The sequence below is a fragment of the Podarcis muralis genome, chromosome 1, assembly GCF_964188315.1.
Source record: "Podarcis muralis chromosome 1, rPodMur119.hap1.1, whole genome shotgun sequence".
In the NCBI taxonomy this organism is placed as follows: Eukaryota; Metazoa; Chordata; class Lepidosauria; order Squamata; family Lacertidae; genus Podarcis; species Podarcis muralis.
Genome location: NC_135655.1, coordinates 115,501,269 through 115,623,164, shown reverse-complemented (window position 1 = coordinate 115,623,164; position 121,896 = coordinate 115,501,269). Strand labels below are relative to the sequence as shown.

The following is a 121,896-nucleotide window of genomic DNA, read 5'->3' as shown; positions in this document are numbered from 1 at the left end:
CAGATTCTCTGGGAAAACTTGCTTTCCAAAAAGATCAGAAGATCCGAAGAGCATTACAGTCAAGGGTTCTTGAAAATTATCTCCTAATACCCAGTTGAAGACAGAACTAGTCCGTGGTCTCCCTCTAGCTTGAACCTCTTAGTGGGATTTAATGCTGACAAATCAAAAAGGGGCATATCTAGAATTTGTGCGCTTCTGATAAAGGGGGGGGGGAACAAACTGGGAAATCTTTATCATCTTAATCAAAGGATCTGCCACCCTGAGCTGGGTCTGTTTCTTGTCCCTTGGCCCCGGGCGACTCCTGTGTGCGAGAGGTTAAGGGTTTGTTAAAGCATATCGGTTTTGATTAAGTGTCACACATGGTGTAAAACAGCCTCTTTATCGTCGTAAGGGGAGGTTGGGAGGCCAGGCAGTGCCTTTTTGTGAGCTTCTAATATAAATTAGATGTCTTAGGTAATGGGTGGTTTTCAAACAGGATTGATCTTCTTGTGGTCCAGGGAATGTAGGTGTGTTTGGTGGAATGTCACAAAAGCAAGATTCTTGGCACCTGTACTAATAGGCTGGTTACCCCCTCCTTTTGGAGAAAGGACTTGAAATGTATCACATCGGAATCTCTCTTTCTCCCCTCCCCTTTCTAACTTTTTCATTTTCTTGATGTAATGGGCAAAGGTCTATGTCTCCTTCACTCCTTTATTATTTCACTTCTTGTATCACTCAGTGAATCGCAGAGCCACTCCATCGACACTTACAACTCCCCCAAACTTGCATGAACTTAAAGATGAAGCTATTGCGAAGTAGGTTGTGTTATCTGCTTTTTAAAAATATCAATCTATATATTTCTATGTATTAAAAAAACAACAACAAGACAGTCCACAGCCTCCCGCTGTTCACCAAAACCAAATGATTTCCATCCAGTGAGAATCAGAAGCACAGAAAGAGTGGAGATGGTAAGCGGTTAGAGATGCCTTGGAAATAATAACTCAATGACATCTCTAAAGGCATGAAATGCAAGCGTAATCTTTATGGAGGAGGTATTCCACCTTGCTTTGTGCAGACAGTGGCCGTGGCTATAAGCATGAACTCAGCGGGAAGCCACAGTTCAGAAACTTGACCCTAGGACCTGAGAAAAGGAGGTATGTGTTGAATAAATGTCTCTTTTATAACTTACCAACATGATACAGAGCATTTGGGGGTGCGGGGGGGGGAATGCTTTTCTATTTATGAGGGAGGAGGGGGAAGAACAAACAAAGGACATCTGCTCAAGAGTTGCAAACATGCCCGTGAATGAGAAATGTAAACATGCTCATTTGGAGCATGTGAATAGCTAACTTAACGGTGCGATCCTATGCATGTCTACTCAGAAGCAAGTCCTACTGAGTTCATGGGCCTTGCTTCACCTCCCTGGGTGTTTTGGCCTTGAATTCCGATAGGTCTCTTGTTTGCCTGGATAGTGTCTATCTAGAAACAACATAAAGGTAAAGGGTAAAGGGAACCCTGACCATTAGGTCCAGTCGTGGCCGACTCTGGGGTTGCGGCGCTCATCTTGCTTTATTGGCTGAGGGAGATGGCGTACAGCTTCCGGGTCATGTGGCCAGCATGACTAAGCCGCTTCTGGCGAACCAGAGCAGTGCACGGAAACGCCGTTTACCTTCCCGCCGGAGCGGTACCTATTTATCTACTTGCACTTTGACATGCTTTCGAACTGCTAGGTTGGCAGGAGCAGGGACTGAGCAACGGGAGCTCACCCCATCGCGGGGATTCGAAGCGCCGACCTTTTGATCGGCAAGTCCTAGGCTCTGTGGTTTAACCCACAGCGCCACCCGCGTCCCTAGAAACAGCATAAATGTAAATGTAATCTAATGTAAAATATACACCCACTTTTTCCTTTGGAACCACCCACCACTTAATATTGATCAGAAGACAATGTAGCCCTTGGGCGGTGAAAAACGCTTCCCATTTCTGGTGCATAGGATTAAAGTCTGCTATAATTTGTCATTTTGTATTTTCACTTGGTGCCCCTCTGCTTATTTTTTATTATTACGCCAGGGAGGGATGTCAGTTATTTCTGTCTGCCTTCTCTCTGTGTTAGAAACCTAGCCCCCAAGTCCCCCTTCTTCAAACTGGTTGTGCTTTGAGAAAAATACATGTCAGATAATAGCTGAAAATATAAGATGGTATTGGGTGTACATGCAGGTTCCAATATCTGCTCACTCGTTGTGCAAAAAATCAAGTTATCCGAACATAAAGAATTGTGTCCAAACCTCGCTTTACACACTGCAGATTCAGATATCCAAACAGCCAGAGTTTGCCCACGTCCTTGTTTGTGCTTTTGCTGGTCCGCAGCAGCCATTTTCAGGCAGGAAACCATGGACAGAGGGAGGGGAGAGAGACTGGACAAATCGGGGAACAGGAGAGATCAGACAAATCAATTGTTCCTTTGTCTCTCTTTTGCTGATTGGCTGAAGCTATTTCAGGAAGAAACCATGGAGGGTGTGGGGGGGGGGGGAGAGATCACAAGATTAGGAATGCTATCAAAGGCAATGGAAATTGCTAGCTTGTTGTAATGCTCAGCTAATAATTTATTATTTTTAAGGATGGGGAAAGGTGTTTGTTGTTGTTTTTAAATGAATTGCAGCACATCAGAAATGAATAGATCTGTATATTTCAAAAACAAATTGCATATCCTCCAACATTTCTCCAATGAAAATAGGGAATCCCATTCCATAATGATACTTTTACTATTTATATCCCACACATATTACTGGGTTGCCCCAGCCACTCTGGGCAGCTTCCAACATATATAAAAACATAATAAAACATTAAACATTAAAAAAAACAAAACCTTCTCTATTCAGGATTGCCTTCAGACAGCTCAGGGCAGGGGTTAAATAACTCCATCCCCTCCAACATTTCTCCAATGAAAATAGGGACATCCAAAGGAAAAGTGGGACATTCCAGGATCAAATCAGAAATCGGGGCAGCTTCTCTAATTGTCCCTGGAAAATAGGGACACTTGGAATATCTGAAATTGAACCGTACATTTTTCCACCATCGCATTGCAAAACAAAAGGATTTGGAATCGTCTCTCATTTTCCTTGCACGGGGTTCACCACTATATGGCAAAAAAGGTATTATTTGACAAAATATGTTTCTCTTACTATATCACAAGAGGGTAAAAGTTGGGTAGAGCTGTGGGGACCAGGCTGTAATCCAGATCCCGCAAGTAATCTAAACATAACAAAGGCATGATGTTGCACCTGCAAAAGAGGTGATCTAAGTAAAAATATTTTTTTCCTGTAGTTGTAAAATGCAATGCCTTGAGTAGCGGGCGCTAAAGAATTATCAGGGAAATGGCAGGTGTGACTGTCCACATTGGAAGGGTAGCACCTCTTTTTACAGTTACAATTTGGCCTTTGGGTTTATGGTGGCACTGCTTTTAGAAGTAACATGGGATTTATAACTCCGGCTTCACATTTCTTTTATAACTACATTTCTTTTTTAAAGCTTAACACTGTCGCGGAAACTACTTCCGCACACACAGGAAAACCAGAGGTGGCAAATACCTTGGCAGAGATTTTCCAGCTGTAACAGAAAGGAGCACCGTGGAATTCTCCAAAGTAGACGCTAGCTGCATTTACAGCTGTTTCACTTCTGTCGCTGTATGAATTCTAAGAGTTTGAAAAGGCTAGGAATCGCTCTCAGCCATGGTTGCTATGTGATTTGAAAACTACACCTGTGATTGTGCGATCTCCAGCCAGTCGGTGCTGTGGATTCCTTAGGAAGACACCTCTGGGGCATAATTATTTCATATTCTCCAATCCTATACATCTAGTTTTTCCACTCATGGCAGCTGAAGTGTCATTGCCCACATGTTCAATTCAGCTTTGAGAGAGCTGATGTCTTTATAATTTATTGATCAGCCAACCATGTATTACTTACAATTTTCAGGCACTGCCTTTGTTCTTGAGAGAGATTATAGTAGCAGTCACGTGGTCATCCTTAGCTTGACCCGAAAAGATTCTTTACCTCAGTGTGCTTTCTGATTTATCTCCTGCTGTGATAATATTACGATTCACTCATTTGGAGTCACTTTCGTACCTTAAACGGTCCTGTAAAACTCGACAGTACTGGAGATTAAAAACAAAACACAAACTAAACTAAACCATGGGAGTTTTTCTACACTTTCCTGCTGATTTGAGAAAGGAGGCAGGGGAGAAGAGACAAGAATGTATAATGTGTCTACATACTTGGGTCCGCTGAGCAAAAAGGAAGACCCCCTCCAATTCAGTTTATCCTTCTTCATTCACACCTTCCAGATCCTTTGTTCAAAAGAGCATGAGACAGCTTTGTTAAGAACAGCCCCGACTTATAATAGCTGTTATTTTTGCTCTGAGCACCTATAGCTGATGAAGAAGATGGGCCTTAAAACTCTTAAATCAATATTTTGTTTCAAGAAAATATATTATTCCACTGCATGTTTCTCATGCAACTTTTCAAGTGTGCAATGCTTGGGGATTTTGTGTTCTTCAGCGAAAGGTGCAGTGATCTCTACCGCTAGAAATTGATGGGGGGGGCAAAGGAATGGGAGAGTCAGGATGGGAGTATTTCCAGGGGACCAATGAAGCACTAGAATACTCCCAAATCCTGCTTCCCATGCTTGTTGAAGGATGTCAAACTCAGCATATACAGTGGCACCTCGGTTTACGAACTTAATCCGTTCCGGAAGTCCGTTCTTCAACCAAAACTGTTCTTAAACCAAGGTGCGCTTTCCCTAATGAGGCCTCCCGCCGCCGGTGCACTTCCACCATTGAGATTCCGTTCTTAGATAGACCAAGGTAAAGTTCTCAAACCAAGACACTATGTCCGGTTTTGCAGAGTTTGTAAACCAAATCGTTCTTAAACCGAACTATTCTTAAACTGAGGTGTCACTGTAATGCAAATTTATGAAAGCTCTTATTTCACATCCTCTCAGACGCTATATAAAAATAAAAGCTCTCTTTTGTAGGTCTTACAATTGTGATAAATCACAGCTAGAGTAACTAGATCTTCTCTGGTTTGCGTGCTGTCCAGTTAAGCTTTGGGGCTTAAGTTGTTATCTTAGATGACTGGTGCTGGACTGGAAGAAGAAGAAGAGGAAGAGTTTGGATTTGATATCCCGCTTTATCACTACCCGAGGGACTCTCAAAGTGGCTAACATTCTCCTTTCCCTTCCTCCCCCACAACAAACACTCTGTGAGGTGAGTGGGGCTGAGACTTCAGAGAAGTGTGACTAGCCCAAGGTCACCCAGCAGCTGCATGCGGAGGAGTGGAGACGCGAACCCGGTTCCCCAGATTACGAGTCTACCGCTCTTAACCACTACACCACACTGGCTCTGGACATGCAAGTAGTCCATTAAAGCAGGGGTAGAGAACCCTTTTCAGTCTTCAAGTGCAATCTTCTGGGGCCCACATGCCAGGGACATGGAACAAGTGGCGCAGCAACAAATGCAACTCTCAGCTCTGTAGACTACAGAGTCACAGATTTCTGCAGACACTTGCGCACATCTTTCCAGCCAGCCAAGCTGAAGACACGACCAGAGTTCAAGGATGCATTTCACCAGGGCAAAAGCACACAAAGGTCAGGGGGCATGGCCAAGAAGTATACTGAGGATCAAGCAGAGGTCTGGAGGGTCCTATTTTCCCACATTTAAAAATATAACACGAGAACGGGGCCTTCTCTGCAGTGGCTCCCTGTCTGTGGAATGCTCTCCCCAGGGAAGTTCACCTGACACATTCATTATACACCTTTAGGTGCCGGGCAAAAAACGTTCCTTTTTAACCAGGCCTGTGTTTGATCTTATTGACATCCAACACCCTTTTAGAATGTGGTTCGTTTTTGACGAGGGGGCGTTATTGGGTTATTGTTTTCGGTTTGATTTTATATGATGTGGTCTTGTTTGTGAACCGCCCTGAGACCTCGGGGTATAGGGCGGTGTATACATTGAAATAATAATAATAATAATAATAATAATAATAATAATAATAATAATAATATAGTCTATATCAATATGCTAAAATCTAGGAAAGAGGAAAACCACATGTGGTTTCTGAGGAATCTTGCCATCTTTCCCATAGTCTTCATATCAGAAAGGGTACAAAGGCCTGCAGGTTTTCAGCTTAGAATCATAGCTTTGTAAAGTTGGAAGGGAGCCTGAGGTTTGTCTAGTCACACCCCCTGAAATGCAGGAATCTCAATTAAAGCATCCATCATGACAGAATAGAATATAGGTGGGATCTGAGATTTCAGCTTTAGCCGCTGCTTAACTAAACCACAGCTGGTACAAGTCATTCAGCACCATCAGACTCAAAGTGTATGGAATAGTTCTCTTTAAATCACTAATGTTGACTGTTTCCCACTGACTTTGGCCGCTCACCCTCCCAGCCTCTGAACAAATCTGTGCCCGGTAACCTGCTTTTGTTAGCTGAATATTCACCACGAATGCAAACGGCAGTTTGGCTGGAGACAAGTTAATTCCGTAAGGTCAAAAGACTTCGGTGCGAGTTGCGTTGAAACTGTGGCAATGCGAGAGCCTTGTTTTGCATCCTTGCAAAATGTTTCTTTTCATATTATGTTGGATTCTTGTATCAATGAGGATGCTCAAGCTGTGATGCCTTAAATGAGCTCCCTTCAAAGCTATAATAATACGGTCATGATTGCCCGGCAATTTCTGCTATGGGCAAAAGCCTTACCTGCTGAGAGCTGAGAGCCTTCTGCACTTTGCCTTAGCCCTGGCAGCTCAGGCAGAAAGAGCCATGAGACGGGAACCTGCTGGATAGCTTTTGCCACATGACTCTAGGCCACGGACTGGACGTTAAAAGCTATCTCAGCTATGCTATATTTCTTCTTTTCATCTGGAAGTTTTATTACAGGAAACCACAGCAGAACTTATATAAAACTTTTATCACAAAGCCTTCTATATTTGTCAGCAGTATTAACAACTACCAGGTCATTGGGGCTGTTAAAATTACTTTCACGGGAGAAATACTCTTTTTCTTTAGATGTACTACTTACCCACAGGTATCATTGCTATTAGTGACTGCTTAGAACATACCTTTGTGCATTTTAAACTTTGGAAAGACTGGTTCTACGATCCTATGTTTTTGTTCGTAAGCCTGCTTGGTATTTGGAAGAATAAATTTAACTAGTACTGAATGAGGATGAAATGGAATTGCTACTTTGGGTTCTAAAACTAGGGTTTATCTCAAGCCGCCCAGAGTGGCTGGGGAAACCCAGCCAGATGGGCAGGGTATAAATAATAAATAATAAAAAATGATAATTATTTCTTAAGAAGATTGACTGTTTGGCTCCTGCACCAGGTAAGTCTCATTCCCAGTTCTCGAGTTAGAAAAGATCAGGGGCAGGGAGAAAGAAATGGTTAGGGGTGAAAGCGTCCCATCCCAAGAGATGCAGAAAGCCACATTCTTGGGAAATGGACCTGGGGGCTGGTGACATTCCTCCAAGGCAACAAAGAACAGAGTATCTGGCCTGGGTAATAATAATAGTTCTTTGTCCATGTGACTGGGTTGCCCCAGCCACTCTGGGCAGCTCTCAACAAAAACACAATACAGCATCAAACACTTTCCTAAACAGTGCTGCTTTTTAAAAATCACATACAGTGGTACCTGGGGTTACAGGCGCTTCAGGTTACAGACTCCACTAACCCAGAAATAGCACCTTGGGTTAAGAACTTTGCTTCAGGATGAGAACAGAAATCGTGCAGCGGCAGCGGGAGGCCCCATTAGCTAAACTGGTACCTTAGGTTAAGAACAGTTTCAGGTTAAGAACGGACCTCCGGAACAAATTAAGTTCTTAACCCGAGGTACCACTGTAGTTGTTTATCTGTCTGACAAATGCTGGGAGGGCATTCCACAGTGTGGGCACAACTACTGGAAAGGCCTTCTGCCTGGTTCCCTGTAACCTCACTTCTCACAACGAGGGAACCACCAGAAGGCCCTCGGAGCTGGACCTCAGTGTCCGGGCTGGATGGTGGGGGTGGAGACGCACCTTCGGGTATACAGGGCCAAAGCCGTTTAGGGCTTTAAAGCTCAATACCAACACTTTGATTTGTGCTCAGAAACGTATTACTGTTCTTACCTGAACCAAGAGAGTAGACAATGTGGCAATAGCACCATAGAGTCCATTTCAGCTCATAATGTTCACTGCAGTATATACACTTTAATATTTATTTTTTAAGGAGAGGGGAAAAAACCATACCTGTAACATGCTTTGTAAGAGAGCATGTTGGTTAAAAATAAATAAATCTGAAAATACTGTTCTTTGGAAATCTGTTAGGATTTCTAACTCTTAAGTGTGATATTTCTCCTTTTTCATATAAATTGCTATTTCTTCACCACAGTGACAAAAAAGACACCATCTGTATGACACACACAGATTTCCTGTATCAAATGCCACTCAGGCACAGTTGCCAATATTTTACAATAGTAGCTTTATGGCATCATGGACTTTGATCTAGAGTCTGGTCTGCTGCAAAGAGAAGCCTAAAGGAACGCTTTTAGAATAACAAGAGCAGGCTGGGTGCTTGTGACATCACTAGTGTTTCCTATACACAAATATGTGGGTCTTTATGGAAACATTTCTTCCAGGCTGAATACCTGTAGACGTATGACTTGAGAAATTTCTGTATGTCTTGAGAATTTTTTCTTTATATCCCCTTGGGGCCTGATTAAAATTTTCACTCCAGTGTTTTCCCCCCAAGTTATCTAAATGCACTTCCAGAGGCTGAAAGGAACAGTTAAAACTTTTGCAGCCCATTCATCAATTCATTCTTCTACAACTCATAGATGACGACTTGACTACAGTTTCAGCATGGCACCAGAAATACAAAACCAGGAAAGCAATGTAGCCTCTTCCTTTTCAGTCCTGCTTCTCAAAGGGCTACAATCTGACTATTTTCAAAGAAAGCCATGCTCAAAATATTGTTGCTCAAGTGCTGAAAGTATATGATTTAAGCACACAATCTTTGCCCTCTCTCAAAATCACTTAAACTGTGTATCTTTTTATCGTATTAGCCACCCACTTGAAGGTAGTCGCAATCTACAAATGCATTAACTTTTCTGAGACAAATCATTGGCATCCTAATCATCTGATTCCAATGAAAGGCTCCCTCTTAAGACACAATTGCAGCTGCCCCACATTGACAGTTACTGTTTCATACACATCCCTTAAAATTCTGTAATCAGCATTCGCCAGGCGCCATATCACATTCAGCACACCACATTCAGTCAATACAGACATCCCCAAACACACAGAGGCTGGTTTTGTCAAATGTTTTATTGAGTGTAGACATCTGGAGTACTGTAAAACATGCATTATCTGTAGATTCAAAAAGGAGCAAGCCATATTGTCCTCACTGTCAAACATGTCAGGCTTGGCATATATGATGGAGATTAATGAAGTATCATGAGAGTAATATGGTTCCTGAAAAGCTCCTGCAATTTGGAGTAGTCTTAATCATTTGAAATGCAGAGCTGTTCACATTTAAGTGAACTTGTACATTCACGGGAGGTGTCATAATTCAACTCAAAACAAACACAAGGGGTTTCATTTGTGGGGGTTATTCGTCCTTATGTATACAGATTTTATTTTATTTTATTTGTCTTCAAGATACCCCTATCTAAATAAAAAAAACCCATATGATTTTTAAAGTAACAGAGTTTAATTTTGAGTAATGAACAGATCTGATATTCATTTCTTCTTAGGCTGTTGAGGTGTGTTAAATTTAAAGAAGATAACATCTCCATCTTCAACTACGTAATTTCTGCCTTGCTGTCTGTATTTCCCAGCAGCCTAGGAGAGATAGAAGAATAGATTACTGCATTAAAATGATGCAAGTATTTTAAAAACCACTATTTTGAAATGCAGTGCGTATTTTGAATAAAATACTATCCGCTCAGAAAAACATTTGGTAGCTGCAAACTTCTTGACTTGGGCTGAATTTGATTGACAAATATATAATCACAATTTATTCCTCACTGCTGATAGTGAAAACAACATTGCTTTGAAATTTTCTCATGTAATGTCAATTGTGTATTTGATTTGGGTCCCTCAAAACAACAGCAAGGTGTTATTTTATTTTATATTAAAATAAACAAAGCTAACAGAAGGTATTTTTAAATCCTCCCTACCTCCTCCTTAAAAAAAAATATTCTCAGTTTTCTTGATAAACAGAAGAGCCAGCACTTTAAGAGTTATTTTCAATCAACAAGAGTAAATATGTCTTGACTAAATTGGTTAGGGAAATATATTTCTCTTCCCCTCTGTCAATGAAGCAGCGTGCAATTTGAAAACAGCCAATCCCCTTCTTTTCCCAAGGAAAAGGAGGGCTGCGGAAACATCATTGGATCCAAAGAACTATGAGTGAGTGGAAGGAGAACTCTTCTGCGTTCTCTTGTGCTAAAATGAATGGGAGACATATTGCAAATACTATTTCCCAAATATTGGGGATGCATTATTGAATAAGAAACGGTGTATAATGGGGAAAAAACAGGTTCTTGTGAAGACACCCAAACCATAAATAGATTTTGAGAATGAACATACACTGTTTTACATAGTTGAAAGGTACCTTGGGAGCCAATACAATATCACTTTCAGTTCTCATACTCTACGACAGAGGGAAGAAATTATTGGGCCCTGTGATCCCTACAGTATGCTGAGAGGGGAGCATCAAATGAGGAACAGGCAAGGTGAGGACTCAACAAAAGAAGCTTGGTTGGTGCAGATAACAAATTGGCATTTATTATATCTCCTGGAAACAACCCAACTTAAAAAATGGAAGAGCAGAATAAGCATCTTAATGTGATGTTGTTAAATATGTGTTGGGGGAAGTGTACCTGAGATCCAGTCTGTGCGCCAGTAATGGATTTTAAGGAAGCAAGTGGGCCAAGATCTACCTCGTGAGTTAGCATGGATAGGTTGCAATCAATATTTTAGCGAATGAATTTATTATGCAGGACTGATTATTTTTCCTCTATCACCTAAATCATTTTTGCAAACAATTCTAAGTACTGAAGGGAAAGCATGGACCATTGCAAATAAGGTAAAGAGGGAAAAGAAGTGAATATATTTTTTTTAAAAAAACTTTACAATTTAAAGGCAAAACCTGAAACAAGGCATTCTTATCCAGCAGTTTCCAGGGGCAACTTTTATAACAATCTATTGGCAGGAATGTAAGTAATACAAGTTACAGGCAGACAATAATAACTTTAAGACAAGTGTTCTGTGAAGCTAATGGCTTTTCAAAACAAGCTACTTCTTGTACTTCAGTGACAGGAATTATAGAGATCTATAAACTTGCTCCTATTGTTCTCAATCTGACATTATGCCATATTATACATCCAACATGCTACATACAGGTTCTTGATTCGATACCCACTTACACGGGAGAAAGTCCCAGTGAACTCAGTGGAGCTTACTTTTTGAGAAGACTTGTACAGGACTGCACTGAGAAGCATCTCAGAAACAACACACGACACCAGGCTTTCCCAACCTGGTGCCCTCCGGATACTGTTGGGACTACAAATTACAAGATTCCTCACCACTGGCCATGCTGACTGGGACTGATGTGAGCTGCAGTCCAACAACATTTGGAGGGAACCATATTGAGGAAGGACACACTATTCTTTGAGCATTGGGTGCTGCAGTAGCTGCCTTTAACCCACGACAGCACATTTGTTACAACAGAATTAGTCAAAGTTCTAACTGTTTTAAGTTAATCGTCTTCTACACATTTTATAGATAAACACAGGCATCGCAGTATTCTGACTGCGAAGACTATACCCATGCCAAAAGTCAGGAGTGATTAGTTTAATTAGTGACACGTAGAAAATGCTCTCTACAAATATAAGCTGTGGTCATGGATAAAATTCAAGATTATACAATTCAACGCTTGCATCTGGTGGCCCGAGAGTTCCAATACGTGGGCTTGCATGTGTGTGTTACAGCCTCATTTCACAAGCCGCCTTTTCCTATCCCTGAAACCATGTCAGGCAATGCAGAAGGGAAGCCCCGATCTCTCGTAGGGGTTGGCGACTGAGAGGCATATAAAAGTGTAAGGCTTGATCACTTGGCTTTCTTTATCTCATGCGTGTAACATCCTCATTCAGGTACAGATCCCAAGGTTCCTCACTGTCTTGCTTCTGGGTTTGGCAACCCAGGAGAGCGGGAAGCACCCAGCTGGAAGAGGCAACAAGATTTTGTGCACTTCTATAAGGTCTGGACTATCTGGCTAGGATGAGACATATCAGGCCATCGCTAGGCAAGGCTGTTTTGTTAATCCTTCCTCTCCTTCCTACGGGGTGAGGAGGAGGAGGATCTGAGAGAATTGGGGGTGGGGATGTTGAAACAGCAAACCACAACAGGACCTGCCGGCAGCCAACTTTAGGTCCCACCAGTCAAACCAGCCGATGGCCAGGAAATTATTAGCTTTTCTGTTGTAGAGTGGCTTAATGTACAAGCATTCTTGGGATAAGCCTGTTTCGTTCAAAGTGTCTGTGTTCATTGCTTTCGCAAAGTGGGCATAGTCACTTTTAATGAAATACATTCTGACATACTAATACAAGTATTATGTATTTTAGCTACCAGTTCACAATTAATTAAAAGTGGCTGTGTTCCTTTAAATTCCCCAGAGGCCATTTAATCCATTTTCATTGCTATCAGAAACACTGACTGGGAAAAAAAAATCAATACCCATTTGTGAGTCTTGAGTATGTATTAAACAAGACACGTCTAACCAGTTCATTTGCACTTGAAAGCAGCCATCTGTAGAAGCCAGCTTTGCCTAAGCAGATATGATTGCTAATAATGTGATATCCCTGTAGACTACAAAGCCCACACAGAGCTATTCAGTGTATAGTTCACAGCACTGGCATTAAATTAGTTATGCTGTACTGGTGTTAGACACACACAAAATAAACTTGAAAATCGATCATAACATACAAAGCAACCAACAGCCATGACCACTGTTGTTTCAGCCAAATCTGGGAACTCCCAAAATCAGCTTTGATATATAAACAGAAATAAATAGTGGCCTGTATTGTCTACAATCACAATCTGTTCCAATGTAAAGCCTATGAAAAGTGTAGCCTTCCCAAACATACACTCCTAGAGCTCTGCATTTTTGAAGTGTACCTTGTTAAAAATTGCAGAGGTACCTTGCACGCTTATTTATTTAACTATTCGGATTTCCAGCTTGCAAATATTTCGAGATGTGCAGTTTTTACAAGATTCCTTTAAGCAAGGCAAATTTATTTAATATTCAGATCAAAACACAGAAAAGTCTTCGGCGAATTTTAGATGATCACAAGACACCTTTTATGAAATATTTTTCACATTTGTAACTAACAGTAATGTGTGTGCTTTGTATAATTTATTATTTGATATTTGAATAAGCTTCCTGGCTTTATTTATGGCTGCATTTTACTTGTTTGGCTAGGGCTCGATTTCACTTTTATAAGGTGGTTCGCGTGCCACAACAAACCAATTATAATGGGATTCCCCTCCCCCGCATCACATACACTTCCCGGGGTTCAAACAGACCTATTAAAGCCCTGCTGCTCAGCACAATCTTCTTTAGTGACACTACTGAGAATAACCTACATTTCAAATTACGTTACTGCATACCTTAAAAGCTATCAAACAGAAGACAAAGAGATACAATCTTCTAAACCTTTTAATGCATTCTGAAAGAATGCTTTGAATATTGCCAAATTTGAACTCTTTTCTTCTTCTTTTTTTACTGTGCTAGCAAACATGATAGGAAAGCCCAAACAAGTCCACCTTAAAAGACTGAAAATCTGAACCATATTGCAACAACAAAAATGTGGTTATTTAACTCCAGATTTAGTAAGATCTAAATCTGATTGTATCTGTTATTATATGATAACAACACAGTTATGGGCTGTTAGCAGGGCACAACTTTGGGCACCTAATCAGTTTCTGCCCTCTAGTGTTGGGAAAGAAGATGAAATTCCCCATCTTCATAAAGGTAAGGCAACATACAAACCATCTGTTAGAATAAGTGTTCCCTTCTCATTAATTTATGTGGCTACAATAAAGGAAATCATAATAAAGGAAACAATCAGGAAGTAACGTTCTCAGATGCTACAGTTGGAAGAAAATCTTACAGCTTACTATACTTCAGAAATTACCTGCTTAATTATGTCTTCAGGTGTTTTATTCAATCCACAAACAGGTTAACCATTTTAACAGAATACATCATATCCCATTCATGCTGTATATAAAACACATCCCTAAATGTTTGCCAAAGAACTGTAGTTTTGTTACACCAAACAGATGTAACAGAACCAACAGATACATATTATCTTTCTTTAACTGTTTGAAAATGATCTAACAACTGCTATATATGCTAGCATTAACAAGTGGTGCAGTTTGCAATAATTAAGTTAAAATGGTTAGTATTACTGCCCAGTCTGAAACATCAAGTGTTATTGCTTGTTTACATTTGTCCTAGTAACTGTCATACCATATTATGCCATATCTTGAACGGTATCTTAATTCTTGGCCAAAATGTAAACAGTATGTCTGTGCTCTATTTTTAGCATTGACTTCTCTCCAATAAAGTCTTAAAATAAGAAAATTGTGTTAAGGGAAGGATAGGAAGCTCACCTTGACAGCTGATTCTGAACCTCCTTCTTTAAAATCTTCAAATTTCATTACTTCAGCCATAATGAATCCCTTTTCAAAATCAGTGTGAATCTTTCCTGCAGCCTGAGGAGCCTTCGTCCCTTTCTGTCAAAGAGAAAAACCAGGAGAAAATTAATTGTATTTAGGAAGATTGATTGTGCAAGAGAGATTTCTCTATTGTAATGTGCTTTCAAGATCTGCTGAAACTTAGTTACATATCAGTTAAAACGTCAGGAATCCAAATAGCTAATTTTCAGCACTGGGCCACAGACAGACACTTTTAGCAGAGATAAACAAACTGGTATTAAAAAAGGCAGGCTTTGTTTCTTCCTAATGCATATCAACTGCTATATTGATTTTGGATACTGTGTAGGTTTTGCAGGAATTCGATCATTACAGTGAAAGAGAAATAAACACATTAAATAACTTTAAAAACTATACGGTCCCAGGTGTTAGTTCAAAATAAATGATGCTGATTATCTTAAAATTCTATAAAAACAATTTATTTACAGCATTGATCCAAAACATGGACATTGTCTAAGCATGAGAACACTGAAATAAAGTATATTAAAAATTAACATTTTAAAGTCATTAAATGGTATATTTAAAATGCGATGTAACAACTGAAACAATCCATAACCACCTATTTACATGCAAATAGCCCTGATATATTTAAATTATGAAGAATGCATTATAATTGCTTCATGTGTTAAACTACAAGGGCATCTATTCTATGCACACACAAGCATGGAAAGAAATTTGAGAAATAATGGTGACCTAAAGGCTGCTTAATAAACCATGTTAAAGTGCTAAGGAGTCTGACACTGTAAAGCATAGTTTTTACAATAAAAGATGTATTGGGTTAATATGGCTACTCACTGATGCTTACCTGACTAAATCTCTCAGCACATTAAATCAAAGATACTTACAATCAGTCTTAAGATAAACCAGCTTTCAGATTTCTAGCAAAGGAAAGGCATTTCTGCTACTCTGTGAGCAAGTGTCTTTGAACACATTATCCTGAGCTATGTCAAAGTGCACCATCAAACTAAATACGCTTTTATATTTTTCAAAATGATTTAGTGTGCTTGTTGCGAAGTATCTAAATATCTGCAGCATTATTTTAATTTAAAATTTACTGGAGTTAGTCAGGCCAAACCAAATTATTATAAAAAGATATAAAAACAGTACTAATAATATCCATCACAGCAAACTGAAGCAGAAGCATGTTAATGGACAAAATATTGCATTTACTATCTTGAAGAACTTATGTTTCCATTAGATCAAAAACAGAGTTTGTAGTAACATGCATCTGAAAAGAGAGCTACCCTCTATATTAAAATATATTTACATTAAAAAAGCAAACCATTATACAGCTCAGCTTTTACTGTCCTCAGGGAATAAATTAGCCACCCTGACAGTAATCAGTTTACATCAATATACATTTTTAAGGCATATGTAAAGACTTGATATGAACACATAAAACCATCAAAATAAACCATTCCTAAATATTCAAATATGTATTCCCCCCCCCCAGCAGAACTGTGTACCCGCACAGAGTATAATCATGTTATATTGCTTTTATTGCTGAAAATGTAATCCGAGCAAAGCAAAAGGAGGAAAGAACCACCCGCAACCCAAACAAACTTAGCGAATACAAAATGAAAAGCAACATCAATTTCACTGCAGACAAACCCAGTCACACAGATTAAGCAAGCACAATACTGGTATGTCTTATCTCTGACCACAGGAGGAGGGTAGACAGATTCTACAGGATGAAGAAATTCAGACTATGTAATAGGCAGAATCAATTGTTACCTGCCTCAATCAATGCAGCTCCACTTTCACTGTTCAGCAGCTCACAAATAATTAAAGTTATCCTGGACAAAAACCTCATCTGTAATGACTAGCTAACCGCCACCATGACAAACTTCAAAGTCAGTGATATCAATCTGAATTCAATAGTGTGGAACTGGATATAGCTGATGAATAAGTATGAATCTTACCCTGATGGTCCATGCACGCACTTCATCGGGGCCTGCAGTGAAAAAGTATTCTAGTTGGAGTGCTGCATACCCAGCCTTAATGATCTTTGGTAAAGCACTAAAATAAAATGGAAACAAGGCCATTCAACTTATACACAAGAAAAAAACCTAAATGCCTCAACCATTCCATTTTGGGAGGGGGAAAAGAGACTATCCATTCGAAAGATTCTGAATCTTTCTTCTCATCTCTACTTTTAAGCATACTGATAATTGTAATAAGTGCATAATAAAAGCTCTCAGATGCTATTCTGAAATGGCAGCCATAGAAATCATGCTTGATTTCTTCATAAATTTGGCAAAATACAGAAAGGCAGCGTTTGGGTCTCCCGTTATTGGAGGACCCCAAGTCGCGAGAGCATTGTTATTTGACTAAAATTAAAACACTGAAATAATTTATTGCTGTTATTCAGAGAAACCAACAGCGACATATTCTCTCTCTCCCCCCAACCCAGCCTCCTCCCTGTGGATGACCAGAGAGTTTTGGTGATCATTCCTTTTAAAAAATATACATAACTAATACCTATGGTATAATTAAAACACTGTACAGAGATGACAGATGACAGTTAAAAACTTAATTTAAAATAAATCTTTTCACTCTGTCTCATGGTAAAGAAAGGAGAAGATTCCCTCTTTATAATGGTAATTACTCTGTCATTTATTATTCTATCAGCGCAAGCAATTAAATTACTGCAAGGAAATAGTTGATAATAAAGTGTAGGGAAAATGAATGCTAATTAACCTTTGTGTCATGTTCTCTTCCAGATACTTCTGTTTCTCCTCAGCACTCATTTCTTGCAACTTGAGTTCTAAGGCCCCACTAAAAGGAATGACCAAGGCGCCTGGGTCATGCTTGTCCACCCACTCTTTAATTTTTATCAACCTGTAGACAAAAAAGGGCACAACATTATCTTGTAGTGCATGCATGACTGTACCACATTCATTATTATCAAGTAGCACATACATATTCATAAGAATTGCACGGTTTTATGATGCCATCTTTTTGTGTATTGCTTTCCAAGGTCAAGGCATTAACAGGCAGCAATTGCTTCAGGTGTACTCCATTAATATTTTACTGTTATCTGCTTTTATTCTCGCACATTATAATCTACATGGAACACGAACGGATTTTTAAACGGGCTCGAAATCTGGCTAGGGTTTGAAAGGGATCTCAAGTTAAAGCTGCACATTCGAAATACACTTTAGGTGTGCTCCAAGCGTTGTGTCTGGCACTCAAAGAAGTAGGACTATCCTAAGTAATATCATTTGGTTGCAACAACAAAAAAATCACACCAAAAAGAGCCTTAATTCCTTGCAGGCCTTCTTTTTATTACTGTTTCCAACTGCCTAGAGCAGCTACAATTTGGAACTGTAAAAATATCTGTGGACAACAGACCAAGCGATATCTGCATTCTTCCACGTGTATTGTATGGCTACAAATGCATTCAGGGTCTTTCTCCCAGTACTACCTACATCTCCATTAACTCTACAAGGCACATCCTTTTCACTGTACTACCCCTAAACCTCTCCCACCCCCAAATATGTTTACAAATGTCATTTAGTAATAGAAGAAACGAAAGGCCTGTCTAGTCCAGCATCCTGTTCTCACAGTGGCCAACCAGATACCTACAGAAAACCCCACAAGGACTTGGAGGGCAACAGCGCTCTCCCCACGTGTGCTTTCCAGCAACTCTCTCCATATGACCTACCAGGACCTTGAGCAAATTCTCTTCAGGTCCTTCTTCGTGTGCCTCCTCCGCAAGAGGTCCAGAGGTCTGACAACACGAGAATGGGCCTTCTCTGCAGTGGCTCCCCATTTGTGGAACGCTCTCCCCAGGGATTCAGCTGATGCCTTCATTATACAGCTTTAGGCGTCAGGCATAAACGTTCCTCTTTAACCAGGCCTATGGCCGATTGACATCCGGTGCCCTTTTTAAAATATGTTGGGGAGGAGGGAATTATTGGTTTTTGTTCTTGTTTCCATTGTGTATTTTGTGTCTTTATATTGCGATTTTATGTTGTGAACCACCCTGAGACCTGCAAGTATAGGACAGTATACAAATTTAATAAATAATAATAATAATACTGAGAGAGTACACGCTAATAATGCAAGAAGCCTTCGATAATGTCATCCTCCATAAATCACCTGTTAAAATCATCCAAGTTGGTGGCCATCGCTATTATCTTGTGGCAGGTTTCGTATGAAGGAATATATCCTTTCGCCTGTCCTGAATCCTCAGCTTCATTGCATGACCTCAGGTTCTAGCATTTCGAGGGAGAAAAAATTGTCCACTTTCTCCACCCAGGAACAATTTTATACATTTCTATCATGTCTGCCCTTCTTCTCCTCTTCTTCTAAACTAAAAAGCCCCCAAAGAATTTCCTCACCAGAGAGCTGCTCCAGCCCCTTGACCATTTCAGCTGCCCTTTCCTGCATCTTTTCCAACTCTGCAATATAATTTCTGAGTTGCAAAAAGTAGAACTGTACACAATATTTGAAGTGTGGTTGCACCATAGGATCTGCGTAACAGCATTAGGATACCGGCAGTTTAATTTTCATTTTTTTCTCCTACTGAACTCCCAACACAGAATTCATCTTTTTCAAAGCTGCCATACACCTGGTCAACATTTTGAATAAACCATCCACCATCTTTTTTCTACTTAGTCACTGCGGTAGCAGCAGTGCATGTGCCAGTTTTTGTAATGACCAACAATGGCAACGTTAGACTGCTTGAGCTCCCCACTACCGCTATTACCAACAAAACTGCAACAAAACATTGCAGTGTAAAATGCTCCTGTTCAGAGTTCTTACCAGTTATAGCCATGCCTTCTTCAACCATAATCCCCTCCCCAACTATTATTATTATTATTAGTAGTAGTAGTAGTAGTAGTAGTAGTAGTAGTAGTAGTAGTATTTATTGAATTTATATACCGCCCTATACCCAGGCATCTTAGGGTGGTTCAGAGAATAATTAGTATTCTGTGCCAAGTGAACATTCTGTTCTCAATGGGCTGCTTTTGGGAATATCCCCTCTTAGGCTTTATGTGCTAAACTAGCCCATTAATAATAATAATAATAATAATAATAATAATAATAATAATAATAATAATAATTATTATTATTATTATTATTATTATTATTATTATTATTATTATTTATTAATTATTATTAACCACCATATACCTGCAGGTCTCAGGGCGGATAAAATCAGAATATAAAACCACAAAACACATAATCAAAATAAAAACAACCCAATAACCCCCCCTCTTGCACTTGAATATGCAAAATACTTCATTATCTATGGCTACTGTCTTGCATGCCAGATTAAACAGCAATAACCAGTATTAGTACAATAATGTATATATGGCAAAACAAACAAATATTTGAGTGTTAACATTGATGCTAAGTTGGTTCCGTGGAATAGATTAAAACCTTTTAACATCTGGTGATGGGGGTAAGAAACACAACATTCCTCCACAAGCAGAAATGTCAGTGTGAAAATGGCGCTTGGTTATAAACACAGACGAGATATTAGGATATCAAACAGATGGCACTCCAGTCCAACAGGAGGAAGCTGTGAGCAAACACATTTCCACTTGAAAACCTCCCTACCGTTTACGTATAAGGCTGCTAATGGAGCACGTTATGATCACCAGAGGTACAACCCGGTGCAGAACTCTATACATGCCCATCCTAAACAGTAAACTAGGTTCAGGCACAGCCTATCCCCTGACCTACTTGCCTATACAGTGATGAACACAATTTCTGCATGCCATCTTCTAGGCTACCACTGGCCAATCTGGTGCTCTCCATAGATTTAACTCCATTTAGTCCCATGTGTCCAAAAAATCCCACAACCCTGTAGGGCACTAGGTTGGGAAGGCTGATCTAGGCTGTGGAGAGAGTAATGGGCATAACAGCCTCTTGTACCACTTGTGGTTTGCCTTGGACAATGTCCAAATCTAGCCAGAAAACAAGCGATCATCAGCGGCCAGCTTAGTAAAAATTAATAGCCAGTTGACTACAGAGGAAAACAGAAGGCTTGTTGGCCTTTGGAAACAACAGCAGAGACAACTGAGTCAGCACCCTGTAAATTAATAGCTGCTAGTGGCCAAGCAGGACCCAGCGCAGGTACAGGGACATCAGAGGCCTGGAACGATGTTTCCAGCTGGTAAAAAGATTCACACTAGTAGGCTGCAGGCCCAGGCACATTATACATCACTCCATTTTCCTGGTTGCCAGTTAGCTGTGGGAAACAAGACTTTGTTTGTCTCATGTTGCTGCTGAACTCCACAGAATTCACATTAGTGGACACAGGATGCTTGTAGCATAGTACACAATCAATTCAGATGTAATTTAAATCCAGTTGTCTGAGGATTAAGACTAGATACGTGAGGGTTGTAATATTGTGGATGTTACACACGCTTTGAAATATAAGGAAGCAAGGCACATACAGGCCTGAAGCGAGTTTTATTTAGATTTTTAAACCTATTAATTTTCCAGCTCTGGACTATGGGTTTTATGCTATTTTGGTAACCTGGTTTGAAACTGTGGGCATGCAAACCTTTCAATAATCCATGCAAATGTCAAAATAAACGAAACCACAAGTTCATCAGTTCTCATTTGTCAAAGAAAATAGCAGGAGATCAGAGCTATTATAAGATTAAGTGTACGGTGGACAAAGAATACAGAAGCTCCTTCAACAGTTTGCACACATGGTGTTACATAACGCTGTCCTTTCGTTACTTGTGCAAATGGCCAGTCCATAGTTTTCAATGCTCTATATACTGCATTGCTGCTTCCTCTCCAGAATATTGGAAGGACACCGTTTAGCACCAAAGACAGTTAATGAGACATTGTTGGCATTTTAAGAATTTAACAGCAGCTTTATTTTATAGGTATGGCAGCTTTGGTCTAGAAAATAATTGGACAGCAAAAGTCCCCACACCTGCAATTTCATAACACCCCCTCACACGGCAATACAGAGCATTCCAAGCCCATGCATTCCAAGTCGAGGGTCTCACAATTTCCCCCCTGAAAGTTTGTTGTTCCCCCCAGGACACTGTTTGCAGCTCTGCACAGTCTTCTTTGAGCAGCGGGCTACACACTGTGGCGCTGCAGTGGGGAGAACTCACTGCTGAACGTGCACACGGGGAATGTGAAGAAAGCTTTGCATGGGCTAATGGCAATGCTGCAGGCCCCAACAAGGGGGTTAGGGGTGCGGGACAGAATGGCAAGAGGTCTATACTAACTTCTATGGAGCAGCTTTCATTTTAGTTCAACATGTGTGGGGCAGCAGAATTTCATCCCAAGCTGCCAGATTGCCATTCTACTAAAAAAATTCCCAAATAATGTGCAGAGGTGTGCAAGCATTTATTTTGGGTTTTTATCAATGTGCTGTGTTTTTAGACTAATTGAGATAATGTACCATGTGACCACATCTAAAAGAAAGCACAAAACATAAAAGCAAAAAGCAGTTTTAATATATTTCTAAAATTCAATACAGGTTTTTGTTTTCTAAAAATGGTCACCATAACTAAAACTAAGAATGCTGTGGAACAAGATAAGAAATAATTACTTTGGCTAAAACACCAATTCCGAATAATAATAGTGCTACACTCATTTTAAGGGCTTTTCTGTCGAGTCCTTAGAGAGATTATTTGCATTCCTCAGGTATTCTATTGTACAATTCAGATGAATAAAGACTTACAAATCATTCCTCCACTGCCAGTGAGAGACTTTGATCCAGTGAATACACTATTGTACCTTAACTATAATTGGCAAAAAACCTGACAGTGTGTAGAGCATCACAAGCTTAATAACAAAGGAGAATATCTCAGAGTGTTGACAGATGATCTTCATAATGCAGAAGCAGAGCTGGTACATTTTAGCAATAAATGAGCATGGAGGTCTAAAGGTCTCTGAAGTGACTGACATCAGACCTGCCACTAGCTCAGTACACAAATAGGGTACTGCATCATCCTGTAAAGACAGGTTCTTTGCTTGCACATCTCACTTTGGGGCCTTTCAGTGTAAAATAAAAAATAGTTTAAAAGATGCATTACAGAATACTCACAACATTAATACAAACTAATGAAATTAAAATGGAAGGTGGCTGTCTCTAAGCAGCAATCTCTTATGTTTAGGTCAACAAAACCACCACTGTAAAGAATACATATTCAAAGCTATGTTGGTATCAAACAACACCAACAAATCACCACTCTTAAGTGTAGTGTAGTCAATTGGATAGTCAAACAAGCCAAAAAATGGATAGTCAAACAGGTAGTCCGTTCCATTGTATTTACTCCAGAAACCAGTTCTGGGTTTATCTAATAAGAATGACCAAATAATTAAATATTATCTAATAATAATGACATTATTATCTAATAATAAATAACTAAAAGGATTCATTGCCCAACATCATTCTTTGCACTATGAAAGAGAGCATAGCAATCGGTCAGAGAGAAGGCAAAGGGCATTTAGTTTTCCATGTATGCTACACAGTGAAGCATCACTTGCCCTGGACTGCAAGACTTGAGCCTATCCATTTGCCAGAGTGAACTTCTAGCTCTTTGGCTCCACACATCAACCCCAAAAATCTGTCTACCAAACTTCATCTAAAAATGCTCACACCAACTCCGTAATCAACTCACTTCTGCAGACACAGGTATATTATTTTCTTTTCCAGATAAATACAGCAGTTTGAATCAAAGAGGTTCTGGAAAATGCAGATAATGTAAATTTAAGAGGTCTCTTCTCAAACCTAAAGAATGTCAACTATATTCTCTCTCTCTCTCTCTCTCTCTCTCTCTCTCTCTCTCTATGTTCTTCTTTGTAGTGCTTCAGTCTTTGCCTCCCTGCACAGCTGCTTTGAAGTACTGGACAAGGCAGTGCAAAATGGGGCTCTTTGAAGTTTTATGGCTCGGCACTTGAATGCTTTCAGCCACACCCAGTTCCAGACTCCTACTTCCACAATCATAAATAAAAATGTCAGAAGTAAACAAAAATAGGAAACTATGATTCCTGATGTGCTCCTAAAGTGTTCAGAAATGAAAGGAGGCACTGGGATTTGATTGTAAAAGATTAGTTAAAACCTAGAATAAACTGGTTCTGAACCACTCAAAACTCCTCAAAGCCTTGAGTGTGCAGGGAAGCCGTGCATGTCTAGTGACATCATCAGACAGTGCCTTTCCTCACCTGCTTTTTCTGGATTTTCTGGAGCCAGAACATATTTGCATGTCCACCCCAATCAGAACCCAGAAATCTGGCCAAAAATTCCATTAAGGTAGAATTTCGCAACATTTCTAGAAGTGCTTAGAATTAATTTTTTAGTTTTTGTCCCCTTGGCTAAGCGGCATGAGACACCCAAGAGGCAATTTTGCTCATTTACATTCATTTAATGAGTGGAAGAGATATAGGACAGAAGGTAAGAGTACGATCCTTAAAAGGAGGAAAGATATATCTAATATTTGCTCAAAGGCAATCCCATAAACTGAAGCTTAATTCCTGAACAGAGTCAGTTAATGATTTTGACACATTTTCACCTATACAAATCAAATCATCCTCAAAACCATGCCAAAGAAGAGAAACTATTGGCTTTGGAACAAGGCACAATGAAGTAAAATACATTATGACTACTAGATATCTGTCAGAAACTGAAAATGGGTTTTCTTGCTGCACTTCAGCAGATCTCATGAAAACACACACAAAACAGTAAAAAGCAAAGATTGGAAAGCTCTAGTCTTTTCTGCTTTATAAGGATCAAGGACAGTAAGCAGATAATTATACCATTTAGGAATCTTCTGTACTTGTGCGAGTTTCAAAGTTATGAAGTAAATATTGAAAACCTGTCTCTTCAGAGCGAAGCCTTAAATGTATAATTTCAAAACATTTAATTTTTAAATTTAATCATGCTGCTTCAATATTTCAACAGAAATCTGGAAATAGTTTGCATTGGGGATAATGGCATGAGAAAATGAGAAGCAAAGGGTTTTAACATGGCTGCCTAATACTTATTTACATATGCAAACACTGGTGTTTGGACAGACTCAGAAGGTATCTTAAAAGTTGTACTGATTATGCATTTTTATTTATTGTAAACCATTTTGAGAACTCCAGAAGGTAAGCAGTGTGTAAATGGAAATAATCATAGTATTTCTGAGTGTTCTTCAAAGGCTGCCCCTTGTGAAGTACTTCACAGTAGTCCAGCTTGGATGCATGCATGGCTGAAGCTAGGTCTACTTTCCATAGACAGGCTGTTTGGCTAGCATAAATAATAATTAATTTTCATCATAGACCTTTCTGATTCAGGATTTCCCCCGTCCCCTGATGCAGTGAGCCTCCATATTGTCTTTTTGAAAAGGGGTGTAAGATTTGACAATTCCACAAAATATGGAGCTGTTTTGGGGATAGAATATATATAAGCTGCTAGGATTCTATCTAGCGTGTGGATCTTCTAAAGCCCTATGGGCCGCACCCCGACATAATGCTATCCTCAGTCTCAGATGCAATGGCTTGAAAATTAGCCCACTTGCCAAATCCAGCTTCTAGCTGATACACAAGTTTAGTAGTATACACCCAGCAAATCTCCCAAGAATAAAAGCAGGTGGCAACTGAACAACCCGACGGATTCCTTCACTGTATTTCTTCCAAGGTCAGCAATTAAACTCATGTGGAAGCAACATAAACGGGCTACCTTGGCAGCAAGGCAAAGACTGCGTTATTATAGACATGTTCTCTCGTGATAATGGATTGTATCCAAAGCAATGCTAAGTAACTTGTTCTGTTAGCAGAAGGATTTACGCTCTCCTCTCTCCTCCCCCAGTGGCCCTTAAATCTGTTCCCACATCCCTCCAAAGCAGATTGGGGGAGGGTTTGGTGAGTTCCACTGTGCAAGCGTAAATCTTTGTGCAAACAAAACACGTGCACTGGATACCACTCACTGTCCATCCTTATGACTTGTTAGTTCCATATAAGCCTGCTCCATATAGTCACAGTCTTTGATATAAATATTTCTAAACAATCAAATGAATATGCTGGTTCATACATTCACCAGATTCTAGAGCTTAATTCAACATGGTGGAGCAGAATGATCTCCTTCCTTCCACCATTAAATAACTTCCTGTGTCAACTGCAGCCTCCATATGGATAGCCAATTCCATAAATATGTCTATCTCTCTTCCGCACCTTCTTGAGGTAGACAAACTTTGGAAATGACATTTCCATGAAGCCTAGAAAGTGGTCACGGGAAATCATCCACGCGGTGGATTATCATGATGTAGACTCCACTACCCTATTTCAGTGCCTGCTCCTGATGAATGCATGATCGCTAGGTTCAATCTCAATGGAATCTTAAACAGGAAGTCATGAATGTTGGCATCATAGCAATTACAAGAATATTAATCAGCGCAAGGGTTGTATCATTCCAGACGAAGAGTCAGCTACAGCTATTACATTTGGGACACATACTCCTCCCAAGACCCATTTTTCGTATAAGCAAATAGTGCACCCAATTTGTTGATTTCTTTTGGTTGGATCATTCGTCCTTATTTTGCCCCCCACCTCCGGTACTTCTGGGTTTAAAGTACATAAATTCCAGGAGGAAGCATATTTAGAACTCTTCATTCATGCTTCCCTCCTCAATGCAACAAAGCAGACATGGGGGCGTTACCAATACTGGAGATATACTAATCCCCAGTTCACTAAAAACAAACAAATAAAAAGCTTAAGAACACTGAAAGTGTACCAGAGCAGCTCATCAGGTAATGAACTAAAGTTATGCTCACATATTCTACATCTTTTTGAATTGGTAAGGAAGAAAACAAAGATGACCTGTTCCTATACCTTTGCAGTTTGTGCATTATAAACTTTGTTTGCTAATTTACCAGCAAAGGTGCACACTTGAAAGTCTTGAAGTTGATGATACACTTACGGTACAAGCAAGCAGTATAATTACATAATAGGCTGAAATAGCTTTGCAACAATATACCATTTTTAAAAAACAAAACAACAACAACCTGCTGTATAATTACTAAAATACTAGAATGGCTCTAGATGAAATTCAAGCTTATGAAGAAGAGTATACAGCAAAAAATGTTTTTAAAATCTCAACATAATGCAAGTGTTGACAGTATTCTGCCTAAACACAAATTGCCAAGTCCATCCACGTTTCAAATGTTCCCCCCCTTGTTGCACTTAATTTTCCCCTTGCATATAGATAATTGGAAGGAAAATTTATAAATGTAATGACATTTGTAAGTACAGTGGAACCTTGTGTTACGTACCACCCCCCTTACAAATGCTTCAGGTTACAAACTCCACTAACCTGGAAGTAGTTGCACCGGCTTGCGAACTTTGCCCCAGGATGAGAATGGAAATCATGCAGTGGCGGCAGCAGCGGGAGGCCCCATTAGCGAACGTGCACCTCATGTTAAGAACAGTTTTGACTTAAGAACGGACCTCTGGAACAAATTAAGTTCATAACCGGAGGTACCACTGTGTACACAAAGTTTAATATACCCATATTTTTTGCTCTATAAGACTCACTTTTTCCCTCCTAAAAAGGGGAAATGTGTGCACATCTTATGGAGCGAATGCAGGCTGTGCAGCTATCCCAGAAGCCAGAACAGCAAGAGGGATTGCTGCTTTCACTGCGCAGCGATCCCTCTTGCTGTTCCGGCTTCTGAGATTCAGAATATTTTTTTTCTTGTTTTCCTCCTCCAAAAACTAGGTGCGTCTTGTGGTCTGGTGCGTCTTATAGAGCGAAAAATACGGTATATAGAGTAAAAAGGTTTCCCTTCAAGTGTTTTTTTTAAAATAGTTGGTTTGCAGCTACAAACATTAACAAACCATGGTTACAAACATGAAGAGTAAAAATAAGTCCTCAGACCTCTTTTTATGCATTCTTCTGTGTGCACATTCTTATGCATAAAAAGTGATGGGCACAAGATGGAACTCTAGAGCATCTCCATGCAAACTGCAATGGGCACAAGCAACACACTCCAGAAATGGAAGGAGAGGAACCAGTGTGTCATTGCACCTCCAATTCCCAAACCACAGAGCTGGTCCAGGAGGATGCCACGGTCAATGGGATCAAAATCCATTGAGAGTTCAAGGAAAACAGTGTGCCTAAAGTGATTTCAGGCCTGAAGCCAGGCTGAAAGGGGTCTAGGTAAATCAGTTTCATCCAAGTACATCTGAAACCGCATAGCCACCACTCTCTTGAGCAACTTGCCCTTGCATTCTGATGTCATGATGGCTGATTTTGTTGGGAACAAACCTAGGGCAAACCTTGTGTTTGTGAGCATCTCCCTCCCTTCTCCAGCATCATTATGAAGAGTTCAGAAACTTAAGCTTAAGTGATTATCCACAGCTTGTCATATTGCAGTGGTACCTCTGGATGCAAACGGGATCCATTCCAGAGCCCTGTTCGCATCCTGAAGCAAACACAACCCGCGTCTGCATGTGCGTGGGTCGTGATTCGCCGCTTCCGCGCATGCGTGTGACATCATTTTGAGCATCTGCACATGTGGCGAAACCCAGAAGTAACACCCTCTGTTACTTCCGGGTTGCCACGGAGCGCAACCCGAAAATGCTCAACCCGAAGCTACTTCAACTTCGAGGTATTCTACAATAGGCGCTGTGGGTTAAACCACAGAGCCTAGGACTTGCTGATCAGAAGGTCCGGCGGTTCGAATCCCCGCGATGGGGTGAGCTCCCATTGCTTGGTCCCAGCTCCTGCCAACCTAGCAGTTCGAAAGCAACACAGTGCAAGTAGATAAATAGGTACCGCTCCAGCGGGAAGGTAAACGGTGTTTCCATGCGCTGCTCTGGTTCGCCAGAAGCGGCTTAGTCATGCTTGCCACATGACCCGGAAGCTGTACGCTGGCTCCCTCGGCCAATAAAGCGAGGTGAGCGCCGCAACCCCAGAGTCGGTCACGACTGGACCTAATGGACCCTTTACCTTAATCTTAACTGTGGGCTGCTTGGAACAAGCCAACTTCAGACCATGAGTTATCAACAAAACATAGTTAAGAATAACCACAGTTTAGGTTTCAGAGATAACACTACATTATAGTTAACTGAAAACGGAAAGAAAAGTTTCTGAGCAACCACACTAGAGAAGCAGCACTAAGGTTTGTTGCTGTCATGATAAACCACACAATAGCAGAATGCAACCAATGGTCAAATGTGCATGTAAGCCAATAATTGTGGCATAATAAAAGCATACTGAACATGAGCTATAGGCTGGTGTGTGCAGCTCAATCACTTCCATTTCAGTCGTCCACTGGCGTGTAAACTAACTGGACAGAGGAAAGTGTAGCCTTAAAACATGGTTTCTTGTTGGATGCACAGAAAACAGCTCCTGCACAACTATGCATTATAAGAAAAGGTTCTTGGCCATTACATAAATTATAAACACTCATAATTATCAATTATTAGGACAATAAAAGTGTAAACTATGAAAGATAACTTAAAACTAAATTTTCTGAACACAATACTTTAAAACACTGGATGACCTTTTGTTTCTATCGTGTATAGAATTAGTCAAATTTCTGTTGTCCCTTAATAAACGCACAGTATAAATGCTTTCTATCCCTCCAAACCTAACAGTCAGAATTACAGAAACTGAAGGTGCAATTCAATGTAGTGATTCATAGGTTCTCTAATAGAAAGATTCAGCAGTTTTCAATCAAGACCTTTATTCCTTCTCTGAATAAATGATGCCTGAAATTTTTATTCTTGTTCTAATGGAATTTCAATGGCCTTCACTGCAAATCTACTGGAAATTTTCGCATATTAAGTAGAAAAAATTAAATGATGTTAACCACATTTTAATGTGATTAAGTCTGACAGGGTCATTATTTCTGCTAATCATTCAGTTTAAAGAGCTCAAACAAAAGTTTATAACAGACAAGCTTTTTAATTGTGTATTGACTGTATAAGAGAATTTAAGGCCACTAAAAATATAGATTCATTGCATTTCACATGTATAGACCCAATAATCTCTTACTCTCTTGAGGGGGGGGGAATAAAAAAAGACTTAATGGAGTATTTATTTCTATACTTCCTTTCCATATAATGTGTGTGTGTGTGGGGGGGGTGTTTTCAGAAAGGGTATGCTTTTCAGTATTGTGCTATATTCAAGTCCTTGGCTTTTTCTTTTAAACTACTGTAAGAATCGCCCTCCTGAATCAAATGAAGGGTCTACTAGTCGAGTACGCACAACGGATAGTAAGATGTACTGAGGTAGCCAGTATTTCCTCAGCATTTTGATAATGAGGATGCCTTGCCTCTGACATAGACCTTCCATTTTTAAGCAATCATACCTAATGACCCTGGATAGCCTTTTTCTCTATAAATTTATTTAGTCCTAAAAAAAAACCTGTTTATGATAGTGCCCATTCCCACATTCTGTACCACTGAAACTCCTATTTTAGGTATGCATTGAAACTATTAATTAAAAAAAAAATAGTTTCTTTTCCAGTTAGATTCACAAAATGTTTAGGGGCATGCGTACCCCTGCATCCCCCCCAGAAAAAAGCACTGGTGTAGACAGGCAATGGCCACTGCATGTGGGAGTGTTATTCCCGCCCCCCTGTGCATGTAGGCAGAGTGTGCATAAGTGCGCCCTGCCCCATTACACTCCTCTTCTATCCTATTCCTGGTCCAAAAGGACCCACACACCGGGGATTTTGCATCAATTGGATGTGCCTAAAATGGTTGCCACCTGTTAATAGGTCAGTTAGGTCTGTAGAAACATGTAACTGGGGATGGATTAAAGCTCAGTGGTAGCGTACAGTGGTACCTCGGGTTAAGAACTTAATTCGTTCTGGAGGTCCGTTCTTAACCTGAAACTGTTCTTAACCTGAGGTACCACTTTAGCTAATGGGGCCTCCCGCTGCCGCCGCACAATTTCTGTTCTCATCCTGAAGCAAAGTTCTTAACCTGAGGTACTATTTCTGGGTTAGCGGGGTCTGTAACCTGAAGTGTCTGTAACCAGAGGTACCACTGCACATGTCTTGCATGGTTGTAAGCATCTTCAGTTAAAATTATCTCTAGTAGCAGACCAGGAAAAAGCTGGTGATCTTGAAGAGCTGTTACCAATCAGTAAGAAGATACAGTGTTACCTGGGGTTACATACGCTTCAGGTTACATATGCTTCAGGTTACAGACTAACCCAGAAATAGTACCTCAGGTTAAGAACTTTGCTTCAGGATGAGAACAGAAATCGTGCTCCGGCGGCGCGAGGCCCCATTAGCTAAAGTGGTGCTTCAGGTTAAGAACAGTTTCAGGTTAAGAACGGACCTCCAGAACGAATTAAGTACTTAACCCGAGGTACCACTGTATTTGCTGTTTAATAGACTTAACTGCCACTAGCTATTACTTGTGTCTGGTACAAATGATAAGTAATGACTAGCAAGCAAATCTTACAACGAAAAGTTACTCTGCCCCCCCCCCCCCGATGCTCACCTGGGTGGGAGCTTCTCCTTGCCAATACCAATTGTTTTTAATCACATCTGTTGCCCTGTGTAGTTTCCACTGAAGACTGCTGCTGAATTGCAGCCCACGCGCTTCAATTTAGAAAAGGCTACCTCCGGCACGCAGTTATATGTGGCTACCACCTAAGTAGCAGGTAGAGAGAGACAAGCACACAGAACACAAAAACATATCATCTGGCTATGAAAAGATTGCCAGGGGGTGAGGTGGGGGGAAAGATTCCACAGATGGCTAATATCACATATTTTTATTGCTGGTTTCAGGTGATGGTCTCTTGCATTATACAGCCATATAAAACAGTTGCTATGAAAGACTTAATGATGCAATACAGCAACTTATTACACCTACACTTTCATAAATATGCTTAGAAAAGTAATAAAACGTGAAAATTTGTAGCTCAGACAACATTATTCATCCTTATCCATCCATAGCATTCCAACAGATTCAAAACAGGATTACACATGGCTGCCTGACTACAAGCACATGCCAGTTCTCATCTTTTGCCTTCCTAGGGAAAAAAAGTGGTGATAAAATGAATGAACGTACTCATTCAGGCACTGAATACACATTTAATGTATTATGCAAATTATCAAGCAATATTTCAGATTCTATCAGTGCAATACCCAAGAATGGATTCCTATAGTAGTAGTCTAGGGCTCTGGTATTGTTACTGATTTGCTATTGTGCTGAATACAGCATGACTCATTGCAGAAGTGCTGAAACCATCTTGGTCATCTTGATAGAATGTTAATATTAAAGCTACATCTACATGTTCCTACCAGCCTGATCGCCTTCCCAAGCATTCTTTACATAGCTACCTGTATAATATGGATCAAGGTCCATCAATAAGACTTCATATAGTCTGGAAAGCTGAAGGAAAATAACTACACCATTCAATACTTCCAGCCCTGAAGCATATTACTGATGATTCACCAAGGCAAGGATTTGACCCCCCCCCCCCCCAAAAAAAGCAAAGAGAAGCATGGGGAGCCAATGGCAAGCCACTGGTCAGTAATGGCTATTGTATCACAATTCCCATGGGTCAGAGCCAATCTTTGTGTACTAGCAAACACAGTTATTGCTAGAGAATATCATCACTACATCCCCACAGAGCCAACTGAATGATGTTGCCTGCTTTGAGGTCACGTCTTCATCAAAGTCCCCTTCACCAAAGGGGATGCGGGTGGCGCTGTGGATTAAACCACAGAGCCTAGGACCTGCCAATCAGAAGGTCGGCAGTTCGAATCCCTGTGATGGGGCGAGCTCCCGTTGCTCGGTCCCTGCTCCTGCCAACCTAGCAGTTCGAAAGCACGTCAAAGTGCAAGTAGATAAATGGGTACCACTCCGGCGGGAAGGTAAACGGCATTTCCGTGCGCTGCTCTGGTTCGCCAGAAGTGGCTTAGTCATGCTGGCCACATCACCCGGAAGCTGTACGCCGGCTCCCTCGGCCAATAAAGCGAGATGAGCGCTGCAACCCCAGAGCCGGTCACGACTGGACCTAATGGTCAGGGGTCCCTTTACCTTTACTTTATCAATGACAGAAGAAAACAGTGATAGCTGACTTTATAAAACTGCTCTCTTCTAAAGGTTCTTTCTCTTGTGACATCAGCATCATAGGAACTGCTACAGAGCAGCTCCAACCTCTATCAATATTGTTTCCCATTTCTGTCAGGAGCAACTGTAAAGTGTGAGAAGCCACAATCTGCACTCCTCCCATATAGCTTCCCGTGTTACTTGAGCAGCACAGGAAGAAGGTGCATGGCAGTGATCCCATACCCCAAATGTAAAATGAGAAGGGACTTTAAGCGACACTTGCTGACATCACAACACTCACAATCTGGTAGGATTTCAATTAACAGAAGAGTGGACTCCTTTGCACGTAGGAGGCAACGGACTGCGTAATGTTATGCCTCTGATGCTCATAATCCTCTTCCAACCAGGAAATGTATTTTAATGCAAACACACATATTCAGGAAGGCTGCAAAATATGATCAATGTTTGCATTCTAGTTAAACGTAGCCAGAATGAAACTGATATTTTCTTTTATCTATCATAAAATCAAGACATGTGCATAACAAGGACCACTAAAACTAATCATATACCATTGGTTTTCGTATGGAAATTTATGGTTTTTATTTATTTTATTTTATTTGTCTGTTAAAACACCTTTCTGATGAACTGTACAAGAACCTTCCTCAATGCAGTAATGTATTTAAAGTTATGGTAGAGATACAAGTTGCATTCAGTCTCATTGTGCTCAACAGAGCCTATTCCCTAGTGTACAACATAAGGCTAACACCTTGTGCACTTTCCACATAACACTAAACTATGGTTTAACGTAACATGACAGTGTCTCAAGGTTACAAAGATTGGAAACTTTTGCTTCTGTTTTAGCTAACCATGGTTACTTGTTCTATGCAAACCCAGACTAAATGTTAACTTGGTGTTAACTATGATTTAGGAAACAAGCTAAATTAAAGCATAGTTTATGATTTCAGCTAACTTTCATAAACCATGACAACTATAGCACTTTAAATTTTTTTATTTATTTTCAGACTATAAATACATCAACAACAAAAACAAAAAGTATAAGAGTTGAGTCTTTGATTCAATACGATGTTCAATTACAAAGAGACCACTTAATACAGTGCAAGTATCCAATTGTTTTATTATGTCTTTCCATAAAGTATTATGTGTTATAAGGGACTGATAATTATGTTGTTCTAATTATGTATATAATAAAACTATACCACATTGTGTTGAATGCATCTACTCACATGCTCTTTACTCTAAATTAATGTTGAGCTGACCAGGGTCTAAATTTGTTGGAAACAAGCCTCAAGCACGTGAGGCGATACAGACTTCCAAAATATTTCTACATTAAGCCTGGCTGCTGTAAATAAAATTCTTAGTAGCTCCAATGTAGATACAATGATGAATCCTTCTTCATCAAATATTGAAAGGGGTGCTATTCCAGGATTCTGAGCAATTTGGTGAATTGTAGTAAGACTAACTTCCTAAAATATCTTCTTCCAAAATGTCTCAACAAGTGGATGATGCCACCCCCATGTGAATATATGTACCTAATCCGCCACATTCCCTCTAGCATGTGGGAGAGCTGGAAGAAGATATTTGGCTAAGGGTGATCAGGTGCAATCTATATACAGTCTTTAAGGATTGCTCATCCACCCCGGTAGGAATAGATTTAAAAAGAATGGAAGATGTGCGGAATGTATGTTGGTGCCCAAGTTGTTTTCCACTGGTGTCTCAGTTGAGTCTAAGTCACCTATTCATTTTTGAAATAAAAGTATATATAACAGAAGTCAAGTCTTTCATCTGTATAGCTGAATCACAAAACTTTATCAATTATTTTGCTTGTTTTAAGCCTCTCTGAGTTACTTTTTGTTTAAAACGTGAATATGTTTAATAAATAATAACTATTTATGCTTAAGTAAACAGAATCAATAATCACTACTATTATAAATATCAGGAAGAAGTTTCTGACAGTAAGAGCTGTTCAACAGTGGAACAGACTCCCTTGGGAGGTTGTGGACTCTCCTTCCTTGGAGGTTTTGAAACAGAGGTTGGGTGGTCATCTGCCATGGATGCTTTAGTTGAGATTCCTGCCTCGCAGGGGGTTGGACTAGATGACCCCCAGGATCCCTTCCAACCCTACACATCTATAACAGCATATTATTCTACTGACAGGAGCAAAGATGTGCATCTGCTCTTACTTCCATTCACCACAAGGGTAGGAAAACTGTGCCGCTCCAGACCTTGCTGGACTACAATTCTCATCAACCTTCATGCTGACTGAGTCTGATGGGTGTTGGGAGTCCAACAAAGTCTGAAAGTTCACAAGTTTCCCGCGCCTACAATAGAACATTAAAGTAAGATTGTGACAATTGTGGCAATCACACAGGGTCCCCGGACGTTTCACCGTCTGTTGATCCCTGGGCCACCACTTTATTTCTCGCTGCCACCACCCAGGCCCTACCTGGTACAATACTGAGTCCAGTCAGGGTTAAACTGGAACATAAACTTCTGTTTATTTATTGCAGGTTAACAAGCGTGTGGTTTCATAAACGGTATCAGTCAATTACAATCATGGGGTGCCTATCCAGGCCTATAACTTCCGCTACCTGTTCTCACTCACTAAACCACCTCTCAGATATTTACTTGCCTTCCTAGCCCCTAACTGTTCCTGACTCAGCTTATTTCGCTACACTAACTCAGTGTTTCCCAACCTTGGGCCTCCAGCTGTTTTTGGACTACAACTCCCATCATCCCTAGCTAGCAAGACCAGTGGTCAGGGATGATGGGAATTGTAGTTCAAAAACAGCTGGAGGCCCAAGGTTGGGAAACACTGCACTAACTCAACCTACCCACAAACTCTATCCTAATTCACTCCCACTCCAACTAACCACCCAACTCCCAACGAACTCCTCCCTTCGTCCCTCCCAGAGCTGGTTTTATAGTCCCTCTGACTCCACCCCCTGGGTTCTGATTGGGTAACCAGTTTAACTATTTCACCTCCAGCACTTTCATATGTTAACGTCACAACAATATAAATACTTTTAAAGATATTATGTATACTTCCTCATGATGCAAATGCAGCTGCTAACAAGAACTGAGGTGAACATCGTCCTTTAGAGTAGGGGTAGCATCGTATGTTTTTGGACTACAACTCCCATAAACCTCAGCCAGCATGCCCAATGGGCAAAAATAAGAATCCATAATATGTGGAGGGCATCATGTTGACCACTCCTGATTTAGACTAAAGACCCCCTTTCTTGCAACTAGCAGTTTAACACATTTAGCATTGTGTTTAGCATTGTGATCAGTCAAATGCAGAATAGAAAAACAGTTGTCTGCCCATAAACAATTCCTTTCAAATACCATTCATTGTAAAACTTCAGAAAACTTCTCTCCAACATACAAAAAATGCTTCTTAGCACAAATACTTCAATATTATAACAAAGGAATGCCAGAACTACATTAGATTCTATAGAAAATGAAGGTGCTATTTCAATATTAATACTCCTTTACTTGTTTCTACTCCTTGAAATCTTTTCAAAAAAGAAAAGCTTATTGGCATTGTCAGAACTATTATGTCTGATACTATGCACTAGAACATCAACTAAAAGTGCATCAACCTCACAAAAATTTTGAGCTCATCTAAAAAGAGTCCCTGCTGAATGTCCTAATGCATCTTATTGTGAGTCTTCAACAAATAAAACTTCATGTATGAGCTCATGATGTGCTTTGCTGCTGGAAAGTCACAAACTCTGTGGGAAGCTTTTTATCTTCTCAGCAGTCAGTTTTCCGAGAACATCAGTGCAGCTACTGTAGTTACCTGTAGATTACTTGTATTTTCTCACATCTGTGTCCAGCAATCTAAACCATGATGATAAAGGGTCATTAGGTTTTGAGTGAGGAAGGGGATGGACTAGACAATTTGCTCTGATAAGCTCCTTGTTGTGAGCTCCAGTTTAGAATGTGAAATGCTAGGTATGTACACTATAAACTGGAACAAAAATAGAGCTATCTCTGAACGCCAATTAAAATGGTGCTGCTTAATCATTTTTAAATCACTAGAACACATGGTGTATTTTTCATTTTGCAATTAAAATACTAACGATAAAATAATTCTGCGACTGGAAAAGGGCATCAGTGGTCTATTAGCTACAAAAGAATTCAGCTACAATTACTAAGATAACTGCTGTTTGGAGCACAGCAAAGCAATTTCCCACAGTGGGACTTACAGTTCAATTTACCAGTTGGGCAAATATTTTGTGCTCTGTAGTGGTCTAGAGAGTTAACAGTTACAGCTAACATTTGAGCAGTGTTATACTTGGAGAAAAGTTTCTTCAAGCCAAATAGGTTATTTACATCCCAATCCCTGGCACTTTACTTACAATAAAACTCATTCATATCAATCAATATTATTTCTAGGGAAATATGTTTAAATTGCAGATACGCTAATTCAAATTTTATGTTTTATAAGTTTTGCAGCTGCCAAAGTCAATACTGTATCTATGGGAGGGGAAACTGAGAAATGTAATATTTGAACTTGTCCTTTGTTTACCTGGAAAAAATCACTTTGCCAGAAACTATATAAAATTGAACATGGAGTTTTTATTTATTAACTTAAAATACTTCTAATCTGCTTTTTCGGGCAATGCCCATCCAAAGCATCTTAGAATAATAAAAATATGGTGCAAGTAAATTCTGATCCAGAGTGTACTATATTTCTTCAGGTCACGGTAAGAGCACTGATATAATGCAACAAAAATGACTTGGTAGTCATAGGAAACATAGTATTTTAGAACTAAATTATTGAAAACACACCATAAAAAGAAAAACCTGGAACATTTACATGTAATCTAGAAAGCTGGTAAATACGAAAGATTGTTAGAATATACATTAGAGCTGCAATATAATGCCTCAAGTCAACAATGCTGTTTTGCATTCTTGTACAAAACTTGTAACTTTATGGATTTCCTTCTTCTACAGAACAAACTACCCAGAGACCCAAGTTATTTTACTAATTCCTTCTTTAAAGGTGACATTCACTTAAGTCAGTAGATAAATATTAGATCAATCTGATGGTGGAAATGCAGGACACCAGCAAGGTTTGTTCAGAACAGTCATATTTCTAAGTAAAGGTAGAATCCACTATAGAGAGTGGTGGGCTTTCAAATGCCAATGGGCACCATTAAGGACCATTGCTTCTTTTCTGGGAACTGTTACAATATTTGATCTGGCCATTCATTCTTAAGTACATAAATGCCAGGCCTTGTTTAGTCTATTGTGTTTATAATCACGTTACACCAATGAAAGGTATCTATACTATGTATTTTAGTTTGTCAGAAAAGAATGGTAATTGCTCTACTAAAGCAAAATGCACCCCCCCCCAAAAAAAACCCCTAACACCATTCTAGAGAGGTTCTGCTATCATTTTATAAAGCATTCCAATCTTGGCTGCTTTTGCTCTATAAGATTCAACTAGTAGCCTGTACATTGACTTACATATTAGATGGGCTGCATTAAAGTATTCTATTTTCTTCATAGGCTTTCATGGTTTCCATCTAATGCATTTCCAGGTCTTTTACTACTATTTCTTTGCCTTGCTCCATTAAAGCAACTATCCAGCAGCTAACAGATTAAATTAAGATAAACCAATGTTAATAGTCAACAATATTTGAAAATAAAAATCCATGAAAATATTCAAACACTAAGCCATGGTAAACTGGAGGCATTTAGAAGACCTGAATGTGTCAAGAAGTTTGACAATTATGACTGGAGCCAGGAAACTGTAGCACCGCAGAATTTCTTATGAATTTCTCCAGTTACTTTTTATAAATGCTGTCTTAGATGACAGCTTAATGTGTACCACATGCAATATTTATTCTTCTTTAGTGTCAGACTGTCTAGCCATCCAAGGGAATACAAAGAATGTCACTTATTAGGATAAAAGCACAGGGAAGGTAATCAAGGACATATGTAACATCAGCCAATCATGTCTTATTTCAACATCCTATTCCATTCATAACAGTTCAACAATTATTTGCTTACTAATAACTTGCTTTCAGCCTGTTTGTGTTCCCCATAATGGTGGTTTGCATTTATTTTTGCTCTTTAGAATTGGACACTTGCTGTGCCATGCATGTTTGTCAAAACTTTGTATCTTCTGTCAGAAATAGCTTAGCATATCAAATCATTTTGATCTGCTGCAAACCATGAATAGAACAATCCAGTTACCCACAATGTCAGCAGGGCAATGAAATAGCTGGATATTAAAACTCCTCAAAATGTATATAATGCACTGCCATTAAAGAAAAAACACACACTTTAAAAACAAGGAAGACTTTCATATATAACATATTGATACCCTAGAATATGGCAGACTTCTTGCCAGAAGAAATGTTTAAGAAGGCCTCACACTGACATATGGCAATTATTTTTTAGGGGCAGCTAGATACATACCACCCCTTGCAATCTGAATGATTTATTATATTTTTATTTAACCAAACAGAACACACAGGGAGGGATGTACCTGCTGATACATTTATACCTACTCAATCTGTTAGACAGGCATGCGCTGTGGAAAATCAGTAATTCCCAAAGTCAAATAAGAAAGGCTGATAGAGGGAGCCAAAGACAAACATTTATCATACTGAAAGGTTTTTTAATGTTTTTTTTTTTAAAATTAAGACCCCCAAATTATAGGTGAGCCAACACTGCATTAACACCTGAATTTCATATTAACTGCTAGTACCACTGAATAGTTTTGATTTTTGTTCACAAGACAAATGCTATTCAGTCATTTGCAGTAGGTTCAAAATGTACAATCTGCTTATAAAGTTTCTATGAGAGGCATATAGTAATCTAGAGACTGAAAAATCTATGTATTTAATGCCCCTATTGGTTATGTTATCATGTGTGGTTCAAAGAAAGTTATTATTTTTATTTATTAGCACTATGTTGCTGCTGCTGTTAAACTGCTAGCTTTTCAAAAAAATTCAGAGTAGGTAACAAAAAGTAACAAAGGAAATAACACAAAATGAAAAATCCAGCTAAATTCAAGTGCAAAACCCTATGCACATTTAATTCTAGGTGCTGAATGGCAGTTCAGCAAACAGATCCTTATATTCAAGGGAAAACATAAGAAAAGACTGCTGGATCAGGCCAAAGATCCATCTAGTCCAACATTCTGAGTGGGATTAATCTACAGAGTCCCATCAGCAGAAGCCCTGCACAAGGACTTTGGCTTGCACAATAGTGATCTTGCCAAAGTTATTCATGTCCTGGTAAGCTTGTGAAACATCTGCAGCGAGGTGATTTACCCTGTGATTGTCAATCTAAACTGATTGGGGAGTTGTATTTTCTGTTGCATAAGGCTGGCACTTCTCCTGAAGGACTCTGGAACAGCCTTGAGGGAAGCCAAGGGTGGCAAGTAGCCAGTGGCCAGTGAAGTCTTGGTCTGGCAGGAGCTACTTTCCCCCCTCGGCTTCCCTGCTCTCGATCACCTTAGACAGCTCAATTAGCACATTGGAAGCACATGTTTCACGATTGCTGAAATGCAGGCTGCTGAGTGCTAGCCAGTCAGTAATGATGCACTTGCAGCAAGTGGTTCCCACTAGAGAACCACTTAAGAGGCGGATGCTACTGGAGGTGCTTCTGGACCAACCATTGCTCCAGGTGGCAAGGGGGGGGGGGGGAATGACCAGGGCTTCTTTTTCCTAAGTTCAGGCTGTGATTCCAGTTGCAGCCACTCCTGGCCATTATGACAGAAGTCCTGGTAACTATGAGGCTCGTTTACTGTAAGAAAGAGAAAGACCCTGAAGACTGTTTGAAAACTTCAATTAGTTCAAATAGCTACATCTAAAGAGTAAGCCAGTGGGAATGTCTAAAACTGATACTGAGATTAATTTCTGGGCACAATTTAGCGAGCTGTCGTTTAGCAGCAAATGAGCATGGTCTAGATTGCCTTACTCCATGTATTATTCCAACGGGGCCAACATAACCACTTCCACCCTTATTACTTTTAAAATGAAATGTAAATATTTTGGTTCTCTAGAAAGAAGCCCAAGCCTACAATACAGCCGCCTACCCTTTGGCAGGAAGAAGTAAAATTTGTGTTCTCTTAGCTGCAGTGGTTGACAGTCTGTTTCTAGACTGAAGATGATTGATCGTGAAAATAATATAAGCTTGGAACAAAAAAGTATGCACCCAGATATGAATGCATTGTAGGCGAAGTCTTTTCAAAGGCCCACAGAATAAAAAGTTACAGAAGTTTCTTGCAGTGCAGTAGTTTTTAGAGTCACTATTACTAGAGGAAAGCAGGAAAAACATAGTTACTTGGTAACATTGATGACATTTATGGCTGCTATAGGTACACATATTATGTTGCACAAGCAGTGATGTAGTTAATTGATTTGGGAGTCACAGCGGATGAGACACTAAATGCCAGAGATGGTTCAAAATTTGTCAACTTAACTATTTTGCTGGTCTACGTTTTTCCACAGCAACAGTAGGGCTCATCTTATGCTCTTATCTACCTTACCATCTACCCTCAAAAACTGTTTACTCAGAAGTAAGTAACAATGAATTAAAACAAGACTTGATCCCATGTAAGTGTGCGTAGGACTGCAGATTCCAGTGCAGGTGGCTTGACATACTTATTTGATTTAGTATATTCAACATCCTATGGTTTTTGTACCAAAGTAGTTTTAGAAAATGACAAAATATACATCAAAATCAGATTATATAAAACAAGATCAGCATCTAAATAAAACAACAATCAGCAATAGCCTTTTTTTCTAAAGAGTTCAGTTTGCCAAGCAGCGATCAAGCAGATCTCTATTGGAAAAACATTCTGAAGCGTATTGACAGCCAATGTAGCATAGTGGTTAGACTTTCAGACTAGAACTGGGGAGATCCAAATTCTAATACACACTCAGTCCTAAAGCTCATTATTTCTCCATTATAGCAAGGGGTATTGTGAGGATAAAGTGGAATACTATGAATACTGCTTTGATCTCCTCGGAAGATAGGTAGGATACAAATGAACTAAATATATTCAATTAAAATGCAGCACCAAAACTGAAAAGGTCCCAACTCTTCTGCCTACCACACAATCTACAAAGGAAACACCCTCGGGTGTGGATCTGAGCGCACAGGATGGTACATACAGGACAAAGCAGTCTTTCGGATATCTTGGCCCCAAACGGGTTGGGGCTTTAAAAGCACCAGCACCTTGAATTGGGCTTGGGTACAAACTGAAATAAACTGGGATAAAATCAGAATTATATGCCCTTGCTAAAAGTCTGGCTGCTGTATTTTGGGCCAGTTGTTTCCAAGCACTCTCCAAAAGCAGCCTCGTGTAGAGCATATTGGTGTAATTCAATATGGATGTTACTGTATTATAGCTTGAATAATTGTGACCAGGTCATTTTTTTAAATGATATGGTCACGGCGGCATATCAGTTAAAGAGCATTCCTGGCCACCCTTGCCAGGTGATCACAGAAGAGCAGCCATACACCTGTGTGGATTGAAGTCTTACTTCATTCAACTCTATCCAGACCACTACCAAAAGCGGTAACACAGATGCTGACTGGATGGCACAGAGAAGCAGTATTTCAGCAGCACCTTCTGAGGCTTCCCCCTCTAGGAAGGACTGTAGACATTAAAGTACAGTATTCTCAGTTCTATCCTGGCAAGGTGCCCCAGAAGGATATTCACAGCTGGTTATATAAAAAGCCACTGAGAGGTTCAAAATAATAAACAGGGCCACACTCCCCCTACTCATCTCCAGGTCAACCCATGAGGACCAAGGCAATTTCAGTTTTAAGCCAGACTGAAATAGATCCAATTAATCATTTTTTCCCCATGAAAATCTGGGAAGGCCTATGAGACCATGGATAATTCTTCTTCTGGTTCTTCTGCTTCTGAGGTTGATGTCTTCCAGTCTTTAGCATTTGCCATTGCTATCTTTTGAGGCAATGCAGACTGAGTTGTTTTGATGGCCACACTGATTTTTTATATTTCTTGGTTCTAGGCTGAGCTTAAAAGTCTTCAGGGACTTCTTGGTACACGCTATGGCTAATGGCCTCTACTCTGATTTGCTTTGGGGTGAACTGCCCTCACCCCAAACCAAAGTGCTTTTTCCTGCCTTTCCGTGGGCCTGCCTTTAGCCACAACACTCAGTCAAATTTTGCCATATGGGATAAATGCTGGGTATTTTCACACTTATTAACCTTTAGTTCATTAACAACTGATGTAACGCAAAGTCCAGTTGTCTGAACGGGCTACTTAGCTCCAATCTTAGGCATAGTTTTTTAAACAGTGCCCTCTGTGCACCATAAGAAGAAATGTTAGAGAAATATATGAGGTACAATTAGTAAGGATGTTGAGGGGAAAGTGTGCCCCGAGGACTATAATCATTTCATGTTCATTCACTTACTGAAAGTCTAAAACATGAAAGAAAGAAGGTAAAATAACAGCTAACTGGTCCTGAAGTGAAAAATCTTGGATAACTTTGGAAGCTTCTCATTTTTGGAGGGATATTCTCTACCTCTCCATGGTGAAGCTGAAGAAATGTTATTTGGTTAGACTGTGCACATGCTGTTCAAATAACCTGGATTCCAGTATGGATTATTTCCAGTATCTTCTACCGTGAAGGCTGATGAAGGAATTCTTCCTTCAATATTCTTTTTACATCCTTACATTTCTATCAGCTGTACTGGTTTGTCTGTGCCATTACCTCCGAGTTCAACTTCTCCCCTTTAAGGCGACAAGGCCATGGACTTTATGGAAGAACCAGATGGTAAAAGAGAACTGCTCACAGAGCCGGGCACAATGGCCCAATGGCCCCCAAATACACTGGAAGATCCAGCACAGGAGGTGGCCATTTTGTCAATACCTTTCTGGCTTTGGGTCACTGCACTGCTGCCCATCCAGCTCAGAGAACTCCAGTCCAGAAGCTCCAACAGAATTATCATGTCTCCCACACTTTAGGAGTCTATGGCTGCTGGAACAGGAAAAGTCCCTTTAACCAGAAGCTCCTTCTACTAGGGGTGGAGCTAGCCACCCAAACCACCCAAATTGAGCTGCCTTATTTAAGTCCATGCAGGGTTATGTATTGCTGAAGCAATGTTCTAAACTTGCTTCAGTTTGAATCCCACACTAAGCTGTCTGTCCCAAATGCCTTGCCTCCTCTTGTCTACTACACCCACCTGGAGCAGATGAGTCTGATTTTACTGGTTGTATGTGCTTCAATATGTTTTTATTATTACTTTTTTGGAGACATAGTGTATGACCACACAAGGCTCAACAAGGAGCGTTCCATCATTTCCATCATTATGACAGGTGCATGGCAAGAAATGCATGTCTCATGCATTAGTATCGAGCCCCTGATGCATATTATCTTCCTTCCTTGATGCAAATTTCTTCATCTCCAAGCCTTCCATTTCTAGTAATGGCATGGTGAATACATGCATCATGTACTCACCAGGAAACGCTGGCCTGTGAGTGCTCCAACAGGAGAACAGCCTTTACCAAAGGTGTCGCGAACTTTGAAGAAGCAGAAACTCAGGGCAAAAACTGAAACGAGCTAAGAGGAAGGCACGCTTGGCAAACCCTCACTGTGATCAACTCCCGCCCGGAAACCTATGTCCTTACTGTGGAAGGACGTGGGGATCCAGAATCAGCCTCCACAGTCACTTACAGGCTCACTGTTAAGACCGTGTTCATGGAAGACAAACATGCATCACAAGCGGACAAGGACATTGAATGTTTAAAGCCCTAAACAACTTAGGCTACAAATATCTGAAAGACTGTCTCCTTGCCTACAGACCTTCTCAGAAGTTATGGCTAGCCAAGGGACCCTCTTGGTAGATCCACCACCCTTAGAAACTTGGGGAGCAGCACCTCAGGAGAGGGAATTCTCTGTTGCAGCCTCCCTACAGGTCTGCATCTGGCACCTTAATTGCACTGCTTTCATAGGGTTTCCATATGTCCAGGAATTCCCAGATGTGTCCTCTTTTGGGGGGGGGGGCTACATGCCCATCTAGGGGGAGTTTTACATTTTAAAGCAAATGTCCTGGATTTTTTGTTTTTAAAATTTTGATTGTGTGGCTCTGGTTCAGGCTTTAGCAACCTAGGCTCTGATTCAGGCACTGGCTCTGGCATGGGAGGCCCGGGTTCTGGTTCAGGCTTGGGCAATGGCTCGACAACTTTTTGTGTCTGGATTTTTACCTCTTGAAATATGGCAATCCTAGCTTTCATCATATGCTGGCAATGCAGCTCTTTACCCTCATTTTTGTAACCCTATATATGACCCAATCTATTCTTCTTGTATGTTTAATATTGTTGTAAACCGACCTGGGACCTTGTGGTGAATAGTGAGGAAGAAAAAGTAACAACAATAACTCTACAGTGTTCAGCAACACTACAACAGCATAGGAAGTAGTTTCATGGATTTTTGTTTTCATCCTTATACCATGAAACTGGTATTGTTTTCATCATTTTAGAATTAAAAATATAACTAAAGATAACCACAAATTTATCCTGTTGATTGGTACACAACAAATATTCCTGAAATGCCAGGGTCATCATGTGTGTTGGGATTTCCAAGAGTTAAGAGCCTAAAGCCCAGACTAAAAAGCACTCACCTCCCCAAATATTCTTTCAAACCATTGTTGCTTGATTTGGATGCGCAAACTTATTAACTTACTTAACTTTCTGAGGTTCAAAAATAATATTAAAGTAGAACACAAAATTATCTTTCCATCTGCAAATGTTAGCTCAAATAAATGCAAGCATTAACAGAGAAGATGTGTTTCCAAAATCTGCATTGGGATGTGTACATAACATACAATTCACTTTATTGTTCTAAAGGGAGAATGTGTCAACATACTGAACACATGGGTGACATATGTACTCTTGTATAAGATGATCAGTCAGCTTGCACTGCAATGGCCCCCTGGTATACAAAGCTACAATAAATTTAATCCCCAATTGATTCCACAAGAATGTTTGTGCCCCATCCAGTTTCATAGCTCAGGTTTTACAAGGCAGCATTTCACTAGCAGAAATCACACTTTATTTCCAATATATAGTATAGAAATAGTACTAGATAAAGAGTTACATTTCTACAATCTCTAAAGAAAGCTTAAATTACTGTGAAGGCTTTTGATTATTTAACTATTTGTTTAAAGAATAGTAAGTTGTATTTTAAAATGCTGAAGTAGATTCCTATATACATCATGATTAGTGTCATCTGATCATAATAAAAGTGCAACTAACACAGCTGCCATGTCAGCTTCACCTCAGGAACAAGGTCTTAATCATAAATCAACTGAATGACTAATTTAACATTGTTAATGCCAGTAAGTAGTTCCTTGGAGTCATTCCAGTTTTTATACCTTTCAAAAGGTCAATACGCTACCTTCTCTAGTACACAAAAGTCCTATCATTCACACTGTTTTCTCCCCTAAGATTGAAAAATGACATGTTATTTAAATGTTAGTGTGTTTTACTAGCAATTAAAAATGTTCATTTGTTGAAAAAAGGTGATATACAGGAAACAAAAAATGATCACTTTAGCTTTCCATATTCTCCTTCTGCCACAACCTTAAAACAACTCTTTGATGTTGATGTAAATACTACTCCATTGTTAAAAAAAGAGAAAAAAACCCTATGAAAATATTTACTGCTGCATCCTTCCTGAATTAACATTAACCTCCTTACAGCATTACCACAAATTAAATCAAGAAATATGTCGTGCTAGCTGAGCAACTAATCCAACTGTAGTTCAGATTAAGAACATGAACCAAAAAGCAAATTAAAATACATCTGCCAATAAAATATATTCTAATTGTTTGCATCTGCTTACACTGCCAAAAACAATGAAGGGCTCATCATTACAGAATTCATAATAAAAAAAAATTATTCTGCACTTTAATGCAAAATATATATACAACATAAAAAGAGTGGATTTAAAGATCAGCAACTCTGCCAGAAGGAAGGAAAAACTGGTCATCATTCCGACTTCAGTAGATGCCATTCCATATCAGACGATGTTTCCCACTCATAAATACATGACAAATACTTCCTCAATCATTTTTTACGAGCAGGGATGCACAGGGGGTTGTCAATGGCTAGCCTGAGGGAAAATAGGAACAGCAGGCGGCAGAAACTGTACTGAAAATGGCTATGTGGTAAATTTTCTTCTGGAACATCACTCAGCTATCCCAGGCTTTGATCTTTCAGCTACAATTACACTAACATCCGTAAAACCAGGATATTTTTTTTTAAACCAAACCTCAACCATCAGTTCTGCATGAACACAGTAAGATTTTTTTACTATGATTTCACAATATAAATAAAATAGTTATAAATTTAAAAATTGTAATATATATGCTAAGTTTTCCATTCCATCATCACAACTTGGTCTCACCAAAAAAGGCGGGGTATTTGTGGTTCTGGAGACGGCTAAATCACAGACTGGCGTCTCCTAACAGACTGTCTACCATTAAGGTCTGAGAAAAGGTATTTACTATACAATTAAAGGCAGTGAGCTCTACCTGTGATCACCCTAATGTAGGTGTGATGATCCATTTAGTGTAGGGAAACTAACCTGCCCATTTTCAAATAAATTCTGATGCTTATTATCTTTACTGTGGCACTTGAGAAACCTCTACAAGAGCCCTTAATAAAGAATGCTAAGATTTACTGCATTACATTTGTGTGAAACTTGAAAATGCCTTCCAGACCACAACACTGAAGGCACAGTTGCTTGATTGCACAAAGTTTCTTGAAGGCTAGATGCAGTTTCAAAAACAGTAACTCATTATGGGGAAAGATTCTGAACCAGAAGTTTTAAAATACCCTTAAAGTGACCATTTTTAAAGTTGCATTATGCTCCTTAGAAGAAATATAAATGCACAACAACACTAGGAGCAGGGCAGTTTTCAGCTGAAATTATTTTACAGAATTTATTCTAATAACTTATTGAAGTTAACCATCTGACATTAATTATTGCTTGGGCTTCCAGTCTATGAATGTTTATTTTTCAGTTTAAAGCCTTCTCACTCTTTGATATCATATGGAAATGAGAAATTTTAATGGAAAATTGAAACCATGTGCATCTAAGTACTTAATGAAGTACAGGGAGAGCGAAAGGGTATGTTTTAAGTGAATTCTGATACACTGGTCTGGATACTTTGGCAAAGCAATAAGCAAATCTTAAATGTGTTTCAGAGTGATATTTTTGTAATTTTGTATGCTATGAAAATGTGTAACAAAACTAAAAGAGTGATTTAATGTTTCCTTCCAATGCAACAGTTTAAGCGCCTCTTCCCTAAAACTACTGTTTTATCTCATCTGAAACTTTTACACAAAAAGCAAAGGCAGCATGATTTTCAATCTCTCCATTTCTAATGTATCCTCACACTCTGGGGTTGGATCTTCATCCCGGTCACTGCCTGTTTGACAGACATCTTATTCTTCAGCCATTATATATGCATTCATACTGACAACATTAATAAAAGTTTCTGAACAGCATATAGCAAACCATATGCATGACATCTGCTGCATTTTAAGAAGTGGCCCAGCAAGCAGAAAGTTGTAAACACCTTGAATTTACCCTGAACTATATGGGAATCATGATTCTATGCATATATATGGAGCACTCTGTCTCTTTTTATCATATTACCAACCATATTATGGCATCATTTTTACCCTTCAACATCCAATAAATAGAAGGCTGGCATGAAAAATGACTTCTTTCTAAAGTTAAATATTATAGACAACTTACAAGACTATTTATGGTTATTTTTCCTTCAATATTGCAAAATAAACTAAAAGGTAGGAGAGAAAATTGCTACTTTAGTTTTATAGATCTTCAAGGGAGTTTTTTTTTATTACTTTTACTGCATTCCAAAGACAAGGTAATAGGTACATTGCCAATATTAGCTTTAAGACATTTAGATTTACTCCAAGTACAAAAATCACGACTAACCATTATTTTGACAAAGGTGCCTTTCAGAAGCATCGTGAATTTTCTACAAAAGATAAAGGCAACAAACTCACCATTTGTTTTTCTTTCTAATATAGTCTTTTTCAGAGAGGTTAACCAAGTAGATCATTGGTTTTGAAGTTAAAAACAAGTGTTTGTTCAGCACCTCAATCTAAAAGTAAGAAAATAGAAGCTACATTAACACAGACAGCAAGAGATAGAGTGTTGTGAATTAGATTATAAATAAATAAATAAATCTGTTTAGCATCTTAAGTATAAAGTAAATTGTTAAAAAAGAATGCACATGATTTCCAAATGTTGGCATTAATTTACTGGAGGTAAATCAAAAGGTTTACACAAAGATCTGATATACTTTTGTGCTGTTGTTGGTTTTTTAAAGGAAAGACATTAGACAGTGGATGAGGTAATAGTCATAAGCCTACCTCTTTGTCATTCCAATCATGATAGAAACGGACAGGCTTTTTTTCTTCTATTACCCAGCTTTTGATTTTGCACATAATGTCCTGCACAGAATTAGGAAGAAACAAAAGACATTAAAGTAGAATATACTCAGTTATATGCCAGACTGTTATCAGTTATTTCTCATGAGGGAGTCGTTTTAGGTAACAAAATATTATGTGCCTTCTAACTGAAATTTCATATATAATGAATGAGAAAGGGACACAGGAGTCACGTTAGGGCTAGGAGCAGATGAACAGGAAATAAACCTTTTAGTGACTTCATTGAGAAATACGAATGATATTTTCTGCTCCCCAAGCTGGATGAAATATGGCATGTATAAATAAATCTGTTTCCTGAAACTGCGTATTGGTGTAGTAATTAAGCATCCCTTATAAGAAACCATATATGAGAGAAACATGCTGCTGTGACAAAGGAATAGGTGTAAAAAGTGATGTGTGTGGGTTTTTTTTTTAAAAAAAACCACTGACAGCCAAAGAAACTGAGCTGATTATTGATGATCTACCATTCAAGATATTAATTCAAATGGCCAAAGGCCTCAATATTCTACATTAATTTTTTTTGTCAACACCTTCTCCTTTCCTCCAAAAATGAAACCTGCCAAAGCTTCCATTACACAATGGCAAGAGCCTTGCACTAGTGACCTCCAACCAGCTGCATTCACTTTCAGAACATCTCTCCCTGCAGGAAATCTAAAGGCCTTTTAGTTAGCAAGCTAGTGTGCATTCAGAAGGAGTAACTGCAGGAAGAGCCCAATGTGCTTTGTTTCTCTGGCCTTTCTTCACAGAAAGATTAATCATCTGTGAAATGGAAACGGCAAACAGCAAGTGACACAAACTGAACCCTTCAAGCCTTTCCTCATCAGTTTTGTGGCTCTGAATCTGAAAGCTGCGTGTGGCAAGGTTTGCCTTACAGGCAGGTGTTAATAAAAGGCTCTTAGGTCTGAAAGGTCAAACCAAGCTCTTCTAGAAGTAGTGCGTTTTAGTGTCAATTTTTGCCAGAGATAAATTATGGTCATGCTTTAAATATTGCATTTCACGAAATTTACCACGGGTATGATATTCAATTAGATAATTTTAAACGGATTTCTAGACATCAGAATTTTCTCAAAAGCACATGTTTACCTTCTCAATAAATAGGTTAAACATTTACAAACACACAGCTTCAGTATTTAGTGTACTAATGTTTCCCATCTCGCAACTGCTTCAGGGGAAAAACAAGAGGAAAGCTCTTCTAAATCCTTAGATCTTGATTTGTAAGCCTCCAGGAACAGGGCTCCCCACAGATTTTAACAAGAAAGGGGCTAGCTGAAAACTTTTAATGAAATATAACACGTTCTGCCTAAGAATAATCACTTTTACTCTCCTATAACTGATTTTCACTCATAAATGTTTTAAAAGTGGCTAATGTAACACCATTTCCTACAAGGAGAAGATCAAAGTGCTATATTACAAATGCATTATGATTAAAAAAGCACTGTGCAGCCTTGCTATTAAATGTTCTTTAAACCCTAAAAGGCTTCCCATAGATCTCACTTGGCACTGCATATACAACCTTTGACAAGTAATGTAGACCATTTTTATTCATTGCCTAAAATTGTAGGCAATTATGTGCGTCACACTGGCCACCTGCAAGTTCTGAATGCCTGCTCCAGTTGTCATAGCTAAAAACTAATGTCGGAGGGGATTAATCTAGGGGGAGAGAGTCCTCTTTAATGGCTCCAGCAGGTGAAATGGCCCAGCTGGTTACTATGATGAGTGGCCAGAATAGCTTATGTAGAGACATGCAACAAGATTACACATTTTAAAAAAAAACAACATAGTAGAACTATCTTATCTTGGGGACCTATCTATGTTTTGTGCTCTATTCAATAAATAAATACTTCACTTAAGTTTAAAATATGCATTTCTAAAGCCAAACTTCTCTTCGTTATTAGAAGAATTCCTCAAGTAATCCTTCTTTACTAGTGGTGGAATTTTATGCAGTTTTACAATTTAGAACATAATGTTAGTTACAAATTTCATCTTTAAAAAGCCTTTAGTATTATAGTTTCCCCAAAACATTGATATATTCCATTTTGTAAAGTAGATGGTAAAATCTTTGGGACTGAACAGTTCAGGTTCTAGACTCTACATGATAATGACTAGAAAGCTGTCTTTTATATTTGGTTTATCCCTCAATTATCTCTGCACAAGCAAACAGCAGTTAAAGTGTCAATGTAGATTTTCCATTCCTGCCCCAATTGTTCAACTGACCGTCTTCACTGTTAATATGAAAAACAGCACACAATATATTACTCTAGTTTATATTTGGCAAACTACTCTACTCTACTCTAGTTCATATTTGGCAAACTAGCTCTACTCTACTCTACTCTAGTTCATATTTGGCAAACTAGCTCTAGTTTAAAGGTAATTCTAACAATATTTCAGATCAGTGAAAAAATGCCCTTTTACTCACAAAACTAAAAATAAAGAATATGCAGAGAGCCACTCTGTAGATGCTTTTCAACAGTCAAACTCAATTCCCCTGGAAATATGTCACAAACCTGAGCCTAAATATCTGCTAAAAACTGTTTGTAAGACTTCTCTGGGCTGGTTTTCAATGACCAGGGTGAAGCAGACATGAACATGGATATTTAAGTACACACACGACAATGTTTTATATTTCATTTTATAGTTTACGTACTGCATTTATGTGCTACTCAAATCAAGCTTTCCAATGAAAGTAACACTGAACATGAAATAAACAGAGAGAATTTTGAAGTCCTATCCTTAAGTGGTTAATATCCTTAAGTCCTATCCTTAAGTGGTACAGTCCCAAATCTAAATCTAAACAGATGTAATAAAGATGCATCTGAGATTTTTTTTAATTCACGAATCTCAGAAAATAAGGTTTAAAAGATAATCCTGAGCAATGTGAATTATAGTTGGTCTTCCTCTTGTTCCATCTGGTGGTTTTAAGAGTTTTCAAATATTTTGATTTATAGGAATAAGAGCACACAACTACCAAATTAAACCAAAATAATGGAAAGGTTGGGAAAGTTACCAGCAAACCTTACAACATGCTGTCTATGATCCAGCAAGTTATGTTGTGAGAGCTGCTGGGATTTCTCCTCTTCTTTCCATTCTAGCAGGCTCCCCCCCCCCCCATCCTCCACCACCCCCTCTCAAACAGAAAAGCCGTACTTCAAAACCTTTGGAGGAAAAAAACAATAAAGTCACCAGCATGTGCTCTGGAGACTTGCTGGACCATGGCCATTATGAATGATTATGGTATTCTACTGAAGTAAAGTACTGTGCGACATTCCTTCTGCTTTTGAGACCAGATAAATGACTCAAAGAAAGAAACAGAAATTGTATTTTTGAAGCAATGTTCAGGCTTTTGGAAATGTAAATAAAATAAGTATAATGTAATGTGAATAGTTTGAAGGTACAGAGGGAGCACTTCTGAACTATTATCCATATTTGAATAGTGGTTGAAAAGGGAACTTTGGAGTTAGTTTTTCATTCTCCTAAGTATATGGAAGGCAGTCTCTACCAACCTAGTTTTCAGGTGGTTAAACCTGTGTGTCTAACACTTCACATACCTGAATGGTTGTTTTTTTAAAAAAAATATAAATCTTGTTGGTATAGAGCTGAGTCTCAAGAAGGAGGTTTCCAACCCCTGCCTTTCCCTTCGCATGCCCCTTTTCTTATATGCCAGGGGAGGGTTTTGTAAGGAGAATGCCATTATATTAGCAGTTCAAAACACACCTCTTTGCAGGCCTTTGGTAGGGATTGAGTTAATATGCTGGTGACTATTCATTTTATCACTTATCCATATTTTGTGAACTGGTGTGTTGTATTTTGAATTTAATTACTTTACTGTTTTATTTATAACCTGCCTTGGGGTAATTTCATTCTTTTCAGCTGCTTTGGATGCCAAGCAGAAAGGTGGGATATAAATATTTCAAAACAAAACTGGGATAGCATCTTCTTCTGTTAGGAAGAGACAAACAAAATTTGATCTTATGAACAGGATGGTTTCTCTACTTGACCGGAACTGGCAGAGCAGGAAGCAAACTACTTGGCGTGGGAGTGCGGGGGAGGATCACAGAGACTGGAAAACCAAATATAACCATAACCAGATACCAAAACAGTAACATTTAAGAAGAGAAAAGAACCAAAGCAGTAAAAACAAGAAACTGTGTGTGGTGCCTATAAGTGTGGATCATGCAAAACACAAAATTATGGGGAGACCAGCAACCTTTGGTACACCTAGAAGAACAAAAAATATGCTAAGTAATAGCATATTACCTTCCACCATGTACAGAGGACTCCCTCTGTATCTGGAATATTTTTTTTATTAAACCCAGTATTCTCCCTCAAGTAAGTTTGTGCTTTATGCAAGGTCACAACTCTGGAAACAGAAGCCTCCATCCATGGGATGTCCACATATGTGAGGAGATGCTAACATTGCATATCTATAGAACTCCTCCAAGAGAAACCTGCCCTCAAATGCTATGTATCAATGTGTGTGCAGTAATACCAGCAGCTGATATCCACTGCTTCCCAAGCAGAAATGGTGGCCTCCTTAAGCCTTCATGACTCATGACGTTTTCTGGCCCACAACATGAAACCCTAGAAAATATATTTCATTTCTCCGGTGTCAGCTGTTCTCACAGGCTAGAAGGTAAGAGCACTTCTCACATCAGCCTGGATAGCTCAGTTGGTTAAGAGCATGGTGCTGATAATGCCAAGGTTGAAGGTTTGATCCCCGTATGGGACAGCTGCATATTCCTGCAGTGCAGGGGTTGGACTAGATGATCCTCAGGGTATCTTCCAACTCTATTATTCTATGATCAAGCTAATGCCATTGCCATGAGTGCAGAATTTTGGTAAATCAAATTTCCAAGATCTGTGAAAAACATGACTTTTAGCACATGCAAAGGCTAAGACCTGAGCAATACTTCATTTTGACGAAGATACACAATTCCTTATTGGCTGACAGTGCACCTACCTATGAGAACCTGCGAACTGCAATGTCAATTCAAAAGGAGAACAGATCAGAGTCTGATTACCCAATTCAGAGCCTACTCAGGAAGTCCATGGACAAATGAAGAATTCTTTAACACAACACACTGCCCATCTCAGGGAAGAGACCTGGGTGCTGAGCCTTTTCTGCAGACCTTCAGAACCTCCCTTAGCTCTGCCTTGTCAAGATGAAGACTTTCTTCTTACTTTGACTAGGACAGACAAAAGGCAACTCCCCAAGGACCTTACTGCCTGCCAAAAGAAAACTGGGCAAATGTGGCTGAAAGCCTCATGGTATTGGGGCACATCTGGTTCTGCTCTCCAAACTAAGGTACACTCCAGTCAACCTTGGTGAACAGCAAATTGTTAAATATGCAAAACTGCCACAGCTGAAACTTCAAAGCCCTTCTTGAGAACTGCCAAGATCCACTCAATGCAGGAGAGCCTGTGAAATCCTTCACCATCAAGCTAGCATGATTGCTTGGGGAGCAAGGCTATTATATGAGCTCCTGACTGTGGGATCCTAAATTGCTCCATAATGGCATCTGCAAAAGCAAAGTGCTTGTTAGCTAGTTTGGGTGTAATCTCTCTCCTGGATTTCAACATTCTAACAACTATTTTTAAGTTTGGCAAAGTGATGACAGTAGCTTTTGGGGAAACCAGAGGAAAACTAGATCTGTCTCCCAGGGGTCCTCCATTTGTAAAAGCTTATGGTAGCTAGGGCCTGTTGTGCTATACTGCAAATACAGGAGAATTCATTCACCAGTGACTTATTTCCAAAAATCCAAACAGTCTTAAAAAGAGAACAAGCAGCCAAAACAGATCAGAAACTTGAACAAAGCTTGTAAATCAACTCTGTCACCTAGAATTGAGACCTAGTTCAGAGCAAGGAGGCAGCATGCAGAAAGGCCTGTCACACAAACGAGAAATGTGGACATCTCACATGACATATTTAATAGCTTAACAGTAACATTTTAACACTACAATGAGAGGGTAAGATTTTTTAAATCATGAATGACAACCTAATCAAACAATAACATTGATAAGCAAGTTAAGGTACCCATTTCTAGTACATATATTCATGGAATAAAGGTGTGAGTTGGGAGCCAACAACAGCATTTCAGATAATTTTACATTTCTGGCTTTAGGGGGTGAGAGACATGGACTAAACTTCATTGCCTTTTTAAAAACAAATTCTAACTTACTGCCTTTGTTAACTAACAGTGTTTTCTATAAATACTTAATTATCCTAGTTAGCTTAACATTGCTTTAAACTAAAAGACAAATAACTTGATACTATGTTTTCACCCCCATCTTTAGACTTCGAAGTAATTATGTGCAGGAAGAAAGGTCTGTTCCTCCATGCTTAACAATGTGCATGTACTCGGGGGGGGGGGGGGGCAGCCAGACTACAGGAGCATCATGAAAAGAAAATCACATGCCACAGCAAAAATAATAATAAGAGAATTGAATGGCCAACTCTCTTTACTCTCTTTTTCAAAAAGAAGATGAACTGGCAACAATAGTGTAACCAAGCTTTCACATTCCAAACACACACCTTGAATGTTTTCCTGTTTACCCATGACTTTAAATATGTGTTTAAGGAAAGTATTGCCATTTCTGAACTTAAGATTTTGAAGCCACTGGCCTCATCCAACAGGTTCTTTATAACTCACCCAGTTTGGTATCATCTGCAGATCTGATGAGCATTCCCTCTCCTTCTCCATCCTATTCCACTTATAAGGATGTTAAACAATGGGCCCAGGACAAAACTGTGCTATCACATCTCTCCGGGGTGACAGGGAGTCATGATATTTGCTCGTACAGTCCATCAACCGGCCAAAAACAGCAGTAGCAGCATCTAGCCCATATTCTACCAGCTTGTCAAAAATTTATCATGGGGGCCTTTTCAAAGTCTTGCCGAAATCAAACTACACCCCCATAATTTCCTTAATCTACCAGGCTAGTAATTTTATAAAAAGGAAAATGTGTGCATATATGTGTGTTAGTATGCAGACATCAACAATTGTGTGCTATACTCTTGACAATTCCCTTGCACTTTTTCCCTATATGTCTGCGGGAACTTTCATCACCGCCCCACTTTCACTCACACTCCTGGTAGTACATGGAGTCATGCTGTCTAGCACCTCATTGCCGCTGCCCCCCTTTTGACAGGAATCATTTAAATACCTTCTGAAGAAGCTTGGGAGACTCCTGCAAAACACATACTGTACTTCCAAACCTTTGTCATGTACCTCTGCCAAAAGTCCAAATCCAACTTCTGCCAAATGTCCTTGCCCTTGAAAGTAAAGACCAGGCAGAAGGTATATCAGGGTCTACTGGTAGATGTCCAGGTGATTTTGCAGTTCATCGGCAAGAGTTTTGAATCCCAATTGTCTAACAGCAGCAACAACTAAAAGGCTTCCCAGACATGTGCTAAATTAGGCTGCTGGAACTTGCAAATGTTGAAGAGAATGGAGTTTTGTTCTGGAGTAATCAGGTGCTCATAGCGATCCTACCCTTAATTCTTAGAGTAGGGTAGAATTCAAAGTAGTACCAAGGAGATCATTCCATAAGTGCAAGCATTTCTGCCTTCCCAATGGAACAATCTTCCCTCTTCTATGGGCTATGCTGGGGGTTCTCCCCTCCCTCCAGTACAGATTTGGGAGATGGGACAGCAGCTGCAGAAGGGAGGAAGAGAACAGGGAAAGCCCCTTGCACCAGCAGGACTTCTTGAGCTGGCTTCCGCTAACAAATGAGTTGCCGTATTTTTTGCTCTGTAAGACTCACTTTTTCCCTCCTAAAAAGTAAGGGGAAATGTGTGTGCGTCTTATGGAGCGAATGCAGGCTGTGCAGCTATCCCAGAAGCCAGAACAGCAAGAGTGATCACTGCTTTCGCTGCGCAGCGACCCCTCTTGTTGTTCTGGCTTCTGAGATTCAGAATATTTTTTTTCTTGTTTTCCTCCTCCAAAAACTAGGTGCGTTTTATGGTCTGGTGCGTCTTATGGAGCGAAAAATACGGTGGTTGAATCTGGACCACAGTCTGCCCATGCTGGCATAAACCATGTTCTAAGAATTCAAACCTTTCCCAATGATACCAAATTCATAGCCAGTATTCTCTCTTCCTTAGACATAACCTTCAACAAGAAAAGTGACAAGAACACCACCCATGCCCCTATATTCTTCCTCTTCCTACCCAGAGCTAGGGGCTTGTAACCCTTTCAACTCTGTGCCTAGCAGGAGTATTTGTTCCCGCATGGATCCACAGGAAGGGATAACAGTCAGTAGACTGTAGACATTTTGAATGCACACACCTGGGAGACCACAAACATCCCACAACTTGTCAGGAGGACAAACTACTGTCTTGGTCCCTCTCAGTAGGGGGGTCACCAACTACCACCACAAATCTCCTCTTCGGAGCAGAAACAAGAGTCCTTCTATCTCCAGAGGTCTTCAAATCCTCCTTCACATTTTCCAAGTGGTCTGGAAACAATGTCCATGGGAAGGCCCTGGAATCAATTCACCGCTTCAAAGACACCATTGTCTTGTTCGTTTGTAGCATTTTACCATGTTCTGCCACCTGCATTGGTTTTCTTCTTCTTTTTAGAAACTACCCTGTCCCACTGTCCTTTCAGAAGCACTAAAATAATAGGGTTTTCTTGATTTTTAACTGTGGCGAGCAAAATTTTAAATACACAGAGAGGATATTATGTTATTTATAGCAATTTATTTGAATTTACATTGTGACTACATCTAGATTTCTAACATTGAACAGCCAGGCTGACAGTCTTACTTACCTGGATATATATGATCACTTATATTATTCCAATTAACAATGTGATTAATATAGGAATTCTGCATTAAGACACCCTTTCACCTTCATGGAAATCAATCTATAGCTCAATAGTGTTCATGTTACTATACCACTTTCAATACTTAAACTACAGTGAATACAACTTGCTGTTCTAAAATATTTAATGAGAAACTTATATGTGAAATCAGATGCAATACCCATATTAGATTGTATTATTGGAAATGTGAGCATGAAGATGTTCACACAAATGAATTTCTTCTTCCTACTGCACTCCCCAAAAATGTACTCTTAAAGCTTGGGGGAGCTTCTAAAATGTGTGGGAGGAGTATGAGAGCTGCACAAAATTTCAGTCGCCCCTCCTTCATTCCAGTGGGTCTCCTGAGCATCAGGAGTGGTGTTCTGGGAGGCAGAAGAAGGGGTGCTTGCAATTCTATTGATACAACCTATTGTGTACTCTGGAATTGGTATACAAATACATATCATACAAAGACCAAATTTTAGATACAGAAATAACTAAAGAAATATGAATAGAAGAGCAGAACAGAACATATGAGGAGTGTTTTTGCAAAATACAGTGTGGAAAGTATAGAGACCAGAACAATTATGATTTCTCCTAAAATACATTAAGTTGTAGAATCGAAAACTGAGGATGAAAACACTGATACAGCATTTCCAAGCAATTTAATTTCTTGGGGGGAAAATGTATAGGCATAGCAAATGGTCTTCACTACTGAACTGTTTTACGCAGTCACCATTTATATATGCAACTAGAATTGAGGTAACTAACACAATGCAACATGGTACGTACTAGATGGAATAATTTTGAAGTAGAAAGTTGAGGTGTCTTAAAACTGAGATTAGCACCTTTTCCCCAGTACAATAAAGTCTGCAGCTGATTTTACATCCCTGTGTAAAATCATTCCTACACTGGAAAAAAATCTTTTAAAAATTGAAGATATTCTTACTTACATATTCGGGTTTTAATTTCTTGTCACCTCCTCGTACAGCCACTTTTTCTAGTTTGTCTATAATGGGCATGATCATTTCCTCATCTTTTAGTCTAAGTTCTTCATGTATTATTTCAATGTCACGAACAGGTGCAACACTTCCTTCAATGTGTGTGATATCATCATCATCAAATGATCCTTTGAGGGGGAGCAAAATTCAGATGTTAAGCAGTATTCTGAGTGGAGGGGGGACGACGACGAAAGAAAGATACACAAAGTAGAAACAATCTACCAGTCATAGGCACCAGGGCAGAGCAAAACTTAATTGCAAGCATTTTAAGTGTTTTTCAAACAAGAAATCTATCAGTAATTTTCAGTATCGGGGTCACTGCATCTTACAATGTATTAGAGGTGGCCAAATAAAAGTATTTTTTATATAGCACTTAATAAATGAATGGTTCAAAATAATATAGGAACATTTTAAGTCACTCATTAGATACAGTAAACATTAGAATTGCTATGAAGTTTATGTCAAAGAATTCTGAAGTTCTACACAGTACTAATGGGTTTCCAAGGGAAACAGGATTTACAAAAAAGGGGGGAGGCCTGAAATCATCTGGCAGACCTCTTCTCTGCTTCAAACTACTTTATCACTATGGTTCTGACGGTGATTAGATAATGAACCACTCAGACACACAATTTACACAGCAGCTAATTTCATCGGTCTGATTTGAGGGTATGGTTTTTAGGGGGCCATCAAAGAAGCAGATGAAGGTGCATTTGTCATATATGAGTGACAACCATTCACACTATCTCAACAAAATGGTGCTGGCCCTTATTAGAAACACATGCTATTATCACATATTTAAAGTGCAGTTGAAGCCATAATTTCAAATTGCCAATGGAAACATAAGGGTAAAACAACCAGATATTACTGAAGCATGTGTACTGACTTTATGCCCCTCTAAAGACATAATGTGGCAATGTAATTCAACTGAGATACTCTTGAGTTATCAATAAATAATAGCATGAAAACAAAAATTAAAAATATGTCTTAGTAGCAAACTATAATTTAAAAATTTAGACCTAGTCATGAATTAATGCGCAACATAAATTTTAGGCACTATTTAGTAACAATCCCACTGACTCTAGAAATGAGACTTTAAAACATTTTAAAGAATGAATGCTAGCTACTGTATCTTCATATGAGGTCAGAAAAAATAAAGCAACATCTACGACATATTTTTAGAGAGATGCAAGTCTACCATATTTTGAGACGATTCACACATCACTTTCCCCTCACATGGGGAATGTCACAATACTTACACCTCAGGACCCATGGAACAGTAGAGCTAAAAAAAAATTGTCCTAATTACACAACCGGAATCATTAACAGCAGCTTCTCAATTAGCATACTGAGGGCAAATCAGATGCATTTTGCCATGTGGACATTGAAAGGTACAACATTGTTCAAAGGCAAAAATCCCAGTAAGTGTTTCTTCTTTTGGAATCTCTTTGGTTTGTCTCTATTTTTTACCTTCTCTCTCTCTGTTGATGTTAACCTGGACCATAGCCTTAGAAGTATCGTCTCCCATTTTAACTTTTGTAATATTCTATGCCGCTTTCTCACACACATGAAACCTTCAATTTCTGTGAATTCCATGGTCCTTATTAAAATTTTGCTCATCATATCTAGCGAATTTTCATTCTTTATCATCTGCTCCATCGCCTACCAATTGTTTTTTCACACTAAATTTAAAATATTCCTCCTGATCTTCAAACATGTTTATTCTTCTTATTTATTACTGTTAATAATAATAATATCGCCCTTCATCCAAGGACCACAAGACAGTTCAAAGTGCAAAAAGAGAAAATCACATAGCATAGCAACTTTCACAAATAAATCGAAAAATCACGTTGTGTTTTTTTTTAAAAAAAACCAACTCAACAGCTTTTGGAATGTCCTGGTTTTTACTTTTTAAAATATGGCAACCCTAACACACACACACACACACACACACACACACACACACACACACAGCTTAAAAGGCCATAGATTATTTAATTTAGGGAATTCCCCGTTTAGGGAAGTTTTTAATGTTTGATGTTTTACCGCGTTTTTAATATTCTGTTGGAAGCCACACAGAGTGGATGGGGAAATCCAGCCAGATGGGTGTGGTATTATTATTATTAAGCCAAAGACCTGGAAGAGGAGGAATGTTTCTGCCTAGCACCTAAATATATGTAATGAAAGCGCCAGGCAAGCTTCACTCTGGAGAACATTCAGGAAGCCACCACAGAAAAGCCCCATTCTCATGTTGCCACCCTCTGGATCTCTCATGGAGGCGGCACATTTTGAAGGGCCTCAGATGCTGATCACAGGGTCATGGTCGGTTCATATGGGGAGAGGTGGTTGTTGATGTATTGTGGTCCTGAGCCAATTAAGGCTTCATAGGTCAAAACCAGCCCTTTGAATTTGACCCAGAAACTAACAGGCAGCCAGTGCAGTCAAGTCAGGATTGGCGTTATATGCTCAAACTGTCTTGCCCCAGTGTTAGCTGTTAGTTTTCTGTATTTACTCTTTTCATTCTTGTACTTGTGCAAGAGACGATTTGGTGAAGGGTGAAATTATTACTATTATTATTATTACTATTATTATTACTAATAATAATAATAATAATAATAATAATAACATATTTTGTTATCAATGTATTATAATAATAATTGCAGGTTATTATATATTACTGAAAAAAAATAATAACAACATTCTTAAACATTTATTTATACTAATGAACAACTGTAATAATAATTTTCTTTAACATTTTATTTATACAAATGAACTGCTAGGGTCTAGCTTAAATATGTATAGTAATCACAATGTACAATTTTAGGAGAGCTTACACTAACAAATTGCTGAAACTATTTTCTCATTTGTAAAAACAAAACAAAAACAACTAACACAGTCTAGCAGATTTGGTAAGAATCTTAAAGGTCCAACTCTCTGCCAGTTCAGGAAATGTACTAGTACTTCATCCTTGATCGATGGCCATCAAACCTTTCCTACATTTTCCCTTGTAGCATTTCCCCACATATCCTGGAAATGTATTTTACAAACAAAAACAACTTCAGATTAGCAACTACTCAAACTATTGCCACCTGGCCAACAAAAGGAGTTGCCTTGCCAGACTCCTTATGCACACAGCATATAGTGGTGGGAAAGCATCAATTGTTTGTGTCCCTTTGCCATTTGGGGACAATGTGAATGTCCAGTGAAGAGGAGAGTGTATGCATTTAGCGCTGAATTCTTGAAATCACCCACCCAGCAAAAGCAGTCACAAGTCACCAGTTCAACTATCTTCCCAGAATTACCATATTTTTCCATGTATAACACGCCCCCATGTATAAGACGACCCCTATTTTTGGGGACTCCAAATTCAGAAAATGGGGGAGATTGCTCAGAGTTGTTAAGCTTTTTTTTGAAGCTTTTTTGGGGGGAGGATTGCCCAGAGATGTTGAGCTTTTGGGGGGGGGGTTTGAATTGCCCAAAGTTGTTGAGATTTGGGGGGGGGGGTGCCGAAAATCGCTCACCCGCCAGAACGCCACTGCCAATCTCACGCATTGCCGAAGACATCAATCGTCTGCCCACTCGCCACCAATCACCCACACAATTGCCGCAGTGGCAGCCAATCAACAACAGCCCTTGCCGCAGCAATCTCCTGTGCCCCCTCTGCATTATCCGTGTATAAGACAACCCCCAATTTTGAACATTCTTTTCTATTGGAAAAAACCTAGTCTTATACTCGGAAAACTACGGTATCTGCTGTTTATGAATCACATGCAAAATGCTTTACATCAAGCTTGTGTTTCTCTGTAGCCTGAGGAAGGAGGACAAGGAGGTGGTGTTATGCAGAAGGGTTGTGGCTTCCTGACAAAGCAGCTGCTTCACATGCAGAAGATCCCCAACATCTCCAGGTAGGGCTGGAAAGGACTCCTGCCTGAAATCCTAGAGAGCTGCTGCCAGTCGGCACAGACAACAATGAACTAGATGGATCAACAGGCTGACTCATTATCAGGCAGCTTATTTAAGTGTTATTTCTAGACAAAAAAATGGCTTTTTAAAAACATAGTGTCAGGGTTGCTTCAAGATCCTAGCTCACAGAGGATCACGCTAGCCAACGGTCATTAAGTAAAAGTCTTTATTGAGTTACAGTTTCCATTCTCAAGCTGCTGCGTGCAACCCTACGTCTAGTAGCTAGATCGGCGAAGCTCCGTCTGAATCTCCGCCCCTCGTACACCAACTTAATATCCTAGCCCTGCTCCACCTTTTCCGCCTGACTGTTCTTCTCTGGGTCCCTCTGCCCCCCTGGGTCTCTTCCTTCCGGGATTCTTCGGACGCTGACCCCCCGGACTCTCCTGTCTCCTTGCGCCGGGCTTTAGGACCCGGCTCTCTTTCCGGGCTGCCTACTGTGCCTCCTTCCTGTGCATTTGAACTTGGCGCGCGCGCCCAACCTTCCACCTTCCGTCTAACCGTTTCTTCGCTCCCAGATGGAGGTGTGGCCACCCCTGACTCGTGCCCTCCCTCCTGCTGTGAGCTGCCAGCGCTTGCCCCCTGGCTCCTTTCCTCTTCCCTGCTCTCTGGCGGTGACGCTGGACCCGATCTCCAACTGCTCTCCTCTGATTCCCCTCTGGCTCTATCTCCCTGGGGTGCCCCCCTAAACTCCCCCCTTGCCTTGGCCACTGGTGCTCCTTTCTGTGAATCCTCCGACTCACTGGAGAGACTCGGAGATCTCGGGTCGTCGTCATCGCTCATCCTTTCTTCTGCCTCCTCCCCTTCGCTCTCTGTTTCCTCCCTTGCCCTTGCCTCTGCTCCTGAACCCCTGACATCCATCCCCCCCTCGAAGCCCCCCACTCCCCCTTCCCCTCCTTCCGGTGCTGGAGCTGGGTGCTGCTGCGTCAAGGAGACGAATGTCGGGTACCGTTCGGTTCCCGTAGCGGGCCTCCCTCCGAAGTCTTCCGGTTCTTCCTCCCTTCTCTCGTCGACGACGGTCACCTCTGCTTCCATCTCTGTGCCGCCGTGCTCGAAACCTGGATCGTCCCCGAAAATGTCCATGTCCGTCTCTCCCTCGCTTCCTCCAGGCGGCGTTGCTCGGCCTGGACCTTCTTGCCACTTCCTGCGCCACTGTTCTTCTGGTTTGTCGTCCCACCAATACGAGGGTTCTGAGGCAGATCCCGAGGGCGACCCCTCCGGGGAACGGACGTCTCGTATCGGGTCCTCGTCAGAGTCGAACCCCCGGAACGTGCTGCCCGAAAGCGTGGGTGTGAAAAGCCAGTCGTCGAAAAAGTCTGCTGGCATCGGTCTATGTGGGAAGAGGGCATGAAACTCGTCTTTGAGCAGAGGTTCGTCCAAGGCGTAGTCCGGCACCCAACTGTTCGCACTGGCCGGGGTGCCCTCCCTGGCGAGAAAGTATTCTACCCCTTCTTCCCCCCATCTGGAATCCAAAATCTCTGTGACTTCGTTGATGCGCTCCTTCTGTGCCACTCCTGCGTGCCCTGTTCTGTCTCTGGCCGGACTCTGCGCCGTTCCGGGTTCCTGAAACCTGTGCGGTGCCTTGTAGGGAGTGAGCACCGATCTGTGGAATACCGGATGCATTCTGGAACCCTCCGGAAGCGCCAGCCTGAAGGCCACCGGGTTGACCTGCTCTTCGACTTGATAGGGCCCCAGTTGCTTATGCCCTAGTTTCTTCTTGGCCAACGACCTGGCCGGCACTGCGTGGGCTGCTAACCAGACCCAGTCCCCCACGTGTAGCTCTTCGCCAACCCTTCTGCGTTTGTCCGCTTGTACCTTGTATGCGTGCTTGGCCAGCTCCAGGTGGCGCCTCAGCTGATCGTGGACTTCCTGCAGTTCCGACGCGAACGCATCTGCCGTCTGCGGCTCCCCTTCCCCCAGCCTTTCCAGTCCCGGGAAGGTTCTGGGGTGCCTCCCGTTGTTGGCGAAGAACGGTGTGACCCCCGTGGACACGTGCTTCGTGTTGTTGTAAGCGAACTCGGCGAGCGGCAGGTAATCCACCCACGTCGCAGGCTGTTGATTTGCATAGCACCTCAAGTACTGCTGCATGATGGCATTGACCCGTTCTGCTTGCCCGTTGGTTTGCGGGTGTCTCGCCGACGCCAGGTTGATCTTGACGTTCAGGAAGCCCATCAGCCGCTGCCAGAAATTTGAGATGAACTGCCGCCCCCGGTCGGACAGAATAGACCGTGGCAGACCGTGAACCTTGAACACGTGGTCTATGAACAGTTTGGCGGTTTGTTCCGCCGTGGCCACCTTCGCACACGGAATGAAATGTGCCATCTTGGAGAACAAGTCCACCACCACCAGCACTGCCGTCTTGCCCCTCGAGCTGGGCAGATCCGTGACAAAGTCCAGGGCCACCCTCTCCCAAGGTTCGGCCGGAGTTTGCAGCGGTTCCAACAGTCCGGCCGGCGGTCTAAGCACTGGCTTCGCCCTCTGGCAGGTGTCACACCTCGCCACGTAGTCCGCGACCTCCCTTCTCATTCCAGGCCACCAGAAATCCCTGGCTACTAGTTCCACCGTCTTCTCCTTGCCGAAGTGCCCTGCAGTGGGCGCGTCGTGCAGCTGCTGCAGCACCTTGGCGCGAAGTTCGTCTCCCGGCACGTAGATGGCCCCTTTACGGATGAGCAATCCATCTCTTAGCTGGAAACCGTCGGCCGCTGCTTTGCCCCTTTGCACCTCTGAGATCTTTGCTTGCGCGAAGGAGTCCCCTTGCAACGCTCGTCGCACCGCCTCCAGATCCACGGTTGCCGCGGCGCACGCCCACACTGTTGGTGCGAAGATGTGCATGGCGGCCGCTGGCGTTGCTTCCTCCAGATACTGTGGCTTGCGGGAGAGAGCGTCCGCCATGATGTTGGTGTCCCCCGGGACATACTCTATTCGGAAGTCGAAGTTCGCAAAGAACTCAGCCCAACGTATCTGCCTCTGGTTCAGGAACTGTGCCGTGCGCCAGTGCTCTAGGTTTTTGTGGTCCGTGCAAACCTGCACCGTGTGCTTGGCGCCGATCAGAAAGTGCCTCCACGCCTTGAACGCTGCATGAATGGCCAGCAACTCCCTGTCCCATATGGTGTAGTTCTGCTCGGACTTGCTGAGCTTCCTGGAGTAAAACGCTCCCGGTCGCCACACCCCCTGCGGGTCTTTCTGCAGCAGGACCGCCCCCACGGCTCTGTCCGAGGCGTCAGTCTCCACCCTCATCGGCTTGCTGGGGTTGACATGAAGCAGCTGCTCTTCCGACGCGAAGAGACGCTTGAGTGCCTGAAAGGACTGTTCCGCCTGCTCTGTCCAAATGAACTTCTTTTTCTTGGAGCTAAGCGTGTCAGTGATGGCCGCCGTCTGCATAGCGAAGCCCTTGATAAACTTGCGATAGAAGTTCGCAAAGCCGACAAACCGTTGGACCTCCTTCCGGTTGCGCGGGCTCTTCCAATCCAACACCGCTCGAACCTTGGCGCTGTCCATGGCGAGCCCCTTGTCAGACAGCTTGTAGCCCAGAAAATCCACCTCCGTCACGTCAAATTGGCACTTCTCCAGCTTGGCGTAGAGCCTATGGTGCTTCAGCCTGTTCAGTACTTCCTTGACGTGTTTGTCATGCTCCTGTTGCGACTCCGAAAAGATCAGGATGTCATCTAAGAAACAGACGCACGTCTTGTAGAGAAGTCCCGCCAACACGTGATGCATGAATGCTTGAAAAACGTGGGAGCCATTTTGCAATCCAAAAGGCATAACTCTATATTCGTAGGTCCCCAGTGGCGTGAACATGGCTGTTTTCCACTCGTCTCCCTCCCGCATGCGAATGAGGTTGTACGCACCTCGCAGATCCAATTTGGTGAACACTCTGCCCTTCCGCACCTTTGCGAGGAGGTCGTCAATTCGGGGCATGGGGAAGTCCGACGGCTTAGTCACACTGTTCAAGATCCTGTAATCCACTACGAGCCTCTTTTGGGGCGTATCCCGCTTCTTAACGAAGAACACCGGGCTGCCTCCCACCGCCTTGGACTCTCGGATGAAACCGCGCTCCAAATTATGATCTATGAACTCCTTGAGTTCTTGCAGCTCGTCCTCTGACATGGAATACAGTCTCCCCTTAGGCAGCGCCGCCCCTGGCAGCAGGTCAATCTTGCAGTCATATGGCCTGTGAGGGGGTAGCCTGTCTGCCTCCTTCTCGCAGAAAACTTCCAAAAATTCTGCGTACTTGTGGGGAATCGCTTGCAGCGTGCCTAGCAGTAGCTGTGACTCCTCTTCCTCTCCTTCCTGCCTGGGCACGATGCAGTGTTCAGCACAAAAGGAAGAGCCGAAGGTCAGCTGCCTCTGGTACCAAGCCAGCGTTGGGCTGTGTTTGTCCAGCCAACTCATGCCCAACACAATGGGCGTGTCCGACAATTGAGTGACGTTGAAGCTGATGACTTCTTGGTGATTCCCAAGTCGCATCACCATCGGTGGCGTCTGCTGCACCACTTGCCCTCCTAGCAGCTCCCTGCCATCCACCGTGACCACCTGCAGGGGCAGTGTGGCCGGCAGCAACTGTATAGCATGCTGGTTGACGAAGTCCTGCCCCATAAAGTCCGCATTGCTGCCTGAGTCGATGGTGATTGGCACGTCCATGGTGATGCCATTGGGCAGCTGGAGCGACGCGGTGAGCCTCACCACTGGTTTGGGCGGGAGGGGGTTCACGGGCTGTAAAATCTCTGGGGACTGCATCATTAATACGTCTGGCTGGGCCCCAGTGCCTCTTCCTCCAGCCAGACAGCGTCGTTTCCCTGCTGTGGTTCTCCTTGCTGCGTTGCTGCAGTCGCCATTGCTGAGGCTGCAGTGAGCTTGTGGAGCCTCTGGGGACACTCTTTCGCCATATGCCCTGGCTCCTCACAGACGTAACACTTCCTGTTCCCTCTAGGAGGCTTCGCTTTCACTGCTGCTGGTGCTAGGGCTCTGGTTGCTGACTGAGCCCTGGCACCTCCAACCTCCATCGGTTCAGCTCCTCCCCCTGGCGGAGGCGTGGATTGCGTACGTGCTGCTTCTCTGGGAAAGAAGGAGGAGCCCCTGGCTGGTTCGCGCCCTCCACGCCCTTCGTCCCTGCTCCACGGACGTCCTTCCAGCCGTACCCCCACTGCCAGCGCCCTCTGCACGACCTCCTGGGTGGTCCGGGGTCTCTCCCCCCTCGCAATCTCATCTTTTACAGAGCTGTTTAGTCCCTCCCAGAAAAGGTCTCTTACAGGGGTCGCATCTCTGTCCCATTCTAGGGCACTGGCCAAGGCGAAAAAGCGGGCATGGTACTGCCGTACGCTGGCCCTTCCCTGCTTCAGTCCATGAATCTGTTGCCGAGCAAGATCCACGTCAATGCTTGATAAAAAACACGCATCCATCGCTTTAATAAAGGCATTCGCATTTTGGAGCGCCGGATCGTTATCCCTCCATAAATTGCGCAGCCATGCTCTGGCATCCCCATGCAAATAAGACATGATGAACCCCACTTTCTCTTGCTCATCTCTAAAATCTTTACTCAGCAGTTGCAGTGCACACAGTACGTCTGCTTTAAAATTGGGATACTGTTGCAGGTTCCCATCGAAGTGAGAGACCAGACCGCCTGTGCGTCTCCCCAACCCAATCCCCTCTGGTTTGGGTGTCTGTTGCCCTTGCTTCGTAAGCACTTCCAACCTGACCTGGAGATCCCTGTAGGCGGCAGCTGCGTCCTCCTCTCTCTTCCTGGATGCGAGAGCCTCGGCATTCAGCTGTGACACTGCTTCTCTGAGTTCCGCTATCTGCTGTTCAGCCGTCATGTCGGCTGCCGTTCGTGAGCTCACTAGTAGGCACCTGCTTCTCTCCTCTCCTCGAGGCTGTAGATGCCCACAATACAAGAGACGGAGCTTACTGTCAGGGTTGCTTCAAGATCCTAGCTCACAGAGGATCACGCTAGCCAACGGTCATTAAGTAAAAGTCTTTATTGAGTTACAGTTTCCATTCTCAAGCTGCTGCGTGCAACCCTACGTCTAGTAGCTAGATCGGCGAAGCTCCGTCTGAATCTCCGCCCCTCGTACACCAACTTAATATCCTAGCCCTGCTCCACCTTTTCCGCCTGACTGTTCTTCTCTGGGTCCCTCTGCCCCCCTGGGTCTCTTCCTTCCGGGATTCTTCGGACGCTGACCCCCCGGACTCTCCTGTCTCCTTGCGCCGGGCTTTAGGACCCGGCTCTCTTTCCGGGCTGCCTACTGCGCCTCCTTCCTGTGCATTTGAACTTGACGCGCGCGCCCAACCTTCCACCTTCCGTCTAACCGTTTCTTCGCTCCCAGATGGAGGTGTGGCCACCCCTGACTCGTGCCCTCCCTCCTGCTGTGAGCTGCCAGCGCTTGCCCCCTGGCTCCTTTCCTCTTCCCTGCTCTCTGGCGGTGACGCTGGACCCGATCTCCAACTGCTCTCCTCTGATTCCCCTCTGGCTCTATCTCCCTGGGGTGCCCCCCTAAACTCCCCCCTTGCCTTGGCCACTGGTGCTCCTTTCTGTGAATCCTCCGACTCACTGGAGAGACTCGGAGATCTCGGGTCGTCGTCATCGCTCATCCTTTCTTCTGCCTCCTCCCCTTCGCTCTCTGTTTCCTCCCTTGCCCTTGCCTCTGCTCCTGAACCCCTGACACATAGTTAAACAAGGCTGAATGACTGTAACAAGCCAGCAGTAAAGAGAAGTAAACGCTTTATTAGGAGGAGGGAACAGGATTTTCACAGCAGTGTCAGGCCTAATGAGCACAACAACTAATCTCCAGTAGGTCTTGCCACCATGAAGCAGTTGCTGAGACAGAAGGTCCCAGCCCCTTCCCTCCCCAACTGCCTAAAGTCACCTCCTCTCCAGGGTTTTCCCTAAGCAATCTGAGACTGTGCCTATGTGACACAAATTTCTCCTCTGCCCTCTTCATGCCTCTCCTGGTTCTGGGAGATTAGTGGGGACAGGAGCTTGTCGCAGCAGGAGGGGGAGGCACTCCTGCCGCTTCACTAGCCAAACTCATCTCCATCCAATACACAGTGTACCACACTGGCACAGGGCAATAAGATAGTACTACAATGAAATTATTACTTTATTTGTTACATTTGTAGCTCACATTCTACCAAATGCTGCTCAAGGTGGCTTGATGAAGGGAACTCCATGAGTAACTGATGCACTTGCAACTTAGAGCTCCAGAATATGGCCTTCAGGGTTCTGAAATCAAAAGTTTGTAAGAGGAACCATATTATAGCTTGGCACAACATCCAATGAACAGATGTACACATAATTAGAATACACATCATTCTCTGGAATACGTGTCCTGTGTAGATTGACACAGCTGCCTTCTTTTTCTTTTTTACATTTGCAGAAAAGATCTGGAAAATATTGTCTGATATGCAGAAAGCACTGCAAGAGAATGCAGAACTAATCAACCAAATGGGTGGTGCAAACTGCATTAGGTAGGACACTGAATACTGTATCAATTCATACAAGCACTCAGTGAGTTCCATTTCTGGAAGCAAATGCTTGTCAAAACCTCTGAAGAGTAAGTTTTGTATGATAACAGAGGAAGTCACAAACAAATTCACTGAACATTGCAACATTTTAGTACATTATTACACTTCACGCGTTTTGCATCTGTTGACATATAAAGCAGAAGTGGGGAACTGGATCTGTCCAGTAGGTCAGACTGTTATCTATCCCACCCCTTGCAAGCCAAATGTGACATAATAATGACATCAGCCAACACTTATTCACCCACACGATTTTAAATCCAACTATGCAAACAAATACACAGTCCACAGCACTGATCATTAGGTCTTGTGGGGCACTTCATAAGGGCTTCACAAAACCCAACGATCAGCTGATTGTCAGGTCTTACAGTGGCCATGTGAAGCACCCCACCAATGTTTCCAGGGTTCACACCTGGGACTTTCTGCGTGTAAAGCAGTTGCTCTTTTACTGAATTACAGCCCCACCCATATCTCAGTGGTAGACTGTTGGGTGCAATTACAGTAAACCAAAATAGGTGGCTATCAGAGCACAGGCTATCTCTGTCCAGGAATGACTGTAGAATGGCAAACCAACTGAAGCTGAAAAAAGGCACTCTGCATCACTGAAGCCACTTGAGCCTCCAGTGAGAAAACTGTTCCTTAAATATTCCCATATAAAACAGGTCATCTACCCAATTCTTTAAAGAAACAAAAAATCAAAATTATATTATGAAGCTGAAATAGCAGTTCTGTAAAAAACATAAAGGAGCAACTACTTCCGGGTTAGCAGAGCTCGTAACCTGACGCGTACGTAACCAGAGGTACCACTGTACAAAAAAAGGGTTATGAATATCAAATAAAGCCATATTTCACCAGGGTTAGCCATTCCCAGAATTGGCATAATGTGATATAAATAACAAATGGCTGCCAAATGGAGGCAAACCCCATACATTTAGCTGCAACCTGAGATACCTGTAATTTATTAGTCTTTTTTTTCAAAAATGAGGATAAAAATAACTTTATTAAACCAAATATTTAAAGAAAAATCTGAGGATTCTTTCCAGTCCTGTAATATGATAGAACAAAAAGCTACTAACAGAAAACTTGCAAGTTGTTTACACATTAAGTGCATATTGATAAAAGACATAATTTTGGGGTTTAAAGGCACTGGTAAAACTATTACTTCAGAGATTTCCTTCATCATCTTTTCCCAAAATGTGTATACATGTTTACAACACCATCACATGTGCTAATAGCTTCCTTTTTCATTACACCCCCTCACAACACATAGAGGAAACAAGTCTATTTATATGTGCAAGGTGGACTGGAGTCAAGAATGGGCTATTTTTAAGAAGTTTTCCTGGATATTTGCAGAGACAGATCTAAAAGCGGGGTAAGCCACATCCCCCAATGCAAGGCTTTGTACAGTAACAGACAATTATAATTCCTGTACACTTTGTACAAGCAAGTCCTGAGTTGTACACTGAGAGTACAACTCTCAAATGCAAGAGCAATATTCTGCCTCTTGGAGGACACAGTCACAAGAGAAGGAAGAAGGATTCAATGACTGAGGTTCCTGCGACACAGACATAGAAAGCACAAGTGTTCTTCCTGTTTAGGCTCAAAATTCCTAAGCAAGCCCCTATTGAAACCATGGAACCATGCCTAATGTATGAAAGGAAGAAATTATGTGAGCATCTGTAAAGGCCATCTTTATCTAACTAGGTGCAAGAACACCTTCCAACAACTATTCAAGGAAATCATTACAGATTTTAATAAACCAAATAAGCAACTCAATTCCATTTGATCTGAAATCCCAGCTTTGCATCGGCCACACAGTAAGTCTGCCTCAAAAGAGTACTCTTGTAGTTCGTTTGACCCCTAACAGATAGCAAATTCCCTTTATTGCATCGTTGCCAGGAGCAAACATTTCCAGCATCCCACCTCACACCATCTCCAGTTTGTCTTCATCACTTTACTCCTTTCATCTTGATAAAATGTTGAGAACCAGTCTCAATGACTGAGCATTCCTCCTCCTTTCCTTGCCCAATTCATGATTCACCCAAGCAGAACTTTTAAATAACCACAAATATTCAGCAGCAACACTTTATTTACACGGAGTTCTTTCCTTACTCTATGCAGCTTTATTCAGGGCCTTTTTCCCATCCTTAAGGACCACACCTCACCGACAGCACTTTTTTTCTCAATCACAGGCTGAATTTTCTCTTTCTGCACTACAGTAAAAGCACCATGATCTTCTAACACATTCTTAGCAGTCTACCTTGTTTCTCCCCACCCCCATATTTTAGTATGGCAAAATCTATCTACATTTTGTATGCACACTTTAAATTATAAGTTGCCTTCAGATATATTCTACAATATGCACACTCTTCTGCCATTTCTTACACCGTCCATATGACAATTATTTCAAAACATCCAGAGATTTTGCCAGTGCTTATGTTATACCTGTCAAGATCTGATGACTCTATGTTATGTATTCCTCTGAACAGAACCACTACACTTAGTTACAGGCTATCATCAACCAATTCATTCTCTTGCTAAAATCAAGTCATCCAATTACTCCTTGACTAATCAAGGCTGTTTTGGCTTTTTCTTTTTTCAAAAGGTACTCAACAGCATAAACAGTTCACTTACAAGAAATGGAAAGGGGCTAATCAGCAGAATTATTGTTTTGCTGCTACAATTTGCAGTATTTAAATGCAGTTGCTGATTGGACTGAAAGTTTTATGATACAGCACAGGAAACTAGTTTGACTTAAATATGAAGGAGCCTGTGCTTTGTCTACTGTGGAAAGTAATGCAGAAAACTAAAATAATATGTGCACCAATTCACTTTTGATATTTACGTCTCTAAGCAAACATGGAATAAATAACTGTTATGGTCCAATACACAGATCTGCTCTTTCACATTTTTCTAAACATGTCCCTTTTACCTACCAATTTGCTTATTTCACTTTTGTACTTACATTAGAAAGAAACTGGTCTTTCTATTTTGATACATTCTGTAGATGAAAAAAATACTAATTCGGCTACAAAACATTAGCCTGCAATGTAAGCATACTGTAGCTTCTATATACACCTTGGGAAAGCTCAGCAACATAGGAGCCAACACCTAGGGGGCACGGGGGCTTGATCCCCCAATAAAATGTTTGAGGGGGCTGGGCCCCCACAAAGTTGATGGGCATTCCCATTCAAATTGTGTGTGTGCGTTGCCTCATGTGATGCAGGGGTGAGGTTTACCTGGGCCACCACAATATTTTTCTCAAGTTGGCACCCCTGCTTAGCGAGCATGAGGGATGAATTGCTCTCTGACAAACAAATGACCTGTAACCTGTGGCTATTGATGCAGAGGCATAAGAGTTGCCTGGCTGGATATTTGGACTCTCACAGAAGGAGAAATGTGAAAATGAAACCACAAGGTAGGATCCAGAGGCAATCAAGCAGACCTCTGTTTGCACAGGAAGGATTTCCTGGCTTCTATTCTATTCTATGTCCCCCCAAAAACACCCACTTGATGTTTTTTACACTAAAATGGTGTAGGATGGGCTACAGGGGGCTGTAGAAGAATGGGAAAACTGGAGGAATTTGGCAAGCCTGTACTGTATAAGAACAAGTGCTTTTCTGATCATGCAAAAGACATCTAGATCCAAGCAGCATTTGAATTAGCCCAGCTCCAGTCGCATTTTGCAACTGGCAACCGGCCTTTCGTGACTGGTTGGAGATGTCAGGTGTCACCCTTGGCGCCTAGCATCTCCACCTTCCTGGCTGCAGTCAGCTGGTCTGCCGGGCACAGTGGCAGCAAAAGACACACATCTTTTGCTGCAGCGATATCCCTGCCAAACAGCTCTTCAGCGCTCTGCCAGGTGAATCAGGTGTTTGGCAGGGTACAAAGGTAGCAAATGCCTCTTTTTCCTACCGTGCTACCCTGCTGACCACCTGATGCACCACCAGCAGCAGCAACAACAAAAGGTCCCTAGACATTTTGTTTTGGTGCCCACAACCTAGGTCCCAGGAGCCACATGGTTCCTAGCATTCCTACCCCAGTTTCTAACATTGGATTCAAGGCCTGGAATGTATTTATGCAAGTTCTTTGCTCTTGCTTCAACTCTGCCAAAAAAAAAAAGAGAAAAGCTCATTCTTGGTTTATTCAGGTAATGGGCAGAAAACACTGGCTGAGTGACCTGAACTACTTTCCCAGCATTTCTGTCCATTTCTGCTTTGGCTTCCTCTTGATAAAGCCAAAGTTATTCCCCCTAACTCATCAGTAATTAAAGGTAAAGGGACCCCTGATCGATAAGTCCAGTCGCAGATGACTCTGGGGTTGTGGCGCTCATCTCGCTTTACTGGCCGAGGGAGTCGGCGTTTGTCCGCAGACAGCTTCCAGTAATTACAGCAAGATAAAACACTGGCTCCTCAGTCCAATTCCTAGTATTATGATGCACCCATTCAATAAACTTTTTAAAACCTGCTCAAAACTTTCAGTTTGATGGAAAGTGGATGAAGATTGGAACAAATTCAAAGTTTATCTTAAAAACTGTTGTAATTTGGAAAATTAGGGGCTCAGGGAAATAAGAGATAAAGAACTACAGTTGTATTAATAACTTATGGAAGTTAAATTTATGAAATATAAACAAGTTTATTACGAAAGGGTTGCTGAAAAATCTTGAAACAAGAATGCAGAAAAGGGGTGGTACGGGGAAGTCGATTTTGTGTTTGTTTATGTTTTTGCTTTGTTTCTTTTTTACTTATGGAAAACTAATAAAAATTTATTCAAAAAAAAAAAAACTTTCAGTTGACCTAACACACTATCTTCCCAAAATTGTTCCATAAAAGTACAGAATCTGAGACCAGAACAAACATCGTGGGAGATAATATTGTTAAGTCAGGGTGGAAGTCTAGCATTGATTCCATGACAATAAATTTCTATGTAAAGAGGATAACACATAAACATATGCTGAAAGAATTAAAAGTCAATTTATGCAATCTCTACTTGAGCATTTTGTAAGAATGAACTTTTTTTTTTTCCAGCTAGAGGCATGCATGTCAACAAGTTAAATATATAGCTGAAAAAGAAAATTCTCTTGACAAATGCCTTCAGGAGAATAATTTTTCAAATACTTTATAACTTTGGTTCTACAGTGCTTCATAAAACACTAACTAGTTGTAATCATTTGCAGTGTAATTGTGGACATTTATATGCTTTTCTTATGCACAGAACATAGCTATTAAGAGCTGAATGGTGACGGTGTGAAGTATAGGTTAGATTGGGTGAAATTAAAGCAAATTACTCAGGGATGTGGAATTCTGAAAATAGAAACAGTCAACGATTTGCAACCCTCTTGATGATCAGCTTCATAGAACCCTAAATGGCAAGAACTTACATATTTTAAAGTTAACTAGATTTTTTTTCAATATTATGTATAAATATAGTTTAAATGGAAGTACTCAGTGACTTTGGAAATAATCATTTTGTTTGATTTACAAGTCCTGTTTAGAGTTTGTGCCACTAAAGCATATTTTAATTCTCAGTTTTTCACTGGTTCTAATGAACTAGGAACTTACAGTGTGTGCAACTTTTATATACATACATACACACATACACACACACACACACACACATTTTATACATACGCACATACACACACACACACACAGAGAGAGAGAGAGAGAGAGAGAGAGAGAATTATTCTAATGTTAACTGAAATTCTATTAGATTGTAAAAACATTTAGGGAGGATCAAGGGACCCAAGCCAGTGACAAATAAGAAACACACAAGGACCAGGACAAAGGCTCTAAAGTGCTTCCAAGTAAACATGTACTGTATAGGTTTGAGTGATAGCAATGCTAGCTTACTTACTTACTTACTTACTCACCCACCCACCCCATCTACCACCATCTTGCAAGGATCAGAGAGGATCTCTTTGTCCCAATTCCCCCTACCTTTACGAACTGTTAGACTAATCATGTGCAAGTACTAAATTTATGTCAGAAATGCACTGCTGGTGAATGGGAAGAGCCTAGTCATCATGATAACTAACCCAGTTATTCTGAAACCAGGGCGAGGCTAAAAGATAAAAATGCGTTCCTAATATGAAGTGGGGCACTAGTACAGGAAAACAATTTAGACCATGTGTGTATAAGTCAGAAGGAGAGCCAGGATTTGCCAAAATGTGTTCTCCAACCTCATTGGGATCATGGGCCTCTAATGGTTATTAGTTCAATTATCTCATATTGGAGATGAAGCAATAAGGTTGGGCACAGGAGCTATGCAGGGGGTAAAGTAGAGAGAGTAGAGTAACGGGATAATAATACCTGATTATGGGGAGGGGTTATCTAGCCATTTAGAAAGAGGGCACAAATTGAGTAAATTCTGCAATCGTTGCAGGTGCATAGACGTTGCATAGTGATCAACTGTGCAGATGCTAATAGTGGCATTTTCTTTTTTAAGAAAGGGTGATGAGAACTAAGAAATATGCTTTTCTTGCTGCTGAAACATCTGAAAAGGTTGATCCAGTCAATAGTGAATGGCCTAGCAAATTCAAGCTGTCTCAACCAGAACTACAGTTTTTGCATGTTGCGGTTAACTAGTTATCAACTTTGCGGCCTAAATGGGACTGTTGAGAGCATGATTGGAATCTGCCAATTAATCTGTAAAGGGAGATTTTGAAGTCTGGAAGATGCTTGCTTGGATCTTAAAATGTGAACAGCAAAAAGCTAACGGAGGAATTTTTTTCTATCTTTTCCTCACCCCTGTGGTACCCAAGTCTCCTGAAAAGCCTCGGTGGGGAGGCAGGATCTGCTACAGCCAGTAGGTGTCTCAATTTGGGCAACTACCCACTCTCCCCAGCAGCAATCCATCCATGACTGATCAAACACATTGTTCATGGTGGGCCTTCCTCAGATTAGGGAAATGAAGTAGAAGTTGTAATATTATGATAAAATATACAGAAAATTGCCAAGATGCCAAAGAAACTTACATACAGACCTACTTACATGTAAAGAGGAAAATTGTGTTAAAGGCATCACCTTCTGTTAGTAATGACATTATGTAACCATTTTGTTCTTTGTGTTTGCATTTTGGAAACAAAATTTTTAAAATAAAATAAAAGGCTGCTTGAAGCAGAGAAGAAGGGAAACTTTCTTTCCATAAATTTATTTCCTTCCCATATTGTAGGATCCATCACTACCTTTAATATCATTGTGAATTGGCATTCTTTATATATAGATTTGATTTTGTTTCAGATTTCATGTCCTGTTTTTATACCTCATTGTCTGAATTTACACTTGTAAACTACCCAGAGAACATGTGTTATTGGACAATATATAAATTAAATAAATAAGTGAATGTTAGCAAGTCAGCTGTGTAAGGAACACAGGTCCATCCTTCCTGATAACAGCAAACTAGGGGCTTTGCTAGCTTCTCCATCTTGAACAACAAGATGCCAAATAACCAAAAACGTTTAAATCCTTGCTCAAGACCCCAACTCAATTGTAGTCTACTTCTTCATAAGCAGAATGTAACCAGCGTATTTCCTTGAAGGCCGAAGAACAACTGGGATTTGCTTGGTAATAGGGCTCATTCTAAATATTGTGTAGATTCTGAGTTACAATAAAATCACATTTTAGTAGTATTACAATTTTTTGGGGGGGGGGGATGTGATTACGAATACCCCACCCAATGCACACACCATATTCCCTTCATTCATTTAAAAAAGAGAGATTTTTGCCCAAATGGATGCTAGAAGACCGTATTTCCACTTCTATCCACTTTACATGCCACATCCATCATGGAGCAAATTTCTGTCTTTAAAAAGGCTTCCAGATAAAGCAGGTCTGCTCTCCCCCATTTAGTTGACTATATTTTTACAAGCACCAGACTAACAAACTAAGATTGAGAAGCCATCTCATGCATATTGCTGTTGTCCCACATCATTCAGAACAAACCTTTTTAGATCGTTAACTACCACAGGAGTGCTGATTACACAGGCACCAGCAATTTCCTAACCAATGACCACCTGAACAATGATGTGTTCAGCTTCTCAGACCCTGAAGCCTTTCAAAGGTGAATCATTTCACAGTTTGGAACTAGATCGCCATAGCAACTTCCCTTTGAGGGTTTTAGAATCACCATCCAGTAATTCTATGATCATCAAGCTCGACCATTCCCAATGGTTCTTTTCACAGCAGATGGAAAAGGAAGCCTTGAAATTTTACAGTCTATTTCAAGCAATTCATCTGGCAGCCTATTAGAATTCAAAATATTTCGACCTTCAATCACAAAGCATGTTATCTGAAGCTGTGGTGATCTCAAGTCAAGACAAGCAGACATTTTAGTCTAATCATCCATGATGAGAAGAGACTGACAAAAAAAAACTCTTAATTCAACCACCATCAAAATGCTTATTTTAACTGCATGCAAGTCTTTCAACAGGCAATGAAAACACACCATGCACCATTTTTATCACAATCATCTGTTCAAGAGAAATATGAATTCTGAATACTGACATGCATCTCTGCACTCTAAGCCTGCTTCTGTAAATGTTTCTTACAAACAGTAAAAAGGCTGTATTCATACTTTTCTTTAAAAACAAATGCATAGAAGCAAATAAATGAAAATTTCTATATACTGGATTTGGCTTAAAGCACTTTAAAAGAATTGAAATGATCAGTATAATTCTGAAGGAGTTTGAATACGTGCCAGTAAAGTTTGTAAACTAAAGCATTAATAATGTTCCTAAGGCATTCCTCATATTAGTTTGCTTCTGAAACGCAACATTTTTTTCTCTTAAGTACTGCAGCCATTAATTACTAAAGCATTAAATGTGGTAGGTGGCACATTCTTAACACTTTAGTCCAACATTAATAAAATCTACACAATAAACTTCACCAGATTTTACTTAATTATTGAGAAATCTGCATTTACTGCTTAATAAAAAAATAGTTTTAAATTTTTAAATGTTTAAATCTTAGTAAAATATACCAAGGACAAATTTAGAGAGATTCAAGTCCAAATATTTTTTTTAAACAAATACAACAATAAACTATAAAATTTTATTACCCGGACTGAATAAGACCAAAAAGAGGTTTAACCAGTAACTGCCAATAAAATGAAATTGGTCTGTTTCTAATTAGCTTATATTTGGACTAATATGCATTTGATCTGCATCTGTGTCTAAAACCCATATTAATCTGCACTGCAAACAGACTTGGGCTGGTTCAAACAACCATTCAAGGCTTCATAAGCCACAGTTTGTTTATCTTACTCAGATTTAATAAGTCTAAAGGGAAGCTAAAGTAGTTTAACCACATGGGTCATGCCATGGTTTGTGAAGTTGGGTGTGACCACCTAGGCCAAGCATGGCTCTCTTGCAACTCCCCATCTCTCTTCTCACTGTGTACCAGCTTCTGAACCAAGATCTAAGACGGCAATAAGCCCGCGTTGAGAATTATTTCCATAATGAGCAACTCTGGCTTAATGCTTGACAGTTAATGAACCAGGCAAATAAGCCATATTTATGAAGCCTGGAATGACAGTCTGAACCAGGCCCTAGACTCACTTTGATGCTATATTTTCTATGTGAGCCAGGCTGTGTTATATATGGCAAAAATGATATGATTTTTCACATAGAATATTCATATGAAGTTCCAGAGGTTGCCTATTATAGATCCTTGCTGTGGAAATTCCCTGTAAAACCACATGTAGTTACTGTGACATACAAATACTTTTGTATCATAGGTATTCCATTTGTGGAAATTATAAGCAGTGTTCACTCTTTGCTTACTGCTCTTGATTTGTTTTGGAGTTTAAAACCATAAGCCCAGGCTCAGATGACATATGTGATGTGGTTTGCTGCTCCTGGCATGGCTAGGAGCAGAGAAGAAATGAAGCAATGACTTTTGAGAAGCATGCACCAATACACTTCCCATTCATATTAACAACAGTTAAACATTAACTATGGTTTAACATGATGTGTGAACACAGTCAGCACACCTTATTCCCTTTTGTTTTATACTGTATATAGAAATCCATTTTTGCTTAAAATATGAAGCAGAATAAAGGTAAAGGTAAAGGGACCCCTGACCATTAGGTCCAGTCGTGACCAACTCTGGGGTTGCAGCGCTCATCTCGCTTTATTGGCCGAGGGAGCTGGCGTACAGCTTCTGGGTCATGTGGCCAGCATGACTAAGCCCCTTCTGGCGAACCAGAGCAGCACACGGAAACGCCGTTTACCTTCCCGCCAGAACGGTACCTATTTATCTACTTGCACTTTGACGTGCTTTCAAACTGCTAGGTTGGCAGGAGCAGGGATCGAGCAATGGGAGCTCACCCCGTCGCGGGGATTGGAACCACCAACCTTCTGATTGGCAAGTCCAAGGCTCTGTGGTTTAACCCACAGCGCCACCCGCGTCCCATCAAGCAGAATAGAATGAACCAAAAGGTCAAGAGCAAATACAGAACTGTGTTCAATAGGCCACAACTTTACAGGGGCACTCCAATATTGCAGACAGTCTGTAACTGCCAAGTCACCTATTAGTAAACCCAGGAGAAGGTATCATTTTTTTGTTTACCTCTTCTGCAACCACCTAAATCTCACTGATGTGCTAAGACAGCCTCAACAATCCAGAAAGCTATTACAATTATTTCAAAACATACAGTAATGGAAGAATAATGAAAACAATATTCACTAGTTAATTAATAGTATAAAAAACTTCACTTAGCAGAGGGCCAATGATGTTATGAAATATATGGATATTTTCAGTTTCCAAATGGAAAATCTACCTGTTAGGGAACTGAGACTTGGGCTGCAACCCTAAATCCTCTTACCCGGGAGTAAAAAAAGGTAAAGGTACCCCTGCCCGTACGGGCCAGTCTTGACAGACTCTAGGGTTGTGCGCCCATCTCACTCAAGAGGCCGGGGGCCAGCGCTGTCCGCAGACACTTCCGGGTCACGTGGCCAGCGTGACATCGCTGCTCTGGCGAGCCAGAGCCGCACACGGAAACGCCGTTTACCTTCCCGCTAGTAAGCGGTCCCTATTTATCTACTTGCACCCGGGAGTGCTTTCGAACTGCTAGGTTGGCAGGCGCTGGGACCGAACAACGGGAGCGCACCCCGCCACGGGGATTCGAACCGCCGACCTTTCGATCGGCAAGCCCTAGGCGCTGAGGCTTTTACCCACAGCGCCACCCGCGTCCCCTTACCCGGGAGTAAGCTCCAATTAATTCAGTAGGACTTACTTCTGAGTAGACTTAGTTAGGAATGTACTGCTGATCTTTGAACTGCCTATTGTATAAGAAACTATGGAAGAACCAGACAATGTGCTGCTAGGGTATAATTTCTGGGGTAAAACATCACCAGCCCCTATGCTACCAGCAACAACACTCACAGTGCCTTACTCTTATATACATGCTCCATTTCACTCCATGTAAAGTAGCAGAAAAGTTGGTAACATGGAAATTTCAAAATAATTTCTCTAAAAATATTGATGACTGCACGTGTTTTTTTAATAGGAAAATCGGATTCTCCTTACTTGGCAGTGGTGAAGAATATTTGAACAAACAAAACAAAATAAGGAGGCCAATACAATGTATGTAACGAGGTTGTTTAGGTTTTCCATTCTTGCTTACTTTTTGGAAGCTACTTTCTTAAATAAAATATTTTCAGGTCTTAGTTTTAAAAAATCTCAAAGCTACTCTCTGCAGATGTATCTTCAATCTCAATTGCAAAATTAAAGAACTTGCAATTGTTCTCATAATTCATTGTTCTCATAATTCTGAGACATACATTGCTGCCCCACACAAACAGCACACTAATGTACACTGAGGCTAGCAGTTCTATATATTTATACAAACTTTTTCTTCTTCCACCACATTTGCCAGCATCCGCCGGTGTTACTTCTACAAGTACAGTAGATGACACTTTTACCACTGTAACATCACACTAAGCACCCCGCAAAAATAGGGAGAAACTATAGGAAATTGTACTCACATATGCTTAAAGATTCCAACTAGTTTCAGGTTGTCATTTAGAAAACAATCAAAACAGGTAGTAACCTTGTTTGCATGCTCCTTTTAGGGTCTAATCACTGAAATCCTGTAGCGCTTTAGTGAACAAAATCACTGTGGGGGTTGTCAGGTCAATTCAGTTTGAAGGTGTACCTTTACCTTACTAAATGTACTTACACTGTACTTTCAGTTTGTAACAATAGCCTTAAAGAAGCCTAACAGCAATACTTTAAAAGCTTTCTTTAAAAATCAACAATAATTTGCTTGAAGATAGCAATTCTGTTCCATTAACACTCAAAGCTATTGTAGTTTTAAAATACAAAGGTAAAATGTAGTCTTCCACTCCCACCGCCTTTCTGGCAGCCAGCGCCACCCTAGTAGCTCCTGGGCGGCTTAATGGGTTAATTTACTAAACAGCAGTTTTAGAACCAGATTTAGTGTGCAATGCCTTCCACTTTCCAGCTTCAACTATTGCCTTTGATTATGTAGGACTAATGGCACTGCCCTACACTGCTCCTGGCCATCGTCACCAGTTATGCTAACCGTCACTGGAAGATTCAATTTCTGCTGTTTAGAGTTTTGTAGCATCTTGGCAATTCTCTTCCTACACACTGTTGCTGACCATTATTACTGATCATCTCCAGCAAAGTATGGGGCAGATGAAAAACATCAATGCCAGAGGGCGCTTTCCTACTTCCACGACCAAGAAAGCAAGAATACCTACTTCCTACTACCAAGAAACCTGCTGGATATGCCTATGCCATAAAGCAAATCTAGAAACAATAAGTTGGTAACTTCCAAGCATGCTACAGAATCCCCCACACAGAAGATTGGCCTGCAAGATGGACATATGTTAGCAGTTGAAGTGATACATGTCATATTCCCCACATTGGGGGAGGACAGAACCAACCTTGTTTTGTAGAGCTTTGGATTCCGAAATACACAAATGCTTACTCACACAAGCACCTTCTGCAACCTGCAATGATTCTCAGGACTCACATATAAAGCCTCGAAATCTTATGTTAGTATAGGGCAACTGTTTAGGCCTGCTGGAGGCTTGCTTTTAGCCAAGGTCAGCTTTCCTCAACTTGGTGTCTTCCAAATGCTGTGGACTTCAACTCCCATCATCTCCAGTCAGCACTGCCAATGATCAGGGATGATGGGAGCTGTACAGTGGTACCTCGGGTTACATACGCTTCAGGTTACAGACTCTGCTAACACAGAAATAGTGCTTCAGGTTAAGAACTTTGCTTCAGGACGAGAACAGAAATTGTGCTCCGGCGGCGCGGCAGCAGCAGGAGGCCCCATTAGCTAAAGTGGTGCTTCAGGTTAAGAACAGTTTCAGGTTAAGTATGGACCTCCAGAACAAATTAAGTACTTAACCCAGGGTACCACTGTACTCCAAAACTTCTGGAGGGCATCAAATTGGGGGAGACTGGCCTAGATTCTCCACTTCCCCCACAAAAAAATTGTTCTTAGCTTCTTATCTGACTGTATCTCATTAAAAAGATACCAGAACAAACTTGTAGAAGATCCCGATCATTCAATTTCATGCTTGGGGACATAAGAACGTAGGAATCCACCTTATGCTGAGTCAGACCTTTGGTCCATTGAGCTCAGTACGGTCTACACTAACTGGTAGCAGATCTCCAAGGCTTCAGATAGGGGTGTCTCCCAGCTGTACTTGGAGATGGTGAGGATGAAGCCTCAGACCTTGATATGCAAGGCAGATGTCTACCACTGAGCTACATTCCTTCTCCATTGTTGAATGTTTTCACTTGAGACACTCTTGGGCAGTGTTAGAAACTGAGATATGAAAGCTAGGAGCTTAATGGCACCTTAAACCTAGGTTATGGGCGCAACAATGGACTGTCTAGGCACACTTTTTTATAACAAGAATTCAAAGCTAAAAATGAATGAACTGCAGCTAAAATATTGTGTTCATTTTTCACATGGTCTAGTCCTTCCCTCCCCACCCCCCTAATATTCTTAAGAGGGTATCTTCTCCAGTCTTCAGAGAGTAGCTGGAAGTCGGGAGGCAGAAAAAGGTCCTCCCTTCCTTCCACTCTGCAGTTTTAATCTGAAATCTTAGGCGCAGTACTGTGCCCAGAGCTCAGAAACTGCTCGAGCTAAGGAACTTCCCTGTCACAAAATGTACCTAGAACAATGGGGATTTTTGAATGCTGATCTTTGGTTTTCCTCTATATTTCTGCTTTCTAAAGAAATATTCTCTGGAGAATCTAGTTCACTTTCAGATTATTTTGGCAAGTCAGAAAAGATTCTTCCAAGCTGCATGTATTTTTAAAAATTATGTGGCAAAACATTTTGGCTTCCACCTTCATCAGCTGCTGTGATGAAGATGGAATGCTCAAAAGAGCTTCACTTGCTGATGCTAAGTGATACTAGTATTATCTTCCTGCATGTACACACTGGACACATTGGCACCACATGGCCCCAGTATGACGTTCTCCCTCTTAACCAAAACTGTTGGATCTGTTAGCACCTTTATAGCAGTTATTGATATGCCTGACAGTCTGTGTTTCTCAGAACTGAAATGTTTTAACAACTGATTGCTCAACTTTTTGTCAAAATTGCAGATTTGTGGTGCATAGGTCAGTTGTAGTTTTACCTATGTACTGAATAGGACTTCCTTTTTTTGCACTCAATAGAGATTATACTGCAGGACCTGCAAGTGATATTCTGCTTGATGTAGTATGTCCTACCTGTCCTGGTGCTTTTGAAAGTAGCTGTTTCCATGAGATGCAAACAGGTGATACAGAATTTAGTGTTACAAAGATGAGATCCAGGAATGCTGTTAAGTGGATTCAGTAAAGCTCTCACTGATAGTCTGCATATATTTAGTTGGAGGCTGGCAAAATGCTGTTAACAGGAGGCTTGTTGACAGCGTTAGCATGACATTCAGAATTTGCTAACCAGGGGTATCTTTCTCTGATTGCCAGACAATGGAAGATATATGGAAAGCTACCACAAATGGGAAACATTCTTTGTTTACTGACACCTCATTTTGATGGAGGAAGTTTTCTCTAGACACAATGGAAGCCCAGTGGATGTTGCAATCAATTACATGTGGATATGTAGAAGGTGCTCTTTAAGTCCAATGATCCTTTTTTGATATTTATCTTTGTTGTTGCAAATGCATTTGATTCCAAGAGCCAAGCTGTAGACAATGTTTTTCTTTACATGTTTTGGATGGGAGGATTTTCAATATAGATAGGTGTACACACACACACACACACACACACACACACACACAAAGTTTGGAGGTACAGCAGAGAGAGTCACTTAGCATAGAGCTGCACCTGGTACACGAGCCCAATTGCCCTTAAGGGACTAGCACAGTTCTAATGTTATACACTATAACTGCTAACCATGTTGTGAAACATTATACAATCCCCCTTGAAGTATAAATTACTTCATTTTATTATAGATCTCAAAATCACTTAAAAATGCTCTTAGTTTGCTATTTTAAAAAAATATAGCGAATAAAAGACTAATCATAAATAAATGAACTTTTTAATGAGCATGAAAAGCTTTCCGTACTAGCAGGGGGAAAAGCACTTCTCCAAGGGACCTGTCATGTTAAAGCAGTAGTCAATAGCTGCATACGATCAGTAAACAAATTCAGCTCTATGAAAAAAAAGAACTACATCACCGTTTAGTGGCTGCAATTTAGATTATTCTAGCGTGTAATACTTTAATTGTATAAAACAAAGCTGGTGTCACAAACACAAAAGAACTTCTTGCAAAGCAAGCACCACAAGTAATTTTTATGCTGCCACTGATGGCTGACAAGTGATGAGCACTTTGTTCAAATTTATACACTTATGCATTGAAGGCAACAGGTGGCTTGTAAAAAGAAACACTGAAAAGAACTGTTTTAACCCATTCAGAGCAGCATTTTTACAAAATGATTTATTAGATCACCTATAAAGTCTCCAACAGCCAAACACTCAACATGTTAGTTTGATAGACTTACAAAGTAAAGCAAAATTATTTAAATGAAACCAGTACAATAGCACTGACATTTAAAATCAAGCTTAGAGCTGGAATATGCAAATATTAGCTACCTAATGCTGAAATATAAAATGTATGAAGCTAAAATCTAGTGCAATAAAGTAAATAAATCATATGGTATCATGACTTTTCAATGTGAGTGAGCACTTTAGTAGAAGGTATTCTCCTAGGCATTATAATAAAACCAGGAGAGAATCAGTGGGGCACAATTATCTCTGGGTACAAAGTCTATAGGAAGGGCAGGGAATGTTATGCTGGAGACAATGCTACTCTGCACCATCAAAGAGGACATAGTGTTCAAGGAGCTGAAAATCCCAAAAGGGGTAGATTTCACCACAGAATAGATGTGAGTGGCACACCAAGTCCCAAGAATAGCTTAGGAAAGAGGGTGTGTTACCATCCCCATGACCAAGATGCCTAGAGTGGTCTTGAGATAATGAATTCAAAAAAGCATGAAAGGAGGAAATGTTGTAGTAATGGATGACTTCAACTGCCCAAACAAAAACAGGATAAATGCTTGCTCCAGTCACAACTAAGATAAAATTTCTAGATATCCTATATGACTGTGCTCAAGAACAGTTGGTCATGGAGTTGATCTAAAGAGGAGGCAACCCTGGACTTAAGTGGTGCCCAGGGCCTGGTGCAAGATACAAGCGCTGTGGGCAGTTTAGAAACAGTGACCATAGTGCTTTCAAATTTAACACATAAGTGAGTAATTGCTCACAAAGCCTGGTACAGTCAGATTTTCACTTCAAAAGAGAAAATTTCTTTAAAATAAGGGGACTGGTAAAAGGGAAGTTGAAAGGAAAATCAAGAGGGACAAATCTCCCCAGAATGCTTAGGATGATAATTAAAATCCACAATAATAGAAGCTCAGCTAGAACATATACCACAGATCAGAATACTCACAACCAAGGTCATGAAACTTCTAGCATGGTTAACAAGTTGAATGTCAGAAGAGAAGGCAAGAAGGCTTCCTTCAGAAAATGAAAATCTGGTCCAAATGAGAACAAAAAAGAACACAAACTTTGGCAAAAGAAATGCAAGCAGAGAATGGCCTGGTTCACATTTCGTGCAAAGCCAGACTATGATTCAGTGGGACTTTGGGAGAAGGTGAACTCTTGAAGAATTAGTACTTCCCTTACAGTAAAGGTGGGGTGACCTTTTTGTGCATGTCCAATTGACGTGCGGCCGCTGACATGCAGGTCCTTTTGAACCCAGAAGATGGAACCGTGTGGGGCAAGGCTGGCTTGCTCCACCAATGTGTGTGGAGGCCAGGAACGGAACCCCCGAGCAAAATGGTTGCCCCCTGTACTTTCAATTATAACAGGGTGGGATGCACACTACCCTGGCAGAGCAGGGCATTTTTAATGTTTTGTTTTTATTAAATTTATATGCTACCCTTCATCCAAAAATTTTGGATCCTTGGTGAATAACAGAATGATCAGCTTCCCCCTGGTCTTTCTTGGGTCTGTTTCACCAGATTGTTGTTTTAATTACACACTATCGTTCCAGTTTCAAGGAGCTTGGATAAAGAAGTTAAAACTCACTCCAAAAGAAGCCACAAAAAGTATAGTAAGCTTTGCAAGGCAACACATTTCTCTTCAACCATCTTGGTACAGTGTATTATCTTGATATACTATTTGGAATAGTAAGAAAAACTGTCATTGTTGCTTAGCAGGCAGCTCTCTTGTTTCTGGACTACAATGTCAGATATATAAGTCCCTGCTGGGAAACTTAGCAAATGCTGTCTATAAATAGTATGCCACTTGTCACTACTATATTGCCAGAGATGGTTGTCCTTCAGACATATGGGCGTTTTATGATTTATCTGCTGTGTAAAAAGATCAGAGGTGCTTAGAACAATCTTGGTCCAAAAGCTAGGCTAGAACAGGGTGATATCATCAAATTCACACCAAGAATATAGTGCCGTACACACAGTTTGACAAGATTTATGACTAAAGTGCAAACTGTATGCATATTTTATTGTTAAATGCCACTTCCAAGTTTTTTTAAAAAAAGCTTCTAAAATAAATCTCACTTGCGTTTTAAAGTAAAACAAGAGTGTAGCTGCATGAAGTCTTCTCTTCACAAAGAACTGCAATATTTTAAGTTACTTTCAAGAATGTACAGCAGAAAATTTTCCCGTGCCTTCTTTTTCCACTGAAAATATTCAATTCCCTAAGTTCATTGGTAACAATTAATAGATGCCAGCTGTAACTACAGTACTGGGCAAGCACGACAGTTTCAAAGCTGTATTAATGTTTTTCAAGTGATCATGCCTAGCAAATATGTAAGTCAGCATATCATGAACAGTTCTTTGGGTTGTTGAAATGTATTAGTGTGTACCTTTGGATTCCAACTCTCACTTTTAAACAATGTAAGTTAAGAACATGCTATTGTCTTTGTTTTCTTACAAATATTCAAATTAAAAATTATACATAAAGGCACATCAGATGTGCTTTAATTCCTCCCCCCTCCCCTCCTTTCAAATACTTCAGATCATATACTTGTGGTGTATGGGTGGGCACATTGTTTGTCAGAATTTTTTTCCAATGCAAACTGAAAATATTCTGGTGCAAACTACTGATTTGCATAAGAAGGTTATACAGGGGAAGAGGAATAATAAATTCAATTTCTTCCCGAAAACCCACATCACTACCACATCTAAGGACCAAAGTGCTGACGAAAGGAGAAACCATCATATAGGAACAACATTTTAATCCCATGTTGCTGAAAACCAAACACAAAATGAGACATAAACTCCTATTTTGAATTGTGAGAAATTACATGCTCAGGATACCACTCCCACCCCAAAACACTTCCCTCCAAGTTGTTTGGTCCTCTTTATGCCTTCTTCTGTCTTTTAGCCAAAATCCACAGGGTGCCCACTAGGCTGTTTGCACAAACTGTTAGAATAGCAAATGTGATGAAAATTCAGACAGGAAGCAGAAGGGAAAGGTAAGGAATTCTGTAACACAGACTATGTCAGGCTTCCTCAAACTCAGTCCTCCAGATGTTTTTGGTCTACAACTCCCATGATCCCTAGCTAGCAGGACCAGTGGTCAGGGATGATGGGAATTGTAGTCTCAAAATATCTGGAGGGCCGAGTTTGAGGAAGCCTGGACTATGTAGATATCTGTCCTCAGAATCTCTAGAATCCAACTCTGAAACACAATGAAGCTCGTACGTCGGCCATGTGCTGTAGGTCACACATTCTAGCAGTTTTAACCACTTTAAAAACAGAGTACACAATTTAAAATCACACAGCAGTATACAAGTTCACATTTTGTGAAGTTACTCAGACCGTGACAAGCTGGAAAATATTAAAACAGGCCAACCTTAGCCTTCACCTATCACTCGCCAAAAACAAGCAATGATAGATTCAAAACCTCATACTGGCACAATCTTTCAAGTCAAGCATTCCCCTCCCCCCCAAACAAACAAACAGAACCACATAAGATGCAAAACTAAATCACGTGTTACACTGTAATGTAAAAGTTGCAACATTCCTTGGCCAAAAATATTTAAGACACATGGGCCATGCAGAGACATCATGCTAAACTTAAAAGTGATGTGAACAACCAGAAACAACCACAACAAACCCCCTCCTCTCTGCTACTAGTTACCAAGAGCAAGAAAAGGAGGGGCGCAGCAAGGAGTACTTTAATGCAGTGTGGAAGCAAAAGCAGAGCCAATATGACACTCCTGCCAGAAATGGGAAGCCAGGTGAGCAATGCTTGCCCTGCCCATGAGGCCGAACCAGCCACTACGATTTAAACACACACACAGGAGGGGAGGATTTGCTCATTTTCATTTCCAGAAATCCCATTATACCACATTAAATCTCATTCTAGAAGCTCTGCAACCTTCAGGAGCACCTTTATGGATGGCATGAGGTGAAACTGAAAGGTTCCAGTGCTTGTACAGCATTCCCCCTGCATCCATTTCAGTCCCTGCCATTGTTATCTATGTAATCTACTGCATAGGTATTGGACTGCATCAATCAAAAGCTGTTTGAAGGCAAGGTATTAGCCAAGTCTAAGCCTTCAGAAGCTAGAAAGGAGATAGAAGATTTTAACTAATAATGACAGTTTCAGAACAGTATCTAGGTATGTATAGTGGAAGATTTACAGCCCTTAAATCAAGAGTCGTTAAGATAGCTCTCACTCTTGGCCAGCCTTCTAGGGGTAAGTATGGCTAAATGTAGATGTGGGCACCCCACACTCCTGCACATGCACCACACAGAACCCAAATTTACCTCTCTTCATGCCCCCAGTACTGTGCCTTCTTTTTCTTGGGGTGGAGGGAAGATAAATATGTTTCAGGGGCCTCAGGCCAGAGATTAGACACCCCTGCATTAATGAATAAAAATATATCCTACCTGAATGAAGCATTATATGTTGACACTTCTGAGATTTTAAATTCATCTCAAAATGCATGTGACACCTAAAGTTTTCAGAGATGTGCTAAAGTGTCACAGCGTAAATAGAGCTGCACAAACAGTACTACTATAATTGGCAAAGGAAAGCCACACATGCTGAGGGGATGAGATGTGGCTCCTGCTTTGTTCACTAAAATGGTGGTGCAATGGAGTGTGGCTAAGTGATATCATCATACGTCTCTCCTCTGCTGCAAGCAGCTTCCAGCAATATCTATCAGCAGGGATGATTTCTACTTTGAGAACATAAAAATACAATGTGCCTGGGGAATACAGAGTTTGAAAAAAAGGAAGATGTTGCAGATGCTACATCCAAGTCCCTTTCGACAGAACTGGATGAAATTTTCATGCAAAGTTGCCCCACTTGACTAAATAAAGTCTGCAAAATTACAGACAAATAGGTCCAGAGGTTTGGTGGCTGGTCAACTTTAGAATTTATTTTTTAAAGGAACTGTCTATGATTTGGGGCAAGGAGAGCAGAATTGGATTAAATTTGCAGGATTGTTAGTCCCTTCTGAGAGGTTGAGTCCTGCTAAATTTCAGAAGGAAAATTGCAGTGGCTTTCCTAAAAGGCTAGCCTTTACAGTTGGGGAGTGATTTTTAAAAGGATTCACTTACGCTCCCCTATTGTTCTATGAGCAACTTGTATAAAATAACATACATGACAGAGATGTCCCCAAGTAAGAAACCTGCCAAATTACAAATTGGTGTATGGCAGTTCTTGTGCTAGGCACCTTTAAAGTTGACTTTGTTGGCATGGGTGAACTTAAAGGGATTTGCTGCCCTTTTTGCTGCGGGCAACAACTTTCTGATGAATATGTGCTCCTGGGAAAATAACCTGCAAATTTTAAGAAGGCTGGGTGTAAGGGCTAAGGAGTTCTGATGCATAAAATGAACAGCTTCGGGCTTACGTTCTGATGAAGTGCCATCCAAAGTCACAGAAACTAAATGCCAAGCTGGCTTGACATGAGAGGATTTTTGGACATGCTACACAAAGGGAGGACTTGAATATTCTGGCATTTTCCAACCAAGCACCACTAGGCAGAACTAGCAAAAGACCACAGAACAGACAAGAAAAATGTTACATTATTTCACTAAAGCAATGTTATTGGAGAGACCTGGTTAAATCCTGGTTTTCTCTGGTAAGAAGCAAGATGTGTCCGACACAAAAGAGCTTCCTGACAGTGTTTCCCTCGCATGACAAGCTTGGGAGAGAAAAGTTTCAGCTTTTGCAGACACTGTGTCTCCTGAGTTTAACATAGAAATCTCAAAAACGCTTTGGAGATCCCCTCTTCAGTTTAAAGAGCTTAAGAAAGATTCCTCTTTGGCTTGGATAAGCCCCAAATCCATCTGAAGTGGCCCACTTGAGTTTCAGGATTACTGAAAATCCAATGCACACCCCTAACTTTTAGTCATTGTAGAAGTTTTTTCCTGAAGTGACTGTCAAACCAACCAATCTCTCTCACAACACTTTGCATTTTCAAATCACCTTTAACGCAGAGCACATTGCTTATTTTTGCTGTGACACATTCATGAAAGCATGATTTCTGAGTTCCAACAGCATGTGTTGGGAAATTGCACTACTGATATACATTTTAAGTAAGAAAACTTGCCAAAAGTTCAAGAAAAAATGTATATGTAGCATTCAACTAATTGTGATTTGTTACAACAGTGTGTTAACCACAAAGAAGCCATCTAGGTAAGCTGTCACTATCTAGCAACCACATTATACAAAAACTCAGCTTACAGGATGTAAAACAAACAAGTCTTACAAAACATATTTTTTAAGTTGGAAGTGCAAACATATTCCTGGATGTATCCTGAAACTGAGCAGTTTATATAACTAAGCAGTTTATATAAAAAATAAAAACCTTTACAAACTAAACAAGTTGCCCTCAGTTAAAGAAATACACACACACACACACACACACACACACACACACACACCTGCTTCGTTCTGACTTTGTGGAAGAACCAGAATGCAATACAGTGTTACCTCTGGTTATGAACTTAATTTGTTTCAGAGGTCCGTTCTTAAGCTGAAACCGTTTTTATCCTGAGGCGCGCTTTTGCTAATGGGGCCTCCAGTGCGCGATTTCCATTCGCATCCTGGGGCAAAGTTCGCAACCAGGAGCAGCTACTTCCGGGTTAGCGGAGCTCATAACCTGAAGCATTTGTAACCAGAAGCGTTTGTAACCAGAGGTACCACTGTAAAGGATAAGAGACCAATATTGTCTCATTGGCTCCCATGGAGAAAATAAGATATAAAGTAACCACCATTTCATATCTGAAGTTACACCTCAGCATTGCTTGTAACAGCAGATAAATGTTTAAAAGTAGGTCTGAAGCAGGACTACAAGAGCTGAGTAGACTTGGCAGTAATTTTATCTTTCCATTGCTTTACAGTGTATTGATCTTGAAGAAAATTATTTTTTGCTATGTATGTTGTTAAGTTTACTTTGTGTAGCAGGAGAATATCAACTTTTATTCCCATGGGATATATCATTTGCTGAATACTCAGTCTAGCACTATTCAGTAATTTAATATTAACTGACTCAGCAGACCAAATTCCAATAATCAATATCAATATTGATTGATTTACGGATTTACCTTACTGTAGAACTAACCTCTGATCCTCATTGCATTCAAACCACAATTATCCTAATGAAATTTGATTCACCAATATGTTTTTGCCACTCATGGGGAATGGCAACTTCCTCTAACCTAAACCAAATTTAATCTGCATATATTTACACTAGAAATGTTCTGGTAGTCACTGCTTTCCAAAAATGGAAAAAAATAAAACACTACTACCAATCCATAGCAGTGGGAAATTATCTTAAATATAACTTAAGTCCAATACATACAACTTATCAGTGGCAGCATCTCTAGGGGGCCCTGGTGGTCCAAGCACTCACAAGTCACGTCCGAGGCTTTGTGAGACCTCGGGATCTGACTTCCAGTGATAGGTCTTGAGTACGCAGGGCGTATGGTGTCATGACGTCACATCACGCACGCTGGGCACCCATAATCTGGGGCCCAAGTTGGTCCCCCTGCTACTTATTCTAAATGGATTTGACTTTTGAACTTCAAATGGTTATTTTCACTGGGACAGAAGAAACATTTTGCCCCACAGTAATTAGACGGGATGAATATTTTATTCTTTACGGTTAAATAATAATTCTCTAGTCCTATACCTTAATAAATACGGTTACCTTGCTCAGCATTTTGAAATCTTATGAAAAATATAATTCAGTATCTCTGAGATAAATTATTCTTCATGATGTACTAAATGCAAAGTATATTTGGGAAAGCTACGCATTACAAGGGAAACACAAGATTGGGTCCATATCTTCCAGCACTGAAACTCCACTAACAAGACATTTCAGCTGCTAGAGGGTGGGTATTTTTGCTGATACTCCCTTCTACCTATATCCTCCTGAGCCCCTAAAATCTGCTTGGGTGGACTGGGGACCCTATAGAATAGTGTAGGAAATGGTTAGGGAGAGGGTGGCTTCAAGGGGAAAGCAGCCACAAAAATGATTTTCACCCACCCCTTTCTTCAGCAGAAGCCTCTACTGTGTTCTCCTCAGAACACCATGATGGAGCAAGGTTATCATATTGTCATGACTTAATCGTAGCAGATTCACATTTAATATGGCTTGAGTAGCTTGTCTTTTGAGGCCCCAGGTCTTAGGCAAGCCACATCCTTAAATAATATAAACATTTTTCAAAAGTAAGTTTACATACGCAGTAGATGAAAGATTCCATCACAGGCGCTAATGTGTGACAAAAAGGCATTTCCTAGTCCCTGTCCAGCATGGGCTCCTTTCACAAGGCCAGCAATATCCACTACATTCAGAAAGGCTGGAATTTTGCTGAAAGATAATTTAAGATTTTTGTAATTAGAAACATAGTTCAATATTACCACATATCTGCAAGTATCTTCAGAGCACACACCCAGAAAAATCTATGCTGGGCTGGGGTACATGTGACCCTCCCGTTGTTGATGGACTAATAATAATAATTTTATTATTTATACCCCACCCAACTGGCTGGGTTTCCCGAGCCACTCTGGGCTGCTTACAACACATACAAAACCACAGAAAAACACCAACCATTAAAAACTTCCCTATACATCATATAGTCCTATATATCCTCCATCTATACCCTCCATCATCCCTGGTTACTGACCATGCCGGCTGGGGCTGATCCAAACTGGAGTCCAGAAACACCTGGAGGGCCACCCACCCTGTACTCTGAACACCTACATGCAGTTTTAAGTGAACAACTGAAACTAGTAATAAAGAAAACATACACCCCTTGTAACTTCAATATTTGCTGCTGTAGACTTTTCAATTTGCAGATCCTGAAGTTGTGGAAAGGACTCTTCAAGAATTGAGGCCTACCACATGCACACTAGTGGCCAAAATTGTGGAAACCTTTAGAAAAAGTTGCATTTCTAAGGTCTGATGGCTCATAACGTCCATCTTTTTTATAATACTATAAAATAATACAGAAAAAATGTGTATCATTAGGGGGGGGGGAATAATGCAGAATATAATGCAACAAACTCTGTCAAATTATTTTTATTCTATTAAAAGTTATAGTCCAATAATCAGAAAAAGAAAGCACAACTGCCTTATGTAACATGAAGTGGATTTCTTTAACTAAAAATTGACCAATGACAAACAGAGTGAAAAGAGTTGACTAGTCACCTAGAAAGCGATGTAGTAGCCCTGACCTGAATCCAAAAGAAAATCTGTAGAGCCGATTAAAGAAACCTGTCAGTCAGAAGCAAGCAAGGAATAGAGCACAATTGATAGAAGCAATCATACAATCTTGGTTACACGTTTTAACACCTGATGAACAAAAATCTTTGGTTCACTCAATGGGATGCCATTGTAGGGCTGTAACTGCAGCAAAAGGTTTCCACACTAAGTACTAACAGAAATGGTGAGAAGTTATGAGATACCCTTTTATCATGGTTTTCTGTGTATAACTTATTTCATTTGGCTATAACTTTCACTAGAATAAAGATAATTCAACAGTTTATTGCATTTTATTATGCATTAAATTATATTTCTAATGATAGATAATGGCACTATTCTAAAAATGACTGATGTCAAAGCTCAGTAATATATATTTTCCAAAAGGTTTCTACAATTCTGGCCACTAGTGGACGTTCAACCCTTGTCCTTCCTGGCAAATAAGATATAAGAAATAAATAATAATAATAACTATTATTATTATTAGAAGCAGCAGCTACTAAAATAATGGAAGTGGTCAATGCCTGTCAAGAAGAGGGAGATTTTCCACTGGGCCTAAAGAGGTGGTGGTAAGGCCTTTATTTTTAAAAAGACACTTATAGGGAGTACATGACTCCTAGATTACAAATCCTAGATTACAACTCCCTCCCAAGGTACATATGTTTAGCCCCTTTGATGATGGCTATTGAACAAGCTTTTAAAACCTATTTATTCTGAGCTACTTTGTGCTAATTATTTTAGGGTTTTATATTATTGCTAGTTTCAAACTAATAGTTTGCCTGATATTTTGTTTTAGATGGGTGTGTGCTGGCTTTTGAAATGTTTTAATCATTTTTTAACTTGGATTGTATTATATTGGAATTATTCTTTTTATGTAAGCCATCCTAAAAAGGCCTTCCCAGTCTTTGAAACTTCCTACTGCCGTCCACCAGCAAGGAAAAATCTTATTCTAATGGAACTTAAATAGCCGCTCCCTAACATAGGTTGCCTGGCCAACTTACAAAACAAATACAAAACAACTTACAAAACAAAAACTTATAATACATTAAAAATGATTTTAAACTAAAAGCACAATTAAGACACAGATTTTAAATATAAGGTAATCAGATAATAATATGTTAAGTTGTTGTGTGTGGTTTTTAAACTCTTCCTCCAGTTCCAAAAAGACTACAAAGGTGCCATCAAGCAAACCTGTATGAGAAGACTTTCCATAATTGGGCTACTACCAAAGAGGTCTGGTGGTTACCTGCCTCATTTTGGATGGTGGTGGCATTTAGACAAGGGTTTCTGAGGAAGATGTTAAGCTTCAAATAGGTATATATGGGAAAAACCAATTATTTCAGGTAACCTTGCTCCACACCATTTAAAGCTTTAAAACAAGAGTACATAACCTGTGGTCCTCCAGATGTAACTGGACTACAGCTCCCACTCAGCATGGCAACAAGATCTGGATGGCCTCAGGTTAGCAACCCTCGCTTTAAAGCTTAAAACCAGAACTTTATATATAGAATTGATTTTAATCAGACTTCTATTTGGCAAACATTCATTTCCTAAAGAAAAGTACAAGATAAGTAGTTCATATAAATATTTAATATTGCTGACATATAGCTGAACTATGCACTATATCTGACATGTTTTGCAACACAATAACAATAACCCAAGTACTTACAGGTTAATAAAAATCTGAATTATATTTTTAATGCCATTTTGCTAAGTATTAACTTAAATAATAAATAGTTATGATTTAGTTTGTCTTTAGGATGGGACAACTTAAAAAAAGAATTTATAGAAAATTCCTCCAGAAGAAAGGGGCATTTTGAGTATGTTAAGCTCCTGGGCTTAATAGCATGACCATGAAATCTTCAAGGTAATACCTAAATGGTTATTTAAAGTCAGAAACTTCACCTCATGACTTAAGTATTAGAGCAGGGTGGGGAATGTTTTTCAGGCAGGAGCCACAGTGCATCACAGAATCACAGAACTGTGGAGCTGAAAGGGACCACCAGGGTCATGTAGTTCAACCCCCTGCAAAGCAGGAAACTTTTGCCCAATATGGGGCTCGAATCCACAACCCGGAGATTAAAGTGTCTCATGCTCTACCAACTGAGCTATCATGCCTTAACAGTGGGCAGGACCAGAGACACAAAAAAGTGGGGGGTGAACTCTTGTACAGTATAGTAGATCAGATTTGGGTTTTTTATTGTTTGTCTAATATTTTAGGGCCATACACCTAAAACAAATAATTTCCAAACACATGTACTTTTCTTTATCTTTTTGTAGTTGGTTACTTGTATATTTTTTCTTTTTTGTACTCAATAAAATTTAATAATAAAAATTTTAAAAAATAATAATTTCCAAACACATCATACCATGCAGACAATTTCCAAACACATCACATCATGCGGACAAGAAAGACACATTGTCACAATTCAAATACACAGCACAGCACAAGCACTCAAGGAAGAGACACAGCAGAGCCAGTGAGGTATCCCAAGAGCCAGATAGAGAGTATTGAAGAGCCAAATTTGACTCCCAGGCCTGACATTCCCCGCACTTATGTTAAAGAGTCTTAGTTCACAAAGGAGACATCAGACAATACTTCACATACTGTATATTCTTGTATAAACTTTGGAATGCATTCTTACCCACAACCAAAACAAAAACTGAAAACACATCAAAATGTTTAGACACCAAAAAATTATCTATGTATAATTATAAAAACTGGAATTTCTTGTTCTTTAATAGTGATCTCCAAATAAAAAAACATCCTTTTGAACAATAGGATATTTACTAAATCTTTGCAGACATCATATTCACATTAGAATGCCTTAACTCCCTTAAAGCTTGGACTATACAACAACCTAACTTCTTACTAACAAAAATGATTTAACAGACTATAAGATTAAAAGAGCCAGGAGCTCAACATAGCTTTTTTAAACAATACAATTGTGAAGCCTGTTTACTCAGAAGCAAGTCCCACCAACTGCAGAAGAACTTCCCCCTACAAAGCATCCTAAGAATAATGGCTTAAGTTCTCTACAGTCAACACCAAAGAGAGGCCAGAAGATAATGCTACACTATACAGAATGGTGATAGAAGGAGATATGTCACAAGCAGAGGACTCTACAAGAACTAGTTCCATGGGAGAGAAGTTTGTTTGATCCCAGAAGGCCCATCAGCTCATATAACAGCAGTGGGAAAGTAGTGGGAATTGATGCTCCAAATATCAGGGGCAAATGCAATTAGAAGTTGGAAAGAATTTAGTTTTAGTGTTTAAAACTAAAGGAACAAATTGTGGTTTTAATTTCTTGGTTCACTGTTCCCTCTGCCTTAGATATAGGGGTATGAAGAAAATAGGCAATAGTGAAGCTTTTTATGTGATCTACTTTAAAGGCAGACATCTAAGCAGCCACTTGTATGTGGTAAATACGAATAATATCCAGGTAAGGAGAATTTTGTCCTTTCCCCCCTCTTTTCAGATGTTCATGTGCCACAATGGCTTTCACATGTATGAACAAGCAGGCTAATAAGAAAGTTCAGGCATGTTGACTTGCTTGCAAGATTATTTCAAGTTGCCTGAAGAATTCCTATTTTCAAACGATGAGGTCCTCTCACTAGATTATTGTTCAAAAGCAATCCTTTTTTAAAAAACCAAACAACACAACTTCAAAACACTTAAATACTTAGAAATGGATTTTGCGAAAATATTGCTTATTGAGAAGCTTATTTCTTTACATAGAAACAACCAACTGATAACATGTGCGGTACTAACCTTGGAGGCTTGTGGTACTGGCAAAGGAAATCAAATCTTTCATCTGGTACAGGTACTCTGCTCTCATTTGGATCAATAGTGCAGAAAGGAAAGTTCTCTGCTGCAGCTTGACTCTTGGTTAATACATTGAAAAAGGTAGATTTCCTTTAAAAAAAAAAGTTGCAATATTTGAGATCAGCTTCCCAATAATACCACATGTGCAACATTATATAGTGTACATTTGTGTTGGACGCTGGGCACCGCCGTGTCCTTTTATACTTTTAATGCCGCCTATACCTTTGCATTATTTTTGCACAGACATTATGGGAAACATCTAAGTTTTTCCGGGTTTCCACTGGAATCCCTCCAAAATTGTATTACCTGTAGCTCAGCAATTCTTTAAAGTTACATTTCAACTTCTTACCCACTGTAATGACTTTCTAGATTTGGACAGCTCATGTTCAGGCTTTGGTTATCACATTAAGTGCCCTATTCAATCATACAGAAGCTCCATTTAGTCCAGAATCCTGCTTCCCTCAGCAACCCACCACATGCTTCTGAGAAGCCCACAAGCATGAAAACAATACCCATCTGCCACTGTAACTTCCCAGTTATAGGGCCTCTTCCAAGTTTTCTTTCTTTCTGGGAAACAGTTATTCATGCTGAGACTTTTAAAAAAAAAAGAAGTTGCGTTTGCTAAAACAATTCCAACATTTTGGTCTAATGCACCATTATGGCATCTATGGCATAATCTGAAAGAAGCTTAGGTAAAAGCAAAGTCAGCCTATTTACTCTGAACAAAACTGGCAGATTAGCAAAAACTTCTTCTACCAAAGATGAGTGTGTTTTAGGTTACATTGGTTTCTAACTCAAAGCACTTATTTGAAGACCTGAAGTGCAATAAAGTATCCACAATACCATTTGTGACCACAATTTCATCAATATCTTATGATAGCATCTCTTATCACAGAAATCATTTGCAAAATTCTTATGTATCTCCCTGTCTCTTACATCTTAACCCATCATAATTCTATTTACAAACAACTTTAAATGCTGTCTCCACCTTCCAGTACTATTCCCACAGTTTCAGCTATACTGCTCCATTTCCAAAACAGGCCTCCTTTCTGTTTGTGAACCACACCAACATATATTCCTATATTACTATTGCTACACCTCTCTCCACTACTATTCCCCAATATTTATCTGTCAGTTCTTGACTCAGACTTCACAAGCTCTAGAGAGAGGCCACAGCACCAATTCTTCAGAACATCTAGTACACTGTTGGAACTAAATACTGAAAGAGACAGACCCCAAAAGAAAGATTGTTTCTATATAAACTGTGCCCCTTCTTTCTGCATAGTATAATTACCTTTATCAAGTAGAGTTTAAATACCTAACTAAACAGAAAAAAGTTGACAGTCTGACAAGGTTCTTTACCTTCATCTCTCCACCCGCTGTATCCATACAGTCAGATGGGGGGTATAAATAAATTATTATTATTATTATTATTATTTATTCTGCATGTATCAGCCATAAATAGGTTAGAAGCTGTCAGCTAATGTGCTTTCAGTGCAGCATTGCTTTTAATAGTAAGTGTTTAAACTTCCTCACATCTTTAAACAATCCAAGGAAGCTGGTCAAAAGTGCCTATATGAAACAAAGACTTGTGTTCTTTTACACATATTTCCAACAAAAATAACTATTCCTTTCCAGATAATTTACAGGCAAAATAACATCACAATAAAAATCAACTGTTGGATAATTAAGGTTAAAATGTTTGTAGAGAAAATTCAATTATTTATAAAGGTATTTCCATTCATTAAAATAATTTCATTTCTTATCAGTTATCTATCAATCTATTCATTAAGCCCAGTTCAGTAAAATATATCTTTTTCAAACAGCAACTCAAAACACCTTTTGTTCAAAAATGATCTAATTTAAGTAAAACATAAGAATGAACTTATAAGCATAAATGCTAATCTCAACCAATATTTCACAGTGTTCATACTGCAGCATAACACTAATTTATTCAGGAGGGCCTACTATCTTTAGGATGACTAAGCAAAGTTTATCCCCCTTGAATCACCTACCCAACATTTGGCAAGCCAACAATGCCAATTTTCAGGGTTGTCCCGAATCTTCCAACGATTGGATGTGGCTTGAGTCCATCACCTCCCTTTTTGGGGGGCATCTGAAATGAAAAACAGAAGCCACTTAAATCCCAAGCTCCCTTGCTTACCTCCAGGACTCCCAAGGTAACATGCGTTCTGATACATAAACCGAGGCGAACATGTCAGCTTTCTAAAACATGTCCAATACCTTTTTGGGAGCCATGGCATCTACACATAACAGCAAGGCAAGGAGAATATCCTCTGGGATGCCCAAGGGCCAGCCACCAGCCAGGCACAACAGGGCTGCGCATGGCACCCTTTCGTGCAACCACAAATCCCAAGCCAGCTGGACTGGGCGGCTGCTGCTGCTGCTGCAGCTTCTGCAAAGTCCCTAAGAAATGCCGTGCTAAAAATAACCGGCTCGGATCCCAAAGGACGGATTGAAATTCAGCACCCGCTACGGCTCCACCTGACGTGCTCGGCTCTGAGTGGTAGCCGCAGAGGCTTCCCCCGGGCAGTCAAACGAGCTGGCGGGAGGGCTGAGCGGAGGGAGCAGCACCCCGGCCGGAAGAGAAGCACAACTTGGCGGCTCGCGAGGAGAGCAGGATCCTACAGCAAAAAACCCCGGAGCCGAGCGAGCCAACACCGCCCGCTTCCCTGCCAGCACCGCGCCTGCGCGTACGGCTTACCGGCTGCCCTACCTCACGGCCTCGGGCGGTCGAAAACAGCGAGCGGCCCATTTCCCTCAAGCCACCCCGCCGCCTCACGAACCGGGCAAGGGGAGCACCTTCGCTTTCCTCCCCCCACCCCGTCCCTTACCCCGGCACAACCAGTAAGGCATGCGGCCCGGCCCACCCGAGCCACGGCCCCCAAACCACAGCCGGCTGGCAGGTGGCGGTGGGCAAGCGGAGCCCGACGCAGCCTCAGAGGGTCGCTTCCCAGCCACGCAACGCACCCACGGGCGGCAGCAGCAGGCCTCTCTCTCTCTCCAGCTGGCCCGGCCCGCGTGGCAGCCGCAACAACTGAGGGAGGTGAGGCGGGAAAAGCCGAGCTGGGCCTCCTCCTCCTCCGAGCCGCCGCCTCGTCCGCCGCCTGAGAGGCACGCGGCGAAGAATGAAACGCGGACACCCCACCCCCCCTCCCTCACGAAAGCCGCGCGGGCCCAGCTGAGCGTCTTCACCGTTGCCTGTGAGGGGGGAGGGAGGGACGGTTGGGACTCTCGCTCGCGCTCTCCCCCACCGCGAGAAGACCCCTCGCGCGCGCCGACACGCTGCCTGTCGCCCTACTCAGCCAGCCGGCGGAACAGGCGGGACTGTAGCTTCCCTATTGGGCGGGGACTCGGCCCGAGGGCAAAGGTCACGCAGGGGAAGCGGAGGGACGCAGGGGGGGGGTGCGTGCGTGCGCGCGTGTGTTGTTGAAGGCGTGGGTTGCCTGAGTATACCTGCGCGAGGAGGAAGGAAGGAAGGGCGGGTCTCGCGAGGGGTGGGGGCGGGAGGAGGCAGGGAAAGGTGGCGACGCGGACGCCGACGCCTCTTACTTCCGGGTTCCTGGATGCCAGACCTGGAAAGACGCAAAAGGAGATGGAGATTCCCCGTCTCTGGACGTGGCTCGAAAACGCTCATCGCTTCCCTGCTGCTGCTTCCTGCTGTGCCACCTCTTCCCGACTCTTGCGCGTGGTTCCTCAGGGGTTTTGCCTGCCTGCCTGCCTGCCTGCCTGCCTGGAATGGAAACTGCATCAGCCGGTGTTCCCAAACTTGGGTCTCTCCAGCTGCTGCTGCTGCTGCTGCTGCTGCTGCTGCTGCTGCTTCTTCTTCTTCATTTTTTGACTGCAGTTCCCATCATCCCTGACCACTGGTCCTACTAGCTAGGGATGATGGGAGTTGTAGTCCCACAACAGCTGGAGACCCAAGTTTGGGGAAACACAGCTGTACAGCAAGAGGACCTCAGAGGTCACAAAGGCTTCAGTCCTAAACCCTGGGGAAATGACCCCTATTGAAATCAATAGGACTTGCTTCTGAGTAAACGTGCTAAGCCTTGTGCAACTCTCGATTTCATTGGGAGGCGAAATAATTCACTGGGGCTTGCTCCCAGAAAAGTGTGCATGAGACTGCTGCTGAAGTTTCCCAAGTATGGGAAACATAAAGTTTTCTTTTTTGAAATCCTCAGAAGTTGTGTATTGTCAGAGATTTATAGGTGCTATAGTTTAATTAAGGTTAGGGGGTGTCAGAGCTAATTTACTCAGTGGAAAAAGCCAGTAGTAGTATTAAGGGGTGTGGTGGACCCACTGATAAGTAAGCACACTTCCTGGGTTGTGTATTGGACGTTGTAATCCTAGCCAAATCAACAAGTGATAAGAGGTCAGGCAAACCTTTGTGAGGTGACCACCTGGGGGAATAGGATTGTCCTCAGTTGCCAATCCTGGTGGAGCCAAGGCTATGAAGTTCAGCTCATGTTTACATGGAAGTTAGACCTGCTGAGTTCAGTTGAGTGAATGTGTACAGTACAGGATTGCATCTTGCCAAACAGATCTTCTATAACGATGAATCTCCATAACTAAGGATGCTTGTGGCCATGGTTTCTTCCTCACTGAGTAAACACCAGTTCCATCCCAGTATGGGTTTCTTTTTGTCACTTTTTTTTTTTAAGACTGCCATTCCAACTACACCAGGAGCAAAAGACGAAGACTGTTTTCCCCCTATGTGCTTTGTACAATGATCTGTTCTGAAAATAACAAGCCCAAGTGCTGGTCATTTGACATGTAGAAATGACAGCCGAAGCACCGAATACCTCACTTCACTGTCACTCTCTAGCCAACATCAGCAATTTAAAACATTCTGCCCAAATGGAAAGAAAACAAGTTACTGTGTCATTTGGAATGGCAGGAAGTTCCCTAGGTTACATCTCGTTTATTTTCTTTGAGAACTAATTAGATTTAAGCCATGGGTGTTGAATGTAAGGCCCTGTTGCTTTATCCAGCCCCTTTAAGATTTCTGATGTGTGGCCTCTGCCTCCTCTACGGCACTCCACACAACTGCTATCACTTTCAGGGCAAAGGAGCCAATGCTCTTAGTAGGGCAAAGGTGCTTACCAATAACTCCTAATACATCAGCCTTGGCCCTTTCCTCTAAAATTTGCTGTATGGAGTGACGGGGGCAGAAATAAGTGTATAGTATACTATGAATTTGTTCTAATCTGTAGCCAAATTAAGACTGTCCACACCTGAGTTCTTCCTTTATCTCCCCCCCCCCCCCAGTTTTTCATTGCCATCTGCCCTTCCTTTCCACACAAGTTGCCCCGTCAAACTGTTGCATTCAAGTCCTTTCCCCATTTCAATCGGCAAATGCCAAGCAGGTCAACATTCTTTTCACAGGATCAATAATGTGGGCAGATATTAGCAAGTAGATTCTACCTGTACATCATTTTTTAAAAAGCATTTCTTCCTCCTTATCCTCACTATTGAGTGCCTCTCCCTGTTTGCAGTGCTGGACATCAGCCGGTGCGACTCATATTTTTGTTGGCAAATTGTTGTTTTTAATTCAAATTTAAACTAAATCAGGTGTTTTGCTGAAGAACCATATAGTCCCACTGCTGCATCCTCACAATAGCCTTACCACGTCGCGTACAGGTCTAGTTTGCACAGCAGCGTCAGCCAAATTTACTTACTGGAAACACACAAACATGCAGGCTCCTGGAGGGAAGCACATAGTTGCTCTGGTTTCCCCTTGAATTTTTTTTTACTGCTGCACTGCACTGTGCTAAGGCAAGGTTTGTTCTTGGCTACAAGCTCATGATTAGTGAGCAGAGAGCTTAACCATGAGTTCTGGTTTGGATGACATCCTAAGCCAAACCTTGGTTTAGCTCAGCTTGCACAGAGCAGCATCTGTGAGCTTCTTTCCAGGATCATTGGTCCATCCATCTCAGCACTACAGTGGTACCTCGGGTTAAGTACTTAATTCGTTCTGGAGGTCCATTCTTAACCTGAAACTGTTCTTAACCTGAAGTACCACTTTAGCTAATGGGGCCTCCCGCTGCTGCCACGCCGCTGGAGCACGATTTCTGTTCTCATCCTGAAGCAAAGTTCTTAACCTGAGGTACTATTTCTGGGTTAGCAGAGTCTGTAACCTGAAGCGTATGTAACCCCAGGTACCACTGTATCTTCTTACTGATTGGTAACAGCTCTTCAAGATCACCAGCTTTTTCCTGGTCTGCTACTAGAGATAATTTTAACTGAAGATGCTTACAACCATGCAAGACATGTACAGTGGTACCGCTGGTTACAGACACTTCAGGTTACAGACCCCGCTAACCCAGAAATAGTACCTCGGGTTAAGAACTTTGCTTCAGGATGAGAACAGAAATTGTGCGGCGGCAGCGGGAGGCCCCATTAGCTAAAGTGGTACCTCAGGTTAAGAACAGTTTCAGGTTAAGAACGGACCTCCAGAACGAATTAAGTTCTTAACCCGAGGTACCACTGTACTCTACCACTGAGCTTTAATCCATCCCCAATTACATGTTTCTACAGACCTAACTGACCTATTAACAGGTGGCAACAATTTTAGGCACATCCAATTGATGCAAAATCCCTGATGTGTCTGTTGTTTTGGACCAGGAATAGGATAGAACAGGAGTGTAATGGGGCAGGGCGCACTTATGCACACTCTGCCTACATGCACAGGGGGGGCGGGAATAACACTCCCACATGCAGTGGCCATTGCCTGTCTACATCAGTGCTTTTTTCTGGGGGATGCAGGGGTACGCATACCCCTAAACATTTTGTGAATCTAACGGGAAAAGAAACTAATTTTTTTATTTAAAAAAATTAATAGTTTTTTCTCTAGCACAGCGAATCATCAGTTACATTGCTACCTCCGATGGCGGCCTCATTTCCTGTCATGGTGTTTCCTGAGTCTCAGACAGAAGCGAGCGTTTAATGTGTGAAGTAGGAGTTGGAATCTAGCACGGTGATTGGTCAGTTTCGTTGCCACCACCTCCGATGGCGGCTTCATTTCCTTTCCCGGCAATTTCCTTGAGTCAAAATGAGAGTACCCCTAAACATTTTTTAAGAAAAAAAGCACATGTTAACCAAAACTAACATTGTTCTATGTACAGTCTGAACCTCTGCATATTTACTCAGAAGTAAATTGCCCTGAGTTCAACAGAGCTTCCTCTCAAATCACCATGCAGAAGATTACAGAGCTAGGCTTATGAAAATTACAAAATGATTAGCACAAATGAAAGCAATACCTCTTAAGAGTCACTTCAAAGTCACCACCACAGTCACTTCTTCGGATGTCCTTAGTAACTGCCAAATTATCCACCAGCAATTCACAAGTAATCCCAAGAAAGCAGTTATCCCCGGAAACAAATCTGAAGAAATACCAGCTAGATCGAGGCAACAGGATCTTGCCATGTTGCTCAAAGGCGCAATTTGCTGTCTAGCCCACTTCCAATACTAGCCAAGTGAAACTTCTCCAAGTTGTGAGGAATTAGTACGTTTTCTTCCAAAATGCCCTCTTTTTCTTTACAGATTTGACCAGACAGCCCCTCACAGCCAACTGCTAGTTCAACTTGTTCTTCCCCCAACCGCTAGTCAGCTGAAAACATGGGCATAGCCAAGGCGGGGCAGGTAGGGGGCAGCTCCTCCCCTTCAAGTAAAACAATAGGACTACTTAGCTAACTGACCAATCCTGTCTGTTCTGCCCCCCTAACAAAAGACCTGCCCCCTGCTAACAAAAATCCTGGCTACGCTCATGGTTGAAATCCCAACTGTCAAAACTTCCACACAATAGAATCTATGCAAATAAGCCTGTTGGAGAACAATTGGTGGAAATCTACTTCCATTGGCTTATTCAATAAGCACAAGCTATGATCTGAGTGCATATGTCCATCCATCTTGCATGGCCTCTGCCATAAATGGTGGTGACGAGTGCTTGGGATCTAGATTTTGACGAATTTCCTTAAAAATAGCTCCAAAACTACTACTACTACTACTACTACTACTACTTCTTCTTCTTCTTCTTCTTCTTCTTCTTCTTCTTCTTCTTCTTCTTCTTCTTCCTCTTCTTCTAGAAGAACTTATTTCGTTCTGGAGGTCCGTTCTTAACCTGAGCTACCAATTTAGCTAATGGGGCCTCCTGCTACCGCTGCACTGCCGCCACAAAGTTCTCATCCTGAAACAAAGTTCTTAACCTGAGGTACTATTTCTGGGTTAGCGGAGTGTGTAACCTGAAGCATCTATAACCTGAAGGTACCACTGTATTTTGCTGTGTTGGTCCAAAGTAACTCAGACCTGATAAGCTGATAAAAAGGTGAAATTGTTATGTTGCCAATAGTCTTTTCGGCAGCAGACCAAGTGGCGCCCTGTGCTACACTAAAACTTTGTGTTCCCCCATCTCTCGCGCTCTGTTCTTTGGCATTGTTTTGGTGCCCCCTTACTGTGTGACGCCCAGTGCGATCTCACCGGTTGTGCTACCCTAAAACCACCCCTTGTCTTTTCTCTTACTCTATCAAGTTAAGTGCCAGGTAGAATCATAGAATCATTGAGTTGGAAGGGACCCTGAGGATCATCTAGTCCAACCCTCTGCAATGCAAAAATATGCAGCTGTCCCTCACGGGGATCGAACCTGCGACCTTTGTGTTATCAGCACCATGCTCTAAGCACACGCAGCTGCCATTAATCAGAGAAGCTGCAGACAAAATAAACATTTTGGGTCTTCATAATCTTCAGAATAAAGGGATATTTTCCTCACCCAGTGCCTGTTAAGTCAGCATTTTCTCTGTCATAGGGCCCGTTTACAACGTGCTAACGCGCCAAAAGATCCTTGTCTGTTCGGAACAGCAATAGGTCAGAGAAACAAATCCTCGAAGGCATTTTTAAAAAAATAGATAATAGCAAAATGCATTTCCGCATCTCAGGGAAGATTCAAGCCGGGAACGAATGGCGGAGGGAAGTTAATACGAAGCACTAAGCATGTGGAAATGTCTAACAACCTCGAAGAGTGAAATGAAGCGTGGAAATGGGATGGCGGGGGGACAACATTCAAGGACAAAGTGGTTGACAGAAAGAAAAGGCTGGTGGGAAACCGATCTGAACAGATAATAAATTCCCACAGTTGCGTAACGCTTGCTTCAACACGTAGGGTGACAGTCTCAGCCGCCAGTTTCTCACCATTATGGAACTTCTTTTCTGGAAAAGCTTATCTTTTCTCAGTTGTTCCAAGTGTTCAGATGTCCTGACCTGGCTGGGGAAACATTCTTCTCAACTTTAAAGTGTTGTATAATTGGGTGTTTAAGAAAATTGGGTGCTAAGATAACAAATGAGCTTGCAGGAACCTGCCTGTATGTTAAGAGACTCTTCTGAGCTATGCCTGTATGTTAAGAGACTCCCTTTGGATCCTCACCCCCACTTTAGAGGCTCATTGGTAGTGACCAAATAGGTTCAATTTGTGGGTGCAAACCATGAAACTCCCTAGCCATGGAGGCTTCCTCAGTGTGCCTACTTTTTTATTGGCACCAGGTGAAGATTAAAAAAACAACACTTCAGGCCTTTTAATAATCTGAATATGGTTTTAACCTTTGCTGGCATTTGTTCTGTTTTAATGCTCTGCTGTTTTAATATAGTTTGACTGTTTCGACCTTCTCCTTATTGTGATTTATTTGTCGATGTCGTAAGCTGCTCTGAAAAGGGAAAAACTGAGGGGACAGAAAATAATAATTGAGTAAATATGTAAACAAATAAATGGTTCAAAAGAGGAACGAATAAATTCAGACAAAGTTATTTAGAAAAATTATAACCACGCCAGGCAATGTCACAAGTATGTATATAATACGCTGGCCTTAGTAACCACCCTTGGGTTTTGTTATGAATACTGCTTTGTAGCAATTATCACTGTATGAAGTTTTGCCTTGGAAACAATGCTAATGTCTTAATGGATGTAATCTTAAAACACCTTGGAAATCACATAACTGGGATTTCAAAACATCTAAGTTTGGACAGAGATTAGGAATTCTTAGGAGAACTGGAAGTAAAATGATTTACTTTCCATGGCACACACATGCTTTTATTTTGTCTCATGGGACTCAGTACATTAGCCAAAAAACAGCGTTTTGAATGCGTTATAAGCATGCAACACCAGATGGTGCTGGAGAGCAAAAAAAATTCTAACCAATTTTCCATAGAGGTTTTTTATATTTTTTTTGTGATAATGATTTAATTTCTGATTTATTTATAGTGGGGTTTTTCCCTGTGTGTAGATCCACACCTGGTTACATCTAGTCATACAGATTTTGTTGGTGTTGTTGGGTGCAATTAGATGTGTGAGTGACGCACACCGACCTGGGTCTTGCTTACTGGAAGGACCTATCAGGAGTGAACATAGACTGCTGGTACCAAAATTTATGTGAAGCTGTCCTACTAGAGAAGTTAACCAACAAATTGAAACTAGCATGGGGACAAGCAAAGGAGGATGCCTTCACCCTGGTATGGCTCCCTTTCATCACATACACAGTACATCAGGACAATTACCTATTCCCCCGCAACAGCATACGAATCAATATGACTAACCTGACCCAACAACCTACCCCACCACAAACAAACAAGCCACACTGCAGTCAACTGAACACAGCCAGCCAAGCTCGGGACCCCTAACCTCTTGCACTATCAACAAAAAGAAATATAAAAATATAAACAAAGGACCTACCCCCACGTGATGATGACACAAACCTCCTACACTGTGGCAACAGAATGGAAGAACAATACCCCATCTCTTTCTGCTCCCCCTCCCAATGCATGACAAAAGTGTCTCTCACTAAATGTAAACGGACTGCAAAAAAGACTACAAATCGAAAGTGGAGGCAATAGACATTACCTTTCCCTCTTTATTTGTTTTGTAACAAACAAAAAAACTTTAATAGAAACTTTGTCGTTTAGTCGTGTCCGACTCTTCATGACCCCATGGACCAGAGCATGCCAGGCACTCCTGTCTTCCACTGCCTCCCGCAGTTTGGTCAAACTCATGCTGGTAGCTTCAAGAACACTGTCCAACCATCTCGTCCTCTGCCGTCCCCTTCTCCTTGTGCCCTCCATCTTTCCCAACATCAGGGTCTTTTCCAGGGAGTCTTCTCTTCTCATGAGGTGGCCAAAGTATTGGAGCCTCAGCTTCAGGATCTGTCCTTCCAGTGAGCACTCAGGGCTGATTTCCTTCAGAATGGATAGGTTTGATCTTCTTGCAGTCCATGGGACTCTCAAGAGTCACCTCCAGCACCATAATTCAAAAGCATCAATTCTTCGGCAATCAGCCTTCTTTATGCGCCAGCTCTCACTTCCATACATCACTACTGGGAAAACCATAGCTTTAACTATACGGGCCTTTGTTGGCAATAGAAACTAGTTTTTTAAAAAACAAAAAACAAACCTGGGTCTTGCTGAATTCCTATAAGGAAGGGGGTGGGTGGGAGATTAAAATTCCAGTGCTGCTGGGGGCAGCAGGAGGAAGAAGCTAGATTTCCCCCCAGCACACACATTGGCCTTCGAAGCTGGTTTTTGCCTGGGGTTTACTTCCAGTCACAGAAGCCTCCTACCAGGAGACAATTGGCCAGAAGAAGAAGAGGAAGAAGAGGAAGAAGAGGAATAATTATTTTAAGGGGAAAGCATAGGTGAAGCTGGGCCAGCCCTATCATTAGATAGCAGTTGCTTCAGACACCAAATCATCCATGACTGAATTTTATTATTATTGTATCTTTACTGTATACCCTCCAACATTTCTCTGATGAAAATAGAGACGTCCTATTCCATTATTATTATTATTATTATTATTATTATTATTATTTCTTATTTATACCCGGGCAATCTGACTGGGTTGCCCCAGCCATGCTGGGTGGCTTCCAACACATGTAAAAACATAATAAAACTATACAGGGCTACCTTCAGAGACATCTTCTAAAGGCAGTATAGTTATTTATCTCCTTAGCTCAGGGCCACATAATTTCATACCCTCCAACATCTCTCCCGTAAAAATAGGGACATCCTAAAGAAAAGCGGAACATTATGGGATCAGATCAGAAACCAGGACGGCTTCTGTAAATCCAGGATTGTCCCTGGAAAATAGAGACACTTGGAGGATCTGGAAATATTGGAGGGTATTGCTCATGTTGCAGTTGCATGACTTCATCAATTCAATTTTGTTGTGATTCAGCCACAGCCTAATCCTTACCCAAATGGTTGCTGGCATTGCAGCTAGTTGCCTTTAAAATACAGAGGTGACTATAAACACCACAATCAGGGATTTCTCTTTTGGACTATATTCAGTTCTGCGGGGTGAGTGTAGACTGTTTTCAATCCCAGTCATTTAAGGAAGCTGTCTCCTTTTTGATTTGGCCGTGTTTCTTTGCTGACCGGATATATATGACTACTCTCAATGTATCCTCAGAAATATATGCATATTTCAGCATTGTTAGAATATTTCCCCTTTTTTTAAGTGTTTGGTTTAACAAGAAAATGGCTCTAGTTTTGATTCTCAGTTCATATGCCATGTCCTTCAGCGAATATGCCAAGTAAAATAAGCGTTCAGCAAGTAAACAACAATTCTTTCCACCTAAATAGGCCCTGTCAAAATACATGATGCTGTTATTTAGGACATCCGTCTATCTAGGCTTTTTCAGGGACTGTGATCTCCAAAAGCTTTTTGAGATGATTACTGCCTGTAAAGAAACTGTGAACAACAGCCTAGACACTTCTGGAAACAATAACTTAAATGAAAAGGAAATGTCAGGGCCAGTTTACCTAGAGAGAAAATATTGTGTGCCACCTTTTGAGAAATATACTTCCATGTTCCTTTGTTTTCTTTTTGGTTTGCGGCATCCCAGAAGCACAGCAGAAGAGTAAGTCACAAATCCTCAAAAGTTGGGCTGAACAGCAATGTTTTCCACCCAATTCAAAGAAAGGTTTATAACCCACTCACTGCATTTGTAAAGTGGATGTGTCATGTACACATACGCAGGATATCAACATGATTTGATTTGATTTATTGTATTTCTATTCCACTTTTCATTCAATCGAACCCCACAGTGGCTTATAAACTGCAAGCAATAGCAACATAATAAGGAGTCAGCAAAATTTTTCAGCAGGGGGCTGGTCCACTGTCCCTCAGACCTTGTGGGGGGCCGGACTATTTTTTGGGGGGGAGAATGAACGACTTCCTACACCCCACGAATAACCCAGAGATGCATTTTAAATAAAAGCACACATTCTACTCATGTAAAAACACTCTGATTCCCGGACCGTATTGAGGAGGCGATTGGGCTGGATCTGGCTCCCGGGCCTTAGTTTGCCTACCCATGTGATAGAACATCACAGTTACCAGCACAAGTTATATAGAGTGGACACTCGGGTTGCGAGTGTGATCCGTGCGGGAAGCACGTTCGCAACCCGCAGCGTCCACAACCCACAGCGCTGCGTCTGCGCACACTCGGGTTGCGATTCGGCACTTCTGCACATGCTCAAGCACCGAAACCCGGAAGTAACCCATTCCGGTATTTCCGGGTTCAGCGCGGTGCGCAACCCAAATTTGCGCTACCCAAAGCGTCTGTAACCCAAGGTATGATATCATTAGCAAACAATAAACTAATTTTAAGTAATATTTTTTTTAAAGCAGCTAAAAAGTAAGATAAACATTACATTCAAACCCACACACACCGAATAGCTTAATAAACATTCACTCTGCTCATTTCATTAAAATACACAGCCAGCGAACATGGAGACCCTGATCCCATAAAAATAACTACAAAAAGAATCATACTATAATAAGGTTCTAGTTTCTCACACACCAGTCATATAGATGTGTGCTCATAGAATCAGAGAGTTGGAAGGGACCCTGCGGATCATCTAGTTGTAGTCCGACCCCCTGCAATGCAGGAATATGCAGCTGTCACATGTGGGGATCAAACTTGCAACCTTGGCATTATCAGTACCATGCTCTAACCAACTGAGCTGTCCAGGTCTTAATGCTTGCAGGCTTCTCACAGGCAACTGGTCGGCTACTGTGAGAACGGGCTCCCGGACTAGATGAGCCACTAGCTGGAGCCAGCAGCCGGAGCCAGTGTGGTGTAGTGGTTAAGAGCGATAGACTCGTAATCTGGGGAACCGGGTTCGCGTCTCCGCTCCTCCACATGCAGCTGCTGGGTGACCTTGGGCTAGTCACACTTCTTTGAAGTCTCTCAGCCCCACTCACCTCACAGAGTGTTTGTTGTGGGGGGAGGAAAGGAAAGGAGATTGTTAGCCGCTTTGAGACTCCTTCGGGTAGTGATAAAGCGGGATATCAAATCCAAACTCTTCTTCTCTTCTTCTTCTTCTTCTTCTTCTGGCTTTCTGCAGCAGTTCTTCTCCCACCCAGGTTGCTGTCCCCTAAACTCAAACTCTCACGCAGAGATTCGGATAAACGCCACACCCTTTCGCTTGGGACTCTCACTCAGTGAGAGCACCACCACTCAGCAAAGCCGGCACACAGATGAGGTGCAGGGAACCCGCCGCCTCAGGAGGAAGAAACACAAGAGGCGGAACCCCGCCTGCCTCACAGCTTCTGCAACCACCAGAACACTAAGCTCTTGCCGTGATTCGGAAAGAGCAGCCCATTCTGCTGCTCCCATTTTGCCGCTGGTCTCCCCCCTCCCCCCCCTTTGCCCCCTCATTGTCATCCTTCATAGCAACAACCTGGCTCCCCTTATTAAGCCTCATATGGCCAACTGCATACAAACTTCATTCCCGCGGCATGCATTCTTCCTACAGCACAGGATGTGTCCAGCTGTGCGACAGAATGAGCACTGATCTGCACTGTGCAGTTTTCAAGGAATGTAGAGGTGTGAACCCTTATGTGCATAACCACAACACTGTACCAATGCAGTGGAGACAGGCAGCATCTGTGTTTAGATGTGCTCTTGGTTGCACATCGCATTTAGGCATGCAGTTTGCAGTCCACCAAGAAGGAGAGGAGTTTGGATTTGATATCCCGCTTTATCACTACCCGAAGGAGTCTTAAAGCGGCTAACATTCTCCTTTCCCTTCCTCCCCCACAACAAACACTCTGTGAGGTGAGTGAGGCTAAGAGACTTCAGAGAAGCGTGACTAGCCCAAGGTCACCCAGCAGCTGCATGTGGAGGAGCGGGGAAGCGAACCCGGTTTACCAGATTACGAGACTACCGCTCTTAACCACTACACCACACTGGCGTAGCAAAAGGCCACACTCAAATCTCCTTAGCTGGTTTGAACATTAGAGGGTTTGGGGAAATTGGGGTTGGGCAGGGAATTAAAAAGGAAAAGGTTCCCCCTTTTGTCTTTGCCCTGCTCTTCTTTTTTGAGGGTGGGAGATGAAAAAAGGAAAGGTAGGAGCATTTACAAAAGCCACAAATATTTTCTTTGAGTATGCGGATGTTAACATATATTGTGGAAAGATCTCCATTGTGGAAGTCTAGTGTGACTATGGTGCGTGGCACACTTTTTGTATTTTATCTTTTAGATCTATAAAAATGCACTCAGAAAATGGGCACGTCAGCATTCTGAACGTGTTCACAGTTTCTCAGAGCAGTAGCAGAAGGAGACATTACAGTTAATCTTTAGCGAGAAGATCTGAAAGTCTCTAGACACTGATTTCCCACCAGTCATCTCCAACATTGCCAGTTTTCGTTCTTCCGTTTTATCTATCCTCCAGACTGAGGTGTTTGTTTTCTTTTTGGTAGAAAGTTTATTCTTTCAAGGACATATTTGCACATGCGTGCACACCCCCTGCAACAGGGGTTTTCTCACTCGCCCCTAAAACCTTTATGCTATTATTTTTATTTAGTTTGAAATTCTCAAAAACCAAATGTCTTGCATTCCATGTATTCTGCAGTTTTCCTTACATACCTACTATTATTCCCCTGGATCATCAGCAAAGAGCATAGCCAGTTTCCTTCCTTCCCATTTTATTGATGTCATCCTCTATAAATATGTTAAATGGTACAGGGAACAGCAAGCACCCTTGACAGACCTCTTTACTAATTTTGGCTCTTTGTTCGATGTAATTTACTCTAAGAATAGCTGCCTGGGTTTTGTGTAAATTATGATTCTTCTATCCTCGTAATCTATTCCTGTTTTCAGCAACATGCTGAACGTTTTACTCCATCTGAGCTTATCAGTGCGTAACTTCTGGGCACAAGGTGTCAAAAATCAGAAAGTATCCAGAGAGGGAGGGAATAATTCTGCAGTTGTGGTTTTCCTATGCTTGCTTGTGAGTAAGTCCCACTGAAGACTGTAAGGCTTGCTTACAACATGCCTACAATCAGGCTGTACAGCTGCAGTACGTATTTGCTTTCTGAATAAACATATGTTTGGGCAGCACGGCTGAAATCCCAAGCAAATTATACTAGGACATAGGACACACAGAATTCAGAGATGAATGTCTAATTTGGTACCCACATGTTCAATGGATGAGGAATGCATGAATTTTGGAAATGACAATTAACAGAATGGATATAAAAAGTGGTACACAATAAATTAATAGATATTAGCTGTTTCCTTGACTTGAGATCTTCTTGTTTTTGGAATTGGGGAGGGGGGAACCATACTACTATAGTATTAGAAAATTATTATCTGATACAGTAGATAAAGAGACTTGTAAGGATATTAAAACGAAACCCAAACCTAAGTTTTTGAGTCAACTATTAAAGAGAGACGCTGTCAAGCGTTTGCCTGCTAAGAAAATTGAAGGACAGAAAGCTTATAAAAGCTGTTCTTATGGTATGTCCTAGTTTAAGACTATGAAATAAAATTCCCATAGAGATTCTTTGTAAAGTTGTCAAGGTTAGGATATAGCCACACACAAAATATGAAGAAACGTATTTGTGCCATTTCACATGAAAAGTCTCTTGATGCCTTGAGTTTTTATTTTATTTTAAATGGATAACACAATCTGACATCAATGGCAGATACAATCTTAAATAATAATAAAAAATCTTCAAAAAGGTGAATGTAGCACAAGTAACCCATAAGGAAGCCTTTAACTTTGCAATCCTGTGAAAACTATAAATACATCTTTAAAACTTGCAGTGCTGAGACTACTTAGAAAATTTTTTGAAGGGTTGTAATCTAAATGTCAAATTATGCAAATGGTTATATAAAAGTTACGGTACACTGATCCCTCATTTTTATTTTTATTTTTGTGGATGGAAGAGACACAAAACTACATTACATTTTTTTATCCCATCCATCCAGGACAGTTTACATAATATTTATCCCTACAACAACACAGTGAGGTCGGTTAGGCTGAGAAACCATGACTGGCCTCCAGTCATCAAGTAAGCTTCCTAGCTGAGTGTATACCCTCCAACAGTTCTACGCTGAAAATAGGAACGTCCCATTCCATAATGATAATTATACTATTTATACCCCACACATCTTATTGGGTTGCCTCAGTACTCTGGGCAGCTTCCAACATATATAAAAACATAATAAAACATTAAACTTTAAAATAAAATAAAATAAAATAAACCTTCCCTATACAGGATTGCCTTCAGATGGCTCAGGGGTTGGATGACTCCATCCCCTCCAACATTTTGCTATTGAAAATAGAGACATCCTAAGGAAAAGCAGGACATTCAGGGATCAAATCAGAAACTTTCCTGAACAGGGCTGCCTTCAGATGTCTTCTAAAAGTCAGATAGTTGTTTATTTCCTTGACATCTAATGGGAGGGCGTTCCACAGGGCGGGCGCCACTACCAAGAAGGCCCTCTGTCTGGTTCCCCATAACCTCACTTCTCGCCATGAGGGAACCGCCAGAAGGCCCTTGGAGCTGGACCTCAGTGTCCGGGCTGAACAATGTGGGTGGAGACGCTCCTTCAGGTATACTGGGCCGAGGCCTATTTAGGGCTTTAAAGGTCAGCACCAACACTTTGAATTGTGCTCCAAAACGTCCTGGGAGCCAGTGTAGCTCCATGGCAGTGCATTGCTCCCTTCTTACGGATGGTTCAGAAAATTATAGCTCTAGATACAGAAATGTTCCACTTCTCTTGGAAGTTGTGGAAATAAGAGAGTGCCTCAACAGAATGACCTGAAAACCAATGTCACTCTCCCAACACAGAGCTCATTGTACAACGGGAACACGTGCCGAAGTCAAGCAGTCTTTCAGCAACTCTGCTTGATTAAAAACAATGTTTAAGGCAGCAAAGTGATGCCGCCAAAATAAAAATAAAAAAGACCCACCTTGTGGTTTGTGTCACCAACATGCTCTTTCCCTTCTCCTGGGTAGAACATATATTTACCGCAAAGTCTGCAGCAAAAATAAGGGGTTGGTTTTCTTTAGAATATTCTTCGGGCTTCACTCAGGGTAATAAGTACTGTGTGCTGCTAGGAGGTGTTAGGGAGGGGGGCAGGGAGTGACATTGCTAACCTTTCGCCGACTGCTGCCTGGTGACTAGCTTTTCATATACATTAAGCTCCAATTCTGTGCACACCTTACCTGGAAACAGGACCCACTGCACCAATGGGATTACTAAACATGGATAGGCTCAAGCATCAAAGCTGCAGTCCTATGCATACCAAACAATCATCTACATGTCTGCTCAGAAATAAATGATATAAAAGGTAAAGGACCCCTGGATGGTTAAGTTCAGTCAAAGGCGACTATGGGGTTGCAGTGCTTATCTCACTTTCAGGCCAAGGGAGCTGGCGTTTGTCCACAGACAGCTTTCCGGGTCGTGTGGCCAGCATGACTAAACCACCTCTGGCGCAACGGAACCCCATGATGGAAACCAGAGTGCACGGAAACGCTGTTTACCTTCCTGCCGCAGCGGTACCTATTTATCTACTTGCACTGGTGTGCTTTCGAACTGCAAGGTTGGCAGGAGCTGGGACAGAGCAATGGGGATTCGAACCGCCGACCTTCTGATCATCAAGCCCAAGAGGCTCTGTGATTTAGACCACAGCACCACCAGCCTCCGGTCAAATCATACATGATGCTGCATGGAGGTAACAACACAGCTAAGCCAAGGTGGCGTGGGTCTCACCTGCAAAGCCCCATGTGTAATTGGACCTACCATCTCTGTAAAGAGTCACTAGATCAAGAGAGTGGTTGCAAAAGCATGGTAGATTATAGCTCAAACGAAAGCCTTAAGGAAGAATTCTATGATTTATACCCCACATGTCATAATTTTGTGATGTGGCTATCAGGTTTGCTGTCAGAAAGCGAAGGGAAAAAATATGTATGTGAATTAGTGAAATATGTTTGAACAAAGGACAAGGGATGAGGTTAAGCAAATGTTTCATTAGTCGGGCAGGATGGCTGTGCAGGGACAGCTCTCATGTTGCATAAAAGGCAAATAGAGCGATACAGCCTCAGCAAGCCTGCAAAAAAAACAGTTCAATGGCTTTTCAAAGGAAGTCTGCAAGACAAAACTATGTTTGGCACAAAGTGTAAAATAAAGGCAGTAAATGCAATCACTATATACTGTTAAGCTTAAAATCTTACTGTTAAGCTTCTTTGATTTTTGTTGTCCTTTTAAGATATGCTTTAATTTTGATTTTGTTTCATAACATGTGCCTTATGTTTCTTGGGGCTGGGGTGTGTGTGTGTGTGTGTGTGAAGGAAAGAAAGAAATAGAAGGACAACAGCTGGGAAGAGAGTGTTATTCAAAAAATAACAGAGTTCTCTAAGATCTGGAACAGGCTGCAACCTTAACGCAGGTCAGCCTGAGTTCTTACAAGATTGAAACAGCTGTGCCGCTTAAAAGGTAGCACTTTCTGCAATAATGATGGAGACTAAAACTGGCTGTATGCTATCAGAGGTCAGTATAGTGCACTTAAAGGAGCGGTGACATGTTCCTGTAGCCTTACTCATTAGAGCAGCAAAGAGCATCATAGCGATGCTTTAAGGAGGAGGGTAGTGGGGAGACGAGACTGCATCTTGAGGGAGAAATTCCACTGCAGGGGAAAGAAGGGGGGGGAGAGAAGCACAACCCGAGACTGTTAAAGGTGTCGAGAGTCTGATCATCTCCCAGAAGCCTCGCCTCGCATGCAAGTACAATCCAGGGAGTATTAAACCCAGTGGACCGTTCCCTGCTGAGCAGGGAAGAAAGTGTGCTAAGATGGTGATGCTGCTTGAGAGACGATGGAAGAGTGTGCCATCAGAGGGGAGAGGGTTAAAGGCAAGCCATTGGAGAGTTACAGTGCCTGCTGTGGCCGTAGAAACCAAAAGAGTGGCGGTTTCAATTTACATCCCACCCTTTCCCCAAAGGAGCCCCACGGTGGATGTTATGTATTCAGTGGTCTGTGTTTGCCTGAGCTTGAGTCTGGACTAAGGATTCTGAGCCCCTGTGCTCTGATTTGATACATGATATCCAATCACAGAACATTCCAGGATTTGGGCCTCTGCCATTGGCCCTTAAACTCTGAGTCATGATTCGCAGCTTGGAAGTTTAGACAGCCAATGACGTTGTGAGTGGGAGTGGCCCAGGCCTTCAGAAATGTATATAAGCAGTTGCTTTGTCCCTGTTGTCCAGTTCTGTTAGTTCAATAAAGGTTCTTGCTGTTATCACTGTGTCTTGCCTCGTGGGAACCCACTTACGCTTCACTGGAGTCCATGAAATATTATTTAAAACATTAATAAACAATCACATTTTCTAAGCCAATGATTTCAGGGTTGCCAGGAACAGTATCTTTCAGCCATCAAATGTCTGGGTAAATGGGAATGTTTTAAAATTCCTCCAGAAAGACAGTAATAAGGGAGGGAGACACACATCACCAAGGAAAGGCCATTCCACCAATGGAGAACCACCACTTAGAAGGCCCTGCCACAGGTTAACGCCAACCAGGCAGCCCCAATGTTGGCACCAACAAGCCAAAACTCACCAAAATACTTTTTTTCATGCATGTTGTTTATGTGGGAAATGTTATTTCTTCAGAACACCCCCAGATTTATTTGATGTTGTTGGAAAGGGATGTGGCCTGCTTTGGACTCAGGAGTCATCCTTTGCAGGGAGATAGCCCTCTTCCTCCTTCTTCTGGCTGGACTTACATTTTATTTGTTGATACTTATTAAAAGATATACAGAAATGCATGCCTATATACAGTGGCGTAGCGTGGGTTGTCAGCACCCGGGGCAAGGCAAGTAATTTGTGCCCCCTAACCCGTGGATTTGCGCCCCCTAACCCTAACCCCCAGATGTTGCGCCCAGTGCGGCCGGCCCCCCCTGCACCCCCCACGCTACGCCACTGCCTATATATATATATATATATATGCTTTCGTAGATTTTCACGGGTACAGGAATGCAGGTTTTGGTGTCCTCGGGTATCTTCCCGTGTAAAAGTTGGGGTGTCTAGGCGACGTTTCGACGAGGTCTCACTCGTCATCTTCAGGCTGGTGCTTTCGGCTTCTTGTTACTGGAACAGAGCAGGATCTCAGTGTTTGAGTTCCTATAAATACTGTTGAGGAGGTGTGGCCTCCAATGTTCTGGGCAGAGAGGAAGTTCCCAGGCTAGTGTGCCTTTTCTTCTTTTGTTCCTTCAAGCAATTAAGGAACAAAAGAAGAAAAGGCACACTAGCCTGGGAACTTCCTCTCTGCCCAGAACATTGGAGGCCACACCTCCTCAACAGTATTTATAGGAACTCAAACACTGAGATCCTGCTCTGTTCCAGTAACAAGAAGCCGAAAGCACCAGCCTGAAGATGACGAGTGAGACCTCGTCGAAACGTCGCCTAGACACCCCAACTTTTACACGGGAAGATACCCGAGGACACCAAAACCTGCATATATATATATATATATATATATATATATATATATATATATATATACACTGAGGAAAAACAGCTGCTTAATCCGAAAAAGAGCAAAACCAGAAGGAAGAATATGCAAGAAAAGGAAAAATCTAAAGAAGGAGAAAGCAAGAGAGAAGGGAAAGAAAGAAAAAGCTAAAGAAAGCTAAAGTAGAATAAAAAGACTTCTGTCTCTCTGCAGCTACATATGATAGTCATTCTTTAGAATCCAACCCTTCTATCTTCTATAAGCCAGCATTTTTTTTTCAATCTTCAAATACAGATATTACAAGTTCATTTTCTCTTTCACACAAAAAGTCCATAAGGAATTTCCAGTCCTGAACAAACGCTAGTAATTATTTTTCTCTAATTGAACATGCTAGCTTAGCCATCTCAGCTAAGTCCAATAATTTTATCATTCTGGCTGGACTGACAAAAAGAAT

The 121,896-nt window shown here is 41.2% G+C and overlaps 1 protein-coding gene across 6 annotated transcripts; it reads right to left on the bottom strand.

The window, feature by feature from the left end:
* Positions 1 to 9,313: 9,313 nt before the first annotated feature.
* OLA1 (Obg like ATPase 1) lies at positions 9,314 to 103,007 on the bottom strand. Of its 6 annotated transcripts, none has more exons than XM_028749400.2 (11): positions 102,857 to 103,007; positions 101,656 to 101,756; positions 99,587 to 99,730; positions 94,796 to 94,923; positions 59,044 to 59,219; positions 49,212 to 49,292; positions 48,843 to 48,940; positions 17,486 to 17,626; positions 16,708 to 16,804; positions 14,684 to 14,806; positions 9,314 to 9,847 (listed from the first exon to the last, which is right to left on the bottom strand). In XM_028749400.2, exons 2-11 carry the CDS (start codon positions 101,754 to 101,756, stop codon positions 9,746 to 9,748), a joined length of 1,191 nt encoding a protein of 396 aa, XP_028605233.2. In that variant the 5' UTR covers positions 102,857 to 103,007; the 3' UTR covers positions 9,314 to 9,745. The 6 variants fall into 6 exon arrangements, with proteins under 6 accessions (XP_028605233.2, XP_028605237.2, XP_028605245.2 ...); XM_028749404.2 differs by lacking the exon at positions 102,857 to 103,007 and adding an exon at positions 102,632 to 102,654; XM_028749412.2 differs by lacking the exon at positions 102,857 to 103,007 and adding an exon at positions 102,496 to 102,594.
* Between the last annotated feature and the right edge of the window lie 18,889 nt (positions 103,008 to 121,896).

Excerpts from the sequence above, each read along its gene's own strand:
- OLA1 (XM_028749393.2), bottom strand. Across the intron at positions 59,220-94,795 it reads TGGAATCTTTCATCTACTGC|GATCATTTGATGATGATGAT; the intron begins GTATGTAAACTT and ends TCCCCCTCAAAG. Across the intron at positions 9,848-14,683 it reads GTTCAGAATCAGCTGTCAAG|GCTGCTGGGAAATACAGACA; the intron begins GTGAGCTTCCTA and ends TATCTCTCCTAG.